Source organism: Plasmodium falciparum, assembly GCF_000002765.6.
Source record: "Plasmodium falciparum 3D7 genome assembly, chromosome: 13".
Lineage (NCBI taxonomy): Eukaryota > Apicomplexa > Aconoidasida > Haemosporida > Plasmodiidae > Plasmodium > Plasmodium falciparum.
In genome coordinates this window covers 2,682,501-2,802,500 of record NC_004331.3, presented here as the reverse complement: position 1 = coordinate 2,802,500, position 120,000 = coordinate 2,682,501, and the positions used below count along the sequence as shown (strand labels likewise).

At 18.5% G+C, this 120,000-nt stretch overlaps 28 protein-coding genes and 9 non-coding genes across 37 annotated transcripts in view; 15 read left to right on the top strand and 22 right to left on the bottom strand.

Moving 5' to 3' along the window:
• Positions 1-346: 346 nt before the first annotated feature.
• PF3D7_1371000 lies at positions 347-2,497 on the bottom strand. Its single transcript, XR_002966679.1, has one exon. It is a non-coding gene; the product is annotated as an 18S ribosomal RNA (ribosomal RNA).
• A 1,900-nt stretch (positions 2,498-4,397) lies between these two features.
• On the bottom strand, positions 4,398-4,994 carry PF3D7_1370900. The gene has a single exon (XR_002966678.1). It is a non-coding gene; the product is annotated as an uncharacterized ncRNA (non-coding RNA).
• A 362-nt stretch (positions 4,995-5,356) lies between these two features.
• Positions 5,357-6,382, bottom strand: PF3D7_1370800. The gene has a single exon (XR_002966677.1). It is a non-coding gene; the product is annotated as an uncharacterized ncRNA (non-coding RNA).
• Positions 6,383-7,649: 1,267 nt separating this feature from the next.
• On the bottom strand, positions 7,650-8,264 carry PF3D7_1370500. Its single transcript, XR_002966676.1, has one exon. It is a non-coding gene; the product is annotated as an uncharacterized ncRNA (non-coding RNA).
• A 5,323-nt stretch (positions 8,265-13,587) lies between these two features.
• Positions 13,588-14,529, bottom strand: PF3D7_1370300 (membrane associated histidine-rich protein 1; the record flags this gene model as incomplete). Its single annotated transcript, XM_002809070.1, has 2 exons — positions 13,588-13,947; positions 14,140-14,529. The coding sequence occupies 2 exons, from the start codon at positions 14,527-14,529 to the stop codon at positions 13,588-13,590; spliced, it is 750 nt and encodes a 249-aa protein (XP_002809116.1).
• A 4,135-nt stretch (positions 14,530-18,664) lies between these two features.
• Positions 18,665-18,735, bottom strand: PF3D7_1370200. Its single transcript has one exon. It is a non-coding gene; the product is annotated as a tRNA-Gly (tRNA).
• Positions 18,736-19,279: 544 nt separating this feature from the next.
• PF3D7_1370100 lies at positions 19,280-19,351 on the top strand. Its single transcript has one exon. It is a non-coding gene; the product is annotated as a tRNA-Cys (tRNA).
• Positions 19,352-20,805: 1,454 nt separating this feature from the next.
• PF3D7_1370000 lies at positions 20,806-20,879 on the bottom strand. The gene has a single exon. It is a non-coding gene; the product is annotated as a tRNA-Arg (tRNA).
• A 470-nt stretch (positions 20,880-21,349) lies between these two features.
• On the top strand, positions 21,350-21,421 carry PF3D7_1369900. Its single transcript has one exon. It is a non-coding gene; the product is annotated as a tRNA-Trp (tRNA).
• A 652-nt stretch (positions 21,422-22,073) lies between these two features.
• Positions 22,074-22,147, bottom strand: PF3D7_1369800. Its single transcript has one exon. It is a non-coding gene; the product is annotated as a tRNA-Arg (tRNA).
• Positions 22,148-23,429: 1,282 nt separating this feature from the next.
• On the top strand, positions 23,430-24,496 carry PF3D7_1369700 (U2 small nuclear ribonucleoprotein A', putative; the record flags this gene model as incomplete). The annotated part of the gene is made up of 5 exons (XM_002809069.1): positions 23,430-23,508; positions 23,643-23,857; positions 24,040-24,122; positions 24,219-24,349; positions 24,477-24,496. The coding sequence occupies 5 exons, from the start codon at positions 23,430-23,432 to the stop codon at positions 24,494-24,496; spliced, it is 528 nt and encodes a 175-aa protein (XP_002809115.1).
• Positions 24,497-25,616: 1,120 nt separating this feature from the next.
• On the top strand, positions 25,617-28,310 carry PF3D7_1369600 (conserved Plasmodium protein, unknown function; the record flags this gene model as incomplete). The annotated part of the gene is made up of 1 exon (XM_001350370.1): positions 25,617-28,310. One exon carries the CDS (start codon positions 25,617-25,619, stop codon positions 28,308-28,310), a length of 2,694 nt encoding a protein of 897 aa, XP_001350406.1.
• Positions 28,311-29,020: 710 nt separating this feature from the next.
• PF3D7_1369500 (conserved protein, unknown function) lies at positions 29,021-32,585 on the bottom strand (the record flags this gene model as incomplete). Its single annotated transcript, XM_002809068.1, has 2 exons — positions 29,021-29,439; positions 29,684-32,585. The coding sequence occupies 2 exons, from the start codon at positions 32,583-32,585 to the stop codon at positions 29,021-29,023; spliced, it is 3,321 nt and encodes a 1,106-aa protein (XP_002809114.1).
• A 1,437-nt stretch (positions 32,586-34,022) lies between these two features.
• On the bottom strand, positions 34,023-42,745 carry PF3D7_1369400 (conserved Plasmodium protein, unknown function; the record flags this gene model as incomplete). Its single annotated transcript, XM_002809067.1, has 2 exons — positions 34,023-42,533; positions 42,650-42,745. 2 exons carry the CDS (start codon positions 42,743-42,745, stop codon positions 34,023-34,025), a joined length of 8,607 nt encoding a protein of 2,868 aa, XP_002809113.1.
• Positions 42,746-44,503: 1,758 nt separating this feature from the next.
• On the top strand, positions 44,504-45,972 carry PF3D7_1369300 (conserved Plasmodium protein, unknown function; the record flags this gene model as incomplete). The annotated part of the gene is made up of 2 exons (XM_001350367.1): positions 44,504-45,626; positions 45,833-45,972. The coding sequence occupies 2 exons, from the start codon at positions 44,504-44,506 to the stop codon at positions 45,970-45,972; spliced, it is 1,263 nt and encodes a 420-aa protein (XP_001350403.1).
• Positions 45,973-46,393: 421 nt separating this feature from the next.
• On the bottom strand, positions 46,394-52,906 carry PF3D7_1369200 (conserved Plasmodium protein, unknown function; the record flags this gene model as incomplete). Its single annotated transcript, XM_002809066.1, has 1 exon — positions 46,394-52,906. The coding sequence occupies one exon, from the start codon at positions 52,904-52,906 to the stop codon at positions 46,394-46,396; it is 6,513 nt and encodes a 2,170-aa protein (XP_002809112.1).
• A 1,370-nt stretch (positions 52,907-54,276) lies between these two features.
• On the top strand, positions 54,277-55,842 carry PF3D7_1369100 (conserved Plasmodium protein, unknown function; the record flags this gene model as incomplete). Its single annotated transcript, XM_001350365.1, has 1 exon — positions 54,277-55,842. The coding sequence occupies one exon, from the start codon at positions 54,277-54,279 to the stop codon at positions 55,840-55,842; it is 1,566 nt and encodes a 521-aa protein (XP_001350401.1).
• A 796-nt stretch (positions 55,843-56,638) lies between these two features.
• On the bottom strand, positions 56,639-59,916 carry PF3D7_1369000 (glycosylphosphatidylinositol anchor attachment 1 protein, putative; the record flags this gene model as incomplete). Its single annotated transcript, XM_002809065.1, has 5 exons — positions 56,639-56,974; positions 57,156-57,323; positions 57,543-58,581; positions 58,900-59,673; positions 59,846-59,916. The coding sequence occupies 5 exons, from the start codon at positions 59,914-59,916 to the stop codon at positions 56,639-56,641; spliced, it is 2,388 nt and encodes a 795-aa protein (XP_002809111.1).
• Positions 59,917-61,502: 1,586 nt separating this feature from the next.
• On the bottom strand, positions 61,503-63,151 carry PF3D7_1368900 (conserved protein, unknown function; the record flags this gene model as incomplete). The annotated part of the gene is made up of 3 exons (XM_001350363.1): positions 61,503-62,736; positions 62,922-63,006; positions 63,118-63,151. 3 exons carry the CDS (start codon positions 63,149-63,151, stop codon positions 61,503-61,505), a joined length of 1,353 nt encoding a protein of 450 aa, XP_001350399.1.
• Positions 63,152-66,357: 3,206 nt separating this feature from the next.
• PF3D7_1368800 (DNA repair endonuclease XPF, putative) lies at positions 66,358-71,460 on the top strand (the record flags this gene model as incomplete). The annotated part of the gene is made up of 1 exon (XM_001350362.1): positions 66,358-71,460. One exon carries the CDS (start codon positions 66,358-66,360, stop codon positions 71,458-71,460), a length of 5,103 nt encoding a protein of 1,700 aa, XP_001350398.1.
• A 1,885-nt stretch (positions 71,461-73,345) lies between these two features.
• Positions 73,346-75,076, top strand: PF3D7_1368700 (mitochondrial carrier protein, putative; the record flags this gene model as incomplete). The annotated part of the gene is made up of 1 exon (XM_001350361.1): positions 73,346-75,076. The coding sequence occupies one exon, from the start codon at positions 73,346-73,348 to the stop codon at positions 75,074-75,076; it is 1,731 nt and encodes a 576-aa protein (XP_001350397.1).
• A 1,477-nt stretch (positions 75,077-76,553) lies between these two features.
• Positions 76,554-76,832, top strand: PF3D7_1368600 (mitochondrial import inner membrane translocase subunit TIM9, putative; the record flags this gene model as incomplete). The annotated part of the gene is made up of 1 exon (XM_001350360.1): positions 76,554-76,832. The coding sequence occupies one exon, from the start codon at positions 76,554-76,556 to the stop codon at positions 76,830-76,832; it is 279 nt and encodes a 92-aa protein (XP_001350396.1).
• Positions 76,833-77,318: 486 nt separating this feature from the next.
• PF3D7_1368500 (heptatricopeptide repeat-containing protein, putative) lies at positions 77,319-79,811 on the bottom strand (the record flags this gene model as incomplete). Its single annotated transcript, XM_001350359.1, has 1 exon — positions 77,319-79,811. The coding sequence occupies one exon, from the start codon at positions 79,809-79,811 to the stop codon at positions 77,319-77,321; it is 2,493 nt and encodes an 830-aa protein (XP_001350395.1).
• Positions 79,812-81,080: 1,269 nt separating this feature from the next.
• On the top strand, positions 81,081-83,011 carry PF3D7_1368400 (ribosomal protein L1, putative; the record flags this gene model as incomplete). Its single annotated transcript, XM_001350358.1, has 6 exons — positions 81,081-81,493; positions 81,651-81,756; positions 82,168-82,316; positions 82,521-82,619; positions 82,699-82,758; positions 82,876-83,011. 6 exons carry the CDS (start codon positions 81,081-81,083, stop codon positions 83,009-83,011), a joined length of 963 nt encoding a protein of 320 aa, XP_001350394.1.
• A 112-nt stretch (positions 83,012-83,123) lies between these two features.
• On the bottom strand, positions 83,124-84,648 carry PF3D7_1368300 (conserved Plasmodium protein, unknown function; the record flags this gene model as incomplete). The annotated part of the gene is made up of 6 exons (XM_002809064.1): positions 83,124-83,225; positions 83,497-83,568; positions 83,688-83,761; positions 83,982-84,264; positions 84,351-84,458; positions 84,595-84,648. The coding sequence occupies 6 exons, from the start codon at positions 84,646-84,648 to the stop codon at positions 83,124-83,126; spliced, it is 693 nt and encodes a 230-aa protein (XP_002809110.1).
• A 2,416-nt stretch (positions 84,649-87,064) lies between these two features.
• Positions 87,065-89,038, top strand: PF3D7_1368200 (ABC transporter E family member 1, putative; the record flags this gene model as incomplete). Its single annotated transcript, XM_001350356.1, has 2 exons — positions 87,065-88,898; positions 89,013-89,038. The coding sequence occupies 2 exons, from the start codon at positions 87,065-87,067 to the stop codon at positions 89,036-89,038; spliced, it is 1,860 nt and encodes a 619-aa protein (XP_001350392.1).
• A 1,744-nt stretch (positions 89,039-90,782) lies between these two features.
• On the top strand, positions 90,783-92,095 carry PF3D7_1368100 (26S proteasome regulatory subunit RPN11, putative; the record flags this gene model as incomplete). The annotated part of the gene is made up of 3 exons (XM_001350355.1): positions 90,783-90,926; positions 91,161-91,923; positions 92,067-92,095. 3 exons carry the CDS (start codon positions 90,783-90,785, stop codon positions 92,093-92,095), a joined length of 936 nt encoding a protein of 311 aa, XP_001350391.1.
• An 839-nt stretch (positions 92,096-92,934) lies between these two features.
• Positions 92,935-93,688, top strand: PF3D7_1368000 (conserved protein, unknown function; the record flags this gene model as incomplete). Its single annotated transcript, XM_002809063.1, has 4 exons — positions 92,935-92,995; positions 93,099-93,281; positions 93,443-93,469; positions 93,576-93,688. 4 exons carry the CDS (start codon positions 92,935-92,937, stop codon positions 93,686-93,688), a joined length of 384 nt encoding a protein of 127 aa, XP_002809109.1.
• A 370-nt stretch (positions 93,689-94,058) lies between these two features.
• On the bottom strand, positions 94,059-96,002 carry PF3D7_1367900 (conserved Plasmodium protein, unknown function; the record flags this gene model as incomplete). Its single annotated transcript, XM_002809062.1, has 1 exon — positions 94,059-96,002. One exon carries the CDS (start codon positions 96,000-96,002, stop codon positions 94,059-94,061), a length of 1,944 nt encoding a protein of 647 aa, XP_002809108.1.
• Positions 96,003-97,724: 1,722 nt separating this feature from the next.
• On the bottom strand, positions 97,725-101,273 carry PF3D7_1367800 (secreted ookinete protein, putative; the record flags this gene model as incomplete). Its single annotated transcript, XM_001350353.1, has 1 exon — positions 97,725-101,273. One exon carries the CDS (start codon positions 101,271-101,273, stop codon positions 97,725-97,727), a length of 3,549 nt encoding a protein of 1,182 aa, XP_001350389.1.
• A 1,346-nt stretch (positions 101,274-102,619) lies between these two features.
• On the bottom strand, positions 102,620-106,846 carry PF3D7_1367700 (alanine--tRNA ligase; the record flags this gene model as incomplete). Its single annotated transcript, XM_001350352.1, has 1 exon — positions 102,620-106,846. The coding sequence occupies one exon, from the start codon at positions 106,844-106,846 to the stop codon at positions 102,620-102,622; it is 4,227 nt and encodes a 1,408-aa protein (XP_001350388.1).
• Positions 106,847-107,641: 795 nt separating this feature from the next.
• Positions 107,642-108,580, top strand: PF3D7_1367600 (ribosome biogenesis protein MRT4, putative; the record flags this gene model as incomplete). Its single annotated transcript, XM_001350351.1, has 3 exons — positions 107,642-107,844; positions 107,962-108,052; positions 108,206-108,580. 3 exons carry the CDS (start codon positions 107,642-107,644, stop codon positions 108,578-108,580), a joined length of 669 nt encoding a protein of 222 aa, XP_001350387.1.
• A 638-nt stretch (positions 108,581-109,218) lies between these two features.
• PF3D7_1367500 (NADH-cytochrome b5 reductase, putative) lies at positions 109,219-110,425 on the bottom strand (the record flags this gene model as incomplete). Its single annotated transcript, XM_001350350.1, has 2 exons — positions 109,219-109,490; positions 109,609-110,425. The coding sequence occupies 2 exons, from the start codon at positions 110,423-110,425 to the stop codon at positions 109,219-109,221; spliced, it is 1,089 nt and encodes a 362-aa protein (XP_001350386.1).
• A 1,374-nt stretch (positions 110,426-111,799) lies between these two features.
• Positions 111,800-114,940, bottom strand: PF3D7_1367400 (conserved Plasmodium protein, unknown function; the record flags this gene model as incomplete). Its single annotated transcript, XM_001350349.1, has 1 exon — positions 111,800-114,940. The coding sequence occupies one exon, from the start codon at positions 114,938-114,940 to the stop codon at positions 111,800-111,802; it is 3,141 nt and encodes a 1,046-aa protein (XP_001350385.1).
• Positions 114,941-116,169: 1,229 nt separating this feature from the next.
• On the top strand, positions 116,170-117,442 carry PF3D7_1367300 (conserved Plasmodium protein, unknown function; the record flags this gene model as incomplete). The annotated part of the gene is made up of 4 exons (XM_001350348.1): positions 116,170-116,766; positions 116,853-117,035; positions 117,126-117,216; positions 117,306-117,442. 4 exons carry the CDS (start codon positions 116,170-116,172, stop codon positions 117,440-117,442), a joined length of 1,008 nt encoding a protein of 335 aa, XP_001350384.1.
• A 91-nt stretch (positions 117,443-117,533) lies between these two features.
• PF3D7_1367200 (CLAMP domain-containing protein, putative) lies at positions 117,534-118,920 on the bottom strand (the record flags this gene model as incomplete). Its single annotated transcript, XM_002809061.1, has 3 exons — positions 117,534-117,632; positions 117,767-118,008; positions 118,158-118,920. 3 exons carry the CDS (start codon positions 118,918-118,920, stop codon positions 117,534-117,536), a joined length of 1,104 nt encoding a protein of 367 aa, XP_002809107.1.
• Positions 118,921-119,908: 988 nt separating this feature from the next.
• The window catches only part of PF3D7_1367100 (U1 small nuclear ribonucleoprotein 70 kDa homolog, putative), a gene marked incomplete at both ends in the record, with an annotated part of 1,272 nt that continues 1,180 nt past the window's right edge, over positions 119,909-120,000 (bottom strand). The window contains one exon of the mRNA XM_001350346.1: positions 119,909-120,000. This exon is cut by the window's right edge and continues 1,180 nt beyond it. Coding sequence (XP_001350382.1) covers positions 119,909-120,000 — 92 coding nt within the window.

Below are 120,000 nucleotides of genomic sequence, written 5' to 3'. Positions count from 1 at the left end.
AAATGTAAGTTATAAAAATATTATTGTATTAAATATAATTTTCTTCAAAATATAACTACTCATAAAGATATTATATATATATATATAAAACAAATAATTATGCAAAATTTTGAGTATTCAATATTGTTGGTGAAAATTTGATATTACCATAAATTATTTAATAAAAAATAATTTTATTATGTAATATCAAATTTTCGTACTTTTTTTATAAAATAGTAAAAAATATCTAAAATATTATTATATTACACCTTTTATAAAAAAAGTACATTAAAAAAAAAGAAATATGTATTTATATTTTAAAAATATTAATACATTTCTTTTCTTTCTTATAATCGTTTCATATTAATAATGATCCTTCCGCAGGTTCACCTACGGAAACCTTGTTACGACTTCTCCTTCCTTTAAAAGATAGGATTTACAGTTCTTCTAGAAAAAATCAGAAATATAAAATTTCATTATTTTAATTCATATCCAAACAATTCATCATATCTTTCAATCGGTAGGAGCGACGGGCGGTGTGTACAAAGGGCAGGGACGTAGTCAGCACAATCTAATGAATCATGCTTACTAGGCATTCCTCGTTCAAGATTAATAATTGCAATAATCTATCCCAATTACGATATATACTGATAAAGATTACCTATACTTTTCAGTACAGGAAAAACTGTACACACTTATTTATAAGTACATTTTTAACAACTTGTTATATATATCATTGTAGCACGCGTGCAGCCTAGTTTATCTAAGGACATCACAGACCTGTTGTTGCCTTAAACTTCCTTGTGTTAGATACACACTGTTCCTCTAAGAAGCTTTATTTAATCAAACAAGTACATTCTTAAAAGAAGAGAGAAATAGAGTAAAAAAAAACAAATTATTATAGTAGAACAGGGAAAAGAATATTTTAATAAAAAAATATCCTAATTTGAACACTGAATAAACATGTATAATTACCTATATTCAATTTCAAATAAAAATATAGTGTACTTACCGCTAATTAGCAGGTTAAGATCTCGTTCGTTATCGGAATTAACCAGACAAATCATATTCACGAACTAAAAACGGCCATGCATCACCATCCAAGAAATCAAGAAAGAGCTATTAATCTGTCAATCCTACTCTTGTCTTAAACTAGTGAGTTTTCCCGTGTTGAGTCAAATTAAGCCGCAAGCTCCACGCCTGGTGGTGCCCTTCCGTCAATTCTTTTAACTTTCTCGCTTGCGCGAATACTCGCCCCAGAACCCAAAGACTTTGATTTCTCATAAGGTACTGAAGGAAGCAATTCTAATATAAAATCAACATTCCCTAAGAAATGCTACATATTTATATATTTTTTATATTCATCCAACACCTAGTCGGTATAGTTTATGGTTAAGATTACGACGGTATCTGATCGTCTTCACTCCCTTAACTTTCGTTCTTGATTAATGGAAATAGATTAGGCAAATGCTTTCGCAGTAGTCCGTCTCCAGAAAATCTTAGAATTTCACCTCTGACATCTGAATACGAATGCCCCCAAAGATACTCCTATTAATCGTAACTAAGCTAATAAGAATATCAAAAAAAATTATGAAAAAAAAAAATAATTAGCTTATTCATATTTGTTATTCCATGCTGTAGTATTCAAACACAATGAACTCAATCATGACTACCCGTCTGTTATGAACACTTAATTTTACTCAAAGTAACAAAACCTCTCAAAAGCAATAAAAGCATATTGAAGAGATTTTAAAAAAGATTCTGTCATATCTGATAAAAACATAATTTATTAGAAAACCTTATTTTGAACAAAGCAAAATATATAATATATTTGGTTTTCCCAAACCAGTTTAAATGAAACATCGGATTCTTTAATATTCAACTACGAACGTTTTAACTGCAACAATTTTAATATATGCTATTGGAGCTGGAATTACCGCGGCTGCTGGCACCAGACTTGCCCTCCAATTGTTTCTCTAGGAACCTTGTAAATTCCTATCATTCCAATTACAAAATCATTTTTCGATATTGTATTGTTATTTCTTGTCACTACCTCTCTTTTTTAGAATTGGGTAATTTACGCGCCTGCTGCCTTCCTTAGATGTGGTAGCTATTTCTCAGGCTCCCTCTCCGGAATCGAACTCTAATTCCCCGTTACCCGTCATAGCCATGTTAGGTCAATACCCTAACATCAAAAGCTGATAGGTCAGATACTCGATTGATAATACACATATTTTATGTGTTTCTTCTTTGTTATAATTCAATTATATTTATTTTATTCTTATATCTAACAAATACATACCTTAATGATACATACATATGTATATATCAAAAGGTATTTTCACAAGTATTAGCTACAGATTTTCCGTAGTTATCCTTATATTAAAAACATCAAGTAGATTATAACTGTTTTAATGAGCCGTTCGCAGTTTCAATATATTATTTACATATGTACTTTCACTTGCATGGCTTAATCTGTGAGACAAGCATATGACTACTGGCAAGATCAACCAGGTTACTATATATATTATATATTATAATCATTAAATTATTCACATTCTAATATAAACTTATAATATTTGCAACATATATATTTGTAATAATCTTTTACATTCGAAAAAAATAATTAAAATAATTTACTTTTTGCTTCACTTTTGTTGTATGTACTAAGAATAATATATATATACAGAATGAAGAACTCAAAATGTATATTTATATATATTATTCATAGACAACACAATAAAAAAAAAAAAAAAAAATTATTATAATTGAATATTTTATAATTTTATAATATATATTAATATATTTTTCTTATATATATATATATATATATATATATATATATATATATATTTATAGAAAGAGAACAAATATAGTTATTATAAGGTTATATAAAATATTAAATAATAAGTACATTTTTTGTGCTATGAATAATATATATATACAAAATGAAGAACTCAAAATATATATTTAAGTATATTATGCATAGATAAAAAATATATTTATTATCATAATTTTATAATTTTATATCATAAATATATATGTTACCTCCGTCTCTATCTATAAAAATATATATATATATATATATATATATATATATATATATATATTTAAAAAAAACATAATAATATATATTAATGTTATATAAAATATATACAATAATAATAATTTCTTATTTTTGTTTTATGTGTGATAAATAATTTATATATATAAAATGAAAAACTCATATTACATATTCATATTATTCATATACAAAAAGAAAAACTAAAGTACTATTGTTTTCTTTTATAAATTTATATTACAAATATATAAATTCCGTACATACATCATTAATTATTTATAATAATAACATATTATAAATAAAAATACATGTGTTCATATTTAAGTTTGTACTTTGTACGTATTATAATAAAATCCTATAAATATAAATATAAAATATATTTCAATTTTCTTAAAAACAAATAAAATTACTATTTACTTTTAATAAAACCTTATGATGTTTTATAAATAAGCTATTTTGCACTTATAAAATTATTTTTATTATAAATATATCAATTTATATTTTATATAACTTTATAAAAACATTTATGGTATCCATTATAATATTAAATATTAAATATATATATTTAATATTTTTATATAATGTGGCATACACATATCAATTATTAACTCAAATTATTATATAGTATAAAATTTAACAGATTATCAATTATGTTTATTAACTTAATACATTATTATAATATGCTTTTATATTAAGATATATTTTTTTTTTCTTCAAAAAAAAACTTACAAATCCATATGAAATGAAAATTTTAATGAAATGGTCTATTTTTTTTTATATATTTAATACATATATATATTTTTCCAAATTTATTTTAGAACCAAAAGTTAAAAAACCTAAAGAATAAAACCTAAAGAATAAAACCTAACATTAAACCCTAAATATATATATATATATTTATATGGAGGTTAAATATTGTAAATGATATAAGGAAAGTAGGAAAAGAAATTATACTTGAAATTGAAATGTTTGCCTTTTGATTTTTCACAAAAGTATTTTTTAAAATTCTTATATTATTTAATTTTAAAAGAGAAAATTAATTTTAATATTATAATTTATTTATTATGCTATAAAATAAAAATTTTATAGTTTTTAGTTGGTTAATTATAAAAAATAAAAAAAAAATAAAAAAAAAATAAAAATAAAATAAAAAAAAATAAAAAAAAAAATTAAAATAAAATAAAAATAAAAATTAAAATATCATATGTAATAGGGAAAAAAAATTCTTAATAAATCTTATTAATAGTTATAATAAAATTATTAGCATTAATATAAATATATATATATATATATATATATATATTGACACATAAAAAATTAAAAAAAAAAAAAAAAGTTATAAATTTTTATGTTCCAGTATATTATATTCCAAGGTTAATACACAAATATATTTCTTCATAGATTTTCATTTCTTCAATAAATCCAACCTTCTTCAATATTTCGTTATCCATCTTCACACATATATATACTAATATATACTATTACTTATTTGTCTTGTCATTATTCCTCCGCCATATCGTTATTTAATCTTGAATATATCATTATTAATATTATTTAGCGTTATGTTTATTTGTATAACTGCACATATTCGTTCATGTAACAATTAATTATATATTTAAGTCTTATTAAAAAAATATTTATTCATGTAATCATTAATTTTATATATTTAAGTCTTATTAAAAAAATATTTATTCATGTAATCATTAATTTTATATATTTAAGTCTTATTAAAAAAAATATTTATTCATGTAATCATTAATTTTATATATTTAAGTCTAATTAAAAAAATATTTATTCATGTAACACATTTAATTATGAATTTAAGACTAATTGTTAATTTTTTATTCATGTAACACATTTAATTATGAATTTAAGACTAATTGTTAATTTTTTATTCATGTAACACACATTTAATTATGAATTTAAGACTTTTTAAAAAATATTTATTCATGTAACACATTTAATTATGAATTTAAGACGTACAAAAAATTTTTATTCATGTAAATTTTAATTATATATTTTCACGCTATTAATAATGATATATTCATTCATCTAACAATACATTATTTATTTAGACAAACATATATATATTATTTCTTCTGATTTTCAACGATAAATACATACATAACATTAATACCATTATCCAATCAATATTTATACTGCCTTCCATACCCACACACTTCCCATATATTTTAATTATTTACTTTAATTAAAATACAATATCATCCAACAATAAAGTTCATTCACCTCTTTACATTAGGAGAGTGAACTTTTTTTGTATATGTAAAAACACTATAACACAAGCATAAATGTGATGTATATGAATGCGTATATGCATAAAATAAAAAATAAGTATATATATAAATAGGTTTTTTTTTTTACTTTTTTTTTTTTTTTTTTTTTTTTTTTTTTTTTTTTTTTTTTACTTTTTTTTTTTTTTTTTTTTACTTTTTTTTTACTTTTTTTTTTTTTTTTTTTTACTTTTTTTTTTTATTTTTTTTTACTTTTTACTTTTTACTTTTTTTTTTTTTACTTTTTTTTTTTTTACTTTTTTTTTTTTTACTTTTTTTTTTTTTTTTTTTTTTTTTTTTTTTTTTTTTTTTTTTTCTTTTTTTTTTTTTAATTTTTTTTTTTTACTTTTTTTTTTTTTACTTTTTTACTTTTTACTTTTTACTTTTTTACTTTTTACTTTTTTACTTTTTACTTTTTACTTTTTTTTTTTACTTTTTACTTTTTTTTTTTTACTTTTTACTTTTTTTTTTTTATTTTTTACTTTTTACTTTTTATTTTTTTCTAATAATAACAAGTAAAAATTTATTCAATTTACATAAACTTACACATGGATAATAAAAATAATCCTTTCTTCTTATAACAAAAAAATGTTATACATTCTGAATACTCAATCTTCAAAAGAATTAACTATAACTATATGATAGATAAAAGTTAAATCCTTTTGAATCTTGTTCAATTTGTAAATCTGAAAAATTTATTAAGTCTGAAATTAAAAGTCATATGACATATTTTACTTAATTGTAAAATATGCATATGTGTATACATACCTCTAATAAGATATGTGTATACATACATCTAACAACATATGTGTATACATATTTCTAACAACATATGTGTATACATACCTCTAACAACATATGTGTATACATACCTCTAACAACATATGTGTATACATACCTCTAATAAGATATGGGTATACAAACCTATAAAAAAAAATATGTGTATACATACCTCTAATAAGATATGTGTATACAAACCTATAAAAAAAATATGTGTATACATACCTCAAATAAGATATGAGTATACATACCTCAAATAAGATATGAGTATACATACCTCAAATAAGATATGAGTATACATACCTCAAATAAGATATATGTATACATACCTCAAATAAGATATGAGTATACATACCTCAAATAAGATATATGTATACATATCTATAATAAGATATATATATATATATATATATATATATATATATATATATATATATTACATATATATATATACATACAAAACCGACGTTTTCTGACTACTACTGATATATATTTTACACTCCTACTAACTGATATATTATCACGAATATGTGTACCTAATAAGAATACGCAAAAGTTAATAAAAACAAAATGAGCATCTTAAAAATAACACATAAACGTGATATCAATATTCGCAGGTAAAATATTTATATTCGCAATCAGATTCTAAGAGATATTAATGGAATATGTATATTTACATTTAAGTAACAGTAAATAAATTCCTTTTTCATAATTCTCTACCTTCGAAGGTCGCGTTACACCTTCATAAGGATTTAATTCATAAATAGTTATACCGACTTCATCGTTGAATACTACTAATATATAATTATACACTACTAACGGCAACTTTATATAAAAATATAAAAAAAAACAATACGTTTTTATGTCAACCGTGTTCGCAAAAAGCATAATTATTTATATTCGCAAACAACTCAGAGAAAAACATACAATTCTTTGAAGACTAAAAAGAATGTGCTAAAAAATTAAATTATTTAATTTTAAAATCACGAATGCAGTTTTTCTCCTGCCTCTCTTTGGTGCGTTGTAACCCTCGAGGACTTTTATATATATACAAAAATTAATGGCCAAATTACGAGTCTTCAAATACACATAAATAAAAACATATAAATGTATATTATATATATATATATATATATATATATATATATTTACGAAATTTGGCCTTTAATAAAAAATCATATACATATATATATATATATATATATATGTATATGATAATTTAAGTAATAACAAACTCAATAAAAATAATTAATCAACTAATGTGTTAATCAAATTACACTAACACATAGCTGATTAAAATTAATGATTGAGTTTGTTATACTTTAACATACACATATCGACACCTACCCATATACCACTTACCCATGCGCTTGGACCCCCCCGCAACCTCATTTTTACATTTCTAAAAATGCATATATGAGGATTTATATATATTTTATCATTGCACAAAACAATGATAAAAATATATGACGTAGTCTTTTTCATTTTTATTTGATACCAATCAATTCCGCCATTGTACCATCCACACACATATATATATGTATATAATATGCTCACAAATATAATTTTTCTGGGTACTTAACCCTCCCCGTAGTTAAAACTACATGACGTATATACCATAACAAATGTATAGGTAATATATATGCAAAAGGAAAATAAACAAAGGTTCTCCTTTTCTAATGCAATGTTCAATTTTATAATAAACTATTTTAAATGTGGTCAGAACAGCTATCCTACTATTTATATTCAATAAAAATATAATAATAGTGGACTATATATTATATGATATGTTCTCATTAAAACACAAAAACTATCATAAATCTTTTTACTCTTCTATTCTTAAGTCGTATGTATTACAAACTATAAGAAATTATACCATCATTACCGAATTTTCTTTACTACTACTAATATATATTATATGTTACACTCCTACTAATTGTTATATTAACATAATATCATTTGCAATTTTTTCAAATAATTAATTAAATAATTTTCTGAAAAAATAACAAACAATAACATGCTATCAATATTCGCAGGTAAATAATATTTATATTCGCAAATAAATCTTTACATATATATATATATATATATATATATATATGTAAACACTTCAAGGCATACGTTAAACCTTAAAATGAATTTACTTATTGAACATTCTCCGACTTCCTGTTGAATACTACTAATATATAATTTATTTTAATTCCTATTTTCTCTTTTTTTCTTAATACTACTAATTGCAATTTCACATAAAAATGTACTAAAAATATAATACATTTTTATGTCTTCAATATTCGTATATAAAAAAAAAAGAAAAAAATAAAAATTAAAATATATTAAATTATTTATATTCGCAAACAACTCGAAGAATAACATACAATTTGATAAAAAGACTACTATATATATACATATATATATGTGTGTTTAATATAAGAGAGTTTGTTTCATTTTCTCTCATTATAAAAACTCAAATGAAGTTATTCTCCACCTCTCTTGGTGCGTTATACCCTCGAGGCTTTTAACAAGTCATGGGGAGCAGAATTTTGCATTCCGCTTTAGATGATAATATTTATAATACAGAGAATATGTGCTACTACCTAATATCAATATATTTAATAATATAATGATAAAAAGATTCACACCTCTTTTTGATAAATATGAATATTACCATATAGGTATAATACATCATCTATAAGGTGCATTTTAGTTCTATTAAAAAAAACAAACAAACAAAAATTAATTTATTCATTTTATTTAATAAACTAAATATATATATATATATATATATATATAATGCACCACATCTTTATTGGCACATCTGCCGCCTATACAAGGAATTCATATAATTATTAATATAATTATATAGGTGTCTACATCAAGCCATGGGAGCATACGTATTTTTAATTAATTATATTTCATCATACAATATATATATATATACAACATGCTATAAAAATAACAATATCATATATATATATATATTATATTATAAAGTAATTAATGAAGAGGTAAACCTGCAAATATATTCCTAAGAATTATAATGAGGATACTTTGATCGTTTCAGAATTTTGATCAAAATATATTAATTACAAACCTCCACCTCAAAAGGCTCGTAACACACTTATAAGGATTTTATATATCCATACAGCATTTCAGAAATTGATTTCATAATAATAAATGTGTAATACAAAAATAAACTATAGTACACACTTATTATTATGAAATCAATTTAAAGAGAGAGTTCAACCTAATATTTCTTACGAAATAAAAGATCTTTATATATATTCATCCTCTTGAACAGTAAATTAAACCGAACAATTAAAATATATTTACTACATCTCTACCTTTAAAGGCGCGTAAAACCTTTAAAATGGCTTATAAAAAATACGCTACATATAATTTAACTATCATGTATTACACACAATATTTATTATATACTTAATAACATTTTCTCCCTCCCCCTTTTATCCTTACATAATATATATGTACCTCAAAAGTTATGATATATATACACAATATATACATTTTAACTAAATATTATATAATTGTGTAATATATTTAATTACTATAAAAACAATACATATATATATATATATATATATATATATATATGCTCAGAATAACCTGTTCTATACAATTATTAGTAATAATCATCAACATTTCTTTGTTACATTTATTACATAGAATAAAAGAGGGGGGGAGTTTAAATATTATTTAATGGTATGTCTAATATAAATTTCACATTTAGCTGTATATCAATGTTAATTTGTTATATAAAACAACCATATTTTATTTTTTATGGATAAAAACCTTCGACTATACTTATATTTCACATATACTGTATATCTCTCCATACTCAACTTTAATATAATTCTTCCTTGAATATTATATATGTTGATTTATTTATTTCATAAACATTTTCTTTCTTATCAAAGAATCCAAAGAACAGAAAGTTTTAATGAAAAAGGAAAATTTTATGAACAAAAGAGTGAATTAATTAAATATTAAAAAATTAAAAAAGAAAATAAAAATTAAAAAATTTTTTTTTTTTTTTTTTTTTTTTATATATTATAATACTTCATCGAAACACACTAACTGGATTTATTTGTGATATCCTTTCTCTTTCTTCATGAGACGTAGCACAGCACCATTTGCATTTGTTTATTTTAAAATTAATTATATCATTTTCTAATTAAATTTCTTTTTGAACATTTATTTCGTATAAAAACATATTTTTAAAGTATGCCCATGCTAAGATATATGCACTAAATTTTAATGCCATGCCTTTATATATATATAAAGGTATAAAATTGTTGTTCCTATATATATACGCATAAAAATTTTAAATAAGGGACATAATAAATTATATATATATATTTGTATATATATATATATATATATATATATATATATATATATACATATATATATATATATTAAAAACATAAATAGTTAATCCAAAAAATATGAAAATACTTGAAAATATTTAAATAAATTTTCCTTTTTCATTTCTCTTTTTAATTAAACATAAACAACTTTACAATATCATTTATTCCTGTTTACATATTAATTTACAAAAAATTCTCACATAATTTATATATTTTATATATTTAATATAATGTTATGCAATTTTTTATTTCTTGTCATATATTATTAAAAAAAAAAACAATTTCCATTTCATTATTATCCCTTAAATAAAAATTGGTGATATACGTTAATTAAAAACTATTTCTCCCAAATTAAAACAAATTAATTATATTAAATTTAAAGAATCACTTAAAGCTTCAAAAGTTTAATATTATTTTAATAAAGAAATGAAACTATTGAACTTATTACCTAGCTCACATAAGAGTATTATCTCCATTCTTTGAAAAAAGAAGTCTCTATATGTACATGATTATATAAGATGAATTTTTTAAATGAAACAATAAGAAACCTAAATTTAAAGACTTTTAAGAACTGAAATAAAAGAGTATCCCATTCATAAGAAATTTATTTATAAATGTATTCTTTTAAATCTCACAAGAAAACTACAGTAACTATATTTTCTTCGTTAATTACGTCCATTACATAATAAATAAAACCTTCTCATACATAATACTATGAAATATACATATTTTATGCTTCTTATATATTCTTCTTTTAATATCTTTTAACTATATTAACGAATATTCATATTGAAAAAACATATCTTTCCATTTAATATATTAATTTCATAATTATCATAATATCCATATTGCTACTAATTCTGATAGATATTACTTTAAATGTGTATATAATTAATATATTCACGTAATATATCTCTATCTATTTTATTATTTCACAATTACTTGGACAAGGAGAATATCTGTAAAAATAAACATTTTACATTATAAACTACATATTCTATCTAGATAGCCAAAATGATTTAATTTGCGGAAAGTTTTTCTTTTTTTTTACATTTTAGCTAGCTACTTATTTTTATTCATATGAAAAAAATAGCAACCCTTATTAATTACATATATGTTAATATACATATATATATATATATATATATATATATATATATATATATATATATATATGTTTTATTTAACTTTTGTAAAATATTATATTAATTTATTTATTTAATTATGCATAATAAAAAATATAAAAAAATAAATCATAAAAGATACTTTATTTTATTTTTATATTCTCTTTTATCATAAAAATATATATTTTTTAATATGGAATATTATGTTTTACAATAAACTAACAATAATATGATAAATTATAAGAAAAATAAATACCTTTATAAAAATAAAAAAAAAAAAGAGTTAAATAGTATAATGTTTCATATATTATAGTTTATTTTTAATTTAATTTAATTTTATTTTCCTTTTTTTTTTTTTTCTTTCGATAAAATGGTTATATATAAGCTCAAAAGAAAGAATATTATGCACTTATATAATATATATATTATATATATATAAACATTTAGTATAGCTTAAAAATTATGTGGAATATAAGTTCCATTCATAAAATTAAACTAAGGAAAAAAATTGTATGAAAACTAATAAATGCCATTTTATAAATTACATACATATATATTATATAATAATTAAATAAATTATTAAATAAATGCAAAAAAAAAAAAAAATTAATTAATTAATATATATAACCTTCTTATAAACATAAAACGAAATAAAAAATTTAAGTAATATTAGAACGGTTTATATTATATAATATAATAGGACACTATAATGAGGTAAGGAACAATTATGTATATATACATATATATATATATATATATTGATATTTATTTTCAATTCCATCGTATTAATTAATTAATTCATTTATGAAAAAAAAAAAAAAAAGAAATACTTTATAAAACACAAAAAAAAACGTATTTTATTCTATTATAATTTCTTTTTTGACTACTTTATTTTATATTTATTCTTAAATTTTAAGAACAAAATATTATATATATATATATGTTAAATTGAAATATATCATTAATATAGTATTGGAGTCATAATAAGAATAAAAAAAAATATATATTTTTTTTTTTTTTTTTTGTGTTTTATTTATTAAGTTAAAAGGTTTTTAAAATAATATAAATCATTATATACAATAAATTAAATTTTATATATCGCACGTTTGAAGTACATAAAAACGATTAATAAAATTATTATATATACATTATATATATTACACTGTGTAAAAAAAAAAAAAAGAAAAAATAGAATAATAATATATATAAATTTATTAATAAATTTTTTAAAAAGTAACACACACTCTTATATATAATGATCAATGACAATAAAATATTATATATATATTAAATAAATATATACATATATATATATAATAATACTTTTATTATGCAACAAATTAGGTAAAAGAAAAAAAAAAGAAAAGAAAATATATGAAACAAAATAAATATACAAAATAAAAACACTTCATGAGGAGATAATGAAATATATAATAAAATATAAATAATAAAAAAAACAATGAATGTTTTTAAAAAAATTTCAAAATATATTTAAAAAAAAAAAAAAAAAAAAAAAAGAAATTAATAAACTCATCATCATTTATAATTTCCTTCTTATAAATATATATATTTTTATATATATGCATATATAGATAATACAATTATTTATTATATATACTTATTTATTCCTTTTTTTTAATTTTTATTAATATAAAATAAGAAAAAAAAAATATAAAAGTAACATTATTATGCGTGTTTAAATAATTTATGAATCTTATTTTATATTATTCATTAATGAAATACAAAAATATATAAATATATATATTGTCTACATTTCATTTCCTAAATATTATATTATATGGTGTTATCTTCAATTCATATGCAAAAAATATCTTTCCTTTCCTCTCCTCATTTTCAAATATAAATATTTACTAATAATAAATTACTAAATATAAATATTTATTTTTATATTTATCTTTTAATTTTAATTTTTTTTTTTATCACCATATAAGAATCTTATGAAGCATTTAATTATCTTTTTTTTCTTGTTCTAATTTTGCTTTTTGGCAATCACATGGTTCTCCTGGTTTCTTTTTTGCTTTATTTTTGCATGTACATACATGTCCTCCATGTCCATGTCCGTGATCGTGTCCGTGATCGTGTCCGTGATCGTGTCCGTGATCGTGTCCATGGTCATGTCCATGATCAAGTTCATGAGCGTGTGCAGGTTTAATTGTGTGATCATGTTCGTGATCATGGTCGTGATCATGCATATATTCTGGATCAAAAAATGGGTAGAAATGAGGTGCATGGTGATAATGATGATAGTCGTCATCATTTTCTTCTTGTTCTAAATGTAACTTTTTGGCTTTATGTTCACTCTTGATCTGTAATAAAAATAATATAAAAAAATAATTAATTTGGGTTTATATATAATAATAAAAAGGTATTTAGAAATGTATCACTTAAAATAATAATATTACTATATTTCAAAAATGTATTATATATATATATATATATATATATATATACAAATACATATAATGAATAAATATTCTTATATTTTATAATGAACTTACTGAGTGGTATAAGAAGGCGTGATATAAAAGGCAAAATACAAATCCAAAAAACAAAAATAACAATAAGAATACACTATTCTTTCCATCTAAAGCTTCAGAAAGAGAAGCCTTAAATTGTTCAAACCACGTTCTCTTGTGATTTAACAAATATGCATGTTTTCCTTCACCATCAGTTTGATCATCATCTTCTGTTTGTGCATGCATAAAATTAGTAAACCAATTCCTAGCATAGTTATCAACATCCCTCATAAATATAAACATCAACTTCTTTAAAGTATTTTTATCAAAAAATCCAAATGGAACATCCATACCTTCTGTAGGTACATCTGCTTGAGGAACTGTTCCAACAGTAGGAACACTTTCTGGTTGTACTGCTGCTTGCTCTGCCATTTTTAGATATTATAAAATATAAATTTTATATAAACGGTATAGTAATTTATATATATAGAAAAAATAACAAAAAAATATATAAATTTCTATATAGAAATAAATGAAAAAATAAACAACAGGTTAAATTTCCAAAAAAAAAAAAAATTAAAAATAAAAATAAATGTATGCTAAAATTACAAAAGAGATATAAAGTGTATTGAAACTAATATAAAATTTTTTTTTATGTAATAATAATATATATATATATTATTTTTCAAAATATAAAAAGAAAAAAAAATATTCCACGAAAATTTCAACAAAGTGAAAGAAAATGTAAAAGAACTAACTAAATATTTATATATATATATATAAATATATTTTCCTTCAATATAAATACAATTAAAATTAAAAGTAATAAATAAAAAATATTGTATTTTCACAAAACTATTTATTTTTCTTTTAAATCACGTATTCTCAAAAAAATTTATAGATAACACTATAAGAACATGTAATTTTGGAACAAAAGAAATAAATAAAAAAAATAATTAAATAAATAAATAAATAAAATTAACACTAAAATAAATAAATCAGGTTTATATATTATATAATATATATATATTATTTTTTTTTTTTTTTTTATAATTATAAATCATAAAAAGAAATAATACAAAAGTTGTTTTCCAATACAATTAAAATATTAAAATAAGGAAAAAAAAAAAAACAAAAAATAGAACAAAAATATAAAAATATATATTATTTTCTTATTTGTCATAGAAATGTTTAAATTATTATAATATATATAACTCTATAATACAACAGAATAATGTTACATTATAAAAAAAATATATATATATTTTTTTAAAATATTTATAAATTTTACATATCATTCATATATAATTATATTATTTTCTACATTATATATTTTTTTTGTATTTCTTTTTTATAAAATATGCCCTATATATTCTTCACAAAGTAAAAAAATGGAATACATATTTTTAGTAAAAAATATATATTTTATAATATAAAAAATTATATATATATAATATATATACAATATAGAATATAGAATATGGTTAATTTCATGAATCAAAAAAATATAAATATATGAAGAATAGCAAAAATATATGAAATAAAATATAAAAATAATTTTAACATAATTGACATGTGAAAATATATATTTTTTTAAATTTCATGGATGAGGAAAAAAAAATAATAATAATAAATAAATAAAAAATATGTATTTCTTTAAAATACTATTCAAAATATAATTTTAAGAATATTATTAAAAATATTTTTTTATTATTTTTTTTTTAAATAATTTTTTTTTTTTAATTTATACAAAAACTCATGAAGAAAAAATACATATTATATAATATATTATAAAATACCACGGATTTGTGGATAATCTCTATATAATGTATTTATTTACGTTACATTTATATATAAATAATAAAATAAATGTATATGGTATACTTTTTTTTTTTTAAATTAAAAAAAAAAAAAAAAAAAAAATGTACAAAAAGTACTATAAAATATATAACGCATACATATTTCAATATAAAATATTTTAATTTTTAATTATTAAAAAGATTACGACAAATTGTGATATTTTATTTTCATTTTTTGTATTTTTTTATTTCGTTTTTATTCCAAGGAATATGTATATTTTGTACGTATACATTTTTTGGGTACAAATGCAATTTTGGAATTTTAGCTGTACTTTTCCTATTTTGTATATATATTTAATATCAATATATAATAATAATTTATATATAATATATTATATAAACGTATTATATATTAGTATATGTATTATTATTATTTTATATATGCATAAAAATATATTAATATATTTTTTCATACATTTTTTTCCCTTTCATTATTTTTCATATATATATATAATTCCACATATATATGGAGGATTAGTATAGAATAAGGATTTTATTAAAAAAAAATACAAAAAAAAAAAAATATTTTCTGTTTTACTACATTTTTACATATATATTAAAATAATATATGATAAAATATATATAATATGTAATTTTTATATTTTGTTAAAGAATACACTGGTTATATATAAATAGAGGAGGTTATATAATTTTATATAAAATTTAAAAAATAATAAAAAAGAATACCATAAAAAATTTTATATTATTTTATATATATAATAGATATATAATAAAATATGATATTATTTTTTTCTATTAGGAACATATATTATTATATATAATTTTTTTACCATTTCCCGAAAAAAAATATATAAGAAGAAAAAAATAAATAATTATATAAAAAAATCAATATTAATCATTTTACCTTTTTTAAATATTTTATAAAATAATATTTAAATATATATTTATTTCTTATATTATGCTATTAAAAAAATGAATTAAATGTAAATATATATATATATATATATAATTTCGAAAACGCAATAATTGATAAATTAAAAAAATATTAGATCCCTGTGTTTCATACATATTATATATTTTAATAATTCTATTAACATTTTATTCATATAAAAATAACGAATAATTTAGGATACCTACACGTTTTATAAATAATGTATATATATACTATTTGTTCATAACAAAATATAAACATATATATATATATATATATATTTATATATTTGTATACATTTACATATTCTTATGAAATAACACTATATATAATAAGAACACTTATATATAGAAGTACAGCAGAATACTAACTTTTTTAATTTGAAACTGTTAAATTAAAGAAAAATATACATTCCTTTTTTTACCTCTGCACAAAATTAATAGATGTATATATATATATATATATATATATGCTACTTATTATATTGTAAAAGTTCAATTTTTTAAACTATAAATATATATTATAAATATATAAATACAAAAAATAAATTACAGTTCCTTTGTATTTGTCCAATTTTTTATTCAAAAAAAGAATGGTTGTATAAAATATATATATATATATATATATATATATATATATATTAAATGTTCAATAACAAAAAAGAACGCATAGTGCATATCTAAAAGATTTTTCAACTTTTTCTAAGTTTTGTTCTTAAACACATGTATGCCTTTCAACATCTTTATGAACACAATAATTTATTTTTATTTCCTATTTTAATAACTCTAACGTTTTTATATGAAGATAATAAAATCCATGAGTTCTATTAAAATTTTTTTTTTCTTTTTAATTTTTCTCTTTTTAGAATATTCATCAATTATAAGAAATGATATGTTAAAATTGACATATAATTATATATATATATATATATTAAAAATACATTACATTATTTATAACATACTTTTATCATTTTATACATTTGAAATATGACCAATATAATATTTTTAACATATTTGTTATAATTTACTAACATAAAATTATTATTTCCACAGGAAAAAACAATTGTACATGTATATATATATATATATATATATATATATATGTAACACTATTATTTAAGATTCTATTACATAATTCATATATATTGATAGAAACCAGAAAGAAAAAAAAACAGTTGGAAATATTTTATTATTTCACGTGTTTATAAAATTGAAATATATAAAGACAAATAGCAACATATAAAAAAAAAAAAAAATTATAATAACAAAATAAATACATTCTTATGATTTTGTTACATTTTCATGCCTTAATATATAAAATTCAATATATATCATTAAAATTTTATGAATTCTAATATTTAAAGTCATTTATACTTTTTGAAAATTTTGAACTGAAAATAGTGTTATTTAATATATATATATAATATATATATGTTAAAAAAATATATTAATTAAAATTTGTAGGGAATTCAAAAACAATGGTATCTATTTTTTTTTTTAATATCACATGAATAAATTTTAAATATTCTCAAGTAAAAAACATTAAAACCTATTTTTTTTAAATACATTTATAATTCTGTATTAAAATAAATTATAATTAATTATATAAAATATAGATAAGAACAATTTTTTATTTTATTTATTCTTTATTATTTATATGGAACTTATATATATATATATATATATTATATTACTTTTGAAAAAATAATAATAAAAAAGAAATTCTATATAAATATTATATACAAAAAATTTTCTTTATATAATATATGGTAATATATATTATATATAATAAATATTTATTATAATAAATATAAATTTGCATCTGCCGGGAATCGAACCCGGGTCACTTCGATGGCAACGAAGTATTCTACCACTAGACCACAGATGCTCAAATAACATATTTTACATATCTAATTATTATTAAAAATGAAAAAACCCTTTTCTAAATATTGTACGTATAAATTATATTACTATTTTATTTTTTTCTTTCGTATAATTATAGTAAATTCATTTAACGTACAACTAACAAAAAAAAAAAAAAATTTAAAATAAATAAAAAAAAAAAAAAAAAAAAAAATTACATGCATTTCTTTTTATTTCTTAAAATTTTATTTTATTTCCTTATTATTTAAATTTTTTTTTTTTTTTCTACTATGTGACCACATTCTGTTTCAATATTAAATGAATATTTCTTATAAATAATATATAATCCTAAAAGAATATCGTTTTAAAGAAGAAATAAACAAGTACAACTATTTTTACTGTATTTTTTTTTTTTTTTTTTCTTAAGATTAAAATATTGAGAGGACATAAATTCTTATTTTAAGTAAAAACATATATATATATTATTATGATATATTTATCTATATTATTTTATTATATATTTCTTTTGATTTTTGAAATACCTTTTATTTTTACAAATATTAATGAATGGGCGTGTAGCTCAGCGGTAGAGCAGCTGACTGCAGATCAGCGGGTCCATGGTTCAAATCCGTGCGCGCCCTTTTTTTTTTTTTTAAATTTTATGTTAAAATTAAAATATTAATAATGTATATTTTTTGTTATATATATAAGGATATATTAATATTATAGTAAAAAATAATTAAATATTATAATATATATATAATAATATTTAATTTTTTAAAGGATGTGGCCTGGATTATAAATAAATATTTATTTTTATTTAAAAATAATAATTATATATATATATATATATATATGACATAATATATTTTATGCTTGGTTTTTTTTTAATCTTTGTAAAATCGTTTAGTATTATAAAACTTATATGTATATATATATTTAATATAATTAATACATTATTAAAATTATGATATTATAATAAAAACATATTTGATTTTCTATAAAATTAATATTAAAAACGTAGGTACATATATATATATAATTTTTACAATATTTTTATAATTTACATAAGAAAATAATCAGGTTTATATTGAAATATTACCTAAAATATATTTTTTTTTTTTCTAATTTTCATATTTAAAGACAATAATGAAATATGTTCGAATACTTATATTTTAAGGATGTATACTACGGTATAATTTTATAGGTTTTATTCAACATATTTATATACACAATAGCAAAAAAAAAAAAATAATAATAAAACAAATTAATGTGCGATTTAAACAACTAAAGTTGATGTATTTCTATATATCAAAAATATAATCATATTAAAATCAACTGTATCATCATAGAGTTTTAATTTTATGTAATAATAATATAATTTTCTATAGAATTTACAACTACGTATTTCTATTAAGTATTTTAAATTATTAATATCTATATATAATATTGGGTACACCTATAAAAGTTATATTTTTGGTTAATACATTATATATTTTAAAAAAACAACAGAAGATTATTTGGTTAATCCATAAATTCAAAAATAATCCATATGAACATAAGAAAAAGTAACTATCATTTATTCCATTCATAAAAAGAAGAAAAAAATAAAAAATAAAATAAAATTAACTACGTTATCTAAAAAATATAATTATAAAGTAATGGACTAAAAAATCACATATTTAAATTAATTTGGTATATATAATGTATTAATTTTACGTGTTTCTTCAGTATATAAGATTTGTTTTATATAATTTTTTCAACATATTATTCTCATATAAAAAAAAAAAAAAATTTAAGTAAAACATGATAATATGAATCATATATTTATTTATTATAAATAATAAGTACGTATTTTTATTAATACATATATAAATATATATATAATATGTTTAATTATATTACAATATAATATTTCTATATTTGTAATATTCAAAAATTTTTACTTTTTTCAATTCTTTATATATATTACAACATTTTATTAAAATGTAATAATAATACAAAATTTCTTTTATTACCATATTTTTTATATATAGCGTAAATATTAAAATATTTTTATTTTTTTTTTTTATATTTAAATTTACTTTCAAAGGTATACACCAGATGGGACTCGAACCCATAACCTTTGCCTTAGGAAGGCATTGCGCTATCCAATTACGCCACTGGTGCTAATTTGTGAATATTTGAAAATATAATTTACTTAAAATTTAATATATATATATACATATATATATTCTTTTGTATAAAATATTTTATTATATTCTATTTAAAAAGATACAAGTATATATTTTTATATTATTTTAAAATTTATGAATTTTACTATATTTTATTTATATAATAAATATTTTTTCAAAAATGAAATTTTAATTTTTCATATTTAAAAAATTTTTTTTTTTTTTTTTTTGAATTTTCCATATAAATAATTAATAAATATGAAAATAAATTAATATATGTATTGAATATAATAATTTTTTTTTTTATTCTTTTATTAATTTTAGAATAAGGAAAAAATAAAAATATCAATTTATTTACTGTTGTATATATATATAAATATTATATTATATTATATATGTAATATATATTTTTTTCTTTTATTTATTAAATTGAACAAGAAAGAAATACAAGGAAAAATTAATATTGGGCCTATGGCGCAACGGTAGCGCGTCTGACTCCAGATCAGAAGGCTGGGGGTTCGAATCCCTCTGGGCTCAATAAATTTAATAGTATAAAGAAAAAAAAAAAACTGTTATATAATTTCTATATCTTTCAAAATGTAAATAAAATAAGTTTACTAGTGGAATTATATTTTATATATATATAATTTTATTTTTTTAATATTTAAGCAAAATAAGAAAAACAATATACAAATTTATTTATTATACTTCTCATAAGAAATCATATAATCGTATTAAAAAAATATACGTATTACAGAGTGCAATAAACAGTATATATTTTACATTCTAATTTAAAATGAATTCATATATTTTAAAAAATCACAAAATAATTAAATAAATATTTTTTCATATTTAAATATAAGATATATATTATTCTATAATATAAGAGTACTTATTTTTTTTAATTTATTAAAATTATAGATAGATATATAATAATATATGTATGAACTTTTGGAATATTGACTTTAGCATTTTTTTGCTTTATTATTTTATAAAATTATTATTCCATTTCATTACATAACATATATTTAATATATATATGTATTTCTGAAGGACTATATATGGAACAATTCATTCTTCTCATAATATTTAATAATATAATAGATTTATTATTTAAAAAAAATATATATACTAAATGTTTTTTAAAAATATTATCCTTTTTTACTTTAAAAACGAAAACGAAAAAAATTAGGCCGGGCAGGAGTCGAACCCACGACCTCCCGATCCGTAGTCGGGCATTCTATCCAACTGAACTACCGGCCCTCATTTTTTTTTTTCATTAAAATGGTTAATATTATTAAATGAACAGAATTATATAATTATTTACATATAATTAAAAAAAAAAAAAAAATAAATAAATAAATAAATAAATAATATAATTTTCTTATATATTTTTTTACTATGGATTTAAAAAACATTATCATTATACAAATATTATTAAATATATTTTAATATCATTTTATTTTAATATGTACTTAAAGAAAAAAAATTTTAATAAATGTATAATATTTAAGAAAAAAAAAAAAAAAAAAAAAAAATATGTACAATTTTTATTCCATTATTAAAATGCGCTTTTTTTTTTTATAAGATTCCTAAAAATAAAGAAAAATAAATTATTTCCATAAATATATATATATAATATATTTTGTGTTATTATTTAGAATTACATTTATCTGTTCTTATTTTATAATAAAAGTACACAAAAAAAAAAAAAAAAAAAAAAAAAAAAAAAAAAAAATCTTTTACAATACATTGTATATATTTACATATACCGAAGAGAAGTTTCTATAATTAAATGTAACAATATATTAACTACAATGTTGTTTAATGTACTTTATATATGTTAATAATTGTTATATAATTTATATACTGTAAAAAAATATACATACGTTTAATTATATATATTTAAGTGATTATTAAAGGTATTATTCTTTTATTCCATGATTTTATATAATATCATATAATATGCCTTATGCAATTATATATATATATATATATATATATATATAATATAATAAATATATTCTCAATATTTAGAAGAACTAACGATATTGTATATTTGATGTATATGACCTTTTTATATCTCTTTCATATTTTGATATTTCATATTTTCATATTTTTTCATATTTTCATAATATTTCTCAAGTTCAATTTTTTTTTTTTTTTTTTTTTTTTTCACTTATCCCTTATGATATTTCTTATTTTATAGTTCAAATATTATTATAAGAAAGAAAAAAAAAAAAAAAGGATTGCTCAAAATGTGTCAGATACATTATATTAATTATTCTTTTATTTATGAATATAATTAATTTAACGTTTATTTTCATAATAAACTTTAAAAACTTTAAAATGTATTGTATAATATATGTATATATAAATATAAATATTTAGTTATATTTTTTTTTTTTTTTTTTTTTTTCATATGTATAAATGTATATATATACAATAATAATTTTTATTAATATAGTAATATTAAATTGAGAAGTAATATAACTTTATATTGATTTCTTTAAATAATATTATTACTATAATTAGGAAAATAAATATGAGGATAACAATTGATATGATAAATGAAGCAGAACAATCAAGAAATCCAGTTCTTGAAAATACAATATCTTTAAGAGGTTAAACATAAATAGAAATGTAAATTATATAAAATATATATTATATATATATATTGTGTGTATATATATGTATTATATATATATATATACTTTATTAATTAAGTGAATTTGTGCATATATTTTTATTCTTTTAGGTAATAAAATTAGTGTTATTGAAAACTTAAGTATAACAAAAGATTATTTTGAATGTATAGACTTAAGTGATAATGAAATAATCAAATTAAATAATATTCCATATTTAAAAAAATTAAAAACATTAATATTATGCAACAATAAAATAGCCAGAATTGATGCGGACATATTCGACAATTTACCAAATTTAAATTCATTAGTTCTTACCAATAATAAGGTAACAAATATATATTTATATGACCACATATATATTTTATTATCACAAAAATGATTATATCTCAATACAAAAAAAGAAAAATTATTTATTATGTATTTATTTTATTATTATTTTTTTTTTTTATATATCCCCCTATATTTAATATACATTTATGTTTTTTCATGTTCCTTAATTTTTTATAGCTAGAAAAATTAAGTGATCTTAAATCACTTTTTAAAGCCAAGAATTTAATAAGGTTGAGCCTATTGGAAAATTCAGTGTGCAAGTAATAATATATATATATATATATATATATATATATATATGTATATAATATGCCTATGCCCATATATATATATTATCATGATTACTCTTTTTTCAGGTTAGAACATTATAGAGAATATTTAATATATAATATACCCTCATTAAGATATTTAGATTTTGAAAAGATAAAAACAAAGGATAGAGAATTAGCAAATTCTACAATGGAAAATTTTAATGAAAATGATGATGGTAAAATGGAAATGTATATATATATACATATATATATTTATATATATATATATATATATATATTTGTGCCTTTTATTTAATATAAAATACATAAAAAAAAAATTATATATTTTTTTAATTTTTATAGAGAATGAAGAATCCAGTTAAATTATCCTTTCATTTAATTATTTTTTGAATTTCTTTTTCTTTTTTATTTTTTTTTTTTGTTTTTCTCCAAAAAAATAAATGAATTATTATTTTAGAAAATCTTTTATAAAGGAATGAACAAGTTAATATATTAAAAATTTCAGATAAATTTTGTTATACACATATATATATATATATTATATATATATATATAATTTGTTTTTGTTGGTGTCCACTAAATATTTATATATTTAAGACCATTTAAGAATATAGTTCAAATTATTTAATAATATGTTAAATACAAATATATTTTAAAAATACTTTTATGTATTTTTTATTTTCTTATATAATATTTTTTCATTCACGAAATTTATATTCTTATATTGACAGTATATGTTATATTGATATATGTAATATATATCACTATATATATATATATATATATATATATATTTATATAAATTCTTCTTTTTTCTTTTTTTTTGGTAAAAATTAATATTTTATATTTTAATATTATTTGTTTTTATATATTCTTTTCATTCTTTTTTTTTTTTTTTTTTTAAACCTTATAAAAGATGAGAAATTTTAAAATATGAAACATACATAAATCAAAAAAAAAAAACATATATAATTAATAAAATTATTATATATACCATTTGGAATTATCAAATTAGGCTTATCTTCTTGCGATATTACATATATATATATATATATATATATATATATATAATATATATAATATATTTATATTTAAATAAATATTAAATAATATGGAATAATTTAATAGTTACTCAAGAGAAAAGAAATATATATAATAATAAATAATACATATGTCAAAAATTGTATATAATTTCTAATATTTCATAAAATTATATTTTCATATATATTTTTTTTTTTACATATGTGTAATAGGAATGATAAAAAAAAAAAGAAAAGAAAAAAATTTTTTTTTTGGTTATAAATTAACCTTTTGAGAATATAATACAAAAGAATTATTATCAACTTCAAAAAAAACAAAAAAATATAAAATTAAAAAATATTAACAAAGTTCCGTTTTTTTTTTTTTTTCTTTTTTTTTTTTTTTCCATTTTGTAATATAAAAAAATATATATTTTGAATAAATGGAAAAGATGAGGAAAACATGAAAATAATATTAAAAATTACTTTGCTCTTTTCCGTAATAAACAATTTGAGTATATGTTTTAGAATATATGGTGGGAATAACAAAGGGAATTTATTTTTACATTCGAATAAAAGGAATAATATATTAAATAGAAATAAATATAACACAAATAAAAAATGTAAAAGTATATTATATAATAAGGATATAGAAAATAGTGACATTAGTAGTGAAGAAAAAGAAGCATTAATTAGAGAACAAATAAAAAAAGAAAAGGAAGAATATGAAAAGATTAAACAAGAAAATAAAGATTTTATTAATAATAATTTTGAATATATAAGTAATAATATACCTATAAATGTAGAAAAAAGATATGCTTATGAAAAATTTAAATATAGTCACGAATTACTTACGTACATATTTTTTGTAATTAATTTATTTAAACATGAACAATTTAAAAATAAACTATATAAAGAATATCTTCAAAAGCAGGCGTCAAAAGAAAATAAAAACGTCATTTCTTCACATAAAAATGATAAAGAACATGATATATCAGTTTTAAATAATACAGAAAATGACATGGTACACATACAAAAACAAAGAAACCATAACCTCATTTCCAACTTTATACACCGATTTGGAGATAAATTCAAATTCTTTAATACTCCTGAGAAAATTCAAAGAGAAGACTTAGCAAATATGTTTAAAATGGAACAAGAGGATAAAGAAAAATTCTTTAAAAAAATTAAAATAAAAAACGAAAAAACAAATGAATATTATTTTGTTATATATTATTGTAATTGGAAATATGAGTGTATGGCTTTATATAATGCCTTCCATAATATTTTAAACAATAATTATAATAATATAAACTTCTATGAAATCTTGCATAAGCAAGATGAAGAAAAACAAAAAAGTGAACTGGACGATGACGAACAAGAAATAGGTTCAAATAAAAAAGGCAAGAAAAAAATAGGAGATGAAAATGATCAACAAGAAGAAGATACTGATGAAAATGATTTAACGAAAAAAGATATTGAACAAATTAAACAAATGTATATTAAAGATTTACAAAGTAATAAAGTTATGGATATGGAAAGTTTACTAAATGAAGAATATAATATAAATGAAGAAAATAATTCTGAAAGAAATGATAAAGAAAAAGGTGAAACCAAAGGAAGTAATAAAGAAGGAACGACACCTACAGATAATACTACAGAAGAAACAGAAACAAAAACAAAAACCTTTCAAGAAATTATGGAAGAAGAAAAAAAAAAATTAGATGAAGAATTTTTCTTACATGGATATTCAAAATATGAAGATGAAGAACAAATTAAAAAAGAAGAAAAACTTATAAAAGAAAGTAAAAGAATTATCAAAGAAGAAAAATTAAATAGAACTCGATTAAATAGTAAAAAGGATTTTGATAATATACTTAATGATTTCTATATTTCTATGGATAATTATAAACGTTATTATAATTATTCAAACAATGATGATAACAATGATATAATAAATGAAGATACAAATGAAGATACAAATAAAGATACAGAAATAGAAGATCAAAGAAAAAGGAAATTAACAAAAAATAATGATAATCATATACATGCTACTGATATTAATATATCAAATTCTAATCAAGATATAAACAATAAAAATGTTGACCATGATGAGAATAATAAAACCAAAGTAAATATAAATGTTATCTTTGTTCGCATAAGTAATAGCACAGTTATTGGAAAAACTAAAAATATAAAAAAGAAAATTAAGAAAAAATGGATCTATTCACATGAAAAAGAAATTAAATTTTATGAATTAATTTTATCTCTTATGTTAAATGAAAATATCTATTATAAAAATATTCCACATATGGATATTTTTTCATTATCATATAATAAACAAAATTTATTTGAATTCTTTAACTCAATACAAACCAATTTAAAACATAGTTTTATTCATAAAAATAATGTTTATGATATATATAATCATATACACAATGGTGCTTTAGATATATATAATTTTAATATATATGATAAAAGCACATATGGGAATAGACTACATAATGATGATATGAATGTACAAAATGATGACATAAATTTACAAAATGATAATATGAATATACACAATAATGATATGAATTTACAAAATGATAATATGAATATACACAATGATGATGTAGTTATGGAAGAATTAGATATAAATGATGAAATCCATGATATGGAAAATTATGGAGTCATATATGATAATCTAGTAGATGATACAATTCAAAATGATATAAATAATAATGAAGAATATATGTACAATAATAATATGGATAATACAATAGATACAACCCCAATTAATACAAAAAATCATAATAAGAAAAAAAAAAGCAAATATGAAACATTATTTAAACAAAAATATATCAATGTTCTTGTTAATAATATTAGAAATAAAATATCAATTGAAAAAATTAGCTCCATATCAAATGTAGATAATTATTCAAACTATACAGTTGATACATTTAAACATATTTCTTTAAATAATATTTTTAAAAAAAATTCTACTCATGAACATTTTAAAATTGATACAAATTATGTATACTATTTAAATCATAAAATACCAAAAGATATCTTTCCATTTATTCTTCAGTTGTCATTAGCCTTTAAATATGAACACACACACATACTAATAAATGCACCCAAAAAGGTAGAATTTATATATAGAAATGTATGAAGACAATTAATTTTTTATACTCAAATATTTAGAGAAAGCTAAAGTTATCAAAATGAAAAGAAAAAAAAAAAAAAAAAAAAAAAAAAAAAAAAAACTACAATGATAATATATACATATATATATATATATATATATATATAGATAAATACGTATCTATTAATATTTGAACATTTTATGTCCAATAAATTTTTTATGTTTCCTTTTTATTTTTTTAATTTTTTTGTTATTTTTATTTTTAATTACATATCATTTATTTATTTTACATTTTCATTTTTTTTAATTATTTAAATAATATACGTTATTTAATTTAAACTTTAAAACCTTATAATTTTTTTTTTTTTTTTTTCCTTTAAATAGTTATTTATATAAATATTTATTATTTTTTCATTTAATAACTAATGTTATAAAAATAAATGAATAGGAAAGGATAAATTATAAAAAAATAAAAATAAAAATAAAAATAAAAAATAAATAAATAAATATATATATATATATATATATATATATATATATATATATAAAATAAAAAAAAGCAAATATAAAAAGATATGGTAAAAGACATGCTAAATGTAATTATTAAGTAATACAAATAAATATCCTTAATAATTCTCTTTTCTATTTAGACATTATTAAATTAAAAGGATAAACGTTTATTGATAACTACCTTTTTTGTTAACTTGGCACATATATACATATTAACGATAATAATTTCAGTTTTCCTTATTTTTACTTTTTAAACTTGCATACTTAAATATAGTAGCAAGTTCTAATAACTCCGATTCAAAATTATTTTCATGACACAATTGTAAGAATTGGTCGACATCAATATATGAAAGATAAGTCCTTAAAAATACTAAAGATTCTTTTAATAATTCTTTACTCATATAACTATTATTGGATTTTTTTAATTTCATCATTTTATCACATAACATAAATATAGATTTATTACATAAAAGAAATATTTTCTGAAGCAATTCATTTTTTTTATTCTCTAATTCATTTATCTGTTCTTCATTTTCATTTCGAGTTTGTTTCCTTCTCAATTTATTTTTTTCAATATCGTTAGCTTCTTTTAATATAATCAGATTATTAATTCCATCGTATAGCAATCTCACAACATAATATTCATCTAAAATAAAAAAAAATTAAATAAAATAATAATAATATATATATATATATATATATATATATATATATATATATATTAACATACTATATATGTAATATAGAAAAGATGTACGGGAAAATAAAACAAACAATATTGTTATTAACAAAAAAAAAGATAAAATGAAAAATAATTCCATACATACAAATACACATAAAAATATATTGTTCTAAATATTTATTCTCCTTTATTATATATTTGCTCTTACCCAAATTAGCATCATCCAATTTTTCAAAAATAAAATGCATTACAGAAAATTCGTCCACAATCAAGTTTTCTATTAACAAACTTATTACAATATTTAAGAGAACCGAGTTGTTAAAATGAGAATATACAATATTAATAAGGTCCATTTCAAATACCCTCTTATCATCATCGGACGAAAAATTTTGAGCATCTTTGTAATTAAGGAGTATAATGGAATGGTTTTTGAATGCTTGTTTTAAAGAAGAAACATTAGATGAATCAAACAGTATAAGAGATTTAAAAAAAAGAATAAATAAATCATAACTATTCCAAGAAATAGAATCTTTTAAAAAATCATTTTCAAATACATAACTATTAAACATATTTCCATCTAAATGATTATTCGAAATATTACTTATTATATTCATTATATTTTGTGATAAGTTAGCAAAAAATAAAGGCACATTATTTAAAAAGCATTTACCATTTAAAAAGTTCATAAAACCTTGAATTAATATATTCATTGAATCATTAAATTTTTTAATTGCATCATCTTTTGTATGATTCTCATTTTTTTTTAATAGTAAAGATCTATCTTGTATATTATTTATTTCATCATATGTATATTTTATCATACTATTAAATATTAAATATTCATGAAATTCATCATGTTTAGTATCAATAACACATTTAAAATTATTACAATAATTAATAATACATCTTGGAATCAAATTCTCTAACTCATTTTTATATACTAAAGAACAAGATTTAAAATAAAAATTACGACACCATTTTCTACAATGTTTCTTCTTTATAACACAATACATTAATTTTGTAAATTGCTTTAAATTCTCACATAAATCTAATTTTTCTAATTCCTCATTAAATGTTTCATAATCAAACATATAATCATTATTATCATTATTATTCTCATCAAGGTCAATCTCACTTTCTTCAAACGTGTAATCATCTTTATCATTATTATTATTATTATCATTATTATTATCTTCACACAAATATTCATCATCACTATATTCATCAGAATTATATTTTACATCAGCTTCTATACAAAATGGAATTTTACTATCTAACATTTTTAATTCATTTAAGGTTTGTTCATTCTTTTTTAATATAACAACATTTTTTTTATTGTTTCTATTAAATGGAAATTGTTTTTCATAACCTTCATTTAATTCATCATCATTATTATTATCATCATTATTATTATCATCATTATTATTATCATCATTATTATCATCATTATTATTATCATCATTATTATCATCATTATTATCATCATTATTATTATCATCATTATTATCATCATTATCATTATCATTATCATCATTATCTCCAATCTCATCACGAGTTCTCTTTTTTCCTTTTTTATTCTTCTGTCCCTCCGATTCATTTACACCTCCTGTTATTTCCTCCACATTATTCTGCATATTCTCCCCTTGTACTTTCAAAATTTTATTCTTGTCATTATATTTTCTTTTAAAGAAATTTTCCTTACTTTTCAATAATTTATGCTCATATGAAAAAAATGTCAACATGCATAAACATAATTCCATGAATAAATAAAATGACTCGTTATCTAATGTTCCTATTTTCCTTAAAACATACTTAATACATCTAATAATAACAGTTCCTAAATTTTTATTTATTAATAATAACCTATTAATTAAAGATATATAAAAATAATAATTCTTTTCGTTAAAGGAACACAATAATTTATTCACAATACATTCTATTAATATATTATTATATAATTTACTTTGTAGCTGTACATATATCCCTAATACTTTCGAACTGAATTCAACACTATCTTTATACAATTCCAAGATATCTAATACATGTTCTTGTATTAACCATATATCATGCATATTTTTATATGCTTTTTTTTTTTTTTTTCTAAAATCAATTTGCAAACTACTAATATATTCAACACATTCATAATTTACAAAATGATTAATATTAATACATTTTTCAATTATCGAGGGTAAACTTATTAGATTGGTTTTTAAATTACCCCCAGATGGGTCTTCATTATTATTATTAACATCATGGTTATCTTCATTATTTTGATCACTTAATTTATTCCTCTCTAATATATTCGTAGTAATACTTTCTATATTCCATACGTGATCATCTAACTCACTATTTTTTTTTAAAAATATTTCTTGGAATATTTCCTTTTGATAAAATCGATGTGTTGCCACACTTTTCAAATTGTTTTCTAAATATTTATTTAAAGCATTTTTTAAATAATATAACCTATCATTAAAATTATCACTATGTATTATACTATTAATATAAATATAAATATATTCAATAGTTGTTATATCATTATTATCTATGTCAATATTATCAATACATTCTTGTCTTTTTTCAATCAAATCAAAACTATTATGTAATAAATTATCCAATACTCCTTTATTTTCATCATATATATTTTTAGATATATAAAAGAAATTACTTAAAAGCATATATAAAATATTATCACCCTTAATATATTTCTTCTCTTTATATAATTCTACACATAATTCATATAATTTATTAAATAAATCTAAACAATATTTAAAATCATATATATGACAACAACTTAAAGATATTATACAACGAAACCATAATAAACATTGTAAAGGTTTATCCTTAATAAATACTTCAATATTATGATTTAATTTTAAAACAACATCTAATTTTAATTTTTCATTATTCTTCGTAATTATACCTAATATTGTAGCATATATACCTATCTTTACAGGCATATAAAATATACATTCTAGTATCGTATCAATGCACTGTTTTGTTTTACTCTTACTTATCTTCTTACATAATTCAAAAATATCTTCACTATCTATTAATTTATCTCCTATTTTTATTATTTCATTCTTAATAAAATGAAATTCGATATCCTCCATGGTTATAAAAACAAAGTAGTATATATATAATATATATAATAAAATAAGGGGAAAATATATCAAAGCAAATAAAATGCAATAGAAATAAAGAAGAAACTAACTACGATCCATAAATATATTATCGTATGTATATTAATATAATATATTACTTTAATTAACCCCACATACAAAAAAAAAAAAAATATATATTTATATATATATATATATATATATATATGTATGTATTTATAAGTTTCTTAATCCTTTCTATTTTATTAATATGCTATACATATATGTATATATACAAAAATACTCATTTATAACAATATTAAATATAATTACATTTATTCAAAATTTGCCAAAATGAAATATATATATATAAATATAATACATTATTATGTAAATATCAAATAAAATTCTTGAAAAAAAAATATACATAATAATATATTTTAAAAATAATATTATGAACCTTATATAATAGCACTTATTAAATTCAAAACAAGTAAGAATTAAAAAAAAAAAAAAAAAAAAATTTATGTTATATTGAAATAAAATATTTTTATTTGGAAAAATAACTATAAAATAAAATTCCAACAATTCATAATAAATAAATAAATAAATAAATAAATAATTTTATGTACATATTTTATATATATACATAATATAATTATATATATATATAATATTATATATTTTTACATATATTTAATATTTATATATTATTTTTTACCTCTATATATAATAATAATACTTATAACTTATGTACGTGTATCAATGTTCTCATAAGTAATAATATAAAAAGTTATATTTATATATATATATATATACATATAATATATAGCACCTAAATATTATTAAAGAACCTTAAAAAAATAATAATATAAAATTTTTATGACATCTGAAAATATATTATAAATATATTTTATGTGATATATATAGAATATATTTTTCTCATAATAATAAATATATTCAATACAACGGAATATTAATATATATATATATATTAAGATAGCAACTTTTGTATATTATTATAAAATCCTAATATTATTATTAAAGGGGAAAATATTTTTTTATATGAGTTTCTTTGATATTATGAAAATTAAATATATAGCTAATATGTTTGATACTTGTTATATTGTAATATAAATATAATTATATATATTTCAAAGTAAAATATATGAAATAGAAATAACTTATTTATATATGCAACACAAAAATAAAGTAATAATAAAAAAAATATATATGATAATTATAATAAAATATTATATATATATATATATATATATGTTGGGATAAAATAAAAAATGTACCATTAACATTAACATACACATTTTGTTTATATATATATATATATATTATCATGAAGAACTTATTAAATATATATATATATATATATATGTCTATAGAAACATATTTATATTCTGAAATATAAATGGATTCTATAATATTTATCATTCATTATAATAAGAAATGTGGATAATTCAACAAAATGGCATATTTTAAATTTTTCATAATATAGTCTGGGAAAACAAATAATTTAGACTTTTCAGAAAATTTTAAAAATGCAATAAAAAGAAAATTAATTGTACCTGTCATATAATTATCCTCATTATCATCATTGTAAAAAATATAATCATATTCATTATTTTCTTTGTTTTCTTTATTATTCCTAAATTTAGTAAGCTCTTTTATTTTTATATTTGTATAAATATTTCGATCATTTTCATTCTCATAACTATATGAATTATATATACATAACAATATATTCAGTACATCCATTAAGGTGTCAAAAACCTTTCTACTTCTACATTTTATAATTAATAAATAAATGTAGTTATATATCCTTTCCCATATGTCTATATTACCTATCTCAAATAAATATATCTTATTATAAAACATAAAATAAAAAAATGTTTTTATTAGTCCTAAAATGTTATTATTACTATTGATAATCATATGATTGTTATCATTACTATTACTAATATCATTGTACATGTTAAGGCTAATATTATGTTTAGTATTATTTTCTTTACAATATTCAAATAAGATGAACAATAATTTAGTTAAATATTTGAAAAAGTTCTCTTGTATATTTAAATAACTATCTCTATTAACTTCTAGAATATTATTATCATATATATATTCTTGATATTCATTCAATATATTTATATCATTATTTTTTTGTATCTCATTCTTTACTATATTTTCTTTACTATTACTTAATGATTTATCAATCTCCATTTTATACTCATTTCTTTTAATATATGTAAGTAAAAAAATATAATGATAATCTTTAACATTATTTCTATTCGAATAGTTTTCCTTTTGTGTGTTATCTAAACAAAATGTATAATCATTCAGCTTTCCCATTTTGATATACTTATTTAAATATTCAAAGTTGTAAAAATGTAACCACTTATTCCTGTCCTTTTTTATTAAGAAATAAGAAAAAACACATAATGCAAGTTTGGAAAAATGAAGTAAAAAATAATTATCATAAATAATTATTTCATCCGAATGTATATCCTTTTTCCTAAAATAGGCATCCATTAATTGAACAATACATTCATATAACTTTGCAAAATTAAAATTTTTTATTAAAAAGGATGGAATATTAAATAAAAAAATATACATATGTTGAAATATTTCATATTCTTGAACTTTAACAAAAATACATAATAACTCTTCAAATGTTTTATAAATTTCATTCATATTAAAGGAAAGGTTATTATTTTCAAAGGCGTGAATATAATGTGGACAAGTGGATGAATCACGTGATGTCGTAGAATAATCCATTTTATTATTATTATTATTATGATCATTTATTTTATTATTCTTCTTAGTACTGTTATATATTAATAATAATAATAAATTTATACATTTTAATAAGGACAAAAGAATATAATAATTATCAAAAGATTGTACATATTCCTTTTCATCCATCACTTTCTTTATTTTTCTATATAAATTTATAAGATTCTTTATATTTTCAGCATCCAATTCATCATAATTATCTTCTTTATATATATCAACAAATGATTGTATAAATACATAAATTGACATGAAACAACCCTTTTTATCTTTTAAAAATTTGGAATCAAGAAAATGAAGAAATTCTTCAACATAATCATTAAAAAATTTATAAAAATGAAACATATTTCTTTTTTGTAAGATATCATATATATCTTTATAATAATTATTATCATCATTCTTTTGTACATTTCTTAAAATAAAACTTCTTACAAGCATTTTTGATTCCAAACTTTTTAATAATAATTTATTTTCTTCATTAAATAATTTCTTCTTTTCAATTTCCATATTTAAAATATTTTTAATTTTTATATTCATAAAATTTATCATGCTTGTTACAAATACTTCAACATCTCTATCCTTCATCATATTAATATTATGTTTATTTTCATATATTTTGTCTTTCATTCTTTTTAAAATAAAATTTTCAATATATAAATAATTTCCATCATCTTCAAGACCTTCTTTTCTCCTTTTCATATCAAAAATAAAGTTACAGCCTAATAATTGTACCTTGTCTAATTTATCACATATATTTAAAAATGAATCACATATATATTTATAATTTTCATCAATATTGTTAATATTGTTAATATTGTTAATATTGTTAATATTGTTAATATTGTTAATATTATTATTATGTGATGGTTCATCTTTCAGAACGTTTTCTCCTTTTATATATATGAGAAATTCATTTAAATTATATTCTTTTTTTTGTAATAGATCTTTTATTTTTTCATTTACATTTTTCAATAATATTATTTGTTCATACATTATAATATTTTCAACAGATTTGTTGTCGCGAAAAATATGCTTTTCATGTAAATCAAGAAGGTAATGCTTTTTTAATAAATATAAAACTACAGAACTTGAATAATTTCGCACATTTTGAATATCCTTAAAATTTAAATTTATATCAAAATAATCTTTTAATAAATGAAAGTATACAAATTTGGTGTAATAATAAAATGGAACTTTGTGTATTAAATAATATAATAATTCATTCATATATATTAAATAATTTCCATTAATATTTTTTGATATATATGTAGATAATAATTCAAAAGATATAATACATAAATGAACATTCATATATATATCAACAGACAATGTTTCATATTTATCTATTAATTTCATAATAATAAAACATAAAGTGCTTAATATATATTTACTATTCATAATTGAACCATTTTTTAATATATTATTTAATATATTTCTTATATCCTCTTCAATATTTAATACATTTTTATAATGTGATACTAATTTTTCAATAGCATTCTTCTGTTTTACTAAATTATTATATCTAAGCATTTTAGAAAAATATATTTCTTTTTCTTTATATTCTATTGTAACTTCATCCTTCCTATTTTCTTCAATTTTTAAATCATTATAATCAATTTCAATTTTTTCACTATTCTTAATATAAAAAAATAATAAATCTTGTATATTTCTTAATTCGCAAAAAGAAGTATCAGATGATAAGATACAACTATTTATACAATCTGTTATAAATAACTCTAATTTTTTATTACCTTCAATTTTTTCATACCACCCTAGTAATATGGAACAAATGCATCTTTCATCAGTATCTTTGATATTACAACAGCTATTATTACACATCATATTTTTATTGTTAGTGTTACATTTGTTTATATTATTACTTAAATTATTTATATTATATATATTATTATTATTATTATTATTATTATTATGAGTTGTTAACATATTATATTTTTCAAAACCCATTACCCTTTTAGTATCAGCCTCATTATTCTCCTTTTCATTTAATACATTCGAACAAAACTTCATACACACACTCTTAAACGTATTCAAAAAAGATATACACATCTTTAGATTCATCATATGTGTATCAATAATTCTACATATAAAACATAAAAAATAATCAATAATTATACAAAATATTTCCTTTATATTTATCTTTTTAAGAAATTCACTTAAAAATATCAAAATGGATTCATTAATTATTTCATTATTAATTAAATAGAAATTTCCTAATTCTTTAATCAATAAATTTATTCCATATATAGAATCCTCAAATTCATTTTTCATTTTAAAAAAATCGGTTCTCATTTTTATCATAGTTTTACTCACATCTTTTAAACATATATTTTCAAAAAATTTAAATTTAATCATATCATTTTTCTCAATCATTATATCATATATGAAAACCTTCTTGTACATATATTTTATAATATCATGAATTTTTTTATTCACCTTTTTCCAATCAGTTACATTATATATATAGTTATCAAAATTTATGTTATTATTACATACTTTTAAATTATTTATATTGTCCCTTTGCATATGTAAATCTATATTCTTTTTTAATTTTTCATATATTGGTTCAAATATTTCCTCACAAACCACATGATGGTTATTATCAATAATATTTATATTATTCATAGGATTTATTACATTATCCATATTAGTTATATTGTCCAATTTGGTTAAAAAAAAATACTTCATTTTCTTATAATTTTTATATATCAATAATTCAGAATACTGCATAAATAAAAATAAATATATATTATTATGACAATATTTACTAAGATTTATATATTGATTAATTAAATACATATTTCTTTCATTCGTAATATATTCATATATATTTTTCAAAATATGATCTTTTCTGGTCTCGAATTTTTTTATTTCATTTATAAAATTCTCATCAAATTCTTTATCCTTATTATTTTTTAAAAAATTCTTATAAAATGATATATCAATATTACAATCTTTAAAGGAATTCAAAATTCCTTCGACAAAATTCTGCAGAGTATCATATGTTACTCTTTTGTTTTTCATATTATATAAATTATTATATGACATCTTATCAGGACAAATATTCTCTTTAATTCTGTCCTCATAAAAACATGATAATTCATTAATAAAATAAGAAGTATCATTTTCCATTATTGCAAAATTCATATTTTTTTTTTCATCATCTTTTTTCTTTTTTTTAATTAAATTAGACATACAAAAATTATCCATATTAAATCTGTCAATTAAATTTATATATTCCATATTATTAGTATCTACAACATTATTTATTATATTAAACCCTTTTTTATTTTCGAACATTTTACTTTCAATATTTTTCTTCTCATTTAATAAAAGGAAATCATGTTTTAATGAATCCAAATAATCCATATTTCCATGATCCATGTATATATTATTTATATTCATATGATGTTGTATAGATAATGAAAAGAACAAAACACTTAAACCTAAAAATGAATATTCTGAATATATATCACTTTTTAATTTTATATAATATATGAAAAGGTCTCTAATTTTAAAAGCATGCTCATTAATAAAATCTAAAAATGGATTATAATATATAATATAAAACATAATTATACATAAACATTTATACTTTTCTCCTAATTCAACCTTATTATTTTTAGATAAATCCTCTAATAAATTATCAGATAATAATATATAATCTAACCAATCATAACATAACTTATTAACACTCATATGATCTAGTTTTAAAAAACAGTGAGATATATAAAAACCATATATTTTATGGATGGGCAACATATCATAATACATAATACAATCTTTGATATTTTCCTTCAACATATTATTAATTTTATCATCTTTCAGTGTTATAAAACAACTTAATAATTTTAAAACATTTTTTAACAAACCTATATTACAAACATACTTATTATTTATATCCTTTGTATTCGTACAACATTTTATATATTTTTCTATCGAAATAAATATAAATACAATATAAGAATATACACACTGATTCTCAATATTAATATCTCGTATTTCGGAATCTATCAGTTTTTTCATTACATTATTCCACTTAAATAAAAATCTTTCCGAAAAAAAGGAGAGGTACAAAAATTTAATACAATATTTTAAAAGACTATTCTCAAAAGGAATATTTTCCTTAACATAAGTATTATATATATATATAATATATTTAGTTACTTTTTCTAATATGCCATAATATTTTTCATCAAATGTTTTTTCCTTTTTTATAATTGTACCAAAATATAATAAATTAAAACATATTTTTATAATCAACTGGTTATCCACATTGTGTATTTCTTGAAAATTTGTGCTATGTAGGAAATTTAAAAGATCAGCAAGTAATTCATCATTTTTCAAGTTTGTACATATATATACTTTTGTTAAAAATTTGCTGGTATATTTTAACAACCTCAAACTATTATAACTACTACCATTACGATTACTATCACCATTTTCAGATTTAATTTTATTTTTTGTTTCATTTACATTTTTGATGTATAATAAATTTTGTATAATTAAATTAAATCTTGCTTTCATTAAAATGTACAAATTATGATATATTATACACACTTCGCTATCCAACAAAGAAATATTCGTACAAGAATATTCCATTTTGTTATCTTTATTTTTTTTTTCATTATTTCTAAAAAATTTCTTTATCTTTTTTATTAAAAGATTAAAAATAATACAATAGGTTATGATATAATTATCATTATCCAAATAGTTTTCAAGCTTAATTATATTCAACAAATATAAGTCCATAATAAAAAATGTAAAATAAATACTTTCTATATGAGAGAATTTGTCTAATTTTAAATTCTTAATATATTTTATTAAATTATATAAATGAAGTAAATTAAAATGACTATAATTATTATTGGAATATTCAATTAATGATTTCATGTCGTTTAAAGGAATATTTTCTTTTAACATATCTACATTATAATTTATAATATTATAACCCACAAATTCATCAATATTATGATATTTATCATACTTATTATTTATACTATTTATATTACTATTATTATTGTTTGTTTCACTCACATTTTCAATTGAATTTATAATTTCCTTTTTATTTTCTTCATCATATTGATCCTTCTCTATTAAAAAATATATTACATCTTTATTCCTCATATTAAATAATCTTGTTGAAACAAAATAAATATATTCATCAAAAGATAGTTTTATATCCTTATGTAAATTTAAATAATCTTTTGATAAATTTGACAAAATGACATCACTACTATTTTCATATAATAATAAGTAATATATAAAAGCACAACATATAGGAGAATTATTATCATCCAAAAATATATTAACACACCATTTTAATACAGTGCTAATAAGTACATTATTTTTTGAATAATATATGAATGAATCTAATATATTAATAATATTTTCAATAAGTATATTTTTCCAATTATTCATAGAGCATATATATAATGTATTATTATATATATTTTGTTTCATATTATTATTATTATTATTATTATTTAATTTTTTTTCTTTTTTATCACTTATTTCACTTAATATTAAATATTCCATCATATTGTGTAATTCATTTATAGTTTCACCTTTCTTATATACAATGTATAATTTGCTCATATTTAATTTTAAGATATGCATATAGTACTTTTCCAATATGTCTAAAACTTTTATTATATTATTATATAAAATATAAGAATCATTATCACATTTTTTATATTTCCTTAACTTATCAAAAAAAATATATGTTAAAATAAAAGATTTGTTTAAAACTATGGTATTTATATTATCATATTTAATATTTATTTCAAAAATTTTTTCTATTAAGGATGATAATTGACTACTACAAGTATATATATTGGAATGTTCATTATTCATACAAAGGGAACTATTATTGTTTGTGACATTATCATTAATGTCATCACTGTCACTATTTTCATTATTGTTGTTGTTTATATATGAATTATTCATATTCTCCTCATTATATTGTTCGTTTAATTTTCTCAAATACATAAATATAAAAAGAAAGATAGAATCATTATACTGCTCAATATATTCATACTTAGTAATATTATCTAATATAGCTATGATAATATCAAATATGCTTTTGATCAATTTTTCATCTTCTAATTTTATAACAGAATATACATTTTTCGATATATAATCTTCGAATTGTGATTTATCATTAAATAATTTTTCAAACCTACTAAATTTTTCTTGGAAATTAATATTCATAAAATCACTATCATGAAAAAAAAGGAAATAAAATATGTACATTAATATTAAATCCAAATATTTCTTCTCACTACATAATAATCTAGAACCATTCTTAAATAATATAAAAAGTGTTATAATATAATCCATCTTATATACAAAATTATCAAAATATAAGAATATAGAAAAAATTAAATCAATAAAAAATGAATCATTATAATTAATATATATTCTTTTACTCTTAAGTAATGATAATGCATAATCTTTTATTTCATCATATTTTTCATATGAACAAATAATATAAGAACTATATGTTAAATTACAATTATTTATAAATGTATTCAAAAAATATAATGTATTCTTTTTCATTTTTATATGATTTCTAGTACTATAACCTTTCTTATAAAGAAATTTCTCTTTATAAATTTTATTTGTATGTATATCAACAAATCTTAAAGAATTAAAATTTGTACAATATATAGGAATTAATAAAAACTCATTTATATATTTCACAAAATTCATTATTTTATAATTCATATCATATGAATAATCATTATATAAATAATCACGCATTATTTTCTTATTCCTTCCATTATTTAATATCTCTAAACTTTCAATAAATTTTATCACCAAAAACATGCACATTTCTTTATTTACACATAACTTATCACTATTCTCAATTATTAATTCTTGATATTTTATTTTCTCATCATCACATATATTTATAAAACAAATATCTAATAATATCATCAATGTACTATTATACAAGATACGACTACTATTATTTATATTAATATTTTTAAAATATCCTTCTATCATAATGGAAACAGGAAGTTTTATTCCTTCAATCGATTTACATCTTAAAATACAATTACTAATAATTTCAACCAGCTTATTTCTCAAGCTTACTTCACAAAGAAATATCTCATCCATCAAAAGAGGAACAAGCTGAAAGGAACAACGTAAAAAAAAAAAAATAAATAAATATATATATATATATGTATATATTAACAAATAAACACATAAATTATGTGATATATATATATATATATATATATTATTACTTTGTTTAAGACAGCCTCAATTTTATCATCCTTTGTTAAACATAGATTTAACAGAATTTCATCATAACTCTTTTTCTTCTTTTCTTCTTCATTCATTTTTCAAACAAGGACACAATTAAATAAATATATATATATAAATAAATAAATAAATAATATATAATTTTTAACATATATTTTAATATATAAAAAATAAATGATGATCCTTAAATTTTTATTACTCGCTAATTTATTTATGGACCACATATATATTTCCTATGATGGAGAATTATATATATTTAATAAATTAATGAAAAGAGAATTACATAATCAATTTCATTAATATATTAATTTAATTGTATACATCTTAATTATTATATTTTTTATTTGACATATTTAATTATATATATATATATATAATTTTTATTACGATATTTTTTGATATATAGCATTTATTATTATGTAATATTTCATCTTAAATATTTTTATTTCCAAAATATAAAACTTTCCGATATTAATTTAAAAAAAAAAAAAAAAAAAAATACAAATATATAAAATATTATAATATATTCAAATTTATTCAATATGATTAAAACGGATTCACGTATGGCAAAATATATAAATATATATATATATAATATATATATATAATATATAATATAATACTACATATAAGCATGAAGATATATACAAAATATATTTCCCATATTTTATATTATTATATAAAAAATAAAAAATTTTTTTTTTTGTGATAAATAATCAAAAATATTAGATTTGTTCTTTATTATATTAATTCATATACATATTTATATATATTATATATATATTGAAATTATTTAACCTTATAAATCTATAAAGCTAAGATAAAATTAGGATAAAAAATATGAATATTAGATGGAATATTATAATTTTTAAGTTCTAACTCTTTGATTTCTTTATAATTTTTATCATATTAATTATACTTATTTTTAATATAATATTATAAATTAAATGAGTTTTCTTTTATATTTTTTTTTAAGAATCATCTTATTACATTTAAAAATGTACTACAATAACTCTTCTTATTTCTTTTTATTTTAATTAAAACTTTAGGCGTTTTTCTTTAAACATTAAAAACGAAATATTGGTTCTTCTACATAAATAAAGCTATTTATGTGTTTATTGCACTATATAAATAAATAAATATAAATATATATATATATATATTTTTACCCATAATAATTTTCAAATACTTTAAAAAAATATATAATACAAAAGGATGAAAAAAAAAATAATTGAAGTGTACGTACATCGATTTTACTACACATATATATACATATTACTTAAATATATATATATATTATATTTCGTGTGCTGCTTAAGTTATTGTTCTAGGTGATTTATTATTTTCTCTTTTTAACACATACTTCTATATTTAATATTATAAAATTATATGTGTATGATGTGTGTTCATACTCTTAAATAAGTCATTCTTCTTGTAAATTTTTATTGATTATTTCTTATTTTTAACCTTTTATTATTTTTATATACTAATTGTTTTATTCTTATTAATATAAATATAAAAAAATAAATAAATATATATATATATATATATATATTTATCTCTTATTACTCTGTCCTTGTATAATTAATACTATTATAACTTTGTCTTTTAAGTACAATTTTGTTCCTTTTATTAATATAAAACGAAACAAAACATACAAAAGTAAAATAAATAAATAAATAAATAAATAATACATATATTTACACATATATATACATATATATATATATATATATATATATATATTTTTCTTTTTCTTTTTTTTTTTTTTTTTTTTTATATTTATTTTATATTTTAGTATGTCCCCCTGCGACATTACCTAATTTATGAAAAAAATGAAATGTCCCTCCTTTTCTTGTAAAAGCAAATATTACCATCATACATCAAAGTATAATTATTTATCGGATGATGATGACTTAAACCTATTTTTAAAAGACACACAAAAAAAAAAAAATTTCAATTATCTTCTAGAAAAAGCTGTAAACAATATAATTTATGAAACAAAAAAAAATTGTGACATTAGTTCAGATGTAGAACAAATAGAAAAATTGAATTACGAAAACGTAGAAGAATCAGAAAATGAATCATTAGATGATATTGATATTATATTAAAAAAAAGTAAATCAGAAAATATGTTTTTAAAAAACAAGAATAACCAAAATATTTACTTACCTCCTAAAAATATTAAACACAGAATATATTCTACAAACCAAGAAGAGAATCAAAATGTTGAAAAAAAAAAAATAAAAAATAAAATTATAGCATCTCAGAATGATAAAATTATAGAATCGCAGAATGATAAAATTATAGAAAATTTTAAAAATGTCTTATGTAATGACATTAATCAATATTTTAAAGATATATTCAAAAATTTAAGAAATAATAACCTATCCACAAATACACCATTGAATGAAAATATAGAAATACAAAATAAAATAATACAACAGAACAAAAATTTTAATATATCAAATGAAACCTCTGAAGAAATAATATCTAATACATTCAAAAATAATTCAAATAATTACTCTTCTATTATGCATAATAATGTTAATTCCTATAATAATTCAGAATATAACATAAGTATAAAAGATACATATGTTCCGAAAAACTTACAACCATCTAATGATAATAAAGCAAAGAGTAATACATATAGAAAGAACAAATATACTAAAAAAAATAATAAATTTACTTCTATCCATCTTAATAACAACAATAATAGTAATAATAAACTGTATACACATCATATGAATCATAAGAAAAAAAAAAAAAAAAAAAAAAAAAATTCACAAGAAAAAATCTCAAATCATCAACATGACAATATCATGGACCAAAAAAAAAATTTTTTTGAAAATAAAAAAAATATTCATAATAAGTATTTTGCAAATAGTTATATAGATAATAATACTGTAAAATCGTTTCAACTAATTTCAAATGTGCAAATTGATGGTATATCTAAAGGTAAAAGTAAAGAATAAATGAAGACCTAATTAGATTATATATAACATATGAATTGCTCATTTTACATAGTTATTCTACCATTTATATTTACATTTTATGTTTTAATAGTATATACGAATCATTATATTATATATATATATATATATATATATATATATATATATATATATATATATATTTATATTTATATATTATTTATACATTAGATCTAATAAATTCTATGGATAACCTAAATAACTGGGAATCCTCAAAAGATAATTGCAATGAAACACCACGTGACGATTTTACTTTTAATCATTTTCAGAAAAATAAGAATAACAACATCTTAAACAAATTAAGATTTTAAATATGTTAACAGAAATGTGTAAATATATATATATATATATATATATATATATTGTTCCGAATTATTAAAGCTCTAATGACACTTTTATAAGTTTTTTTATTTTTGTCTCTAATCTAATTAATTAAAATAGTTGTACAATCAAAAAAACAAAAAAACAAAAAAAAAAAAAAAAATGAAATGAAACCATAAAATAAAAATAATACAAGAAACAAAATAAAGCTCATATTCATGCAAAAATAATAATCATCACCCTAATACAAAAGGCTGTAATTATAACAAAAAAAAAAAAAAAAAAAAATTTAATAATAATAAATAAAATAACTACCAATATGTACACAAAAACAAAATATATACATACATACATATACATATATATATATATATATATATATATATAAATTTTTTAATATTTATTTCTCCTTTATTGACGGAGTGGATGTAGGTACACATTTTTCCTTTTCGAGAGCGGTATAAAATAGAAGATATCATTTTCGATATAATAATAAAATAGATTAATATTACATTTAATAGGCAGAGTAGAAGAAAAATCAAAATTATTTCCCACATTTTTTTTACATTCCATTTTTATAATATATCTATAAGTATTTGAATTATTATCTTGACTTCTACATAATGGCATACAACTAGTTATGTTCCATTCATTTGTATATATCTTCATACTATGTGATTTATTTATAAAATGTTGCATATCTTTATTTGTTTGATTTGTTATTTCTTTTTTATTTTTATGAATAATATTTTCTTTTAAATATTTTTCATCTAAATGAAATTCACAATCAACTTTGATATTTTGACTCGTCCCCTTACTTTTTTTTCTACCTGCAAATAACGAATTTTTGGTTTCGGTCTTTTTAGTTTTGTTTAAGCTTTTTAGATGTGTAAGAGAATAATCTTCTGATAATATATTTTCAACCATAAAATTATACATTAACAAATTATTATTATTTTGAGATGGTAACAACATATTCCTTTTTTTACATAAATGCTTCTTCCTATTGTATGATATATCATATTCATGATAATTATAATTATGTTTCTTTTTCTTTTTCTTTTCCTTTTCCTTTTTGGTCTCTTCTTCTTTTATTATAAACATATCCTCATATTCAATATATACATATAAATTGTGGAAAAAATAATTGATATACATTGGTAGCTTTTTTAATAATGTATTAAAATCATTATCTTCATTATCAAATAAATCATATAATATTATTTCATAAGATAATTTTATTTTTATATGAAGTATAGATAAAAATAAATAAGGAAAATTTATACACTTTTCATAATTTATATAATCTTCATTTTGTAAATATTTTATAATAAGTTTCAAGATTTTATTTATAGAAACATTTATTGAATATACACTCTTCTTTTTATGATCATCCTTGTTAATACCTATTTTATGTAATTCAAAAATTAAATTACTATATTCATATCCATTTCTATTTTGTGATAAATATTTATTTATTTTTTCTAATTTATTATTATAAAAAATGTCATAAAAAGATTTGGAACTCATCTTTGTATCATTACCATGATAATCAAATGAAAAATTCAAAACAAAATGTTTTAACTGGTTATATAATACATCATTTTCTTCATATACTTTATTTAATATAATATGTAAGATCTCAGACATATTTAAGTTACAATAATAATTTCTATAAAACAAATGATATATTTTTATTAAATTTTTATTTATTTGATGATTTATATTAATAAGTCGTTTATGATAAAAATATATGTCAAATTTATTTTGCATATTTTCTTCATATTCAATGAAACCTTTTTCATATTTTTTATTCTTGTTTTTTTTTTTCTTCTCTTTCATATTGTTTATAATATTCATTGTCTCAACATCCCCCATATTACTATTCTTAATCTTTATTTTCACCTCTAAAAATTTTAAGTAGGAATCTTTTTCTAAACATGTAGGGAAATTACTTTTTCTATTCCTTTCTCTATCTTGTTTAACATACTTAATATTTTCCTCAGCGCTTGATAACAGACCATACACATTATTCTTTTGATTATTTAATATTTTTATATCCCTCACTTTATTTTTATATAAAGCACGATCATTTGGCGAATTTCTTAAAACACCATTTTCTTCTCTTGAATTTGCATTAAAATCAATAATAGATGTAATACTACTTTTATTTTCTTCATTTTGTATTCTATAAATTTGATTCATATCAATATTATCATTTTGACTCGTTACGCCACTAGGGTCATATACACAATGTATGGTATCATTAAATAATTCTTTCTCATTATTAATAATAGTACAATTATTTATTTTTCCTACAGAACATGTATTTGCTGATGTTCTCCCAAAGTACTTTGTAAACATATTGGAAAAGTAAGATTTTGTTATCATATCCTTTATTGGATATGTATAAAACAGTTCAATCGTTGTATTACTTCTATATAACATAGGAACCAATATTAATTCAATTAATAAATCTTTACACAAATAATTGGAAAAAAACGTATCTGCATTTATTATTTTCATACCTTTTTCATCGAAACAAAAATTTTTTAAATATAAAATATAATATATTTTACTAATAATATTGTGATTTATTATATCACATATATTTTCATTATATTTCATATAAGATTCTTCAAAATATATAAGCTTTCGTATTTTCTTTTTTTCCAATATATTCATATGATTTTTCACACTTTTATTATTTATACTATCATTTCCTTTATCTTGATAATCATAATGCAATACATTTTTCAACTTTTTAGTATTCTCTTTATTTATAATAAAAGATAATAATAATTCTTCCACACATGACATTCTATTATGTTCACTTTCTTTTTTATAATTATCAGAATATAATAAATCATCATCATATTTAATATTACTAAATAATATTTCATTATTCTTACAATTTCTATTAAGACCACTTTGGTCTTTTCTGTTTAAATGTGTGATATTATTAGAATTAATAAAATCAAATAATTTGGTTAGATATTTTGTATCATGTATACGAATAAAATTAATATCTTTAAATATACCTAAATAATCTAAAAAACTATTACTTTTTAAATTCGTTTGATCATGTAATAATTCCCAAATCTTTCGTTTAAGGAAAAAACAATTCTCTTCAAATATATTCATTTCTTTATTAAAAAAGAAATTTAAAAGTGATAACATATATATATAAATATAGCAATTTTCTTTATAACTTAAATTTAATTTAACATAATTTGGATATTCTAAAAATGCATAAGTTCGATAAAATAGTAAATCCAAGGATATATCATTTGAACTTTTTTCTGTCTTCATAAAATTTTTAGCACATTCTACTTGCCTTCCATTATCTATACCATTATATGTACTCTTATGAACTAAAAAAAATAACTTATGGCTATTCCTATAATTTTGTAACTCATTATGAAATAATGTAGAATCTAATAAGTGAAATATATCCAAACCTTGCTCAATAAAAAATGATGACTTTTCCATATGGGATGTAAAGATATGTTTTGAAAGATAATAACAAAATTTATTAGACCAATCAAATATATTAAAATATGGAGTAATATTATAATAATTCTGTATATAAGTTTTATTAAATTTATTAAAAAAAAAGGATTGTATATATTTAGAATAATTCAAGGATAATATAATAATTATAGGATATATATAATACCATTCTTCTATATTATATATTTTCTTATCAATTAAAAAAATTTCATCTTCTGAAGTATTACTATAAGTTTCTATATCATTTTGTACATTTGTATTTTTTATATTATCACTATTTATTAAGGTCTTCTTATATCTTCTATTTTTCAAACGTCTTAAAGTTCTTATTTGTTCTATATTCAAATCATTCTCTTCAGTGTCTTCTTCAAGGTAATATGTATTTGTTTTATAATTAAAATCATAAAGACATAAATTCGTTAATATCCCTAATAATACCTCAATACCACTTTTTTCATATTTACAATAAGATAACATTAGAAATATATTTCTTCTTCTATCCTTATCAAAATTTTTCATTAAAACAGATATATATTTATTAAAAAATATTCTATTAATAGGATTAATTTGAGAGATTTTTATAATAATACGTGTTACAATACTAAAAATTTTTAAATCCGTATGATTTAAAAAAAAAACAATATTTTTTATTATTATTTCATTAATATCTTTATCTTCATATATTTCAACAAATAATTCAAAAATGTGTAAAATATAAAATAACATATTTTCATCTTCATCATCTATTTTGTTTGTTATCCAACCATCATTTGGTACACAATTAAAAACTGTTTCAAAATTTTTTAATAGAAGAATATTATGTAAACTATTTTCACTTTCGTCATATTTCTTCTTATTATTTGTATTACTTGTAATATTACTATTGTTAATATTGTTCAAATTATTCACATTATTTATATTATTCACATTATTCGTCGTATTTATATTATTTATATTATTTATATTATTCATATTATCCATATTATTCACATTATTCGTCGTATTTATATTATTCTTATTTTTCATATCTATCAAATCAAAATTATTTTCAAAAAAATTAGAATTAAATTTTTGTAAATAAATCATTCTACTATTAACAAATCCTTTTATAATGCTCACTTTTTTTATCGATAATGATTCTTTAATTAAATTTTCTTCAAAGAGAAATATGGTTCCTTGCTTCAAATTTTCATCATATGTATTACATTGAGTATTTATATCTTCCTTTTTTATGGTGTCTTCTCCATTATAATTATATTTCTTTTTATCGTATAAAAATCTTAACACATAATAAAGTGATTTAATTGCTTGAACACGAACTAAAACATTAGTATTTTCGGAACAATAGGAAAATATATTTAAAAAAGAATTTAACAATTTTTTATACATTTTCTTGTCATTTTCTACAACCTGTTTTTTATATTTTATATTGTTCTTTTTTTCTAATATATCTATTCCATTTTTATTATTCTTTAAATAATTAACATATAAAAAAAGTACATATGACAAATTAAAAGATTGCATATCCATTAAATTCAATATTTCAAACATTAATACAAAACATTTTAAATTCATTATAACTAAAATATTATTTTCTGAAAATAGCTTCACACATAAACATGAATATAAATTTAATACAATGCTAAATATATCATAATTCATATATGGATTTTTTAAACAACCTAATATCATTTTAATTCGTTCTAATGAAATTATAAGGAAATATAACAAATCCATACAATCTTTATCATCTACATATAATATATATTCTAAAATATCACATATATTTTTTATTTTTCTTTCTATTACTCTTAAATAATGTTGTTCTTTATCATATACACCTGAATGAAAATAACCTTCACAAGTATTATTTCCAATACATTCCATCCTTTTATTATCATATTTCATATTACTCTTTTTATCATTATTTATATTCTTTTCTTTTGATGACGACGAATTTTCCTTAACACACTGATCAAGATAACTACTAACACTACAATTACTGTTCTTATTATTTAAGTTGTATAGACCTTTTCTTCTTTTACAATCATTATCTTTTCCATAAAGGGGCACATTCTGTAACCTTTTCATATAATTCTTTGTTCGGTTATTTTTACTGTTCACCTTCTTATGGACAATATTGTTTTTACAAAGATCTTTTATATGAGAAATGTCTTTAATAAGTGGCTGGTTAATATTGGGCACATGAGAATATGTCATATTGAAATTGGGCTCATGGGTGTTTGACACATTAAAGTTTGACACATTAAAGTTTGACACATTAAAGTTTGACACATTAAAGTTTGACACATTAGAGTTTGACACATTAGAGTTTGACACATTAAAGTTTGACAGATTCGAGTTTGACATATTAGAGTTAGACATATTCGAAATTGACATATTAACATTTTTCTTCATGTTGATATTCGATGTAATATTTATTGGATTGATTTTATTCAAATTATTCGAATTTTGAAAATAATTTTTATTTTTTTTATTAATATCATTAAAATTAGGATTATTCATTTCTGTGCTAATATTATTCTTCATAACATTCTTGTTATTTACATTTTTATACAATTTATTAGTATACGTTAAATTTAATTTATTGATTGGTTTTACATAATTATTTGTAGTTTGTTTTATATTATAATTTTGATAATATTTCACATGACTTTCATAATTAATATTGTTTTTCTTATTTTTATTTAAACTGTCATAATTAATTCCTTCATCCTTATTATTACAATTATTATTATTATTATTATTATTATTATTATTATATCTATTAACATCTCCTATTGAAGAAGTAGTCATATTATTATTAATATTTTTTTTATTATTCTTATTAGGTATTCTCATAGAATTATAATCATCTTTATTTAATGTAACCACATTTTCATTATTTATTATTCCTTCATAGGTATTCATACTTTGTGTTACATTCGAATTAACATTGGATCCAAATTTTGTTTTATTTTTATTGATTCTTTTATTTTTTATTCCATATTTATTTTGACTATTACCCATATTGGACATATTATAATAATTTTTCCTTCTGTTATTTGATAATGATGTGTTCATATTTTGGTTGTTCCTCATTTTATAGTTATAATAATTAATATTACTATTACTATTACAATTATTATCATTATCATTATTATTATCATTATTATTATCAGAATTAATATTATTATTATTTTTTTTTTTTTTTTTCATTTTATTGGACTTATTAAATATATTCGAATTTGTTTTTAAACATCCCATGTCACCTCCATTAGCTTTAGAATTTACAAAATTCAAATTTCTTTTATTTACATCATAATTTTGATCTACTATTACATTATTAAAATTATAAAATACGTTTTTCTGGGTTTCCTTCTTTTTTTCTTCGTTTGATTCTTTTTCCATTATTCTATGAAGCCTTTCTTCTTATTTTTAAAATTTATTAAATTTTAACTCTTACATTATTCAAATAAGGGAAAAAAAAATTATTTCTTTTATTTTTTAAAAAAAAGGTAATTATTAAACAGATACAAAAAATAAAATAAAATGAAATAAAATAAAAAAAATATCATATATAATATACTTATATATATATATATAATATATATATGATGTTAAAATAAGGCAAACACAAAATGTTCGTATTTTCTTGACCAAACATTTAAACAACTTCATTAAGTTTTTAGATTTAAGATAAAAAAATACTTTTTACCTAATGATACATTTCCATATATATTTTCACAAATATTCATAACATTATCCTTCAAAAAAACAAAAAAAAAAAGAAGAAATATTCTAATATTATTAATAAAAGTTATTTCGAGTTTCTTTCTTATTTTTTTTTTTTTCTTTAGAAAGAAATTGGTAACTTTAGTATAATTAGATTATTTTTTTTCTCATATGTATCATTTTAATTAAAATTTATACAAATCATTATTTTTATAAAAAAAAAAAAAAAAAATTTAATTAAAACATAAAAAGTGATATTTAGAAATTTGTGAAAACCTTAATATTAGTAAATATCTAAAAAAGGAATTTAGTTTATTTTTTTATATTTTTGTAAAAATAAAATATTATTGAAATATGTATATAAAAATATTAATATTTATATTATAATAAATGTAAACATATTGTTATATAAACACAACATATAAATGTTTCACATATATATATATATATATATATATATATATATAATATTTATATATATATATTTATATATATAATGTTTACAATTCCCTTTTATACACGTGGAATTATTTTATTTTTATATATACCTTTAATATATCCTTTTAAAAAATGTCCTTATAAAAAAAAATATATATTATATATATTATATATATTATATATATATATATATATTTATATTTATATATATATTTATAAAATTTCTAAAAAATAAAAACCATGTTCCAATATTATAAAAAAAATTTATTGTACACTTATTAACATAAATATTTTTTTTTTTGTAACTACACTTTTATATATGGTAAGGAAAATGAAAGAAAGAAAAAAAAAAAAAAAAAAAATAAAACATCCATAACTATTGTTGTTTCTTCTTTTTTTTTATATATATGTAACGAAGTAAATATTTCTCATGTTAAATGTTTAATCAAAAATAAAAATAAACCAATATTTAATAATATATATATATATATATATATATACATATATATGTTATTATTTGTACACACACATATATATCCTTGTTTATAAGTCTATTACCTCCTTTTTTTTAAGAAATGATATAAAACATATATCGCTCATTTTAAAGTATGGTAAAAAGAAACAACATGAATGATGAAGAAAAAGTATTATATAAATTTATAGAAAATAAAATTCTTCTAAAAGAGTTTTGTGATAATTATGTTTCAATAAAAAAAAACGAAGAAGCTCTAAAGGAAGAATATAATAAAGTAAAATTAGAAAATCTACAACTTGAGAATGAAAAAAAAAAATATGTAGAAATCATAAAAAATATAGACTTAAAAAAAGAAAAAGAAATTGATAGTTCCATGTTTGAATATGATACAAAAATTAAAAAGTTAGAAAAACAAATAGAATTTCTAAATGATTCATTAAATACAGAAAAAGAAAATTATAATCACAAAGTTAAAGAATATATGTGTCTACAAGTTGAATATGAAAAATGTAAGGAATATTTAAACAGAGATAAAAATAAAAATGTTATAGATATTATACATAATAATAATAATAATAATAATCAAAATGACATGAATCAAAATAACGTTAATCAAAATAACGTTAATCAAAATAACATCAATCAGAATAACATCAACCAAAATAACGTTAATCAGAATAACATCAATATACTCAATAAAATATATATTAATATTAACGAAAAAATAAAAGACCTTTTACAACAAATCAAAGAAATAAAAACATGTAGATATTATATCGAACAAAATATGAAAGGTTATCAATCTCTTTTAAATGATTATTTAAAAAAAATTACAGATCTAAATTTAAAATATGATGAATGCTATAAATTATATAAACAAACTCAATACAAAAATTTAATTTATAAATGGCAAAAAAAACTTTTTATATGCGAAATAGAATTATTAAAAAATAATAATCAAATTTTAACAAATCAAATAATATTGTTCAAAAAAAATATTAAAAAAGTTGATGAAGAAAAAAAAGAATATTATACATTATTAAAAAAAGCAGAAAAAGAAAATTTTATATTCTTACATAAATTAAAGAAAAGAAATTATACAAAAATGTTACAAGATTTAGAGAATACAAATACGAATGCAAATACGAATACAAATACGAATACAAATACGAATACAAATAAGAAGACAAATACGAATGCAAATACGAATACAAGTACAACCTTTTCATGTTCATCAAAAGATCAACTAGTTCAAAAAACCAAAGAACATATTTTACAGAACAAAATACATAATGATATAAAATATGAACAACATATTACATATAAGAAAGATATGATTCATGATAAGCAACTAATAAATGACAATAATATAATACATAATAATAATAATAATAATATAAAACATGATGAACATACAAAACTTGAACAAGGTATATCACCTCATTCAAAGGAATCATCAAAGGATAAAACAACATGTATAATAAACACTACTAGTAAAGAAAATGTATCAGACATTAAACAAAACATAACAAATAAACAAATCATTAATGTTAATAATATAAATTCAAAAATGTTATTTGTTTCAAATAAAGTACTACTAGAAAAGGAAACTAAAATAAGAAAAGGCATGTTATTTTTTTCAGATAATGATACAGACAAAAGGAAAAGAAAAAAAATATATATACACTATTCATTATAACAACAAAAATTAACCTAAAAATTTATTCCTATGATAAAAAAAAAAAATATATATATATATATATATATATATTAATGAATAAAAAAAATAGACTGTCAAAAAATATATATGTATTTTTTTTCTTTTTTAAAATAATAAAAAAAATTATCTTAAATATTATATATATATATATATATAGAGAGAGAAAGAGATAGAGACAGAAGATTTATTATTATTTTTTTTTTATTAAATCATTATATAATATATAATATTATATACAAGTGTATGTTTTCATTTAATTTTATTTGATCCTTTATGTTTTATTTAATTTTTTTTTTTTTAATTCAAATTAATAAAATTTTTTTTTCTTCTCTATAAACAATAGGAGGAAAACAAAATAATTGTTTACACACCCATTTGTAATTTTACCAAAAAAAAAAATATATAAATAATAATAAAATAATATAAAAATAATAATTAATGTATATGATAAAATGTATAAATATATACATATATATATTTGAAAGACCAAAAATTCAAATGTCTTTTGCTGTAATAAAGAAAATTATTAAACAGTATAAGGTATGTATTATATAAATAATTTCTTTATACTTTTATATTTATAAATTAGCACAATGGAAATATATCCAAGATAATTGATAGTCTCTTTATTTTATTATTCTATATATATATATATATATATATATATATATATGTAGATGGAAAAAAAAATTAATTAGTAAAAAATAATTTATATATATATATATATATATATATATATATATTTATATATTTGGATAAATTAATTTAATTCCTATTAACAAAAAAATAAAAAAACTATATAAAATACTATTGGGAATAAGGTAAAGCATATTAAAGGATAGGTAGCTGTACCAATACAAAAATGATTTCTTGCTAAATTGTATAAAGTTAATAAGAATCCATTTTGAATATCCAAGACATAACTAAATTTAATATTTAGATTATCCAAAAAATATTTATTTGAGTAAAATGAATCAAATAACCTATTCGAACAAATAAATTGCAAACTTTCTGGGAAATATTTGCTTTGTAATATTTTGTGCTTGTCTAAATATTTACAACATTTTGATATATTATTCCTAAATAAATTAGTTAGCTTCTGTCTTATATTCTAAATAAAATAAAAAAAAAAAAATATATATATATATATAACATGTATGTACGCATGTATGGCATATTACTAAAGTAACATATAATATATATATATATATACATAAAAAAGGCATAAAGATTTTTAATTTTTAAAAAATATAGCAATATAGGAAACATTTTTTCTTTTTAAAAAAGATTACCCAAAGATGATTATCATTAGGATACATATAAATAAACATACAAAGAATAAAAAGTGAAAGAATAATCTTCTTAAAAATTCTGACTGGTTTTGTTTTTAAATTATGTAAAATTGATATAGGAATTACAAATAGCAGGCTAAATAATACAGAATAGGACCAATTATATAACTAAAAAAAAAGGAATATAAAAAAAAAAAATAAAAATATATATATGTATATTATATTTTCCATATATATTATAGCATTTATTATAAATAAATAAATAAATATACATATATATATATATATATATATATATATTTTTTTTTTCCCATAATATTTATTTATTTATTTATTATTATTTTTTTTTTTTTTTTTTTTTTTTGGTTTTATTTTAGGGTTACTTACCGAACTTAATAGCGCTACTAATATGAAATAAAAAATATTCATATATATCATCATTGTATTAAATGGTGCTATAGAATTATTATAAAAAATATATTTTACATTTTCATCATTACTTAAAAATTCCAATTTTTCTTCTAATATTTCTATTTGTTTTTCTATTTTTTTAATGAATTCGGAATTTTTTTTTTCAAGAAGAAAATCTTCATCATCGCTATTTATAATTTTTGGTTTAACCAGAATGTTTTTTTTTACTTCTCCATTATCATATAAGTTTTCATAAATATTATTATTATTATTTATATTATTTATATTATTATTGTATATATTTTCATTTGTATAAATATTATAATTTTTAATATTATTATGATTATTTGTAATACCTTTTCGTTTCATTATTTCATTTTGCAATTCTTTGATTTTTTCTAATATTAAAATTCGTTCTACCTTCTCTACCTTTTTATAGCCATCAAATGATTCATTTTGATCATTTTTTTTTGGTATAACTTTTCTTTTTTTATTAACTAAAAAAGAAATAAATAAATTAAAAAAAAATGCACCAAAAATTGAGAAAAATAAAACATTCCACCATATATTTGCAATTTTTATATATTTATCAAAATTATCAGGATGCCATTCATAACATGAAGGAATATAATTTTCTTCAAAATTCAACAACTCATAAAATTTTTTATTTGTTGAAATTAAATATATAGGTAGGGAAATAATTAATATTGTAATCAAATAAGTGTAGAAACCTGTTAAAAAATTTATGTAGCTTCTAAATATCGTTGATTTAAATAATTTCATTATGCTATATGCGCATATTAAATAAACACTATAACAATATATACTTATTGGTATATGCCTTCTGAATGTATTAAAAAAATAAAAATTTGAAGAATGACAAAAGCCTTCATGTGTATTACTCTGACTTCTTAAATAACTTTGTAATGCTTTGGTTAAGTTGAACAAATTAATCATTTTATTTCTTATGGGTACTTTGCTACCCCCCGTTGCAGTAAATGCGGGAATGTTCTCTCTAAAGGGATAAACACAAAAGAAATGTATAAATAAATAAATAAATGAATAAATTAATTAACATATATATATATATACATATATATATATATATATGTATTTATTTATGTATGTATGTATAATTTTATATGTATCATACAAACTTTTAAAAAAGACAAAAAATGACATGTATAAAACAAATGTATGTATTCATATATATTATATTGTTTTATTTTATAAACGTATGTATATATATCATGTATATATTTTTGTGAATAACATAATATAAATACTGATTTCATCATTATCATCACGTATATATTCATATTTTTTTTTGTACCTCAGAAAGTATATGTGACCATTTTCATAATTCTTTTCTAGGGCCATATCAAATATGGAACCATGAGTAAGCTCCATTTTAATAGGAATAGAATAAAAATGAAGTTCATTTGTTAATAATAATATTAAGTCTTGATTAGGTAACATACCATTTAATCCTTCATAATTAATTTTAATATAAGAAGGATAAATAGAATCAAATTCAATAATAGTAGAAGATCTAATAATTTTTTTTCCAATTCTATTAGTATTATTATAAAAATATTTTTGTATAAATTCTTGAACACCTAAAGAATATAATAATTCTTTATTGGTAAATAAAAAAGTCACATCCTTACTCATATAGTTACATTTAGAAAAATGTTCCATTAACGTTAAACCGATAATTACGCTATGAAAATATTTCCTTTCTTTAAAATCAAAATTTATTACCACAACTAAACTTTCCATATTATTACAATATTTACATCCTACATTACTTATCAATATATTCTGTTCAATTCTATCCGTTAATTTTATTTTAACCATCTCATTCTCTACATTTACTAATATATTTTTTCTAATATAATCATATATCAACTTTATTATATCTTCTTTCCCTTCATATGTATAGTTCATGAAATAAGAATTTGTATCATTATAAAACTTCTCATTCTTTTTGTTCAATACTGAATTACCAACAAATTGGGTAAATGTCCTAGCGTCTAATTCAGCATTCTTATTAAACTTATTAAACACCAAAAAGAAAATCACACCAATAATTGATAAGAAAACGCTAAAAATGTATGAAACATTAAAAAAGAGATATATCAAATTATTTATATGCATATAAAATTTTTAAATTTTATAATATATATATATATATATATATATATATATATATATATATACATATGTTATATCCATGGGTATAATTTTTAAGTTTTTTTTTTTTTTTCTTTACTAACCCTATAACTTTAGATTTCTTGATAAGCTTATTTATGAGCAGGCAGAATTTGGGATTTTCTGAAAATCCCATCGTATTATATAAGAAACAATTAAAGTATAAGAAAAAAGGAAAAAACTAAATAAAATGTGAACAAACAAATAAATATAAACACTTAATATTACATGTATGATCTTACCCTATGTAGTTCCTAGACATACACTTCTTTCTAATTTTGTTATTTCTAAATATCAATATATAATATTATATATTATATGATTTTTTTTTCCCTTTTTTTAATTATGCAAATTATAATCATTCTTTTCCAATTACATTACTTTTAGTTTATACCCCAAAAAAAAAAAAAAAAAAAAAAGAAGATTTATATATAAATAAATAATTATATTTTCTAATTTTTATTTCATTTTATTTTTTAACGATAAAATTTTTGTGTTAACAATATATTTTCTACTGTGCAGTAGGAGGAAAAATATGAGGCCAAATATTTTTATATATGAACTCATAAGATCAGGATCTTATAAAATAATACACATACATTAAATTAATTAAATATATGTGTGTATTCATTGATTATAAAAAAAGAGAATTAATTATTTATATATAATTGTGAAAGAACCAATACAATAAATGTTTAATTTTTAAAATTGTAGTTAACGCAATACTCGTATTTAAAAAAATAAAAACAAAAATAAAAATAAAAATAAAAACACTGTTGCAAAATACATTATTATCATATAATTAATTTATAATATATATATCATAAGAACAAATTTTAATTTACGGTGTGTATCTTTTCCTTTTTTTGTTTCGTTCTCTTTGAAATTATATTCTAACACTATAAATTCATTATTTGTGAAATTTGAACACGCCTTTTTTTTTTTTTTTTCATTTGTAATATCATTAGAAAATAAATGATTGCAAAAATTATTTATTTTATTCATTTATTTTATTTATTAAAATAGACTTATAATGCAAATTTACAAGTTTAATTTTCAGAAAATATAATAATTTTTTTTGTTTTTTTCATTACACATATATATATATATATATATATATATATAAATACATATTATATAATAAATACATTAACAACAACAAAAAAAAAAAAAAAAAAAAATTATATAGGAAAATAAAAATATGGAAATATTTAATTCATATGTATAGAATATAAATTAAAAAAACATAAAGTAATAGTAACATTATATAAAAAAAATTTTATAAGATTTAAGTTGATTTTTGTCCATACAGAATAAAACAAATAATTAAATAAAAAAGTACACATACATCATAATGCATATGTACATACATATTATTCATCAATACATATAAGAATTTCATTATATATATATATATATATATATATACATATATAATTCGGTGTATCATATGATGATTATATATTTTACTCTACACATTTATTCAAATGATAGGTATATATTTTATAAGTCAATAAATATTGTTAGAATGGTATTTACCATTTGATTTGCCATTTTTGTAAGAGAGAAAAAAGGAACTCTCTCCATAAATATATTCATATAATAGGTTAATGAATACAATATAATTCCATAATATCTTTCGTTTTCTTTTTTAAAAGATGTCATATAAAGTTACTATCACAAATATTAATTTAATAACATATTATTATTATAAATTATATTTTAATTATTTTTGTTATACGTTTCAGAATTTTTGTTATAGTTGTATGTATTCGAGCTATTTTGTTCGGCATTATTTTGTTCATTATATAAAGTATTATTATTTTGTTGATTATATGAATTATTAAGGTGTTCATTATATGCCGGATTATAATGATGATTGTTTGGTTGGGGATGTAGAGCATTCATCCTATGATGAAGTGTACTCACATTATTATTTGGCATATTATTATTTGGAACATTATTATTTGGCATATTATTATTTGGAACATTATTATTTGGCATATTATTATTTGGAATATTATTATTTGACATATTATTATTTGACATATTATTATACATATGATAATTCATTTGCGCTGTGACATTTCTATTATTTCCTTGGTCATAATTTCTAAAATTATTTGTATTATTATAATGTCCCATATTTGTATTATTGTTGTTATAAAGTGTTCTTCCTTCAGAAGAATTATTATAATGTGTTAAGGAATTATTTATAGAATCATAATTTTGAGTATTATTATTTGGGTTATTATAATTATTAGGTACAAAAACATTTTGGTTATAATTCCCCATTGCTCTGTTATTTATGTGATCACATGTATTCACATAGTTGGAGTTATTATATGTCATCATATTAGTAGGGTTATTATTTTTAGGAACAAATGGTCTTTTATATATTGGAATGTTTTCCTCTTGTCTTAAAGTATTACCACTATTATTACATGTATTAATATTATTATTACTAGGGTTCATATTGTCATTTGGATAACTTCCCAGAGGTATATAATGATTTTGTGATAAATTCTGAGGAGTATAAATATTTTCATTAATAGGCTCATTAATATACAAAAATGTTGGATCATTAGGATCAACATAAGCATTACTATTTGAAAAAAACTGTTCATTAAATTCATTTAAACCAACCAATGGTCTATTCTTTTTAGCTGCTTCAAATACTTTAAAAAATATATTAAGGAAACTACTACATTGTCCATTTAAAAATACAAGATTCCATTTACAAGCACTTTTTAAACTATTTGGATGATCAATTAATGGTTTTATTATACCGCTTAAATAATTTAATCCAAATACTGGCTGTTCAAATTTAGGTTTTTCAATAAGACTTAATGGAAATTCTACACCAGCAAAGTTTGGATTGGTTTTACTGTGCTCGTTTTTTACAAACACTAAACGTGAGCTTGTTAAAAATATCATACCATCTTCTTTAATGGTTCTACAAAAAAAAAAAAAAATTTAAGTATACATGTGTATATATAAAAATATTTATGAAAGAATTTACCCTCAAAATAAAAATATAAATATACATACATATATATAACAAACAATCACGTATTGAAATATAATATGTACATATAATATCCTTGTTATATTTTTTTAAAAATATATTTTATCTGTTACCGATCAGGCAAATACAATTTCAACTTAACATCTTCCCTTCTTAAATAAGTAACCTCAGATCCTTTGTTGGCTGGAAATAAAAATTCTAAGAGATCAAAAATAAAAAATTAAAAAAATTGTATGTTTATATAATATAGGTATATTTCTATGTATATTTTTTTTTTTTTTTTTTTTTTTTTTTTTTTTTATCATTTACCATTTCCCTGAATTAATGTTGGATTTAAGGCCATTTGGATTACTTATATCTTATATTTAATTTTTTAATATATATATATATATATATATATATATATATATATTATGATACCAAAATGTTTACCTTTTTTATTTTTTGATAATTTATATTTTAAAAATTGAACGAATTATGTCTAAAGAAAACAATATTATATTCATATATTTTCAGAGTATAATAAAAATATATAAAGGTACTTACATATATTAATATTTTTTCACAAATACTTAATTTCCTTTGAGCTTAATATATATAAATATATATATATATATATATATATATATATATATATATATATACATATATTTATTAATTTAACAAAACAAGCGTAAATATATATATGATAAATAAACATTTATTTTTATTCTTCCATAAAAATATATATCATATATATTTTATTATATTTATATATATATATATATATATATATATATATATATATATATTATGTTTACAAATTTTATTTTAATTATTTAAATGGAAATATAAATAAAAATAAAAATATATATATATATATATATATATAATAATTACAAAATATATTAATATAAATAAAAATGTAAAAATTAGTTTATATTTTTATATATTAATTATATTTGTATATGTATATACATACGCATTCTTAAAAATGTACATTATTTTATATATGTCATATTTTAAAGGCACAATCGGGCAAATATATATTTGAAGAAAAAAAAATTTATGTATATATAAATATTTATTTTTATATAATATAATAAAAAAGAAATATCACATTCCACGGTACACACTAAAAGAAAAATCAGATAATACTTTTTTTATTTTATTTTTAAATTCCTATATTATTATAAAGATAAGTATACATATATTGATCTTTACATAAATGAAATGCCTATAAAATATTATACATTTAATATATATATATATATATATATATATATATATTTTATATTTATATATTTTTTTTTTTTTTTATTTAATAAACCACTTCTTAAAAAAAAAATAAAAATAACATTATCTCTATTAAAAAATTGCACGATTTATTTTTTTTTTTTTTAGTATTAAGTTCTGCTTGAAGTTAAACTAAGCAAAAATATGGAATGTAAATTTTAATTTAAAATAAAAACGTTTTAATTTAAAAGGGAAAATAAACAATAAATAAAAATATATTTTTTTTTATCATTATGCATGTATAATATTTATAAAAAACAAATAATAAAAAAGGAAAATTTATTCATACTTAATTATAAATATATATATATATATATGTACCAGATAAGGACTTTATATTTATCTTATTAACAATACTTTTTTCTTTTATATTTATATACAAGAATAATAAAAAAAAAATATAATTATATACATATGTACTTTTTTATAATATCATATTTATGTGTATATATAATATAAAGTCTATAGAATTTCATTATTTAAAAAATAATAATAATAAAATAAACAGGTTGCATATTATATTTCTTAAAAACATTCACATTTTTTTATATCATATATATATATATATATAACATTATATATTAAATGTCATGATATCTTTTATATGATAGGTTCAAAAAAAAAAAAATATATATATATATATATAATATATTTTAATGTACGTACACCTCGATTAATTTCTCAATATATATTTTTAGTATCATTTATTATTACATGTGTACATACACATCAGTTTATTAATTAAATTCACATTATTAATAAATATATATATAAAAGAAATATAATACATTTTTGTAGTTTTATAATAAGATATTATATTTTATTGCTTTATATGAAATATTTTCATATCAACGAAAAAGTAAGCATTACAAAAATTCGAATACAAAAAGGTTTGTGAATATTACATTTTGAATTAAGAAAAATAAATCATTACGGGATATATTACCCTTTTCCCACATATAAATATATAAATATATATATATATAATTCCTTTGTAAATACTATAATTTTATTAATTTCCCTTTTAATATTACATACGCCTTCGAAAAAGAAGATATATTACTATTTATGTTCTTTAAATAATAAAATATAAATAATTCAAACTTTATATATATATATATATATATATATATATATATATATATATATATTATATACATTTGCCATTTCAATTATAAAATTCGTAATCGTGTTGTATCTAGATCTTCATATTATTATTATAAGAAATCAAAATATTCAATTTTATACTATGTAATTTTTCTTCCTATTATCTTTTCACTTCAAAACATGAAAGATTTTTTTTTTAGATATCTTCGATAATATATATATATATATATATATATATGTATAGGAAATTTTGGATTTATTACAAAGAAATATTTTTTCATCATATCTTACATCCATATATTAAAATTATATATATAATATATATATTAATATATACTATGTCATAATGTATTTATTAATATACCCTTGTAATCCTTTAATGATTTTCTCATTTATAAAAACATAAATATATAAATATATATATATATATATATATATATATATATATATATATGAATACTTTTGATATATGAATTTTTCTTTTTTTTTTTTTTTTTTTTTTTTTTTTTTTTCTCGAGAAGTGGTTTGCTCTTGTTACACTTATTTGTAATTTTGACTTTTATTATTCAATAATTTGTTTGTGATCCCATAATAATTAAATAAAAAAAAAAAAAAAAAAAAAAAAATGTGTAATCAAAAATAAGATCTGTTAAATTAAATATATGTTAGATGTATAATTTTTTAATTTTTTTTTTAAGACATTTCTAAAGAAAAAATAAATAATATTACTATAATTTCATATGTTCATATATATATATATATATATATATATATATATATATATATATATTTTATATATGTGTGTTATATTTTTAAAATTTATACCTGCTTTTATTTCTTCACACATATGTAAAAAAAAGAAAAAATAATTAATTAATCATTTAACAAATTATTCGTATAATATAAAACATTAAGGTACAATATATATATATATATATATTTATCATATCTAAATATATTATTTTTAATATTGATAATATTATTTTTTTTAAGTCCCCTCTAAAATTATTTTGTTTTAGTTTCATTCACAAATTATAAATATTATATATATATATATATATATATATATATTTTTTTTTTTTTTTTTTTTTTTTTTTTCATTATTTATATATTAATTATGTGAATGTATTTCCTTTTTGTTTTTCACAAAGTTAAGAGAAAAAAAGAATGTATCCACTATACTATGAGAAAAAAATCGTAAAGAAATTGATAGAACAAGATTCCTTAATAATATTAGCAGATGGATTTAATGAACTAAACATTTTAGCAATTTTTATATTTTATTATCAAAACAGGTGTTTATGGGATGAACAATATATAAATAACGATAACATATTTTTTGATTTATTCAATTTGAATAAATATAATAAAACATATGACAACGGACATATAAAAGTGGTACAGGATGATGGACAAGAAAAAAATATACAAAATGAAAGTACCACAAAATATACGTTAAATAAAAATAAAATACAAAATGATAATGAAGTGGAATATTATATAGACGACTCGGATAATTCTGATGAATCTAAAAAATATGACAAGTCTAAAAAATATGACAAGTCTAAAAAATATGACAAATTCGATGTTACCACCTGTCGAAAAAACATAATAGATAACCTTTTTGATAACTATACATATAAGGAACCAAATAATGAATTTCCAAAAAATAACAATGAAATTATATTATTAGACCATCCTGAGGAAAAAGAAAAAACGGAGATAAAGGAAAATGACATTGATATTAATAAGAAGAATGATAATTGTAATAATATGTGTAATATTAACAAATCACAAAACAATCATTTAAAAGATATGTGCACCCAAAATAAACTGATTTTTATATTAAACGTCACTCCTAAAGAATACAATATTTTTTTGAAATATCAATTATCCTTATATGAACAAATTAATGAAATAGATGAAAGATATAATGATAAAATAAAAATAAATTATTTCAAAACTGAATATATAAGAGATCAAAAATCACACGAAAGAATAGAGATGTATATAAAGAGAGGTGTGTACTTCATTTCTTCTAATGTGCTACTAATAGATTTATTAACATTTAAAATAATTCCTGAAATTATTGATGGAATATTTATTTGTAAAAATCATAGATTGATATATAATATGAAAGAAATATTTATTATCGAGTTATATAGGAAAAGAAATAAATTTGGTTTTATTAAAGGAATAAGTAATAATAAAAAATTAATAAATCATCAACATATTGTTAATTTAGCTCAGAAATTATTTATGAAAAGAATTTATTGTTATCCAAGATTTCATAAACACATACATATATCGTTAAATAATAAATTTTTACAACCACACATATATGAAATTAATCTTGATATTCCAAATGTTCTTTTAAAAATAGAAGAAAATATACTTAATATTTTACATTACCTTAATCTAGAAATAAAAAAAAATTATAATTTTCATGATTTTGATTTAAACCCTTTATTATATTCTGAAAATGCAGAAGCATATGTACTTAACTATATTAAGACAAAAACACTTAATTATAATACTAAAAAGTTATTAAAAGAAATTATTACATTAGTTAATATGTTATGTAATTTGTTTATATATGATTCACTTATATTTTATAATTATCTTAATAATTTAAAAGAAGCAGATAAGGAATGTATTTGGTTATATTGTAATGAGGCTAACGAAATTTTTTATTTATCAAGAGAAAGAAATAACCAATTTTTAAATCAAATGGATATATTAGTCAATCAAAATGATATAAATAATACACAAAATATTATTAATGTCATACAGTATGATAATAATTATTTTCATAAATCATATCAAGTTAAAAAAGAATCTAATCAATTATATAATTGGGTATATGAATTAGTTTATAATAGAGATATTGAAAAAAACCAGTATGAAAAGATAATTGAACAGAAAGAAAGAATCAAAAATAAAAATCTCATGAAAAAAAAATTTATATTAAATAAAAAAAAACATAACGAATCAAATAAAAAACCTCTGAACCATAACAAACATACAGAAGACAGAACATCTATTATATTAAACAATAACATAAATATAAAACATTCAAAAAATGGTAATAGTAATAGTAATACTACAGAAAATAACAATAAACGAAGGAAAATAATAAAATTACAAAAATTTAATGATAATAATAGTAATAATGAAAATATGTATAATTTAATAAAAAAAGAAAAGGATCATATTATACAAATAAAATCTTCAGATACTGAAGATAATTCTGTTAATAACAAAAATGGTATTATTAAATCTGATGAACATATAGTTATTAATGATCACAAAGAATGTAAATACCAGATGGATAAAATAAACCTTGATCAAAGAAATGATAATAACATTATGCATATGTATAAAAATCAAACAAAAATAAATAAATCAATGGATAAGATAGAATATCCAATAGTAATAATAGTTGACAATTTTTATATGCAAAAAGAATTTTATAATTTGCTTCTTCACACAAATGATGATAAAGTTAAAAATACGGATAGCATAACTAACCCAAACAATAATCATAATAATAACAATAGTGGTGACAATAATTTTGAGTGTGACAAACATTTAAATATACTTATTAAAGACGAAAAAGAAAATAAAATTACTGACAATTATATTACCGACGATTCTGTTAGTTCTCAAGAAAGTTTTAATAATAATAATAATAATAATAATGTCAACATGTCAAATAATGCAAACCTTTTCAATCTACAAAATAATCCTTTTAATATCCCTTATGATATGATTAAAAATAAAACACGCAATCTCAAATATATTAAACCACATATATATATTTTATGCATAAATAAGAACTATGAAAATATTTATACAAAAGATAATTTTGTTCAAACGCTACATCAAAAAATTGATGCAATAAATAAGAAGCACGATATAGAGCCCAATCGCGAAGACGAAATTAAATTAAATGAACAAAGTGAAGTAGATGGGAAATCCAAAAAAAATGCCAAAAAAAAAAAAAAAGAAAAAAAGAAAGACCATCACAATAAACAACAAACGAATGACGAACAAAATATTCTTAAGAACGATGACCATTTGGGAGATGATAATTTTTTTCAAATAAATGAATATTGTGGAAATTTGGATTTTTTAGAAATATTCTTAATGACAATTAAACCGTATCGTATAATTTTGACGACCCTTGATTTGAATATTTTTAGGAATGTCGAAATATATTGTGCTCGTCTTTTTCAATATAGTATATACCAATTACATGAGGAAAAATATTTTAAGTATATCATGAAGTATGAGAAGGATAATTTTATATATGTTAAAAATAATGAAAATAATATTAATAAAACGGACGATAATAAAAATGATGATAATAAAAATGATAAAAATGATGATAATAAAAATAATAATAATAGTAATAATAATAATAATAATGATTATAATGACAATAATAATAATAAGAAGAACAAATGTTATATTCATAATAATAATCATAGTTCCAGCAGTATCAACACAAATTCTACCTATTATAATAAAGACCACCAAAATAATCTCATAAAAACAGAAATGAAGGATGATAATAATACATTTCAAGGTAAAAAAAAAAAAAAAAAAAAAAATGAATCCATATATGAACCAATTGATGTATTCAATAAATTAAAAATATGGAATGATATGTGCAACAATGTAGAAGTGTTTTTAATATTCTTTAAGAATAATATACATTACAATAAATATTTAAACAAAGTTAAAGTTGAAAAATCCAACTGGATAAATTTTCTTGAGAATCGAAATAATTTACGTTTTGAATTAGATAGAAATGTATTCAACAAAAATGAAGAACTGTTTAAAAATGTTATAAATTCATATTTAAAATTTCAACAAAGATTTAAAGATAATAAAAAGAATATAACAAACTTTAACCAATCCTTATGTGATGAATTTAAAAGTTTCCAAGATGTTAAAATTGATGAATATGCTGTAGAAAATAATAATGTTCTATTAGATAATCATTATAACAATTTTATAAGTATGGAAGAAGAAGAAATGTTTATAAAAAATTATCAAAATAAAATGAATAAAAATATTTCTTCTTTTACATTTGATGAAAAAATTATACAACAAATTCAAGAAATTCTACACAAATTTTCAATAGATTCATTTAATCTTAATTTTATATTATACAGTATTTTTAATAACACAAAACCTATTGTTATTGTGGATATAAGAGAATTAAAATCTGATTTAACATATAAATTATATAAAAGTAAAATGCATATTATACCATATTCATTATTAGTAGGAGATTATATATTAACCAAAGATATATGTGTTGAAAGAAAATCAATAATCGATTTAATACAATCCTTAAATAATAATAGATTATATAATCAAATAAATCAAATGTCTAAATATTATCAAACTTATGTATTACTCATTGAATTTAATAACAAAAATTTATTTTATTTTGCATCATTAAATGATAAATATTCAGTCTACACAAAACTCATTATGATATGCATTCAATTTCCTAAACTCAAAATATTGTGGAGTCCCTTTTCTCTTTTTACTGTCAAACTTTTCTGGTCATTAAAAGTTAATGCTAGTCAACCCGACATTTTCAAATCACTACATATTGATATGACCCTACAAAAAAATGTTCGAGAGGAGTATATTATAAGTAAAAATAAGGTTAAGAAGGCAAAGGAGGTGGATGATCAAAATAATTCAACAGGTACAAAGCAAATTAAGGATAAAGAGATACAAGAGGATAATAATCGAAAAAATGATGAATTAGTAGTTCAGACAAATAACCATCTGGAAGTTCAAACAAATGACCACCTGGAAGTTGAAAAAAATGACCACCTGGAAGTTCAAACAAATGACCACCTGGAAGTTCAAAAAAATGACCACGTGGAAGTTCAAAAAAATGACCACGTGGAAGTTCAAAAAAATGATGAAGAAAATGTAGAGAATAAACAAGAGACATATAAATACGAAACCATATATGATCTTTTTGATAAAAATTTATATCATTTACAAAATATAGAAGATGATCAAGAAATAAAAAAGGTTGAAAATGTAACAAATTGGAATGCAATCGAAATTTTAAAAAGTCTACCAGGGGTAAATGAAAAAAATATGCATTATCTAATAAATAATATTAAATCATTAAGACATTTATGTGAACAAACATTAGAGCAATTAGAAAATTATATGAGCAAATCTAATGCTAAATTGTTGTATGATTTTTTAAATGAAAATATATCATAAAAAGTGAAAAAAATAAAACATGAATGAATAAAAAAATAAATATATCCATATTTTTAATAATTCTTATTTTTTTTGTGACATTATTATAATATATATATATATATATATATATATATATTAATATATATATATATATTTTTTTAATTAAAATTCCAATTTTTAACATAATAAAATGATGACATTTTGATGTATTTGTAAAAAAAAAAAAAAAAAAAAATACTCTAATGAGACATGACTTATATGATCCAACCTGTCCAATATATATATATATATTATATTTTTATTTCCTAATTTATATACGTTTACACCATTTCAGGAAATAAGTAAAACGTTTTTAAATTTTATGTAATATAATATATAATTTTTTAAATGAAAATAAGCTTTATGATACAAAATATCCATTCAAAAAAAAAAAAAAAAATAAAATAATAAAATAAAATAAATACATATACATACATGCTTTTATTTTATATAATTCTTTTGTTTTTATGTATTACTTAAATATATGTTAATTATTATGTTCAAACAAATAATATATAGCATATATGGGGAACATTCACAAATTAAAAAAAAAAAATATCTATATATATATATTATAATACAAAAATTTTGTGTTATGATTGTTATGTTTATATTTATCTTCATCATTATCTTTAACACCTTTTTCTTTTTCTTTTTTAAATAAAAAAATTTGTATATTTATACTTGCCAACATTACAATATTATATATATATATATATATATAGCTTCAATAACTTAAAATATTTAATATTATTATATTATGTATATAATATATTTTCATATTAAAATATATTGACATAACAAATTTATTATATATAAAATATTATCTCTTTATTTTACACAATTGTGACTTGATGTTTAATAATATAAATTGAAATAAATAAATATATATATATATATATATATATATATATAATATATTTATGTTGGGAAAAAAAAATATATTTTCATTTCTTTTCTCCTTTTTGATTCATTAAAAAAACATCACATGCCAATACAAAATGGAAGAATAATAAGAAGGAAAAAAAAAAAAAAAAAGTAAAAAGTATTAAAAATAAACATGAAGTATTAAATATATTACAAATTAAAATATATATATATAATATATATATTATATATAATTTATGAAGTACCATATTTATGTGAGCAAAAGAATAATCAACACATTTTAATTTTGTTTTTATTATTTTTATTGTTTTTATTGTTTTGTTTTTTTTTTTATTTCTTTTTATTATTATCAATTTTTTTATTATTTCCATGATATAAATCACAAAAAATAGAACTCATAAAATAATGGTACACAAAAAAAATAAATACCATATCAAAACACATATCAAGCTCTTATATATGTTCCCATTTTAATTTTTAAAATAGTTACATCCGATTATATCTTATAAAATGTACATAAAATATATAATATATATATGTAAGTGTGTATATATATAAAAATATTTATATGAATATATTTTTTTTTATGTCCTTATTTTGATGTGTATTAAATAATAATTATATATGTGAATGTATATAATTCGATTATCACTCCAAAGAAAAAAAAAAATAAAAAAAAAAAACAAATAAACAAATAAACAAATAAACAAATAAACAAATAAACAAATAAACAAATAAACAAATAAACAAATAAACAAATAAACAAATAAACAAATAAACAAATAAACAAATAAACAAATAAACAAATAAACAAATAAACAAATAAATAATATCCATTTAATGTAATATATAGCTAAAAACACACAAATATATACACATAAATATACATACATGTATATATATTGACATATACATATTAATATATACCTGTTTACCTTACCACATTAATTCATTTTAACATATATACATTCATTTTATGGATATAACAAACAAAAATGAAGAAGAGAAAAAAAAAAATAAAAATAAAATCTTAGTATGTGGACTAATTTCAGGAATACTCACAAAAACGCTGTTTGCCCCCTTTGATCGTATAAAACTATTTTATCAAATCCAACCTATGTTTAATCAATTTAAAAAAGAAGAAAAAACAAATTTAGAAAAAGAAAAACACAATTATCATAATAAAAAAGTAGCAATTCTTAATCATAACATTATTTTAAAAAATACTACGAACGTAGAAAATAAATTAAAGTCAAATAATCAACAAAGTTTATGCCTTACCAAAAATGATGACAAAACAAAGTTACGCTTCCATTTGGTTAAAAGACAAAATGTGACGTTTCTGAATTTTAAAAAAAAAATAAATTCATTGAAAGGAATAAATAAAAGTAAAAATCAAATAAATAAATTAAATAAAATAAATCATCATCATAATCATAATCATCCTCATAATAATAATAATAATAATTATTCTTATAATTATTATCGAATGATACAAAATCAAAATATCAAACATGACTTTTTTTCAACATATAACAAACAAGTAGGTACAAAAAATATAAATAAGTATATCCCAAGTTATTATAATATTCAGAGTAGCCCTCATAAAATGTGTAAAAAAATATTACTTAATTATTACCCAAACGTAAATCATATTCATAATAATATAAAACATATGAAACATATGGAACATATAAAACATATCAAACTTGTAAATAAAAATTATAAAAATCTATATCGTAATAGAAATAATAATATAACATATAATTTTGGAAAGCAAATAAAATATATTCAAAGATCATACATTAAAAATCCAGAGGCATCAATAAAATATCGGAATATTATACAAAGCTTTTTTTTTATTATAAAAGAAGAAGGGGTTTTAGGATTATGGAAAGGTAATTTTGTTAATACGATAAGAGGAGGAATTGTATATTCAGCGAAATTTGGAACGAATGATATAATTAAAGATAAATTAAAAAAAGCAAAAATAAAACAAAAAAATGTTTACAATAATAATAATAATAATAATAATAATATGGATATACAAAATAGTTGTCAAAATAATAGTAATATTTCAACAAACAATACATTTAATTATTATGAAAGTATAACAGCTGGATATATTTCGGGAATTATACAAAAAACTCTCTCATATCCATTAGATTTATTAAGTATACGTATGGCTTTAGGCGTCAATGAAAAATATTTAACAAATAATAATCCTATTTTATATAAAAAAAAATCGATTATGGAAATGATATATGAAATAATACAAAAAGAAGGATTTTCTGGTTTTTACAAAGGATATATTCCAACATTATTAACAGGAGTACCATATGTTACATTACAAATGTTATTCTTTGACCTTTATAAAAACATATTCCAAACATATTCATCAAACCATTATAATAATATTCCTACTTTAGCTTTGTATTCATCATTAGCAGGATCTTTAAGTAATCTTACATCACTAATTATTGTCTTCCCAGGAGATACCGTAAGAAAAAGAATGATGAATAATGGTATTGATAATAAAAATTATATTTATAAAAATACTTTACATTGTATAAAAAATATTTATTATCGTGAAGGAATTCGAAATTTCTATCATGGATTATTTCCATCAATGTTGAAATGTATACCTTCAGGTGCTATACAATTTATGTCCTACGAAATATTAAAGCATCTCATCTCAAAAAATTAAAATATACAAACCTAAATTTTTCTGTGTTATGTTATGTTATTTATATATATATATATATATATTATATCTTTTTTTTTAAAACATATCTATTTATAATTAATTACAACATAAATTTCATTTTGTAAAAATTTACACCAATGTAGGTATATAAATGATATATATATGAAAATTTTTATATCTCAAAATTTATTTATTTATTCTTATTATATTATATATATATATATATATATATATATTTTTTTTTTTTTTTTTTTTTTTTTCTTAATATATGATAATGTTCCAAGTATTCAATTTTAATTACACTTAAAAGATAAAAAAAATACCTATAAATATAGTCCTTATATTTTTTTTTTATTTCAAATAATTAAACCTTAAAAATATTAATTTTTAAATATCTTCATTATATATATATATATATATATATATATATATATATATAATATATGTACTAATATGTTGTTAATCATGTATTAGTACATATGTTTATAAATAAAAAATCCCCTAATATTTTAACGATTTAATGTGTATATATACTTATTCCTTTTACAGCTAGAAATTATAATATATATAAATATATATTAAATATATATTATATATATATTTCATACTTTCCTATATCCCCGTTATAATTTTTTTTTTTTTTTTTTTTTTTTAAATAAATATATTAGAATATACTCTCCATATATAAAATATCAAAAAAAAAAATAAATATATAAAATAAATAAATAAAATAAAATAAATAAATAATTAAATGTTATATAATTTAACAATATATAACAAATGTAAAAAATATAACTTAAAATTTTCCTATTCATAAATATATATATATTTTTATATATATTTCTGTTTCTGTTTCTGTTTCTTTTCTTTTTTTTTTTTTTTTTCTTTTTTTTTTTTTTTTCTTTTTTTTTTTTTTTGTTGTTTTTTCGAATGAAGAAAGAAAAATAAGAACAGATTACATGAAAAAAAATATGACATAAAAATTATATAACATATTTGTAATATTTTCTTCATTCTATAATATTATTTATATTGTAATAAATCATAATATGAAAAATAAAATAATATAATATATATATTTATATGTTTGTATGTAGAATAAGTTAATCTAATTTTATAATATTATATCACATTTTGTTATATTTATTTTCTCTATTTTTTTTTTAAACTATGAACATATCATGATGTAGAATATATTGTATGATAACAGAAAATAAACCCAGACACACTCATTAAAAAATATCATATATATATATATATATATATATATAAACATACAAATAAAGCTAGCCAACAGGGTGACTACATTTTTAGAACTTGTTCAAAAAAGGAAAAAAATAAACATAAATCATATACATATATATATATAATATTATTAATATAATATTTTCCCTTTCAATACACTTAAACATACCTTATAACATATTCAGAATATTGTTATCTACATATTTATATATATAAAAAAAAAAAAAAAAAAATGGAGAAGTCTTTAGATTTGAGCGCTTTTAATAAATCTGACAGAGATAAAATATTGAAGAAAATCAACAAAGCAGAATATGAAGATACTATGAATACATATAATTCGATTGTGGAAAGGTGTTTTAACGAATGCATAACATCCTTTCGTTCAAAAGAACTAGACAATAATGAAAATAATTGTATACTAAATTGTGTAAAAAAGTTTTCCATCTTCTCACAGAGAATTGGTATGAAGTTTACACAAAATTTGAATAATGAAATGCAAAAAAAAACATAACACAAAAAAAATGAAAATAATAAAAATAATTAAAAGGAAATAAACAAACAAGCAAGGATGGAAGCAAGGATAGAAGGAAGGATAGAAGGAAGGATAGAAGCAAGGAAAAGTAAAATAAAATTACATATTATTACATAATATTACATAACATTATACAAATTAAAGTTATATGGAAATACAAAAAAAAAAAAAAAAAAATTAAAAAATATTGTTACACATTAATTATTTTATTCATATATATATTTTTCTATGATATTTATTTATTAAAAATATTTTTAAACAAAAAAAAAAAAAATAAATAAATAAAAATAACAAATAACAAATAACAAATAACAAATAACAAATAAATAATTTTAATAATATGTATTATTATATGTATACACAAATATATCCCATATAAATAATTTTTTTTTTAAAGATATTAATATATATTCATATATATATATATATATTTTTTTTTTCATTTATTTATTAGATATAAACATTTTATAATCTTTTATTAAATAAATTACAAGACACGTGGATATATATACTCTCATCATTGTAAAAAGGGAGAGTTTTGATAGGATACAAATATGATTTGAGAAAATTTTCATTTTTTCTCAAAAAAATATATGTTAAGAAATACTTTGAAAAATTAAAAATAAAAGAAAATGTCTTCTTTGGTAAAACGTAAAAATAAATGTCACTATTTTTATCTTCCTTTTTGTTATCATCATAATATTTAAGAGCTTCTATAATTTTAATGATATGCTTTTCTTTATACATAACTTCATATAATGGTTGATGCAAAATAAATTTATGTATAAGCTTATAAATAATATTATCGTTGAATTGTAAAATATAAAAAGCATAAAATATTCTTGAATATAATATATAATTTAGTTCTGAGTTTATAAATATATTACATAAAAGTTTTAATATATTTATATTATTAACTAATAAAAAAGCATAATATTCTAATATATAAACAATATTATTTATATATATATTATATTTAGATCCAATATTATTATTTATATTATATAAATTATTTTTATAATAATTTTTTCTTTTTATATTTTCATAATCAATATAACTAAAATTAACATATTTGTGATCTTTTATTTTATTATAATTATTTATTATTTTCTTCTTATCAACGTTTTTTTCTTTTTCATTATTTAATAAATCTTTATGGCAATAATCATTAGAATCTTCATAATATAATTTACTCATATCATTGTCTAATTTTTTCATTATATAATAACATAAATTATTTATACCATCACTTCCTATACTTTTTTCCACATGGTCATCATTTTTAATATAATTATTTATAGATACCACGTCATGATTTTCATCAGACATATTATCATATATTATGTTGCTAATATTATTATTTGTATTTTTATTATTTATCATATAATTATTGAGTTTATCAATAAATTCATTTTCTTTTATACAAAAAAGATGTAAGGCCTTACAAAACAATCCAATATTATTCATATCAAAAAAATTATAATATTTATAAAAAAAGTCAAGAGAATAATAAATTAAAGGACCATGTTTATGACCACATTTACTAAAGGATAATAAAAAAGAACTAACTAATGATGGACATAATTTAGTTGAATTCTTACCAAGAGATTCGGCAATCTGTTCAAGCATATATTTATTTTTATTAATATGAGATATAGAACATGATAATAAACACAAGGACATAACATTCATATTCTTTATATGTTTTCTAGTTATCATTTCGATGTTCTTCACACTATTTTGTATTATATATAATATATTCATATTATAACGATTATATTTAATATCATTTGTCTTTTCTCTTATTTTATCTAATTCATCACATTGTACTACATATTTATTATTTTCTATTTCTTTTAATTCTTTTGAAAATAATACCAAATTTGTAGGAGAATCATCATGTACATTATCCATTGTATTATTCTCTTCCTTTAATTTGTTATTTAAAATTTGTTGCCCATTTTCATATCCAACATTTTTTTTATTAATAAATATTTCATTCCCATTCTGTATCATATGTAACAACTCTTTGTTCTCTTCAATCACTTTATAATTTTCAACACATTTTCGTTTAACATAAGATAAAAAATTATGAAACATAGAAATATATTTAGGCGCTTCATTTATAGTAACTTGATAATTAAATCGATGAATTAAAGTACTTATAAGTATTGTATTATTTATATGGAATTTTTTAAAAAATGAAAAAAGAACACATAGCTGAAATATATTCATATTATTCATATTTTTTGATATACTATATAATAATATAGTCATATAATTTCTAGATATTATTCGCTTCTTATTAAAACATTGTATTAACATAATTAACCTTTTTATATCGATTTTATGGAAATTATGAAATATCCTTTTCTCAATTAAAAAAAAAAAATTATAATCGAAATAATTTAAATTTGTATAACAAAAATATATATCTACTAATTCTTCAAAATTAAGTACATGCATATTATCCATTAATATTTGTTTAAAATAACAAAATAAATAATAATCTTTACATTTTATAACAGAAAATTTTTTTAACAAAATCAAAACTTCCATATGTCTTATCTTTTCTTTATTCATTAATAAATTCAAACATATATTCTTTAAAAATTCTATGTTCTCATTTTTTAATTTTATATATATATTTAATATGTCTATCGTCTCCTTAACATTACAATTTTGTAATAAACTAAATGATTTATGTAAAATTAAATCTTTCCTTTTTTCATTATTATAACTATTAACACAAGTATTATCGAAAGCGCGATTTATATTTTTACTAAAATCATTCTTATCATTCTCATTACTAGCAGTTTCATTATTTATATTACTTACTACATTGTTATGAACACTTTCTCTTTTATAAAAATTAAAATAACAACATGCCTTTCCTTTATTTTTTAAAAATAAATCGTATTCTTTACATCCACAACGTTTCAAAAATGTGTGGGCCATTCCACAAAAAAAAAAAAAAAAATAAAAATAAGCTTCTATGTGTATATGGGGAAGGGAAGGGAACGAAGAACAATATATATAAATATATAAATGTATGTACGTAAATATATGAATATATTATAATATAAATAAATATATAATATATATATTATTAAATTCCTCACATTTTTTTTTTTTTTTTTATCGCAATATCGTTTTAGATGTGTAGGTGTATAAATTAAAACAAAAAAAAAAAAAAAAAAAAAAAAAAAAAAAAAAAAAAACATATATATATATATATATATATATATATATAAATAGAAATTAAAATATTCTTTATATTTTAATTTTTTTTTTTTTTTTTTTTTTTGTGTGGGGCTGAGTTAAAAAATGTTCTCTTCAATAATATACATATTATTATATACATTTATATACATATTTTATTTTTAAGGTATACTTAAAAATATATATTCGTATTTTATCTTAATCATGTATGACTATAATTTTTGTTCTATGCTTAGAAAGGCTAAACATCACAAAATTTAAAATATAATATAATATTTTTTTTTTTTTTTTCCTATATTTTTTAATATATATATTAAATTCAAACACTAAGAAAAAAAAAAAAAAAAAAAAAAAAAAAAAAACATACATACATAATACTATATTATAATATAAATTATATATATATTATATATATGTATGTATAATTATTTATACTATATACATAAATTATTTAATATAATATATATTATTTTCTTATATGCATTAATTTTTTTTTAATTCACCTTAGAATTTTACTGTGCCCGATATAAAAAAAAAAAAAAAAATAATAATATTATTTTAGAAAAAATAATTATATATTCATGATTTTATAAAAAAAAAAAAATATATATATATATATATATATACATATATATAATATAATATTTGTATATAAAATTACAAAAAATATATTAGTAATAATAATATTAAGGACAACATTTCAATAAAATATAATAATATGATAATATTATAATATATATAGTTATATAAAATAATAAGTATTATTGTAATATATATATATTTTTTTTGTTTTTAAATAATAAATCTAATTGTGTATATATATATATATATATATATATATATATATATATATATTTTTCCCTAATATATAAAAAAATATATATTAATCATATATATTATATATATATATATAATAATATTTTTTTGTTTTATTTTGTTACTACATAAATACATTTTTGTATATATTATATTTTAAAAAATTCTGCTCATTTGAATTACGTTAAAATGAAAATTAAGAATAAAAAGAAAGAAATATTAGAAAAGAAAAAAAAAGAAAACAGCAAATTTTTAAGGTATGTTAAAAATAATCAGAAATATGAAAAGTTCCAGAAAGCTATCTTATTAAATAATAAAAATCAAAGGTTAAATAAAAAAATACATCCTAATATTAAAATAAAAAATAACAATAATAATAATAATAATATTAATGAGAATTCAATAAATTTAAAAAAAAGCGATGAATATGTTATTGAGCAAAGTACTTTTTATAAGGCATATAATTATATTTTTGATAGAGGAGAAAAAGAAGAACCTTTAAATGAGCAACAAGAAAATCTATTTTATGATTCTTATTTAATCTATTGTAACTTTGATTTGTCATCAATATATAATATAGGAAAACACTATAATTTCAGCATGTAACCATAAATATAAACACACACATAAATAAATAAATAAATATATATATATATATATATAATTCTGTTTTGTTATTTTCTACTTTTTTTTTGTTATATGTTACGTATACATATTAATATATTTACATTAATTTTTTTTTTTTCCATACTTTTCTAGTGAACTCAGACACTCCTATTACTCTTCTGTTCTAATATTAGTAAATGACAATAGCGAGAAATGGAAAAAACTAGCAATCGAAAATAAATTGAGAAAAATTAGAAAGGTAAAATCAAAAACATGAATAATAAAATGAAAGTTAACTTTTAATTATAATCATACTTCAAAAATGAAATACAAAAAATTATAAACGTACATACATAGACACATAAATAGACATATATGTAGAAACATATATGTACACATACATTAACACACACACACACATATATATATATATATATGTACTTTTATACGTACATACTTTTATACGTACATACTATTATACGTACATACTATTATACGTACATACTATTATACGTACATACTATTATACGTACATACTATTATGCGTACATACTATTATGCGTACATACTATTATGCGTACATACTATTGTACGTACATACCTACGTACGTTCTTATATATATGTATACAAATTCATGTTAACATTTTCTTTATATTCCACATTTTGTAGATTATGACATATGATAAATTTGAAGCGGTTTATAATAAAGACGATTTAATAAATGAAATTACGAGTAAGTTCGATTTGTATATATTTGATGCTTCGATTAGGAGCAAAAAATATTCACATGTAATATCCAAGATAAAAAAGCATAACAAGTAATATAAAAACAAACAAAATATAATCATAATTATATCTCTCTGTGTTAAATATGTGTATTTTTATATTATTAAATGAAACTCGGAAAAAAAAAAAAAAAAAAAAAAAAATTATAGTATACATATATTTATATATATATATATTTATTTATTTATATTTATTTATTTGTATGTGATTTTTTTTTTTATTTTCCCTTATTGTAGAAATTTTACTACCTTACAATTAAATGAAGATAATTTTGTTGAGGATGTAGATAAGGCTACAAGAAAAGCTTTTGCAGATCTAAATAAAGGATCAACACAGTAATATATATATATATATATATATATATATATATAATCATGTTTATAATATATATTTATATCTTTATTTTTTTTTTAGTTCTATTCCTATTGGTTTTCTCAATTTGGGAAAGGAAAAATTGTACGACAATATACAACAGTAAGATAAAAGAAAATTTTCACACACATCAAAATAAATAAATTAAATAAATAAATATATATATATATATATATATATATACATATTTTTTTTTATATATATTATAATTTTTTGTAGAGCCACCAAAAGGATGCTTGAATTTTATGAACAAAAAAATGTATCAGTTGTTTCTATCAATTTAAGATATATGAGCATGACAATACCCTTATATATTCATGCTCTAAAAAATATAATTCATCCAGGATATTATTAAAGTTAAATGGGAAAAAAAAAAAAAAAAAAAAAAAAAAATTTAATACAGTACTTAAAAATATATAATATATGTATCTCCTGAAATATATATATTTTTTTAACTCCCTTCATTTTTATAAAGCATTTTTGCACACAAAACATAGTGACAATTTTTCGGCAAGATGATTGAAACAGTGAGGATGATAAACGGATAAACAATGACTACACCTTTTATTCTTTTAATAAAAAAAAATAAAATAAAATAAAAAAATAAAAAAATAAAAAAATAAAAAAATAAAAAAATAAATTGGAATAAAATAATTAATTGGAATAAAATAATTAATTGGAATAAAATAATTAATTGGAACAAAATAATTAATTGGAACAAAATAATTAATTGGAACAAAATAATTAATTGAAATAAAATAATTAATTGAAATAAAATAATTGATTTTTTAATAAATATAAAATATTTAAAAAAAAAAAAAAAAAAAAAAAATTATTTACCTCTACAATTATTGCGTTATTACACAATGAGCATTTATCCAAGTTGTTCAAGGGGAAAAATTTTATTAAATCCTTTAAAAGAAGAATAATAAAATTATATAAATAAATAAATAAATAAATATATATATATATATATATATATATATATATATATATATATATATATTTTTATTTATTTATTTATATCTTACTGTGAAAAAGCGTGTCCCTAGCGTGAGTTCCCCTGACTTTTTTTCAATCCAATTATAAAATATAAATTTGTCCACTTAAAAATATAAACACACAACAATATAAAAAAAAAAAAAATTTATATATGTTTAAATATAAATATATTAAGTATATATATATATATTACATATTTCATTTATAATTCTTTTCTTTTCTTTTTTTGTTTTTGTTTGTTATATATATATTATATATATTTTTTTTTTTATATATATATTATATATATATATATTATTTTTATGTCATTTTTCAATTTTTACGTATATTTTTTTGGGTATGAGCATTTTTTATGTTTAATTGAACACACAAACTTTTATATGTAGTATCCCCTATGTCAATTTTTAAATTTTTATTATTACTAATAATATATTCAATAATTAAATAATATAAACTTATTTCATTTTTTTTCAATTTAGAGTTAAATAAATATTCTTCTTTCACATTTACAAAAGGTTCATTTTCTCTAGTGGAATCTTTATTACTAGGATTTCTCATTCTTTCAGAATTTAATATTATATATTCTTCACCTTTAATTAATTCATTCTACAAAAATGTTATGGTGCAAACAAAATAATCGAATAATAAATAAATATTACCTATTAAATATATATATATATATATATACATACATTTACTATAAATCCAAGAGGTTCTAATTTTTCATTCATATGATGTATAATTTTATTTACATCCCCAAACTTTCCCATTAAAGCATACACATCTTTTTCCTTTAAACACTATAAATAGAAAGACATCGAAAAAAAAAAAAAAAAAAAAGATAACATTTGTGAAAATGTTTAAATATAATCACATATATAAATATATATTTCAAAAAATATAAAATATAAAATAATAAACAAAAAATAAAGGAACCTTTTCTTTAATTAATAATTGTGATAGAATTTTTGATGCCCATTCCACTTCCATATTTAAAAAAAAAAATAATAATAAAAAAATAATAAAAAAAAAATAAAAAAAAAATAAAAAAAAAAAAATAATAAAAAAAAGTATTATAACTATTATTATTCAACTGAACATATTACCAAAAAAATTATTTTTACATTAAATATAAATATATATATATATATATATATATATATTTTTAAAAGGGTGTAAAAGAATACATTTTTTAACATAAACTCTAATTATAGTAACAAAAAAAAAGAAAATCAAACAAATATAATAATAAAAATATTATAATATATATTTATTTATATATATATATATTTTTTTTTTTCAAGTTAATATTTTTAATTATTCTATTTCAATTTTATTATTTTCTTTAATTTTCTTTAATTTTCTTTTGTTTTTTATTTTTATTTTGTAGTTCTGGCACATGCTATAAAATTATTTATATATATTATAAATAAATATTTTTATAGGTGCTTTTTTCCCAGTGATCATTTTTTTACAGTATAAAAATTATCCTCCCTTATAATTATAAATATATATATCTATATATTATACTTTTATTTTATATATAATACGAATTCTTTTTCATTATTGTTTCAAATTAATATATATATTATTATATATATGTATAATACACTATTGTATATATTTATATATATTATATATTCATAAATAATAAAAAAGTATATATAAATTAAATATTATTATAAATATTATACTAAATACATTAATCATATTGTTATTTGAAGATATAGTATTTTTTAAATATCTTTTTTTTTAAGATATAATAATAATAATTGGTGTAACTTTTGTCAAATATAAATATTATAATATAATAAATAATAAATAATATATTACATATATATATATATATTATATACATATATTTATATTTATATTATAATATATAGTCAATATAATATTTTTTTAATGAAACACATAATAAAATAATTTTTTAAAATATGATTTTTTTCTTTCCAAATGTATATATATATAAATATATATATATATAATATTATATTATATATATTATAAAAAAATGATATATATTTGAAAGATTTTTATATTATATCTTTATCTATAATTATTATAGTATATAATATATATAATATATAATATTATTATATATAAAATATATAATTATGTATATTTTTTATAACATAATATATTAAGTGAAAAGAAATAATTTGTGAAGTTTTTTATATGAAAGAAAAAGAAAGGAGAACTATAAATATATATATATATATATATATATATATATTTCTTCATATAATTTTTTATTTTTTTATTTTTTTATTTTTTTATTTTTCCATTTTGTCAACTTTCCTTTTTATTTTCCATATACTTCTGATTATTTTTTTTATTTTTTTTTTTTAACCTATTATTTTTGCATATAAAATAATATTATATATATATGTATATATTATTTGTACCATTTTCGTGTAGAACAAAAAAAATAAAAAAAACAAAAAAAAAAAAAAAGATCAAATTTTAGTTCTTTTTTTTTTAATTTTTATAAATATTTTGTAATATTAAAGAACAAATTATAAAACCAAATTTGTAAATATATATAACATTTTATATAATTTATATTAACATGTATATATATATATATATATATATATATATATATATATATATATATATATATTTATTTATTTATTTATTTATAATTGTATTGTCACATATTCATTAATACATATATAATTTTGAATAAGATCTTTACATTTTGTAAAAATATAGCCATATATAAAAATTGATAAAATTGCTTTTATTATTTTTGCCTTCTTTACAACATTTTTTGTTTGTAGTTACAAGAAAAGAAGTGTAAATAAATATAGTAAATACTTTTTTTCTTAATTTTGCCTATCACGTTAATTTTATTAATTACTTATTTTTTGTTTTTAATTGGACAAACACCCTTTGAAGACGCAAGGAAAAGTAATTTGAATTATTATAATAAATAAGTCAATATATATACATATATATTTATTTATTTATGTGTACCCATTTTTAAAAAATACGTTATTATAGAACCTATAAATAAAGATATACATATCATAGGGGAGCGAGAAAGTAAAAAAAATTTATTATAATATATACGCACATATAAAAAAAAATTTATTATATGCTCCACTTTTTGCATTAATTTAAAACCACGCGGTTATAAAGAAGATAAAAAAAAAAAAAAAAAAAAAAAAAAAAAAAACTCTTCCAAATCCATTTCTCTAGACACTTATTAAAAAAATATAAATAAAAAATCAAATCAAATCAAATCAATATATTCACATATATATTCATATTGTTTTTATTTTTTTAAGCTTAAAAAGTGTATATCTTTAATAGTGGACGTGAATTTTTAATACTGGCTTGACGTGTCCGACAGAGTTATTAATTTTTTTTATTTTTATTATACATCTTTTAAAAAAATATGAAGAAGAAAAATAAAGAGGATTTATATAAAGAGAACAAACTAGAGGCTTCAAAATTAAGAATAGCTATAGTAAGCAGTGATAAATGTAAACCAAAAAAATGTCACCTAGAATGTAAAAAGAATTGTCCTATAGTAAAAACAGGAAAGTTTTGTATAGAAGTAGATCATGCTTCAAAAATCGCATATATAAGTGAAACGTTATGTATAGGTTGTGGTATTTGTGTAAAAAAATGTCCATTTACATCGATATCCATTATTAATTTACCTAAAGATATTAATAAAGATGTAGTACATAGATATGGTCCAAATACATTTAAATTACATAGATTACCCATACCTAAACTAGGACAAATCTTAGGTTTAGTAGGAACTAATGGTATAGGGAAATCAACAGCACTCAAAATTTTGTCTTCAAAATTAAAACCTAATTTAGGTAAATTTAATAACCCACCTGAATGGCGAGATATTTTGTCTTTTTTTAGAGGTAATGAATTACAAATATTTTTTACAAAATTATTAGAAGAAAAGCTTTCTCCCATTATTAAACCACAGAATGTTGATTTAATACCCAAACAAATTAAAGGGAATATTTTAGAAATTATTAATAAGAAAGATAAATTTAATCAAAAAGATAAATATATTGCGGAATTAGATTTAGAACATTTATTAGATAGAAATGTGGAAGATTTAAGTGGAGGAGAATTACAAAGATTTGCTCTCTTAATGTCGATCATCGGACAATCAACCAATGTTTATATGTTTGATGAACCTAGTAGTTATCTTGATATCAAACAAAGAATTTCTATGGCAAAAATTATTCATAAACTAGTTAAACACGATAATTATATTATTGTTGTCGAACATGATCTTTCTATCTTAGATTATCTTAGTGATTATGTATGCTGCCTATGGGGTAAAGCAGGAGCATATGGTGTAGTTACATGCCCATTTTCTGTAAGGGAAGGTATTAATATCTTTCTAGATGGTTTTGTACCTACAGATAATTTAAGAATTCGTGAAGAATCTCTTAATTTTAAATTAGCTACTGATCAAGATGCAACGGATGAAGATAAAAAAAGATTACATTTCTATAATTATCCAACCATGGTTAAAACATTAAATTCTTTTTCATTAACCATAGACAAAGGACATTTCTCAGAATCTGAAATTTTTGTTTTACTAGGACAAAATGGAAGTGGAAAAAGTACATTCATACGATTATTTGCTGGACTAATTAAACCAGATAATTTAGAAAGCTTATCATTTCTTGAATCCTTAAGTGTCTCATATAAACCACAACAAATTCAAGCCAAATTCACAGGAACAGTCAGACAATTATTAATGTCCAAATTAAAAGGCTTATACAATGATCCATATTTTAATAATGAAATTATTAAACCTTTAAAAATCGAATCCATTCTAGATAACCAAGTATTAACATTATCAGGAGGAGAATTACAAAAAGTTGCCATCATTGTTACATTAGCCAAAAATACCAACATCTATCTAATTGACGAACCATCAGCTTACTTAGATTCAGAACAAAGAATTATTGTTTCCAAAATTATTAAAAGATTTATTCTTAACACAAACAAAACAGCCTTCATTGTAGAACATGATTTTATTATGGCCACTTATTTAGCGGACCATGTCATAGTTTTTGATGGACAAGCAGGAGTAAACACAGTCGCCAACACACCTCAAACACTAGCAGCAGGTATGAACAAATTCTTGAAAATAATTGACGTAACCTTTAGAAGGGACCCATCAAATTACAGGCCCAGAATAAATAAATATGACAGTGTAAAGGATAAGGAGCAAAAATTAAACGGTACAAAAAAAAAAAAATAATAAAATAAAATAAAATATATATATATAATAAATTAAAAAGTGTACATATATTTATATATATATATATTTTTTTTTTTTTTTTTTTTCTCTTCAGGTACATATTTCATTATTGATGAGTAAAATGATGAAACACCTATCCTAGTATGGCCCTAAGAAACTTCACATGTTTTTAAAATGTATACAACATATATAACATTTTTTTTTTTTTTCTATTTTATATCCTAAAAATGTAAACACATTCCTTATATTATACCTTGTCCTATATATCTAACATGTATATTTTTTTTTTTTTTTTTTTTTTTTTTTATAAATAATCTCATTATATAAGAATAAAAAAAAAAAAAAAAAAATTTAGTTTGGGAATAATAAAGATTATTAATTTTTCATATTTGTTATTTTATTTATTTATTTATTTAATTATTTTTATATTCATTTAATATTTAAATTAGAATTATAAATTTATTTTATTTTTATTCTTTTATTCTCATTTTCCTTAATTTTTTTTTTTTTTTTTCTTTATTGAATTATACATTATCTTGTATGTATATTTTAAATATTATTAATATATATATATAAATTTTCAAAATAAATATTTTTTGGTTTCATATTATTTTTTTATTTTATTTTTTCTTTCGATTTTTTAAGTTTGTGCACTTAAAAACTATAACAACATATAACAAAAACATTTTTAATATGAAAATATATAACTTCAAAAAGGAATAATATTATTATATTATATTATTTTATATTATATATTTTAAATATATATGTTATTATATATATATATATATGTATATATTTGTATCAAATATTTTAGATATATGAACCTGCAACTTTATATAGCTACATAAAATTTAACGAATTAGTAACATCATATATATTATATATTAAATGGTATCTAAAAGAATTATACGAATAAAAACATAACACCAAATAAAATTATTGTACAATATATATTTCTCTTACACTATGGTTATATATATATAATATATAATATATATTATGTGTCAGTTTTTCATTATATATAAAAATTAGATATTATAATAATATTAAATGTGTATAAAAATAATCAAAATAAATTATTTTTTAATTTAATATATTATTATTTTATTTATTTTTTTCTTCTTCTCATACAATAAATAATCTTTAATTATAACGTTTAAAAATATATATAAATGATGAATTTTATGTATGTATATTATTTTACATAGAAATAATAATTATAACAAAACATATAATATATATATTATATATATATATATATATATATATGTATTACATTTTTTTTTTAATTTTTATAAAATATTAATATATATATATAATTACATATATAATATACAATATATTTTTACATATTTATTTTTATAAAACAAAATAAACTTTATACAATAAAATATTAATTTATACTGTTTTTTTTTTTTTTTTTTTTTTTTCTTTTTTATCCTAACATATGTTATAATATAATATATATTTATTATATATATATATATTTACATAATTTGATGTATTTTTGTATATATATATATAATATTATTTCATTTTTATATTTTTTTTGTTTTCTTTTTTATATAATTAATAAATTATAATTTTTAAAATAAATACTATGCTTATAATAAAAAGAATATTATTTGTATATTAATGCAAAGAAAAACATATGATAAATTTAAAACATCCTTTTTTTTTTTTTTTCGTTTTTTTTTTTTTTTTTTTTTTAATTTATATATATTTTCCTTTATATGAATATATACCTATAAATATAATAATATACACATATTAATATATATATTTATAAATATTAATACATTCTTCATATATATAAATACCCATCTATATATATATATATTTATTTATTTATATTATTCCAATGGCGGGTATTCCATCTTCATTACGTGAATTATTCTATTCCTTTTCTGATGGGAATGGAATGAATAATGAAACATTAGCAGATACCAGTGAACAAGTTTATATATCTCCTTTGGCTCTTCTAAAGATATTAAAACATGGACGGGTAAAACATAAATAAATTTAAAATTAAAATAATGACATATTATAAATACCTGGAAATGTAACGTTTTGTATAAACATAATGTATAAATTTAATATTTATTTCTACGTTACACTAACATTATCACATATATATATATATATATATATATATTTATATATTTATATATATATCCAAATTTATGAACAAGTCAGGTAATTTTTTTTTTTTTTTTTTTTTTTTTTTTTTTTAATTTAGGCTGGAGTACCTATGGAAGTTATGGGTTTAATGTTAGGCGAAATAGTTGATGAATACACCATAAGAATTGTTGATGTGTTCGCTATGCCTCAGTCAGGTAATAGTGTAAGTGTCGAAGCAGTAGACCCAGTTTATCAAACGAATATGTTAGAGGAATTAAAAAAAACAGGCAGACATGAAATGGTCGTTGGATGGTATCACTCGCATCCTGGTTTTGGTTGTTGGTTATCAGGTACTGATGTAAATACTCAGAAAAGTTTTGAACAATTAAATCCAAGAACTATTGGTGTTGTAGTAGATCCTATACAATCTGTTAAAGGAAAAGTTGTTATTGATTGCTTTAGATTAATTAATCCACATATATTAATGTTAGGACAAGAACCAAGACAAACTACATCAAATATTGGTTATTTGACTAAACCAACCTTAACAGCTTTAGTTCATGGATTAAATAGAAACTATTATTCAATTGTTATTAATTATAGAAAAAATGAATTAGAAAAAAATATGTTATTAAATTTACATAAAGATATGTGGACCAACCCCTTAAAATTAAATGATTTCCATGAACAAAAAAAAAGCTCAGATGAAACATTAGAAGATATAAAAAAATTAACTACCTTATATAATAAAAATCTTCGTAATGAAATGAAAAAAACAAGTGAAGAAATACTTTTAGAAAATATTGGAAAAATTGATGCTAAAAAAAGAATACAAAATTCGGTTGAAACGTTGTTAAACGAATCAATTCTCACATGTATAGGTATATTAAAAAAAAAATATATATATATATATATATATATATATGTGTGTGTGATGATTATCCTTCGGAACAAAAAAATATATATATATATATATATATATATATATATATATATATATAATATTTATATTTTTTCTTTTTAGGAACTATGGCAAATACTCTGTTCTTTTAAAACAAAATAAATAAAAATGTGTAAACATATCCCTATTGTTATGAATTACACTTTTATTTTAATACATACAAAATTATTTTTTTCCCCTTTTTTCTTTTTTTTTTTGTAAATGTTATACGTTATTATAAAATCCTGAACAAATACAAAATCAAGTTGAAATAAACAAATTAATAAATAAATGTAATATATATAATATATATATATATATATTTATTTATTTATTTAATTTTTTTTTTTTTTATCGTATTTAACCCATTAATTTTGTTTTTTCATTTAATTAAAGAGGAGGAAATATATCATATTCCTATGGCAAGGATTTTTGTTAATAAATTAAATTTCATATTTTACAAAAGTATAATATATATATATATATATATACATACATACATTATACTTTTATATTTAATTTTTTTTTTTTTTTTTTTTTTAATATCATAAAATTAAATAAAAAAAATGTATATGCCTTATATTTTTACTATTATATATATATATATATATATATATATAATATTCATCCTCATTTTCATACAAAAAAATATGCAATTTTTATGTTTTGCCTTATTTTATTTTTTTTATTTTGAATTTTATTCTAAAATAATAGACATATAAAAAAATAAATATAAATATATATAAAAATAAATAAATAAATAAATATATATATATATATATATATCATTTCAATATTTTTAAATATAATATAATTTAAACATTATCTTTATAACTTATTAATTATTTTAAGAAATATATCAATAGGTTAAATATACATACATTTATATATATATATATATATATATGTATATATATATATTTATCTGTTTATAATTTTTTTTTGAGTAGCAATGCTTAAAAAAGACCTTTTTTTATTTTTTCTTTTCTTCTGTTTTTTTTTACAACAAAAAAGTAAGTTCTTCTTTTTTCTTTATTGTATAAGGATTGTTTGTAACTTTATAATTTACATATGCTTATCCTTTTTTATTCATTATTTTTATCATTTTATTTTTAGATATATTGTGTAGTTATAAAGAATGCTCTTTATTAACAGATGATATTAGAATATTATCATATTGTAAAAATGAATCCAAGTGCTTTATCAAAAATTTTAATAATTCAGAATACTCTTCTATTACTTGTATATGCAAAAAATATCTAAACGAATCATTTTTTGCCGGACCTGATTGTTCAATAAGTATATTTCATATTTTGTGCACATATTTAATATGTGTATATATTTTTGTGTATGTCTTTACCGAATTATAATTTCTTCAGTTTAATATCTTATTTATTTATTTATTTATATATTATTTTATTTATTATTATTATTATTTTTTTTTTTTTCTAATTTTTCAGGGGTTCCTTATCATTATAAAACTATGAGTAACAAAATAAAAACATTATTACTTACAAAAAAAAAAAAAAAAAAAAAAAAAAAAAGTATTATTTATATGAATCTACATAAATATGTCTTCATTCTTATTTATAGAAAATAATGAGGTACACAATACCAGCTGGATTGAAGATTTATTAAAATTGAATACATGGAAAAATGAAGAAAATCGAGTTGGAAAGTTATGTATTAATCCGCAATGTAGTTAAAAATATTATATTGGGATATTCCTCAAAGAAATTTTTTTTTTTTTATTTATAATATATAATACAACATTTATTATATATATATATATATATATATATATATGTATGTTCCATAATATATCCTTTAAGTTGTATATTTTATAATATCTGTTTAATTCAAAATTAACACTGTTTTTATTTTTAATTAATATTTGACAAGTAAAAAAAATAAATACAATATGATATATATAAATGTATATTTATATTTATATTTATGAAAACATTAACATATCATATATTAACCAATTTGATGAAAAAAATAAAATAATCAAATATAATAAAAATGACATATATATATATATATATATAATATATATATTTTTTTTTTTATTTCTTATATTTCGTCGTCTGATATTTGTTCCTTCAAAATTTGCTCATATTCCTGTAACAATTTATTTTTTATATTTTTAGCCACCTTTATATATTCGTCTTGAGCCGGTTTTAATAATATATCCAAATCTTCATTAATCATTCTATAAATATTTTCCTTATTCTCATGTATTTTCCTCATGGTCGTCTTTTCATATTCATAAAAGTCATCAATTTTCCTTTCCTCTTCAGCAACAGTAGGTATATCTATCTCATTTATTTTATTAACATGTGAAAAATTATTATCCTTCTTAATTTTATCTGTTATATTTTTTAAGACATTCATTGAGTTTAAGATTATCTTGTCAGTACTATTTTGGGGATTTAATAATTCACCATTCGAATGCTTCATATTTACATATGTATCATTTATGGTTTCACCGCTTATATATTCATTAGTAATATTGGACCCATTATTTATTTTCTCATTCATATATTTTTCTTTCAATTTTATAAATGATGTATAAACTCTCTTTCTCTTCTTCTCTTCATTTTCTTTTTTTCTTAATAATTGATTATCCTTATTTTTATTTTGCACATTTTTAATTTCACCATATTTATATGTTACATCAAAGTATTCGTTATATTCCTCATTCATACGTCTTACATTTATGTAGAAATCAAAAAAATATTTATTTAATAAAACCAACATATCAATCTCTTCATCATTTTTTATGTCATTCATATTACTTTCCATAGTAACTTTTAAAATATCATGTTCATTCTTATTTGCGCCCCTTTTTTCATAATCATTAATATTACTAACAAATTGCACGTTAGGAAAAATTGAATTTTCATTAGAAATATTATCATTATACAACATAAATATATCATTATTATTATTATTATTATTATTATAGTTTATATCATTAGACCTTCTATTTATAATGAATTTATTTGTTCTGAAAAATGATTTCCCATTATCTACATTATCATTATTTTTATTAGAATATATGTCCATAATTTCTTTTATAATATCTTCTGCAAATATTTTGTTTATACCATCCAATGATTGTATATATTCTTCTAATGTATTATAAAAATACACATGTTTCAATTTTGATTCTTTCTCCAATATTATATTATTTAATTCTATGAACATTTTATATTCTTTATTATCATAATTTTGTAAATTCATTATATTTCTATTCGCTTCCATTATGGTACTTATATATTTTATTACGTCAAAAAATATATTTTCAAAAGTGTCTTTTATTTCATATTCTACATATGTATAAGAAATATTCACATGGTTCATCCTATAAATACATTCCTCTTTCTTTTTTTGATTTTTACTTAATATATTATCCAAGAAAAATATATATGATGAACACTTAAATGGTATCTCTTTCTTATTTTTTATATACATATTATTATTATTAACTCTTTCATTATTCCCATCCTTTTTTATAAAAGCATTTTCAGGTATAAAATTATATATTAAATTTCTAAATAAATAATAAGGACATTTATTCACAACATTACGTTCTTCTAAATTACATATCTTATTACACATGAGTTTAAAAGTTTTCATCCCACTATAACTTAATATTTCTTTCTTTCCATAACCATAAAACATTTCTATCAGGAAACTTAATGGAACTTTATTATTAACTATATTGTTGAAAAAATTATCATCATTTTTATCATTATTCTTTAACAAACTTTCTTTATTATTCATATAATAATCATCATCAATATTTTCCATAATTATATTATTATTAATTGTATATATTTTCAATATTTTATCATCTTTTATAAAATACCGAACTATATGATTAAAAATTTTACCATCTTTCTCAACATCTATCCATTTTATTGTCTTATTATTTCTTGCAATAATAATGTGACAAAATAATATTATCAAAATAATAACATTAAATGAAACTTTACATAAATATTTTCTCATCCTTCAAATAGAAAAAATAAAGTGTTTACACAAATAAATATATATATTTCAACAATCTTTTTTTTTTTTTTTATATATATAAATATATCCACAAGGCAATTACACTAATACTATAACCACTAGTGACCAATTCAAATATGCACACAAATTTGAAAACGATTATAAATTAATTCTACAATATATTTTGCAAAAGTAAAAAACCAAATAAATCAAATCAAAAAATGAATATATATGACTATATATAAAAAAAATATAACAAAAGATCTAATATTATTATTACATATGTGTAACAATCAAAATTTAAATCATATTAATTAAAAATTGGAGAACAATATAAAGTATGGAATACTAAGAAAGAAAAAAAAAACATAGTATAATATAATAAAGCATATTATATTATATTATATTATATATATATATATATATATATATATATATATTTCTTATTTATATATTAAGTAAATATTATATTTCTGAAACAAGAAAAAGTACACAAATTACAAAACTAAATTAAATATGATATACCGTATAATTATAAGACAATTATATATTTATATTGGGTATATTATCTTTCTTTAACTAAAGTATAATTATATAAATAAAATATATTATATATATTCAGTTAGCTAAAAAGGTAAAATAATATATACCCCTTTTTACATGAACAAGGTCAGATTATAATTTGCATATGCAGGTTTTTTTTTTTTTTTTTTTTTTTTTTTTTTTTTAAAGGTAGCTATGTAGCGATAATAATACAACATAAATAATATAATATCAAATTGTTTAATAATATCTTAAAAAAAGATAATCTTGTTAATATATATATATATATATATATAGTAATTCTATGTAAAAAAAAAAGAAAACAATATAAAAGTAGACATATCGTTTTTATACAATAAAACGTTAACTTATAAATTGAAATTTTATAATTTGTCACTTTAAAATACACAACATATGTGTACACAGAAAATAAATATAATAATATATAGGTTGTATTATTATAATAATGAATACTATAAAATCATAAATAAATAAATAAATAAATATATATATATATATATATATATATATATATATATATTATTCTATTTTTTATATTATTACATCTCTACAACACTGTCCTTTATTCATAAACAACCTATTAACATAATTTTTTATCCTAACAGTTATAAACCACATACAAAAGCAATCTTAAGTTAATATTTTCTTGTTCTTTTTTTATATTCTAATTTACAAATTTTATTTAATAAAATATAAAAACGTCTTTTCATAAAATCATATCAATGAAAAAATGAATACATAAAGAAAGATAAATAAAAACATATATATATATATATATATATATATATATATATTCATATTCATATGTATAAGAAACATGGAAAAAATATATAAATAACATAAATTAAAAATAAAAGACAAAGATATATGCATAATATATAATAATACATAATCATATAACAACGATTCATAAATCAATATGTTGAATTAAAAAATAATATTAAAATCAATAAATTAATATATTAAAAAATGCTTAAGAGCAAAATAAATCTTTTCTATTTTTTTTTTCTTTTTTTATATTTTTAATTAAGTTAATAATATAAGAAATAATCTATGAAGTTACATAGATTCATTCATATATATATATATATATATATATATATAATATTTATTTATTTATTTATTTATAATATTTCCATATAAAAAATATAGACATATTTATATATTCTTATTTTTTTTAACTTCATTTGATTTTTCAAAATCATCAAACTCTGATATAATTTTTTTGTCTGAAGGAATAGGATTATTCAATTCTTTCTTCATTTTGTTTTCCATTTTCTTCAATTTTTTGTATTCTTTATTAATTTTGTTTATCTCTTTTTTAATTTTGTTCTTATTCAAGGATTTCTTATTTGATACTTCTGTTAAACTTATTAGAGACATTTTACGACCATTTGATTTTTTTTTTTCATCAGATTTTGTGTTATTTAATGGTGTTTTTCCTTTTTTATTTGTAACTTTATTAGGTGATGTATTCACTTTATTAATACTTTCTTTTTCTTTAAAGCGTAAATTTCCAGTAGGTTTTGATATTTCCTTTATAGCATCTTCTAAAGCATTTATTGTTCCATTTTTAACTTGGTTAACTCCATTTTGTGCGTACTCTTTTACTTTATTAACACCTTTATCTACTTCATTCTTTAATTTATTTATACCATCCTTTGAACCTTCTTTAATTTTGTTTTTACCATTATTTACACCCTCTTTTACTATATTTATACCATTTTCTGCTCCATCTTTTACTTTGTTTATACCATTTTTTGTTCCTTCTTTTACTTTATTTATACCATTTTTTGTTCCTTCTTTTACTTTATTTATACCATCTTTTGTTCCTTCTTTTACTTTATTTATACCATTTTTTGTTCCCTTTTTTACTTTATTTATACCATTTTTTGCTCCTTCTTTTACTTTATTTATACCATTTTTTGTTCCCTTTTTTACTTTATTTATACCATTTTTTGCTCCTTCTTTTACTTTATTTATACCACTTTTTGTTCCCTTTTTTACTTTATTTATACCATTTTTTGCTCCTTTTTTTACTTTATTTATACCATTTTTTGTTCCCTTTTTTACTTTATTCAATCCAATTTGGGCATTTTCTTTAACTATGTCATTACCTTTTTTAACTACCTTTTTAGCTTTTCTAGTCAAGTTCTTTCCTTTTTCTTTAGTATTTTTAACATGTTTCTTTACATCCTTTTTTGTATCTTTTATAAGTTTTGCCCCTTTGTTAATCCCTTTTTTAATATCCTTCTTTGTTTTATTAATAATTTTTTTACTATTATTAAGACCCTTGCTTATTTTATCGAAGAGTTTATTTGATTTATCTGTTATTTTTTTTTTATTAAAGTTTTTTTTTAAAGCACTTGAAATACTATTTGTTGCTTTATCTATTAAGTGATTAGTACCGCTTTTAGCTAAATCACTTAAAGCACTTTTTAAACTGTAATTTGAATAGTTGTCTTTCCCTTTGTAATGTAAATTTTCGTAATCATTATCATATACTTCTTCATCAAGTTCTTCATCACTTTCTTCATCGTCTTCATCATTGTAATAATCATTCTCTTCATCGTTATCATAATCATCCTCTTCATCAAATTCTTCATCACTGTCATCATCATTATCATCATCATTATCATAATCATTCTCTTCATCAAATTCTTCATCACTCTCTTCATCACTCTCTTCATCACTCTCTTCATCACTCTCCTCATCACTCTCCTCATCAATTTCATCGTCACTCTCTTCATCACACTCCTCATCACTCTCCTCATCACTCTCCTCATCAATTTCATCGTCACTCTCCTCATCACTCTCTTCATCACTCTCCTCATCACTCTCCTCATCACTCTCCTCATCACTCTCCTCATCACTCTCCTCATCACTCTCCTCATCACTCTCCTCATCACTCTCTTCGTCACTCTCCTCATCGCTATCTTCATAAGTTCCCTCTTTATTCTCTTCTTCACTGTCCTCATCGCTATCTTCATAAGTTCCCTCTTTATTCTCTTCTTCACTGTCAATATCATAACTGTAGTCATAATCCTCTGTCATTTCGTCATTTTTTATTTCCTGTGTTAATTGACTAAACGCTTCTTTGTTTTCTAAATAAGATTTATTCTTTCTTAAAGACGATACATCTAATGAATCCATTTCATTGTTATTCATTTCATAATTCTTCGAATCTTCTACACCATCTTCTTCACCCATACTTTTAACAAGCTTATCTCTATTTTGTACATTTAAATTGTTCAATAACATATCATTATTTTTATTGTTCTCATATTCTTCATCTTCGTCTTCCTCTTGGTTCATATCAATATCAGCTTTTTCCATATCATTATGTGAAATACCCAAATCATCATTTAAAAATAGTTCATTTGGGGTTATCAAACTTAAAAAGGATTTACATTTAGTTAACTCATCATCAGCATTATCATCAATATTCTTACTTAACAATTCTCTGGATAATGGTTTATGAATATTAATATTAACTTCTTCAGATTCCTTTTTATTCCCCATATTATTCAAAAAAAAAGAATCTACACTATCATTAGACACATCAAATAAATTATAACAATAAAATAATTGTTCAACTGAATTCGCAAATAATTTATCATTATAATTTTCTTTTATATCCTTTGTGTCATTCAACAATTCCAATGCTTTTTTCTTTTCTAAAAAAGCCTTATTTAAATGTTGTAACCATTCATAAAGATATAGATTACTATCACGTGGATTATTCACTAACATGTCTTTATTATTATATTTATTTAAATTATTTTTTGCTTCCATTAATTTATATTTTAGAGAGGTTGATATATTTAATTGATCCTTTCGTGTATTTAAAAAGTTTATAATTTCATCTATAGTATCAGCATATTCAGAAGTACTAATTATATCAAAATTATAATTTTTCAATTCTACATTAGAAACAATAGGATCAGTGTCCCCAAGAGTATTATCTAACATCTTATATTCATTATCTAGTATTGATTCAGTGTCTGTTACATCTTCATTTTTTGGTAAAAAGGATAAATAATCAAGTGTCTTATCTAATCCTTTAAATAGTTGGCTTCTACTGTTTTCATTTAATTTTTCCAAATTAAAATTAAAGGTATATCTCATATAACAATAGGTTGTTGAACCATTCTCTGAATCCCTTTGATAAACTTTACGTAACATATGAATATCATTCTCTACAGATTCTTCTGAAGAAATTACTTTCATATTATGTTGTTCTTCATCGACTTGTTGACTATCATCAATATTGTTTTCATTACTATTATTTTCATTACTATTATTTTCATTACTATTATTTTCATTACTATTATTTTCATCATTATTATTTTCATCATTGGATGATACTTCATTGTTTTCATCATCATCATTATCGTCATCTAATGTTTCTAAAGTTATAGCTTCCTTTTTTGTATTGATATATTTCAATTTATCAAGCTCCTTTACAATTATAGCTCTCTCAAGTACATTCTCTTTAATTCTTTCAAAATTCTTAATTTTAATCTTTCTACCATCTTGCATAATAACTTTCTCTTTTTTTAAATGATCATCCGATAATAATACATCTTTATCGATTAATTCTATTTTTAAATTAATTTTTTTTTTTTCGTGAATTCCTTCACAAGAAAGAACACGAAAAAAAAGACACACAAAAGAGAAAAACGAAATTAATGTATTTAACTTCATTGTTGTAATATTTATATGTAAATATATATATATATATATATATATATATATTATGTCCAAATTATTAAATATATATATATTTTCCTTTTATTGTAATATTATATATTTTATTTTATAGGTTTATAAAAAAAAAAAAAAATGTCTATACTTTTTAATCAAAGAGAAAGATTCTTTTCGACACCATGAATAAATTAAAAAAAAAAAAAAAAATATATATATATATATATCCATATACAAATATTTATATAAATTTATTTAAATTTTTTTTTTTTTTACATTTATTTTTTAATAAATAATTCAATATAATCAATTCTACAAAAAAATAAAATCGTAAAATAAATTTACATGGTTACCGTTTTTTCACATGAACAACGATCGAATACAAGAATATTTCTATAATGTAGCTAAAATTTTTCAATATAATTTTAGCTCGTACCACCTTTTTCACATGACCTGTTCATAAAAAATTAATTACATTATTATTTTTTTATTATATAATTAATGAAATATGGCTACTATTCTAATATTTCTCAATTCTTAGAGTACATAAATAAAAAAAAAAAAAAAAAAAAAAAAAAAACAGTTAAACAAAATGTAAAAAAAATATGAACGGTACATAATTTTTTTTTTTTTTGTTAATGTATACTTATGTCCAAAAAAAAAAATATAGCTTGTCTAACAATAATTTTTTTTTATAAAAACTAAACTGTATTACCTCAAATGAAAACAACATATATAGTGTTCAAATTTTTTTTTTTTTTTTTTTTTCTATTAATGAAATATATTTTTTTCTATTAATATTATAATATTTCCATTTCTAATTTACAGATATCTTATAACATGTCTATTAAATTACTAATCATAATGAAACAAGTGATGTTTATGTTAATTAGCTAAACAATGTATATGGCTTTATAAATATATATATATATATATACTTTCATTTTTATGACATGTTAAGGAAATAAGAGATCTTTTCAAATTTTAAAGTTATATAGAAAAAATGAACTACATAATATTAGATATTTACCCACACCTATCACATTAGTGACAATCATAGCGACAATTATTATTATTATATATATATATATATTTTTTTTTTTTTATACCATTTTTTTATTATTGTGAAAAATAAAATTATTTATATTATTATATAAAAACAGAATACACAAGTATTTAAAATGTAAATTAAAAAACTCATGAGATTAATATAATGAAAAACAATACAATACAATACAATACACGTTAAATGTAAAGGGAAAATAAATAAATATATAATACAACAAAAATAAGCACACACAAATATACATACATATATATATATATATATATATTTATTTATTTATTTATTTGTTAATATTTTTTAACATTTCTTCGGCATGCTCCTTGATAACCATTCCTTTATCCTTCTCCACTGAACCAAATGCCTTGTTTTTACTTCCTCCGGAATGTCCAAGAACCGATTTCATAATTTCCTTCATAAATAAATCGGCTTGCACATTTTTATTTTTCAAAGCCTCCTTGACTTCCAAAACACAATAGGTATTATTTTCATCACAAATAATAAAGAAATAACTCAAATTTTTGTTATTTTTTGAATATGATTGAACAATCTTTTCCAAAACCTTTTGATTCCCCTTTATTTCATCAAAGAATTTGATATCCAATAGAATGTTATTTTTATCTTGTACTGCATAGTCCTTTCCTATATTTGTTGCTTTATTGAATAGTTCCTTTTGCATATTTTTCGTTTTTTCAACAATAGTTTTTTCAATTTGCTCTAACTCTTGTAAAATATGATATTTTTTAATATATGGTAAAAATTTATTTTCTTTTAATGTTCTCTTATAGTTTTGAACATCTGCTAATTTATTTTCATTTGGTTCTTGAAGAACATGTTTATATTTATCATATAAGTCATTAAATGTTTTTTCAATTTCATCAGCTTTTTTATTGGTAACAGCAGTAATTCTATAGATTCCTTTTCCAATACTTTCTTCTGATGTAACAAGGAATTTTCTTATTAATTTTGTATTCCCAATATGTGTACCACCACATAATTCAATTGAATGTAGATATGTATAGTCTATATTCATATTGTTTAATATATTATTTACATCTTTATTAATAAAGACGACATTAACTTTATCGGCATAATCTTCTTCAAAAATTGCTCTGATTCCTTTAATTTTTTTGCTTTCATCTAAATCCATCGTTTTGACAGTAACGTTTAATTCTTCCTTAATCAATTTATTAATTTCGTTTTCAATTTTGGTAATTGCATCAATGTTAATATTTTCGATAAATGAAAAATCGAAACGTAATTTTTCATCATCTACTAAGGAACCTTTTTGTTCACAAGTAAAAATAGAAAATCCTTTTTCCTCCTTGTTATTATCATAATTATTATTACTATTGATGTCATTTTCACTCATTTCATGCTTCTCATTATTTCCTTCATGCGTCTTAGATGATTTTCCACTGTTCGTATACTTTTCTGTTAATACTTTTCTCAACATGAAATTAAGCATATGTGTGGCCGTGTGATTACATGCAACCAATTTTCTTCTATCAAAATCAACAATGGTTTGAACCTTATCATTTTTGCTTACATATCCTTTGAGAAATACACCTATATGTAATACATATTCATTAATTTTTTGAACATTTAAAACTTGAAATTTCATATTATCATTTTGGATAATACCCGTATCGTATATTTGCCCTCCATTTTCGTAATAAAAATTTGTTTCTTTTAATATGAGTGCATATTTTTTTTTATTCTCTTCAATGGATTTCTCTTTTTCCAAAACTTGTTCGTCATTATTAGACGGTAATGTAAAGTTATCTAAAAAATTATTTCCATCATAAATAACTTGAACATACGTTTCAAATTTTATATCTTTATTATCACCATCATTTGCACAATTATTATTCCATTCATATTTGAAATGATCAACTGTTGGGTTAATATTATGAACATTCTTTAATTCGTGTGATTTTTCGACAGGGATATCAAAAAATTTGTTTATTTTAAAATTATTAGTATCAGATACAAGTTGATGTTTTTTAAATAAATCATTAAATTCTTGAAGATCCAAATTGAAAGATTTTTCTTCACACATGATTTGTATTAAATCTATTGGGAATCCAAAAGAAGTATATAAATCAAAAGCATCTTTTCCACTAAATATATTATTTTTCGTATTTTTCTTAATAATTTTATGAAATTGTTCTACCCCTTTTTCTAGTGTTTTATTAAATACCATTTCTTCTTGTTTAATTGTATTTTTAATAAAATTAATTTTGTCAGGATTTTGTAAATCTTTAAATGTATTACCCAAAATAAAACATACAGAATCTACTAGTTTATAAAACCATAAAACATTACTTTTAATATTAAAAACTTGTTTACCAAATCTAATAGCTCTTCTAATTATTCGTCTTATAACATAATTTCTACCTTCATTACTTGGTAAGCATCCATCACTAATGGCAACGGTTACACATCTTATATGATCACTAATAACTCGATAAGCCGTATCAATTTTATCAACATCTTGCTCATTAATTTTCCCTTCATAATTAGGTAAATATGGAAATAATTCTTTAATTTGTTTAAATATAGGTTGAAAAAGATCAGTATCATAATTACTATCTACATTTTGTAAAATAGATGTAATACGTTCTAAACCCATACCTGTATCGATACATGGAAATGGTAACTTATTCATATTTTTATTTTCATCTTTATTATACTGCATAAATACAATATTCCATATTTCAAGAACACTGGGATCATCTTTATTAACTAAACTAGATGCATCTCTATTACCTATACGATCATAATGTATTTCTGAACATGGCCCACAAGGACCTGTCTCTGCCATTTCCCAAAAATTCTCTTTTAAACCAAATGGTAATATACGATCTTCACTAATATATTTCATCCATATTTTTTTGGTTTCATGATCTGCTGGACAAGTAGATAAATTTTCATCTCCACCAAAGTATGTAACATATAATCTATCAGGGTTTATTTTATACACATTCGTTAATAAATCCCATGCAAACGATATACTTTCTTCTTTAAAATAATCACCAAAACTCCAATTTCCTAACATCTCAAAAAATGTATGATGATATACATCTTTTCCGACATCATCCAAATCGTTATGTTTACCTCCTGCTCTTATACATTTCTGTGTATCTACGGCTCTTTTTAATTTTCCCAAATCACTATTCTTGTCAGCATTACCTAAAAAAATCTTTTTAAACTGATTCATCCCAGCATTAGTAAATAATAAAGTATTATCATTATATGGCACAACAGATGAACTTTCAATAATAGTATGATTTTTTTTATGAAAATAATTAATAAAATTATTTCTGACTTCTTCTGCACTCATATATTTTTTTTGTCCTTCATCATTGGTTGAACAGTTTGTATTTTTTATATTATCATCTTTAGGGTTATTTGTGTTACTCCAATTATTTCTATTATTTAGTTTATCATTCATATCCATATTAATACAAAAATGATTACTACAAAAATGATTACTACAAAAATGATTACTACAAAAATGATTACTACTACAATTATTATTATTATAATTATATTTGTTATTATTATGCTTGTTATGGTTACTCCTATTGTTCGTGTTAATGTCTTTATAGTAACCTTTCTTCAAATTATCCAAGTTAATATTTTTATCCTTCCCTAACTTGATACTAAATGAAAAGAAATCTTTTATGTTCTTTTTCTCTTTTAAGTTATTTTTTGTGGTGTATTTCAAAAAATTCAAAAAAGACCTATTGTATGTATTTTTTGTAAAAAGTGACTTGAAACTAAAAGCATTCAAAGAAGAATAATTAGAATTATGAAAATTGTGTGAACTAGAATATATAAATGTCTTAATGCATTTATTTGATTTGTGTATATCTTTATAAAAATGGCTCTTATTATTAATTTTATTTAACTTAATAAATATATCTTTTCTTTTTATACTGTTTAAATACATAAACTTATAATGATTACAATATTCCCTTTTTTTATTTTTTTCCTTTTTATACTTCTTTTTTATTTTCTTACATAAATGTAACAAGACATAATTATTATTCTGATCTTTTAATATTTTATTATTATGTACGGTTAATATATTTTCATATGAATAAAAAGAAAAAAATGGTTCACCACATTCTCTTTTTATACTACTACTATTATTATTGTTATTATTACTATTGTTATTATTACTATTGTTATTATTACTATTATTATTACTATTATTATTATTACTATTGCTTTTTATTTTTTTTTTTTTATCATTATTAATAAATAAATTTATTCTTCTCCTTTTATTTGAATGCAGAGGCAACAAATCAAAGGTACTTTTCTTTCTTTTTAATAAATTCTTTCCAGAATTAAAAAAAAAATATATATCTTTCTTCTTCTTCTCTTCTTTAAAGGGCCTACTTAATATAATCTTACAATTACCTAATATAATGCTTTCTTTAATATTCAAATATAAACAAAAATAAAGGAATATCAAAAAGGAAAAGGAATAAACAATCATATATTTATTAAAAAAAAAAATATTTCAAACATTAAAAAAAAAAAAAATATATATATATATATATATATATATATATATTATAATATATAGTATAGAAATTATATCTTCATAATAATATTATAAAATGTCAACATGTATAATTTTTTACAACTCAATCATTATTTAAAAATTATAACATATATATAAAAAAAATATTATATATATATATATATATATATATTTTATTCAAACAAGAAAAAAAAAAAAAAAATCTAATAATATTTATAATTAAAATATCTTTTATATTGTACATATTCCTTATGTGGAATTAAAAAAAAATATATAACCTATATAAAAAAATAATATATTAATCTTACATATATATTAATATAAATATGTAGAATATGTATAATTATAATTTTTTTTTTTTTTTTTTTTTTTTTTTTTTACTCCTATAAATTATATAAAAATTTTATGTTATTTAAATAAATTAATTTATTAATTTATGTTTTCTTTTTAAAAATTCATCATATATATATATATATATATATATAATAATATAATTTACTTTTTGTTATGTTTCTTTTTAATAATTATTACCCAAGAAACATTAAGAAATCGTGACCCTATAAAAAAAAAAAAAAAATATATATATATATATATATATATTATAACATATAGAAATTTTGAAAGAGAAACCATTTATTAATATATAAATATATATATATATATATTTATATATATATTTATATTTATATTTATTTATTTATTTAATTTATAACATATTGTAAACTTTATTTCATTTCCGATTTTAAGATGCCGAAATCAAAAAGAAATGTTAAGATATCCTTGACCAAAGTCAAGAAGAAAGTCAACAAAAAAGAAATGAAAGACCTGAAATTATTAGAAATAAAAAAAATGATTCAAATACCAAATGTTTATGTTTATGTATTAGATATTAGAACTTATTCAAACAATAATCTCAAAGTAGCCATAGAACATTTTAAACCAAACGGAAAGTAAAATGGAAAAAAAAATAAAACAACATATATATATATGTATACATATTTGTGACCACTATATATATGTAAAAATATCATGGACTCATTTTTTTTTGTTTTATGTTTCATTCATAGATTTTTTATTGGAAAGAATAAATTAATGAAATTAGCACTTGGTATCAATGAAAATAATGAAGTCAAACCAAACATGAGCAAAATATCAGAGGTATCATTCTTTTTAATTTTTAATATATTTATATATATATATATATATATATATATATATATATATATAATATATGTACATATATTAATATATACATATCTTTTTATACATATATATATTTTTTTTTTTTTTTTTTTTTTTTCCTTTGATTAGCTACTTATTGGGAACCGTATTCTTTTAATCACCAAGGATGGCCCATTAAGCGTTCTGAAATTTTTTAATGAATTTCAACCAGAAGAATATATAAAACACGGAAATATTTCACCACAAGATATAACATTAAAATGTGGTGAAGTTTTAAATGTTCCAGTGTCTATGCAAAAGGATTTACAAAAAAGGAAATTAAATTTTGATATTGTTGATCAGAAAATTATTTTAAAAGAAAACAAAGTTCTAGCTGAAAAGGATAAACTTATAAGCTTAGAGAATTCAAAAATCTTAAGAATGTTAAATATGAAAATTGCATTTTTTGACATTACAGTTTTGGGTTATTGGTATCTCGATAAATTCGTTTCATTAATGAATTAAAATATGTAAGAATTTTTTAAATTTATTCTTTCCATAAAGATATATATATATATATATATATATACATATATTTTTCATTTTATTTCATATTTTTTAATTTTTATGTAAATTTAATTTTTTTTCTTTTTTTTAATTAAAATAAGACTTTGTTTATAATTAAGTTAAATAAATAAATATATATATATATTATATATATATATATATTATATTATTTGAAAAAAAAAATATATCCATATGCATATAATATTATATATGTATGTTTTTTCTTTTTTTTTATAAAAATGAAGAACAATACAAAATGTTTATTTTTTAAAAACATTTCTACTGAAAAGAGAAAAATACAACAAAATTAAAACAAAATAAGTAATAAAAAAAAAAAATAATAATAAAATAAAATAAAATAAAAAGACAACAACAACAAAAAAATAAAATAAAACAAATAATAATAAAATGTCATATAATATAAAATATATAATATTATAAATATAAGAACCTTCTTAAGAATAATAATGAACTAAGATATATTCTATTATATGGGGTAATATATTATTATTTTATATATTATTTTTTAATTTATATATATATATATATATATATTTATATGTATTTTTTTTTTTTTTTTTGAATGTCTCTATAGTTTAGAATACTATAATATTTTCCATGTGGATCTGATCCTTCAATATTGATTTAATTGAACTTGTCATTGGTGGAGGTCCGCATAATAAAATTAAGGTATCTTTATTTTTTACTTCAATATTTAACTTTTCATATTTCAAAACATATTTTCTTAATAATTCTTCATTTATAAATCCGATGTTTTCAAAATTGCCCATTTGGTTAGTATTCAAACATTTGTCTACACTGTATACCCTCTTGAAATTTTCGAACCTGTTTTCATAATCGTCAAAAACTATAAAATGAAAAAATAAAAAAATTGGAAAGATGTATATATATAAACATATATATATATATATATATATATATATATATATATACATACATATATATATTTTTTTTTTTATTATTACTCGATTTTAACAAGATTTCATTCTCGTTCCTGTTAGCATATATAAAGGTGATATAAACAGGATCACTCGGAAGTTCCTTTTCTTTTGTTAATAATAAATGATTTATCAAACGAAAGAAAGGAGTCATTCCTGTACCACCAGCAATCATAACAATATGTTTTTTAATTTTAACAGATTTTGAAAGATGCAAGAGTTCATTGTTTCCTTTATACTCTAGTAATCCAAAAGGTCCATTTATATCTATCTCATCATTATTATTTAATTTATTTAGTTGTATACTCATTTTCCCACCATCTATATATTCATCATCTGGATAATAAACACGAATAATAAAATGAACATGTTTTTTCTTTTTGTCAATATATACTGGGGTATAACTTCGACTTATCTGTTTCAAATTTTTTTCCTTATCATCATTATTATTCCATTTTCCTTTTATTTTCCCTTCAATGTTTGATGCATTGAATTTTATATGTTTACAAATACCTAATCCTAAATACTCATATTCATCAGGATAACTAAATATAAATATCTTAACCGTTGGTGTCAATTTTATTATCTTATATAATTTAAAACTCTGATTCTTTCCATTCAAAAAAGGCTTTTCTTGACTTTTTTCTTTTGTGTCTAATTCTTCATATTCATGTTTCTTTGAATACAAATTAAATAATTTATTGTTATTATGTAACTCCTTTCCAAAATAACCCAAGAAACTTATCGACACACAAAAAATTATTATGCTACTAATATTTGATGTTAAAAAATAAAGGATTCTCATAAAGATGGATCTAAGCATGGATCTGAATGATCTCTTCATTCTAAATAAAAAAAAAAAAAAAAAAAAAAATATATATATATATATATATATATATATATATATATATATTATATATATATTGAATTACACTAAACAAAAAATCTTTACAGATAAAAAAAATTCTTTATATATTTCTTATATATATTTACTATTTTTTATATATAATTAAATAATTCCAAAGAACAAAAAAAATAATAAAATAATAAAACAATAAAATAATAAAATAATAATTTTACCTTTCCTACTCATAAAACAAATATATATTTGTACAAAATTAATTTAACCTGAGCTGTTCATATATTTTTATATAAAACCTTAGGAAAAATATAATATATTTTTTTTTCTCTTAAATATATAATGATCTCTAAATTGTGTTTTATATATTTTGTGACTTATCTATATGTACATATAATTCATATATTTTATAACTCCTTTATTATTATTATTATTATTTATTTATTATTTTATTTTAATTTATTTATGTTCATAATCAGTTATGTTGTTGGAATGGGCTAATTTCTTTTAAATAATAACAAAAAAAAATATAAAGATTGAACATAATAATAATATATTATATATATATATATATATATATATATATTTATACATACCAATTTTGTTTCAATTTTATCATATATTAAATTGGTTGTTTTTATCTTTATCATTATAAAGGAAATATTATACAACAAAAAAAAAAAAAATAAAAAAATAAAAAAAAATATAAGTAAATAATATATTAATGTGTAACTTATAAGCTAACATAAAGGAAATTTTATTTTGATAATTTTTATTCAGAGATCAAAACGGATTAATATATTTACCACACACCCATTTCGATTTTATGTTACAAATTGAAATATATATATATGTCTTTTTTTTATGTATGTATTTTTTTTTTTTCATTAAATAATATTATATAAACGTATCATAATCTTCATGCGCCTTTAGAATTTTTCAACTCTCAATTTATATACAAAAGTATTTTTATTTATAACAATTTGACAAAAAAAAATTTAATTATATAAAAATTTTTTTTTTTTTTTTTGAATAAATAAATAAATAAATAGATATATACATAAATATATACATAAATATATACATAAATATATACATAAATATATACATAAATATATACATATATATATACATAAATATATACATATATATATACATATATATATATACATATATATATTTATACACATGTATAAGCACAAAACTCATTTTAATTAAAAATACAAATAATACATATGAATAAATGTATATTTAAAAAAAAATATATCTTAATAAATATAAAAAATAAAAATAGTACTAGTTAATATATATATATATATATATATATATTATTTTATTTTATTTTATTTTATTTTTTTTTCATTTCCTTTTTAATACATTATCTATTTGGTCCTTTTCTTTTTTCCTTTTTCGAGATTTTGTTTTAGTATTTTTAATATAATCAGTGATGATGTTCATAAAACCATTGTCGTTGTCTACAATATCTTCCTTTTCATTTGACGAGGATTTATAAGACTTTGTAACGTTATCATACGTTTGATCATTTTCCTTATTTGCTTCATCATCGTTGGTTTCTTCTTTTAATATATTATTATTATTATTATTATTATCATGATCATCATTACTTTGTTCATCATATATTGGAATAGTAGTGTCCTTATCATTACTATTAAGGTCACTATCAAGATGTTTGGATATTTTATGGATTCTTTCGAATTCTATAAAAGTTTTATCGTGTTCCTTTTTATGATTAATATCATTTTGATTTTGCCCGTTTTCCTTCGACATTAATATATCTTCAAACAATTTCTTTGCCTTTAGATATTTTTTATTATTCGTACTAAGCGTTTTAGTTTTTTGATATTCTTTAAGCTTCATAAAATTTTTAATATAATTATTATACACATTAATATCATTTTGTATCAGACTATCTAGTATATTTTTTTTTATATTATCATCACCTAATTTAAAAAAAGTTACAATGGTATGAGCTCCAATATAATGTTTTGCAATATTGTTATATTGGTTTTGGAATAAAGTAATGAATCTTCTCAAATATTTTTCATTTACTAAATTGAATGTATGTACTATCTTTTCACAAAGGATAGAAAGATTTTTATCACATGAAAAATACAAGAGTATATTACCTCTTAATTGAATATTTTTTCGATAAAACGGTTTGCTATTATTCATTTTTGTTTTTATATTATCATTATTATGTAGAACATTCTTATCCACATGCATACCCTCTTCATGTTTTGTAAAACAATCCACAGGAATAACTTCTTCTGTTTTTCTTGAGAAATTTTCCATAAAGCTTTGATAATTTTCTACATCTATGGAACTGGGCTCATTTATATTAACCGTCTTAATAAAATTACAAAAATATTTAAACGAATTTGTTAAGTTGGTTATGGATTCTTTTGGGAAAGATAATAAATAAGATAAAATATAATAACCATTTATATCGATTTTTAAATAATTATAGAAATTATAATTATTTATATTTTTACCTAAATTATTTTTATTATATAATATGTCCTTTTGTTCCTTTGAATTTATGTCTGTACAATTATCATCTCCTTTATTTATATAGATATCCCTAACCAAAGATGGTAAATCATCATAATTACACATACATAAAATACATATCCACATAAACTTTCGACTGTTTCCCTTTTTATGTTCATCATTCAAATGAAAATTTTTTATTAATTCATTAAATAAATATCTACAATTCCTTTTATACCATTGTGCCAAAAAGAAAAGACATTTTAAAATATTAAAAGTTTTATATTTAATTAATTGTTCAATATGTATATTCTTAATTAATAAATCGAACATTTCTTCAGAAATATATTCATTTGTAAAATAATTACACAAAACCATATTAGAATATATATTTTCACATATCAATTTATTAACATTTTTTAAGATATACATATTGAATATATAAAATGTTTCTTCATTTTTTATTTTTAATAATTTCTCTATCATGATGCTTGAATTATCTAGTACAATTAATATATCTAATAATTGCTTTAAAGGACTTTCGACATGTACCGATACTATATTATTATCAACGTCATCTTTTTCTTTTGTTTTCTCTATATAATATAATTTCGTTTTATTTATTAAAAATATCTGACTAATCAAAGAGGAACATTCAATATTTTTATCATTTAACAATTCAAATAATATAACAAGAGCTGGCACAGAATAAGTATTGTATAATAATGGGCATATAAAATGTTGGCTATTACTTTCGGCAATATATTTTAAATTATCTGAATTGTTCATATTATTATGAGTCTTATCGATATTGGGTATAACATTTTTTGTATTATTTTGCTCCATAATATTATTACTACAATTATTACTACAATTATTATTATTATTAATATTATTATTATTGTTTTCCTTTTCGTTTTCGTTTTTGTTGTTTTTATCATAATATACATATTGATATAACAAATTTTTATACTTTAAAGATATATTAGGTTTTTCAATTTCATTCGATATCCTTTCCACAATTTTATGTATATATTCGTAAAAATTATTGGATTGGAAATTTTTATCAACATATTTCAATTCACTATTTGTATTATTATGAAGTTTATTTTTTATTCTATTTTTATTTATCTTCGATTTTCTAAATGTTATATTACTTATGTTAATATATAGGTATCCTCCTAATGAATATAAAAAAGATCTTAATACATGTGTACCACATCTATCAAAAATAATCTCAAATAAATGATCACACACAAGGTCACTTATATTTTTGAAGTAATCATACATTTTGTTGTATTCCACATTCTGTATAATTAATTTGTCTATATATATATATTCATATTTATTAAAATAAGGAAATAAACATAATAAGCTTTGTATAACGTGTGATCCATAATTAGATAAAGTTAATTTCATAAAATATCGACTAACCACTCTTAATAAATTATTATATGCTTCTATACATTGCATGCTTATCTTTTCATTTTTTACATTCTTCTCATTATATTTTAATAAAAAAAAACAATAATATATTAATTTCTCCATAATTTTAGAACCTTTCCTATGATCAAATATTTTTATTTCATTATTTTTTATTTCTTCAATAACTTTTAATAATATACATATATCATCTTCTATATAATAACACGTATTATCCAAATTAATATGATGAAATGCTTTATTCCCTTTATTTATATTTTCATCTCTCATTTCATATATTAAGTATTTTTCATATTTTTCGTTTAATATATAAGAAATATTAATAATGTAATCATAAATATCTTCATAACTTCTTTCTACATCATTTTCATCATCATTTCGATAGGTTCCATCAAACTTACTTCCACGTTTTTTTGTATTTTTCCAACCAAATGATTTATTATTATTTTTATTATAATATCTATGGAAATTATTATTATTATTATTATTTTCCTTATGGCTAAAACTACTCCACTTCTTTTTTGAACTTATATTAAATCCTTTCATCTTAATAAATTTATAACATCATAATTTTATGAAGCACAAAAATGACAACAACATAAATATAAATAAATAAATAAATAAATATATATATATATATATATAAATAAATATATATATATATTATTTTATTATTTATGTATGATATTATAAAAAGGTTTTATTTTTATTACTTTAATTTTAAATCAACAAATCTATAATAATAACTTTGTTTTTTTTCTCATTTTTATAAACATGGAAAAAAAAATAAAAATAAAAATAAAAAGATGAATTTATAAAATAAATTATATGATATTAAAAATAATCCTATATATAAATATAATATATATATATATATATATATATATATATATATATTATTTTTAATAATTTTCTTTCCAATATATTAATATTGTAAAGAACTCTATAAAAATTTTTCTTAAAAAAAATATAATGTTTTTTTTTTTTTTTTTTTTTTTTTTTTTTTTTTTCCTTCATATTATAGCACGTATATTTTTTTATATATTAATTTGTTATAATATAGGATATCAATATTACGTATTGCTTACATCAATAGTAAATTATATATATATATATATATATATATATATATATGATTTATTTATTACTATTTTATTTTATTTTTTATATTTTTTATTTTTTCCAAAAATATCTTTAAATAATATCTTTTATCAATATAAAATAAATGAAAACATTTAAAAGTAAAATCTTAGAAAATTGAATAAACTTTTAAGTGATTATAATATGTAAAAAAATAAAGATGAAAAAAATAAGGAAACATATGTATACTTTTTTTTTTTTTTTTTTTTTATAGTATAATATATTGTTGACCTTTAAAAAAATAAACATATGATGATAATACATATAATATATATATATATATATATATATATGTAGATGGTATGTTTTAAAAATTTTAGGGAACATCTTAATAAATATACATTTTATTAAATTATCTTTAATGGTCTATTCTCATTCTTTTTACATTAAAATCAAGTTTATAATATTTTTTTATATAATGACTATTATAAAAAAATTAATCTTCATAGTATAAAAGTTATACAATCAAAAAAAAAAAAAAAAAAAAATATTATATATATATATATATATATATATATATATATTTATGTGTTATAAAAACAAATAGGTTATTTTGCTTTATTCATTCATTAGGTTAACACCTTTTAAGGTTAAAAAGACATAAATATATAAATATATATATATTTTATGTACTTATGTATAGAGTCATATTTTATGTTGCTACCTTTGTTCTTATATTAAACTTCGTTTTAAGGATCCCTCAAATATGCTCATGCATCCCCATAACAAATGACTACGTTTCTGAATTATTCGATATGGATCTTTTCGATAATAAAGAAAGAACTAAAATAAAAAATGAAATATATGATATGATTAACGAAACGCATAAGACATATGCTTGTTGTAAAACATGCATAAAAATAATACAACTCTTATATCAAATAATAAAACAAGAAAAAAAAAAAGAAAAATATATCGATATTATAATAGAAGATATATTAGAAATTAATTTATGTAACCCATATTTATGGAATAAACATTTCTATTATAATATAGCATTATATACAGAATACTTTTTAGATAATTGTAAATATACATTAAATATAATTAAAGATAATATAGAAAAATATATTTATAAATCATATAATAACCAAAATGATTTATACATATATATATGTCTTCCTATAAATCCAATATGTAAAACAGCTATTATGGAACAACAAAAAGATTTAAATCACAATATAAATATTCAAACGGTTTTTTTTATGTACTCTCAGTATTTGGTATCAAGTGTAAGTAAAAAAAAAAAAAATAAAAAAAAAAAATATATATATATGTATATATATATATATATATATATATATGTCTTTTGCTTAAGGAAAATTTTATAATTACTACAAAAGGATTGCCTTACAAAATAATCGAAAATAAAATAAGCAAAGAAATAAAAATAAAACAAAATAGTTATGTCATTATACAATCACAAATAAAGGTTATACATTCAAAGGTACTACAGGATGATTTTTCATATGGAAAATATAGACTTATAAAAATAAGCAAGGTAAGGACATGTAATTTATGAAAAAGGAGAAATATAAAAAAATATAAATAATATATATATATATATATATATTATTTATTTATTTATTAGTTGGAAGAAAAAATCCAAGAATTATTTTTAAAAATGAGGGAAGGATATTTATTCGTCTTCTTTTTTTATACAAAATATCATCACGAAGGAGGTATAAAAAAGGTTTCACATATATATATACATATGTATGTATGTATGTATGTATGTATTATTTTATTATTTTTTATTTTCCTTTTAAAGTTATTTTACCCAGCAATTCCATTCTAGACGTTAAAATTAAAATTCATCAAGTAAAAGATCACATAAAAGATATCCATATAGAAAAAAGAAAAAAAGAATTAATTAATGATATAGATGGATTTTTATTGTACTCTTAAAAAAAAAAAAAATAAATAAATAATATAATGATAATGATAATCATTAAGATATATCTTTATTTTCATTTAAAATATACAATTTTATTTTTATTTAACATTTTTCTCGCTCCTCATCGTAATTTGTAATATCCAATATTTTTTTTAAACTAGACATGATTTTATTCTCTACATCATCATACATATTTTGGACCTTTCAAAAATAAAAAAAAAATAAATACACATTTATTTATTTATACATATGTATCATATACAAATGAAATAGCATCATTATAATAACATTAACATAAAATATATACAAATATATATTTTTTTTTATTTTATTACTCTTCTTATCAATTTGTCGTTATCCTTTTTTTTTTCCCTTCTCCTCTCATCATATTTTTGTAATATATTATTTTTTATATGACTAAACGCTTTTTCTATATCTATTCTTTGCTCATATTTATTTATTTTGAAATGTACATCGTCTTTTTTTATATCAAATATGTTCATATGCTTTTGAAAAATCTCCAAGAAATTATTTCCCCTATTTTTATCATCGTAGTTATCAATAAAACCAACGCTAGCTATAACAAAAAAAAAAAAAAAAAAAAAAAAAAAAAAAAAAAAAAAATACAAATGTATAGATATATATATATATATATATATATTATCCCATACGACTCGTAGAAAAAACAAAACAATGTTTTGTGTTCCTTATTATTTTCCCCTTTACATGTAACCAAACCCCTTAGATATTCTTCAGACCCTAAAATATTGATTTCTTGACATGTCGATACATCATCAAAACATATTTGTGACGTATCTTCCTTTTCTATTTCCGAATAATAAGAATTCTTATGAATACATAGGAAACATATTTTATAGTTAGGGGTAAAAATATATTTATAAAAAGAATAATTTTTAAAGAAGCTACGAATTGAATATTTTAATAATATATGAAGAGAAGAAAAAGAAAAAACCTTTATAAAATAAGGTACCCTGTTTATACAATGTGATAACATGATTTGTTTATATTCCAAAAAAAGATTTATTATATTCTGACATTTATATATAAATTTATAAAAAATATATTTCTTTATAGACAGAAAGGTAGAAATCTCTTTTATTGTTAAATTTTTACTTACACAAAATAAAAATATATCATAGAAAAAATCTTTAAGAATCTTTTTCATCTTTCCTATTTTTAATTTATTAATATCATATATGTTACAATAATTATCATCATATAAAATCTCTTTATACTTTTTTATTATTTCCATATCACTATTTATTGACACTGGTAAAAAATTATCAACATGTATTTTTACTCTCTTTTTATTTTTTTCTTCATATATAAATTTAATATTTAAACTTTTCAAGAGCATCTTCTTTTGTTTCTTTTTATTACACATAAGTATAATTTCTCTCATCCTCTTTTTCTTAATATCGTGGAAAACAAAGGATGGTCCCTTTCTAATATTATTCTCTTCACTCATTTATTGTCTATATAAAAAAATATATATATGTATATATTATATACGTAGTTCCTATTTCTTTCTCATCAATAGTAATCCTTTAACTAATTGTATATATTTATATATATAATATATATAATATTGTCTTATGACATATACATTTTATCTTTCTATCAAAAATTATTATAAGAACACATATAAGTATCAAAAAAAAAAAAAAAAAATTTCCAGTATATATTACATAATTTTATTACATATTATTTATTTTACATATTTTACTTAATTTTTTATATTTTTATTTCTAATGTAATTATAATTTTATAATATCATAATACTATGCTATATGCTCAAAAGATATTATATTATAAGACACCATAAAAAAAAAAAAAAATATATATATATATATATATATATATATATAATACATATTTTACATTTTACATTTTATATTTTTTATATTCTTCATTCTATTGAACAACAAAATTTTAGATATAACATCCCATTTTTCCTATATTTTTTTTTTTTTTTTTTTTTTTTTTTAATTTTCATATTTATATGATATATAAAAATATTTTATTTAAAAGTGTTAAAATGAAATAGCAAATATAATGTTTAATTAATAAAATTTTGTAAATCTTATGAAAAAAAAAAAAAATAAATAAAACATATATATTATATATATTGAATATAATTATATATTTCTAAGTATATAAACATTTATAAAAAAAAAGAAATAGTTACAATTTTATATATCTTTTGATATGGATATAATATATTTTCCATAAGAACAAAAAAAAAAAAAAAAAAAAATATTTTTTTTTATAAAAAAAATTATATCTATGTCTTACCAAAGTATAATTGGAGACACATATTGATATAAAAATATGTAAACATATATGTAAATATATATGTATAAATATATATGTATAAATATATATGTATAAATATATATGTATAAATATATATGTATAAATATATATGTATAAATATATATATATATATTTCCCATTTAATCATCACAGTCTTCTATGGAAGTAATCGATTCATAAACAAACCCCTCGTTATGTTCTCTATTGTTCTCATAATCATTATGTTGTATAT